We start from the raw sequence: 144,179 nt of genomic DNA on the forward strand, positions 1-144,179 counted from the left end.
CTCGGCGATTTTGTCTCCTTGGCCAAACACGACAAAAACACCCATTTCGTCCGTAGAGACACAACAAGATCGCGTCCACGGAGTTCACTTCATTCTTGACGTGGAGGATTTATTAGATGTTTGTGGAATAAACAGTTTTTTGGATTAACTCGTACATGATGAGGCAGAATACCCAGCTCACTCTTCGCTGCATCTTGGCTGACTGATGTCATTCCATTGGGAAGATAACGATGATTGTTCCCTCTGTGTGAGACTTCAGCTGCTCCTCACCGTCGGCCCACCCCTCATCCATCTCCTGGGATCGTCGTGTGGAGACGGCAGAAATTATGATAAATGTGTCATAACAGAGTCACAATTCACCTTAGTAGCTATATGGAGGCACAAAAGATTCACAAAAATCTCCTAAAGCATCTTCGTCCTCTGGACAATCTCCCTGTATTCAGAAATAGAGGATTGGGAATGTGCCTGTTCACAAGGTACCTTTCCGATTCGGAATTCATAAACCTTGATTATTTTGATTAACCCTTTAGAGGACAATTTGGAGAAGATTTATTTAGAAACCGTTGGATGTTCGAAAATTTGAAAAAGAAAAATGGCTCTTTGGTTTTTATAAAACGATTTTCGAACAATTTGAAGATTTACCACTACCACCAGGGTTCAAGCTATACATAGAGCCCAAACAGAAGTAGATTTTGATTCTCCAATAGTGTCTTGGATAAAAAGTAAATGGAATTCTATTTGCACAAAAAATCGTTGAAGTTCGAAGAATTTAAATTCAATTCCGAATTTTCATACTAAATTTTCGAACAAGGTGGGGAAAATTTATCAATTATCACACTAAAAAGCTGGCAAAAGAGTTACTCAGTGATTATGGTATGATTAAATACTGGGGCAAGAACAGTAAACGTCGTTGTTCTGTTTTTTCCTCACAACAATGTGAAGACCGTCACATTTTGACACTTGAGCACTTCGAAATTCAAACAGGATGTAACTTCAGCCACCTTGCGAAAGCATTAAGAAAGTCCCTTTTTTGGATCTTCAAATAAATTTTCGAATTTTTCAAGATCTATTTCTGTACGGAAAGATGAGAAAGCTTTCGGTTATTTTCGAACGGAATTTCGAAACACTTAACATGATAGCATTGAGTGGCTTTCGGTATTTTCGGTGATGTTTCTTATACAAGTACATGCAATCTGTCAAATGCATTATTTTGAAGCTCTGTTGAATTTACATTTTAAATTTTCGGACAGAAGTACTATCAGCATTCCGGTCAGAAATAGAAGAACATGACTATATTTTTTGTTCGACTTCGAATGGAATTTAGAAATGCATTTACATTACCGAATTAAAGGTCTTTCGCACTTAAATATTCTCTTTTCGAACACAAAGTGTTACTAGCGCTCTAGTGACGAATACGCAAACTTCACTAAGCGTTTTAAGTCATTTTTCGAATGGAATTTCGAAAGGCTTTGTAACATCAAATTTATATTTGCAATATACATATAAATATAAGGAATGTGACTCTTTTCATTACGGGTGGAATAAATTGTATGAGGAATTTTTCCAGGCACTGCCAAGGCATTGGACAAAAAGTGCCTTCAAGAATCTTTCTTTTGGTCTCGAAAGAAGGAGACTTGGAAAAGAATCAAAATGAGACTGTTTTTGTCCACCTGAAAAATCACATCCATTGCAAATCCCATGTCTTTTTGCCGAAAAAACTTCTCCATCATCCACCAGATCGTCCTTCTTTGACTTGTCTCTCTCGGGCCCAAAAATTGACGATATATCCCGCATTTTCTTGTCCAGCGCACCAAACGAAAAAAAAAGAAAGAGAGGACATAAAAGAAAGAAGCTGTGAGAATCCCAAATGCATTTGGCAAAATTGCATCTTAAGCCACTGACCACAGGCTCTTCCCAACAAAGGGAAGTGCAGCAAAAAGCGAGTGGCGAATACCATGAGACAATGCGAGAAGGAATGTCCACCACAATTTGATTGTCAAATCACCGGCTGGACAATTGTCGCCTTCAACCCTGTGAGAATCTTTCGGTCGAGGTCAAATTATGGGAATTGACGGTAATATGCCATAAATCGGATGCGCCAGGAACTGACCAGCTGGTCATCCTCATCTGCCTATGATCCACTTGAGAGATGTGTCCTCAGATACCTCAAATATAGAATGAGAGATTTAGATCAAACGTGATCGTTCCCAGAGATATCAATTGGAATAGATCTCTCTTGTGTAAAACATTTCACATCATGTTAGTGATGGTTCAGTTGATCACACTGCGTCTCAAGACCTTCAAGCATCCACGTCTTCCACGACAATTTTCGTCCATTCAGTGGCTATTGTTAATCTCATGTTTGTGTCTCACCCGTGGCTCTCAATGATTGTCCATGTCAGCAACGCGTTCGTCTCACTGAACTTACAGCTCCCAAATGAATCAAAATATGTGGACAGTACCCATAGGGGTTAGTCATTCCTTAGACATTGGGACTTTTAAACTTTAAGAAATGCTATTAATAGCCCAATTGATAATTTAAATTATTTAGAAGCTATCGGGGAAGGCTTTCAGGCTTCGCACGTTACAAACACTCTGGCTTCGAACACTTCATATTTGTCCCATATTCCTTTACTGAATCTGATCTATTTTTTTAGGAAATGTGCGACTTAAAACTAGCTATTGAATATACTAACATTAGATCAGAATAATTAAAGAAATATGGTACAAATATGAAGTGTTCGAAGCCAGGGAATGTGCGAAATTTGAAAGCCTTCCCTTAGTTCGAAATTTTAAAACCCAGGGGATGAACAAGTATATCCAGCGAGTGAACCACGAGTGGCAGATCGGCAGATCGCGTTGATCAGTTTCTAAAATCGCGCTGATCACGCGATCAGTCGCGATTTCAGGGACTCTATGAACTGGTTGCAATACTTCTGTTTCCAGAGAGCGACAATTCAGAACAAGTGATTCCCAACCCACAAATTCAACCCAAATTGAAAGTGATCACCTTCACAATAAATTAATTCTCCATGGAAAACAATTATGCGTTCAATTATACGCATGATATCGTTTCTCAAGGCTCGTAGTGAGTCAAAACGAGTTGAAGTGCACATGGCACTTGGTTGAGATCAGTAGTAAAGACAATCAGAGCCACTGCCCGCATAGCTCAGTTGGTAGAGTATTCCCCTAGATACTGAAAGGCCCCCACCCAAGAAGCAAAATAGCTGCCTTATAGAACCAAGTATTAGACAAGACTTTTAGTACATTTTTGAAAAACTTAAAATGAGAATTTTCTGTTGAAAGTCATATAAAAGCTCTTAAGATCTGTAAGAGTGCGCCACTTTGCTTCTAGTAATCTCAGTGATGGAACAAAGAGCATTATAAGCAAAAGAAAAAGGATTTCTGGTTCTATAATGCCTTACTTAGAGAATTCTAAGTAAGAATTTCTAAGAAGAGTTTCTTGGGCAGTTCAAGCCTGGGTGGAGGCAGGAATTTTTTCCTATCTCTATTTGGGTTGAATTTTTGGGTTGAGTATCACTTGTTCTGATTGTCGCTCTCTGTTCATAAACATACAATTTATTGGAATTGCGTATCAAGCGAATAGAAGTCTGTTCAATTACTTTCACTTTTGTTTTAGTTTTAAATCTTTATTAGATGTTCTTAGAATATTGCTCAAACTAGTAAATGATTATCTTTACTTCTTCAAAGAAAAATTAACATGTTTTTTTTAACACTCTACTTCTCTCAAGTGCTACACAATCGACATTTTGTATTGATTCTTGTCACGACTGTTTGGTGGTTTTAAAATACGACGGAGACTATAAGAAGTCGAGACAGGAACCATCACAGGAAAAGTCAATAATGCAGAAGCACTTAAGAACAGTAACGTACTAAAAGATATTTCGCTGTTCCAGTGATAAATGGAAAAGTGCGACCTTTCTCATGAACATTTTTATACTTGGTTGTGCTTTCACTGAGAAAAAAGGGGGGTGCGATTAACTTGTTTCCTCATAACTTTAACACTTTTTAGGTGTAAAAACATATCAACATTTTTTAATGTTAATTTTACATCTTTTTAAGGGTAAAAATAACATGAAAAAGGGTAACTTTAACCCCTAATACACCTAAAGAGCATAATATTTACACCGATTTCGGATCAATAATGCAGAGTAAAATTAACATTTCCGGAATGTTATTTTAACTTTTTCGGATTTCTCTCAGTGTTTGCATAGACGACAATTGTTTCTTTTGTTTTGGTTTCTACCACGGTCTGTTTGATGGTTTTGGGACATGACAAGGACAAGGAAAATCGTGACAAGAACCAACACGAAGAACTGTCGATAACGTAGATGCACATGAGAACAATAATGTACTAAAAATATATTTAGGAGAAGGATTTCTCCTTTTTTTCCGAAAAGATTAGGGGAAAGTGCCCATGCTTGTTACCATTGGAAGTTTCGTGATGACTAAATTTTTCCTATGTTTCTCAATAAACGTGACTTTGCAATATATTTTAAAAACTGGCCACTTTCCCATAGTTTTTAAAATATGTTTGCGATGAGTCACATATATATTATAAAACATAGAAAATTTAGTCACTACGAAGTTTCCAATGGTATCAAGCATGGGAACTTTCCCCTATTACAAAGGAAAAATCTTTTTACAGAATAGTTCAATATTAAAAATAAAATATAAAATAGAAAAATAAGAATAAAAATAGAAAAAAATCTTGGATTTTCATTTCAATTTACAATCTAATTCTAAAACTTTGCGTAACGGTTCTAATAGGTGCTTTCGAGGGTGCTTTTGTTTCTGAACTGTTTTATTATTTTTTAAGCAGAACAAAAGGTTAAATTTATTAAAGTAAAAAAAATATATGTTTTTAATATTAAATATATTTTCTATTTTTATTTAAATGAATATATTCATAGAAATTATAAGAAATGTTATTTTAAATTAAAAATTGTTAGACTGAATTTCAGAAAATTCATTTCTAACATTAACATTTCATTGAGCGGAGACACACACCATTAAATCTATAATATTCTTTACACAAATAGTCTATTTTAATTTATAATTTGCAATTATTTTTCATTAAGTTATTGAAAAAATGCAGAATAAAATGAACAGAAGATGACATTCTAGACAAAATGAAACTTTTGAGTCAATATTGTCATGATTTTTGCAACTTAGTGTGTGTGTCTTAGCTTAATATTTTTTGTTTATAAAAGTTAAGGCGTTTGTGCTTAAAATGACTAAGTGAATAATTTAAGTTGTGAAAAGTATTATATTGTTGGTATTTTGTATGCAATGTTCCGCAAGAAAGCAATTTTTCGCTTTTAGGCTATAATTCTTGCGAGCAACGTATATACAATTGCAACTAGAAGAGAGTGAAATATTTGGAGTTAGTTGGGAATTTGGGATGCCAAACCTCTAGAGATCCACCCCAGTTTGACCATGGGCGATTTTAGAAAAATCAACCACGTTGTGTCCGAGAGCGATCTTTTAAGACGAAAACCCCCTTATCACAGGCTCCATAGTGGTCCAACCGATCTCCGGAAAATAAATTAAAATAAAGTAATGACGTTCTACAAGAGCGATTCTGAGTTTTTTCTGGACCTAGGAGCTCATTTTAGACAGTGCAGGGTAGTAGTTACAATGATGGCGGAAAAGTGGAGAAAAGTGACGCGATAAGGTCAACCTTTCTTTTTAAGAAAAAAATGAAAAAGTGCTTATAGGGGAAAGTGCTATCCCTTCGAACGTTCATCGTTTCCTATGAGATTTACACATGATTTTCACGTAATTATCAATATTGATTGTAAGCTAATTAATATTTAATAGAAACCTTTAAGTCTCTTAGGATAATTTAAAGAAAATTCACATTATTCGAAAGCATGAACGTTCGAAGGGAGAGTGCTTTCCCCTAGATTGAATCAAAAGCACAAAACTTACAATGAAATGAAAATAATCTTTTTCATTAAAGTGACAAAAAAAAGTTAATTCGTTTTTGATTACTCCCATTTATATGTCCAAAATTGGTTTAAGCAAATCTAAACCAGCTGTGTATAATCATACCCCGTGTAAGAATTTTTATTCAATTTTTCTATTTTTCTTATTTATAAAATAATGTAAGAATTTTTATGTCTAGAATATGGTGCAAATAAAACAATTTTAATGAAATATTCAAACGAAAACAGTGCTTTCTTGTTTTTGTAACTAAAAGTCGAAGAACTTTTGAACAGATAATTTTAGAACAATAAATTCAAATGACGATTTTAAGAACAAATAGAAGCATTGTACGACTTTGTTGGATTTTTTCAAATTCATCAGTTCAAATTGAACGTGAGATGAGAAGATTTAATTGTTTGAGTCATTTGAGGCATTCTTTTGGGATTACACAATTTTGCGTGACCCCTGGAGACTTTATCTAAAAACATGCCACTCACTTGAGGGGAAAATTAATGCAAAATGCTAAGCCCACACTGAGCCTCAGTGAACGATAATAAACTGAGGAGTGAGATCTGGGAAGAGAACTCCTCGGAGATTGATTCAATACCCACACACGGCAGCCACAATTTTGCTATTTGGAATAATTAATTGAATTCTAATCGATATGGTTTTTCTTTTCCGAATAAAAGGGGATTATTCCATTGATGGAGTTTAATGAACCTGTTCCATTGAAAATCTTTGTCAGAGATGATTCTCTTTTGGGTTTTCAATAGAAAATATTTTTGCCACTCAATCGGGCATATTTATTGCACATTTTTCTCACAATATTATGTGGGAAAAAAAAGAGAGCCAAAAGCTGTCGCCTGGACATACTTTTCTTTTTATTTTGTTCTCCGGGAGTACCATCACTTTCTGATGGCTTGAAGGTGTCTCATCTCCCGAAAAGCATCTCCCAAAGGAATCAATTGTATGCAATAAAGAAAAACAGCTTTTAGCAATATTTTAGCACACTCCAAAGTTTATTTATTTTTTTACTTTACCTTCTTACTTATATGATTGCATGTTGTTGATGTTCTTTTTTATGCTCACCTCCGGATGGCTGTTATTTTTGTTGATGCTCCAGCAGTTGAGATGCCTCAATGGCAGTGGAGATTGTCTTAATTAGTCGAGACGAGTGTCTAAGAGCTCTTCCCGACTCCCAATATCTCTTTAATAAAATTAATGTTAACAAAAAGGCAAATGAGTATCGTGCCATTTGAATATACTCTGGTCATCTTTTTGGGTGGGCGGACACCCAATGATATGGACAGCAAACAATTTTGTAATTTTAGCCACCACAATCCACAAATTGATGGCTGTGAGTGCATTAATTAACAGGTGTAACATCTTTCAGGGAACATCTTGGAGAACCCAGAATCTCACCTTCACCTCCCTGGCCATGACCATCCGCCAGTCATTCTTGGGATGAGATAAAGAGTGGAATCTGTGGAATGCAATTAAAAAATGATTAGCGAAAAACGATATATTTTTTAATCGTTGAAGATATTTCCGCTTATCCGTTTCACTATATTATGCTGAATCCTGGGTTTGAAACAAAACCACACAGAGATCCAATCCATTGGAAATACCACAATTTAGTGCTACTCACTTTCAAACACGAAGCGCTGATAGAAAAGAGATGGTATATAAATAAATAACAACGTAAATAAATAAATAAAAATAAATAAATAAATATAACCCTAAAAGCTTTGATATTTCGCTTGATTAATTTTTGCTAAGATTGATATAATGATCGTTATGAATTTGCCGATTTTTCACGCAAACTGTAAAAAGTACACTTCATCAACTCATCTGTATGAATTTAAGATTGCTGATCTTTTTAAAACATTGATACTAATCGCCGATTTTGAGTAGGGGAAAGTGCTCTCCCTTCGAACGTTCATGCATTCGAATAATATGAATTTCTTTTACCTTTCCTGAGAGATTTCCACATGATTTTCACGTAATATTAAGCTAATTAATATTTAATAGAAATGTTTAAGTCTCTTAGGATAACTTAAAAAAAATCACATGATTCGAAGGCATGAACGTTCGATGACAGAGTACTTTCCCCTAATTGAAAACGACCCATAGTAAAAATTTGATTCTCTTTGTTTTTGGAAGAAAAAAGAATTACGATTTTTCCTGAATATCGTGTTGTGGATATCGGACTTAGTCTATGATCTTCGCAAATACGATTCCGATCATTTGATTTCGTTTTAAGAAAATCAATTTTAATTTAAGTTTTTAAATGTTATTCCTATCATCGGTCTGTAGTAAAAAAAATCAGATAGGTCTAATTTACGAGGATCATGATGGTTACTGGAATTTTGTATGAAAGTTAACCGATTGGTTTTCAATATTTTGCAAAGATTCCATCGATCACGATTTTGGTTCAAAGTCAAAACAATCTCTGGTTTTTTATGTCTCCGGCACACCTTTTAGATCAGGAAAATTTCTTGAAATCGAAATTCGAAACCTTTTCTTTCTCGCATGTTTTGCATATGAATATCTGATTCTTTGGCATACCAAATTCGATTGAGCTAAATTGAATTTGGAGTGATGTTTAAGAGAAGAAGAAGAGTGCGAGAGAATGAAATAGACAAATTCAAAACATATGAGAAAAAAGGGATCTGAATTTCGTCTTCATGAAATTTTCTCGATCTAAAAGGTGTGCCGGAGGCATTATGAACAATATTTATCTGCTTGAATTCAAAGAGAGAGCTGTTATAATCGCCTTTTTTCAACTTGTCACCGTCCTGGAGCTTAAACGGTGAAAGATATAGGCTTTCGGTCTTCGATGATCCTCAATAAAAAAAACAATACCTCTAGACGTTTTTTCTTTCCCTCTGCCCCCTCCAACCCCTACAAATCCATGTTTTTCCGGTTTTTCTGAAAATCGGCACAAGCTTTTGCAATGCTTTTCGGATATGGTTTAGAGGTAATCTAGGCGAATATTTAGTCCCAAGATACCTATGACCGGAAAATTCGCTATTTTGAGTTACTGAAGATCAAGGGTAAATCACTTTGGAGGGACCATTTTTCAACCGATTTTGTTTGAATTTGTTTTAGAAAGGTATTGAAATTTTCGAATCCTACTGCATCGATCTTCATCGGTAATGAATCGGTTCAAATGCTGTTGTGATTTATGAATCAATTTGATCTCTAGTAGACCAGTAAGCACTAAAATATCATGCGAAAAACTAATTCACGGAGAGCTCTATCTCGTGAGTTCGATCATTCCGCAAAGCTGGGAACTTTGCCTTGCCACCTCTTTTTATTTCCGATCTCTTTTTGGAATGACCATTCTGATCTTAGACCTTTCTTAATATGATCTTTAGCAGTGATCGTTTCGATCTTTGCTTCAAAAAAAAAAAAGAAAAAAAACATAGGGTAAGTGTACCAAATTTCCGGTCAGCTAACAATTTCGGCCACTTCTTTTGTTCTTCGAATTTCCATGAATTTTTAGTTTTGCATACTCTAAAGATTATACAATGCAAAAAAATAACAAAAAATGTCGATAAGACGAACAAGATGCTCTGAAAAAGACATTGGAAGAATTTCAGAAAGGCAAGGAACTATGAGAGTGAAGGTGGCCGGAATAGACCACCAATACTATGTCTACATATTTATTCATTTTAAATTGTATGAAGAATTATTTTAGAGAAAATAAAGACGATAAACTGTTTACAAGGTTCCAATCAACACTCCTTATAAAAATGTAACAAAAATATTCAATTTGTATTAAAAATATTACATTTCAAACTTAAGACATTGGCGTTTGCATGCAACTATGCCGAAATTTGGCACACTTACCTTATCTTAATTACTTCAAATATTTTTTTAGAGCTCATTCCTTTAAAATAATAATGCCCAACGCACAATAATAACATGTTTTTGTAAACATCTTTTCGACTTTTCCGTGAGAGTGAATGAAATCTAGATCTAGCAATCTCGCTCCCTCTCATAGAAATCTTGAAAACATATTTACAAAACAAAGTTATTGTGCGCTAGTCATAATGATAATAATAATTAGAGACAAAGTTCCATTGAGGAACTTAGGCCTTCCCGCAAGGGAAGTTCGGAACATTCATTATTAGTTTTTTCTTATACAAAGATGGGGTTGTCAGTCCCATGTCCCGTGGAATCAGATTTGACCACTGAGGAAGGCTTGGAGTCTGAGCCGAAAGCTTTGGGAATAATCAATTTTTTTCTTACAAGGGAAGTACTCGAGTCATCAAATTCAGAAAAATCTGAGGCTTTGCTCAACTACGCATAAAGGCATCAAATTAAACGTGGTATATTCAAAAAGTGCGAAATCGGGTTAATTTTTTTTTAAAAATTCCCCAAAGTTGAAAATGACACCTTACGCAGCACATAATAAAGAAAATTCGTATGGGACTGCATGCGGCGCTGGCTCAGCGGTAGCGTAGCGGGCGTTCAACGGGAGTGCCGCGGGTTCGATCCCTGGCTCCTTCTGTTTTTTTTTCCTTTTGATATCTTTTTTTTTTTCAATTAAAAATTCTATTCTTTATTAAGTAGTATTATTGTAGTGTAAATTGCTTATCTAGAGTGCTGAATTAAAATCCCCAACAAATTTTTAAAAGCGATGAAAGTGCATCCCATAATTTATCAAATAATCAATTTACTAGTAGAAAAATAAAAAAAAAACCTGTATGTACTTACAATCAGCTATCTGAGGATCGTTGTAAATATTATTTAAAGTTTTTATTGAAATTTTATAAAAGATTAGAAAGGTCGAAGACCCAAACCAATTTTTTTGGAAAAATTCATTTGGAAACCTGCACTCAAACTGATTGTGAAAGTATATCTTTCATTCGATGTGCACATTGTGATTGCATTCTCTGTTTTAATCATTTCTTTACTGAAATCCATATTCACTAATTAGTTTAAAAAAAAAAAACTAATTCGTGTATTGTGGATTTCGGTAATGATTAAAACAGAAAGTACCACAACGAGAGCATATGGATTACAAGTGTGCCTTAAACATTTATTTGAGCACAGGTTTCCAAATGAATTTTTCCAAAAAAATTGGTTTGGGTCTTCGACCTTTCTAATCTTTTATAAAATTTCAATAAAACTTTAAATAATATTTACAACGATCCTCAGATAGCTGATTGTAAGTACATACAGGTTTTTTTTTATTTTTCTACTAGTAAATTGATTATTTGATAAATTATGGGATGCACTTTCATCGCTTTTAAAAATTTGTTGGGGATTTTAATTCAGCACTCTAGATAAGCAATTTACACTACAATAATACTACTTAATAAAGAATAGAATTTTTAATTGAAAAAAAAAGATATCAAAAGGAAAAAAAAACAGAAGGAGCCAGGGATCGAACCCGCGGCACTCCCGTTGAACGCCCGCTACGCTACCGCTGAGCCAGCGCCGCATGCAGTCCCATACGAATTTTCTTTATTATGTGCTGCGTAAGGTGTCATTTTCAACTTTGGGGAATTTTTAAAAAAAAATTAACCCGATTTCGCACTTTTTGAATATACCACGTTTAATTTGATGCCTTTATGCGTAGTTGAGCAAAGTCTCAGATTTTTCTGAATTTGATGACTCGAGTACTTCCCTTGTTAGCTGCTCCATCCCCCGACGCTTATCGGAATTGATAATAAATTGTCTTGTTTAATGATGTAATTAAGCTAGTATTGAAATCTTTATGATTTATACTTAATATTATATATATTTCTACTGACGTTAAATTCGGAGATTCACTGGATTATAGTAGTTTCACACTTGGTTGGCGAGCACTAGAAGTCAATAATGGAGAATACTGAATCAGAGAGATAGCAAGAGGTCATAGAGCACAATGGAAGATCTTGACTGATTAAAGTTTATTACATGTATTAAAACATTTTCATTCATTCCTTTTTAATACGCTTGTCCCTATTGGGGTCGCGGTGAAAACAATTAACAATTAAAACAATTCAAGTTTATTTCATTCTTTAAAATTCTAAATTCTTTTTAATTTTTGAAATAAACGATTAAAAGCAATGAAAAAGTCATTTTTGGTGTTCGATCAGAGAAAAGAAACATGATTGGAGTAATAAGTTTACGATTAAACCTACCTTATCTATCCTGATAAATGTGCATACAAAATTTTAAGAGATAGGGTAAGAGCTCATAATTTTGGACAGTTTTTAAATTTGGACACATTTAGGGTAATGTTGATTCACGTTAGTGGTGACTTCTACATTTGACCTGAAGTGAGATTTGCCTTGTGAATTACATTTTTCGTGTGAAAAATGGGACATTTTCTAAGAGATTCACCAGTGAGAGGACACTCCTTATTTTGGACAGGTGTTTTTCTCTCGAAATTTTGTGAATTTTTGGCTTTTGTGATGACCAGGGTGTATAAATGCCTGGAGAAACAAGGGAGCATCATCTTTACGAATGAGATGTAGTGAAAAAAGTCTTAAAAAGCTCCCGGAAAGGCCAGGGAATGCGCGATTAGGTATCATAATATACAACCAAGTTGTCCAAATTTACAGCCAATGTGTTCAAAATAAGGGCAGAATCACATTGACAGTAAAATGCTGACCGTCACCGTCAACGCCCTCACCGTATTTCGTTGATTTACGCATTTTGATTGTAATTCTTACGCAAATTTTCCATTACGATATTACCTTGTCTCATACTCAGTGGCACTAGATGAAAATAGTATAAGAAAAATGAATAAATAAAGCGAAAATGCGATAAACGGTGAGCAAAACAAAAAACTGTAGGATTTTTTTTGCTACAGTTTTTCGTACAGTTTTTTTGCTCACCGTTTATCGCATTTTCGTTTTATTTCTTCAATTTTCTTATATTATTTTCACCTAATGCCACCGAGTATGAGCTAATGTAACACGGTAATTGAGAACTTACGTAAAAATTACAATGAAAATGCGTAAATCAACGAAATACGGTGAGGGCTTTGACGGTGACGGTGAGCATTTTACTGTCAATGTGATTCTGCCCTAAGAGTCAAATGCACCTCTATATATCATTTCATTTTTAATCGTATTAAGACTTATTTTAATTAAAACAAAGACGTTAAACACTTTACTAAGTTTATAAACAACCTTTCTAAAAAGATAAGAACAAAAAAAGATCGATTAGTATTGAAAATATCGTACTTTAAACGTAGAACATTGATACTTATAAGCACCCTGTTCAAAGTGAAGAATTGAAAATAATTTATAAAATTTCAGTTTTAATAAAATAATACCTAATAACTTTAAATAATCACTTTCAATACCTTTACTGGAGTCGTACTGTACGTATCTCGCAGTTTTCAAAATTCTCTTTGAGTGAGTCTTAATAGAAATGGCCTAGCTTGTTCTATGAAGTTATCGTAGATACTCCAATGCCTTAGAACTGTGTTTGATCCAATGGCAAGAAAGAGGAGACAAAGCAAGAAGCAGCAGAAGAAGCCACTGGAGAAGAGAAAAAGTTATGGAATTTGTGAAACCATACGCGGGATAAACATATTACATTTGATAATGTGGACAGTTTCAATAAAATTTATCGCTCTAATTAACATAACAGGTAGCTCTCCAACACACAGTTTGATTTCATTTATTAATGAGGGACCCAATTCTGACTCATTGTACTGCTGATTATTAATAACCTTTTACTTTTTTTTAGGGTTCTCTCCCCAATCTTTTTCTTTATAATCCAGTTGTGTCTTTTTTTATTAAGCATTGCTTCTTGGTTCTTCTTGGTTCATTCTTCTGATGATCGCGGATCTTTTGCTTCACATAATAATTTTCTTGTCGCACTCATAGTGGTGTCTGGTGAGTAAATGGCTTATGGGCGATTTAATGTGACTCTTTGAAAAGTGCAAGTAATTTTATCGATATTTCGAATGACTCTGGAGGATGCTTCTCTCTCTTGCTCTTGGGTTCTGGAATTTGTCCAGATAAAACATTGTGTGTGAGAGATGTTTGAGGAAATTTTCTCACACGATCGAGGTGAGATTTTTCTCATTGCAGACTTTCAGAGATGGTTATTCGAGAGAAAAAAAATTGAAACATTTTTCCCAAGCATTGGGCATTTTTGCCAAGTAATTTCTCATCAAAGGAGAGGACCCTTTTCCCTATGAAACTTCTTGCCCTGGCTTTGGGTTGTTGGGATGTGCTTGGGAAGTGGATAAGAATGAGGAATAACGATATAGCGCCATGAGATTTCACATACTTATTGAAATGTGTCAGATTTTCATCAAGACTCTATCTCTGTAGGTTCTTACAAGATCTGGCAGAGCTACCATGTAATTTGTAGAGCCAACACATTATCTCTATCTGTATCTCTTAATCTCTCAACATGCCCATATAATTACAATCTCCGCACACTATCTCGGTGTGATCTTGGGTGTTTTCTCAGTTGTGTGAAGATCACCAGAAAATATTCCCATTAAAATCATCTCATATTTATATCTATCTTTTGTCTCCCTCCAAAAAAACTCCACTAAATTCCAGCACCTACAACGAAAAAAAAAGAAGTCCATCATCTTCAGGGAATTTTTCTGCAAACATTGAGAAAGGAATGTGGCGGAAAATGTGTGTGACCTAGAGAAATGAACAGAAAAAACATTAAATTTGTTGGTGTTCGCGCTGAAATGCAAATTAAACAATTTCACGGTGATCTAAAGTGCAGAGAGATACCATCTCACACCACTCAATTCCTGATTGTATATTTTCCCTTCAATCCAAACTATTGCTGCACAATCAATTTAGTGCAATAACTATAGCAATTTAGTTGAAATATAACCACATATTGCAGTAAATGCTCTTTGAGCTGTTTGTGCTTCCACCTCATGATAATTTCCATAAATATCGGTGAGTTTATGAATCATTTTCAATACAGATATTGTGATTCTATCTTTTAGATTTCTTACTGAAAATTTCATGGAAAAGTTGGAAAAATTTCAAATAGAGAAAGAAAATTTGTTGAACTATTTATAAAACATATGCTACATGGGTCTAATAGTTCTATATAGTTTTTCTGCCTTATGGTGTCTACACACTAGAAGCAATTTTCGTCAAAAATTGCCTTTTTTAAATTCTGACGTTTCTGTCTATAAGGAAAGGGAAATTTTCTTTAAAAAGACATTTTTTAAAGAAATTTCTTCTAGTGTGTAGAGATCATTAGAGACTATCAGAAAATTATAATCTTCCATGAACACTTTTTTCAGTAGAAAGACTGAAAGTTTGAGAATTCAAAATTGAGCGCAATTGCCAGCGCCACTTGCGGGAAAAATAAGCGTCCCCATACGGAGAAAAAGTTACCAGCAACAGAAAATTCTCGCAAATTTCTTTTCATTTTGTAGTTTAAATTCCAAATATAATATTTTCCTTGAAAATTACATGATTTACACCTTTTAAGAGTAGCAAATATTTCTTTTCAATTAAGTGGTTACGTGGGTAAATAAGACAAAAAAAAAACAGAATATTTTTTCAAAATTTCTTTTTCGGCAAAATAAAAAAAAATAATTCAAGCTCTTAAGCTATCTACACACTAGGCAAATTATTGCAATAATAACATTTCAAAGGGACATTGAAACCAATATTTCAATATTTGCCTACACACTGGACAATTTTCTTCCATATTGAAACTTATATGTCAATAAATCTTTGTAACCTTTGCAATGTGGTGGCAAACCTTGTCAATATTGGATCTTGAAAAGAAATATTTCAATAAATTGATACTTTTTTATAGATGCATTTTCTACAATTTAGGAATACTATTTTTTTATTTTTGTTTTTTTTTTGTCATGAAATCAATTAAACTTACATATCAGAAAAGTTATAGAGACATCGTCGGTTAATTTTGGAGAAAATATCTTCTTTTTTAGTTAAAAACATTTCATTAAAAGAATCTATTATTTGGGCTATGTTAAAATTGAGTTTCCTATGCTAAAATATTCCTCTAAAATTGAAAAAAATCAACTTTTAACTTAATTTCTTTTCATGGTCATTGTTGAAAACGCAAGAGATATTCCTAAGAATTAGAATATTTTGGACAATTTCAGCATTATTTTATATTGAATCATGAAAAAAAAAAATAAATTGAAGAAATTGACACAGGGAAAAGCAAAATAATATTAAAAAAAATTATATAATCTTATTTAAATAAATATAAAGAAATGTTTAGGTAACGAGCCTAACTTTCTCTATTAACATTCTAGATAGCTTTAAGGGAATAATAGATCTCTATTTTACTTACAGTGCTGTCTCGCTATATGCACAGTTTGGGTACTTTTTTTGACAGTTCTCTCTCTGAATATGCACAACTTTTTTTGAAATTCCCAACGGTTTTTTTCCTTCTTTTAATAAATTATTATATTTTTTATTGTTCTAGAATTTCCCGTGTTATTTTAACTATAATATGAGACAGAAAATATAAAATTAAGATAATTAAAAACGAGAAAAATTAGTTACCAAGAAAATAATTTTCTTTATTACTTTGTCAAAATGTAAACAAATTGATTTTGAATGCAACTGACACAAAAGCTGTGCATATAGAGAGTGTGCATATAGAGAGACAGCACTGTATATGAAAACTTTCGTAAAAATCTTGTGTCTTTTTTTTAAAAACATTTTTTTTTGTTTATGGCATTGGGATTTTTAAGACTAAATTTAATAAAAAAATACTGATTATTATATTGTAGTCAATTTTCAACTCAAAATTTCTTTTCTTTATTTTGAAATTTTATTTTGAATTCTATTTTAAATAATATTTTTCTTTTTTTATAGTGATTTTTTTTATTTTAAATTATCTTTATATAGAATTATATTTATGGTTTACAGATTTTTTTATTAGATTTCAAATACTCTAATTTTCGTTCTTTGTTTTCATATTGTTATCCAGGAATTTTAAACCAATATTTAAGATTTTTTTACAATCATTAAATTATTTTTGAATAAAAAAATAAATAAAAAAGACAAAAATATTTTTAAGTTATCTGTGTTATGTGATTGTTCTTTATTAGTAACCTTTTTTGTTTTGAGCTTTTTTTGAAACATTTTTTAATTTTTATTTATTTGAAATGTATTGGTATACAAAGGTTGATCAACTAATATAGTCTAGGTCAGGGCAGAGCATTCTCATACATTTTCCGTACAAAAATGCGGTAGGGGAAATGCTCATAATCTTGTCCAGTTTCTTATTTTGGACACTTTGAGGATAACATTGGACACTAAAAATAAAATTAAATAAAATTATGGATTTTTATTCCAATATTTGATGAATAATGAATTCTATCTAAATATTTGTTCTTTTTGGAAGATTTTAACACTAAATACGTTAAAATTTGAATATGATTTGAGTTGAAATTGCTTTGTTGAAAATTCAGTGTGAGCAATTGCTTACGAGAAATATGACAGAACTTCGTGGCTTACTTCAGTCTTATTTAGTTTTGGTGAAGTACTAACAAAGTTTGTTCGCTGTTTTTGAGTGATATTATTGAATATTCATTGAATATTGTGTTGATTCACGTTACTGATGATTTGTACATTTGACCTGAAGTGAGATTTGCCTTGTGAATTTTATTTTTCGTGTGAAAAATGGGAAATTTTTTAAGACATTCACCAGTGAGGTGATGATTCTTATTTTGGACAGGTGTTTTTCTCACGAAATTTCGTGAAGTTTTAGCTTTTGTGATGACTAGGTTGGACAAATGCCTGGAGAAACAAAGGAGCATCATCTCTACGAAAGAGATGTAGCGAGAAATGCCTTGAAAGGCTCCCGGAAAGGTCAGGGAATGAGCGAATCCGCACGTACTTGGAGCACCGAAGTCAACTCACTTTAATGAATGATATGGAAAGTTTCTGGGCTTCTTGTGATATTCTACGTTTCCCTTACACGAACAGGAAGAGGACTTGGTAAGATTGGTTCATCAAATGAAAAACAATGGGCATCCTATTGAGGCGGATTAGCTGTCCAAATTTACAGTCAAGTTGGACAAATTAATAAACAAGTTGTCCAAAATAAGAGCCAAGGTCACCTCTACTTATCAATTCATTTTTAAACGTATTAAGACTAATTTTAATAAAAATAAGACGATAAATAGCTTGCTAAGTTTCTAAACAACCCTTCTGAAAAGAGAGTAACAAGAAATGTCAATTAGTATAGAAAATATCGCACTTCAAACTTGGAACTTCGATGCTTATAAGCAGACTGTCCAAAATTATGAGCACTTCCCCTATATTTTTTCTTAAGTGGTTTTTAGTTTTGGTATAAAACCAAATGCAATCATTTTAAAACTTTTACCAAATGAAACAGTATCTAATGTTATGTTATTAGCACAATATTTATAGTGATTGCACGAGGATAATGGTTCCTAAAACCTTAATGAAAAACACGTAAAATTTGCAATTTTTTGAATTTTCCTGAAAAATTTTCTATCTGTAACACCAGCAAAATTGTAAATTCAATAAAAATATATTCTCTGTATATGTGGCTACCATTTCGTGTTATATTTATTTTTGTGGGATCTAAAGCTTAAAAATTATAAAGAATTTAAGAAAAATATACCATTTGTGAATTAAAATGCTCCATCCGTTAGTTAATCATCCTAGATCTAGGTGAATAATCAAATCGTTCCTGGATAAGGGCACAAATAACACATAATTTTAAAGCATTAAAATTATTCTGAAAACCGAAAAAAATAATTTTATATCCGTTAATGTTAATTACTGATCGATACTAATCCGAAATCAGTGTAGATACTATCTATTTTATAGGTATATTATAGGGTAAAATTACTTTTCTCAAGTTAATTTCACCCCTAAGAAATGTAAAAATAAAATGAGAAATGTTGATAAATTTTTACTCCTAAAATACTTAAAAGTGTAATCGTTATGATGAAAAAAAATTATTCGTATCCTTTTTATTCAGTGTTGAAAATGCACAATTCGGTAAGAATTATTTCGTCATTTTGATCTGTACTGAGAAAAAAACGGGGGTGCGATTAACTTTTTTCCTTATAACTTGAACACTTTTTAGGTGTAAAAATATATCAACATTTTTAAACGTAAATTTTACACCTTTTTAAGGGTAAAATTAACACGAAAAAGGGTAATTTTTACCCCTAAGACACCTAAAAAGCATAATATTTACACCGATTTCGTATCAATACTGCAGGATAAAATAAGCATTTCCGGGATGTTATTTTAACTTTTTCGGATTTCTCTCAGTGTATGTAAAATCCTTAGTCTAATCGGAAATTCAGCTTAATTTGCTCAATATTTGAGATAATGAAACAGGGTGTTTAGAAGACCTCCCTTAAAGTTCTGGTTTTTAAAATTAAACATTATCAATTATTAAACTAATAATTTTGTTAATTTTACACAATGTTATTGAGGAATTTCTGTCAGACTGAAAATTTATTGGGAACGTTCCACAAATTCACCACATAAATCACTTTTAAATCTTCCACAAACCTCAACATTCTCCCTTGGGATATAAATTACTGTCCAGCATCAATTTCCCATATGTTGTCGTCTTGATCGCAAATAAGCGTGTCAAAGTAATTCAAGCTAAATGTTGGACTTTTGAATGGTGAAAGAGCAACATTGTCATATTTCTAGCCCAGGAAATTCATAGGTTTTTTTTCATCGTTGTTGAGAAGATGGGCTCGTGAAAGAAGCTGGGATTGCTCCCAAATGCGGTTCTCGTGAGTGAGACCTACCTGATCGTTTTGGATGTAATATCATTGTTGTAACATTAACACCCGCTGTGTAACATTTTCATTTGTGTCGATCAGCATGGAACACATACTGGTGAGAACAATGAAAATGCTGTTTGTGGGGGCTGTGAACTCTTCGCCCAGAAGATCTCCCGAGTTTCAATGGCAAAAGGCTGCAGGAACAACAACGAAAAAAAAAGCTGGAGATTCTGCAAAGAAGCCGAAGATAGGAGTCAACTAAAGACATTTTTCACAGTGATTAATTGTCCTCTTTGGGGGAGATGCAAAGAGATCCCAAGGAGAGAGATCCATAAGCAAAAGAGTCGCTCTTGGAGGTGTTGACACTAATCGCGACTGGTGAAAATTTGTTGGATAATTAATTAACATATTTCGGGATGTTTTTGCATCATTCGCGAGTGGGTTTCTGTCAAGAGGGGGACACAGACTAAAAAAAAAAGATCTGAGGAGCATTTTCTCGCCCATTGATGATGGGTAATAAGAAGAATGTGTGGCCCAGGAGACCTCCCAAGACGTGAAATTGCAAATTCATCCCGCAATCGTTATGGTTTAAGATCGCGAGGTGTTTTCTTGTGATGCACCATGCAAAAAGGAAAATCCCTCAAGGCTTCATGCATAACACCCATAAAGGCCCCCCTTTGATTTTGTACTGGGTGTTCCATCTTCGTGAGACATTCAGCAACTTTCGAGTGTCTCAATTGCTTTTTGCAAAAATTCTTCAGTGTACTAGGTGGACTGATGGAGAGAAAATCCACTCCATATGCGATAATTATGGTCCTTGAAACACCTCCATGCCTGCACAATTGACCGATGAGTTTAATGATCTCCACGCAGAAGGACAACTCAATTGGACCACAACAAGTCTTTCGGTGTCACCAATTCGTACTTTCGACTTAATTGCTGTATTTCTGACAGAGACACAATGAAAGGTGCTAATTTTTCGGCAATTGCATGAGAGTGGTTTTTATGGGCAACATTTTAATTTTTCTTTATCAAGATATTAATTAGGTTGATTTTTATTGCCCTGACTTAAGTGCAGGGGAAGTTAAATTATATTTTTCTGCTTGGCTTAAATTTAATGGGAGATTTTGTGGCATTTTTCTTAAAGGAATCTTCAAAGTGACCTTTAAAGTCTGAAATAAGTTTCAACTTTTGAAAGCTGCTTGAATTGTTAAATGCCTTTAAAGTTTACATTTAATTATATGAACATATTTATTTAAATAATCGAAGAATAATTTACTGAGTTTCAAACTACCTGCGTCTCAAACATATAGGCTCTTCCCCATTCCAAAACAAAAAAATTAATATATAAAGAAAAATAATAATAACATCTGAAATTCTGTTGTTTTTTTTAAAGACAAGTTTGAAAATTAATTTTTACCATTCTGTTTATTTAAAGTTGAGAATATTATTTTCAAAGGATTAATTGACACAAACACTGAAAATTATGTTCCTGATGATGTAACTTGTAATGCTTACTGTATTCTTGTAAAATTGTCAATAAAATTTAAATAGTTGATCATATAGACGAACAGTAACTAATTCCGACACTTTCCTGATTTGGACGACGTAGTATCGTATCTAATAGTATATAAACATGTATCTTCAATGGCGTAAAAAAGATCTTTAACGTAGACAATTAACATTGATCACGTCCTAATTTTTTCTCCTAATAATAATAATTTTTAAATAATACAACTTTTAAAATAAGAATTAAAATTCTGATTATATAACTAAAATAATTAATTCCATCTCTAAGTAATGCCCTAGACACACTTACGACTTAAGCCGAGAGGCGACTTAGTGGAAAAAGATGGAAATGTAGTTTGACCATTAGTTCTAGTATAATTATGCTAAGCCGTCTCTCGGCTAATCCTCAGGTCTGTCAAGGCTTTAAGTCCGATGCCGGTTAAAATCTCGAAAGCTAAAATTCTGAAAGTCAAAATTCGGAAAAACAAAATCCTGAAATCAAAATCCCGAACGCTAAAATTCCGAATGTCAAAATCCAGAAAGCCAAAATCCCGAATGTTCAAAATCCTGAAAGGGATAAAATTATATGGAGGATAATGTGTAGAATAATTTTTCAAGACTCAGAAAATTTCCCTTTGCTTCCAACAAGTGCGGATGCAATTGTAGGAGTAGCTATGACACTTTTAAGATTTCGAAATTTTGGCATTTGGGATTTTGACCGGGACCCAATGAGGCCTACCTACAACCAGTATCTACAATCAAGAACCGCCTGAAAAAATTAGTTTAAACGCTTCAGACATTGCGATTTTAACGCAAAGGCTTAAAAGACCAAAAACAATTGCTGGCGCTGATCTGTAAGCGTTATTGAATGTAGATCATACGACTAGCTTTCGGAAGAATTAATATTATTTGTCAAGGTGTTTTTAGGCGTTTGCATGCCATGAAAAAATCTAAATGGAGGAAAATGGGTGCATAACAGTTTGATTGACAGACAGACAGGGGATCTCAGTGGCGTAATAGGTAAAACTGTTGGATCTTGGTCGGATGAGATCTCTGACTCGACTCTCACAATTGTGAGTTCGAGTCTCGCGGTGCAAATAACTAAATGTTAAAAAAAGCATTTTTACTGTGATAAAACATAATAAAATGCACCGCCTCAGTTAAAAAAAAAACTGCGGAAGCATGAAAGAAGTATCCACAGTACGGGAAGACGCTGCTAGGCGGACTACATATGAACTTAGTGGATTTCTTCACTACGGAATCAACAGCAATACAACATGATTACATTGTAACACGTATTCCGATACGATTAATAAAATAAAATAACTCACAGAAAATTTAGGGAGTACAATCGATCAAATTTTATTATGAAGTGGTTGAAAATCGGCCAAAATCAGTTAAAAAACACAAGCGAATAATATTGCATAACAGGACAACATTAAAAGCTAAAATGAGATGTGATACTAACCCTGATGCATTTATCAGTCTTCTTAGCTCCTTTTGATAGTTAATTGTTTTGGTTGATTTTTCATGGCGTGCTCTAGCAGCACTTGGTCATTCTAAAAAAAGTGAAAAATTGTGTGTATAAATGGTTTTGGTACTAGAACGTCTCGTTTTATCGTTGAGATGATATCCATGTGTTGCCAGCAAGGACCGGTATTTAAAGTAAACTAGTTGTTATTCTTCTCTAGAAATTTTCTATTCGTTTTTGGCAAAAATTTCTAAAAAAAAATAATTGATATTTCGAAGGCACAATCGAATCGGATCCTGAGTCCATCTTAACCAGTGAAGCAAGGAGGACGCCAGATTCACGGCTGTCTTGGAATGGGCAATGGGGCTCAATTCCAGGAGGCTAGCAATAAAGGGTACTCCAGCATATTCTGGTGTGGGCCTGTAGTATTCGTGCTGCACATTAGACTGACCAGTCGCAGTACCCGGATCCGTTTTTGGGACAAGTTCAACATTAATAAGCTGCAACATGTCCATCGCCGTATTAGCGCTGTTACTAACCCCTTGATCCAAATAATGGAAAAGCCTTTTTTACAAGTCTTTATGATTGAAGGCTAATTCGAAACATAATCGAAAATCGTATTTGACATGTTCTCTCTACCTGCAAGAGCTTTCACTCGATCAAGCGTCATCTGGTTCATGCTTAATCAAGTGAGGGCAAGTGGGGCACCTTTGAAATTGGGATTTATCTCCTATATTTAAATGAAACTGAGCCATATCATAATGTAATTTAGCTTCTCAATGCATTTGTGCAGCTAAATTATATCACGATAAGGCTCAATTTTACTTAAAAATAGGTGAAAAATCCCAAATTTCAAAGGTGCCCCACTTCCCTCTAATAATATTATATTTTATTTATTTTAATACTTGTATTTGCTAAAATAAAACTAAATATGCAAAAACGTCTACTACCATTGTTTGGCTTGTTGCCAACCCCTGTAGTTAAATAATTTGCTTCTTCACCAGATGTTAGAATTCCGAATTAATTCAATACATATTTTTATAGTAAAATAATGTTTTTCATATATTTCTTAATCGAAATTTAAATTCGAAATAGGTCCTTACTAAACAGGCATTCACTTAACAAAGCGCCACCTGGTTGATGTGTATTATAACAATGGATAATAAGTTTTAGTTTTAATAAATATCCAGGGTTTTCTATAAGATAATAGCCACTTAAATTATTTTTTATTAACGCCAGTAAATTATATACAGTAGGGGACACCGGGGTAGAATTAGCCACTTATAGTATTAGATAATGGTATCTTATAGTTTGTTTTCGAAGAAATATTGAGGAAACCACTCTTTATTCTAAATATATACTTCCCTTACTATTCATTGAAATATTTATCAAGCTCATACAAACATTTTTTGTACAAATTATACCCAATGAAAAATTTCAATTGGTGGGTAGTTCTACCCCGGTCTCCCCTATCGGTCAAAAGTTTCTTGACAAAGCTATTTTCGAGAAATCTAGTGGATAAAATGATAAAAAAAATACTTTTCAAATTCTTTTTTTGCAAATGACTTGTCTGTAAACTATAGATGTTATTTATGTATTTCTTAAAAAATAATTAATTTTATTTCATATCAAAAATAATTTCTTTTTTAAGTTGATAATTTTTCATCGGTCAAAAGTTTCTTGACGCATTTGAAAAAGTGACTCAACCCCATTTAAATCCAATCCTAAGAGCAAATTCTTTTCTTTTATTAAATAAATCTTCATAATGTTTTTTTTTTGGAAATGGAGTAAGATTAATGAAGGCATGAAATAATTGATACGCTCAAATGGCTTAAATTCATTTAACAAGAAAATGATCTTTCTCATCTGTGAAGCAATAGAGTGTCATCATAATTGAAATGCACAAGAGCAGAATCCTAAAATGTCTTATGCAATGCCTAAGCATTGCGAATTGCTCAACAATCTTCAATGTTTCTTACATTATGAGAAGATCTTGAGGTACATTAATATGCTCAAAGTTTTTCTACTGTCGCCAATTAATTCATTAAATCTAATAGCGAATAATTGCGCCACGATGGTGCGAACACTCATCTCAATTATCATTAACATCATCGTTGACTTTTGCATGGTAATATCCCAACATGAAATGCTCAAAAGGTGATTTTTTCTCGCATTTGCGCGCGCTTTTTTATCGTCATGCTAAACTTCCACTACACGCAGAAGCATAAAAGGAGATTGATGTCTTTCATTCTGCAATTTATGACTGCTAATTCGACGCTTTGGCTAGCAGAAGAGCTGAGGACAGGGGGATCATTTCTGCAAGTGGCCCACCGAGGAGACCCCCAGAGAGACCAGGAGGAATATCTGTCTCTCTGGCTGGATTGATGCAAAAATCTTTTGCGAAATATTGTGAAATGGCGCGATGAGAACAAATTTTTATTGTTTGGGGAATGTTTTGAGGTCGGGACAAAAAGAAGCTCTAAAAGAGAGACTTTGTCCACGGGAATTCCTATCCACATTCTCTCATGATAAACTCCGCCCAACCTGTGGAATGGATGTGCCACAAGATACGCCTACAACCAACACACAGCCAAGTGCATTTACACTTTCATTGTGCTTTTAATCTTACCAAGAGACCAAGAGAGAAATATGATGGAACTCCGCTGAAACATTTTGAGCATATCTGCATTCTTCCTTCTCTCACCTGTTTGGCCACTTCAGGGTGTTACCTTATGCCCCGAGCTTTCCAAAAGCTCTCACTATCTCTCTCATTCTGACTGAGAAATTACGAAAAAAAACCGTGGTGAGAAAATATATAGCGTTAAATATATGTGAATAAGGTGAATTATTTATAAAACACTCAGAGACACTGAAGCTAAAATTATCACTCAATTATCAAGCATGAATAATTACAATAATATGCCTGAGGTACGCAAAACCTCACACAAACGTTCAACATGTGAAAATAGAGTGATAAATAGTGCACTTTTCCCACCAATTACCCACAACAATTTCCACACGATGTCAGTTTAATGAAGACTTTTAGATAAACTACAACAGTTGATGAAATATTTCAATGAAATTGACAATGACAATGAGATTATTGGCTTCTGTATGTGTTCAACAAGATTTTTTAATAATTTCATAATAAGTCTTAGCTTCCATCAGCAACAATGCTAAATGCTTGCAATGCTGAATTTTCACAAAAAAAACAGCGAGAACTTTTTTGTACATCTATCATGTACGAAAAACATTTCGATATCGAATTTTCGAATTTGGAAGCCTGGCAGTATCATTCATAGAAGTGCTTAAAAGTGTATAGCTTACAGATTTATGTTATTTATTTATTTATTTTTATGTAAGTGATTGTTATATTATGTTATGATTATGTAAGTGACAGTTGTTTCACCGTGTAGGTTTTCATGTAAGTGGAGATAAAAAAAAATCAAATTTTCGAAGGTCTAACCGTGCTATCACACTAGGATTTTTTCAATTTGTAAATTCAATTTAATTTTCAGATGATTTGTTTCTATGCGTTATTTTCCACTAAAAACCAATTGAATTGATAGATCTGCTTTTATTTATTAATAAAAACCAATACTTGGTCCAGAAAAACCTGTTTAAATATGTTAAAATAGCATAAATGTGGTTGCTCAAATAAATTTGATTTCAGCAAATTAAAATGTTAAAATTGCTCAATAATTTCAATTTTATTGCAGTTACACAAGTAGTCTTTTGAAGAAAATTGTTCTTATTGAATTTATTTACTCGTAATTAATATTATTTGTGACAAAAATATAAGATAAGTTCAGTGTTTTAGTGATAAACTTGCATGAAGTGAAGCTTAAGTATCGGGAGTAATTCTTTAAGTTCCTCTAAAGCCATTCGAAGGAAATTGTTATGTTTAGAAATTTCAGTTGGGGGTTTGGACGACTTCTTACAGATTTTCAATAAGACTGTATGAGAGTTGCTGCATGAGCCCTTTGCCTACAAATATTTTTTTCTGGGTTTGGGGATCCTTCTGAATAACAGATAAGTGATTTATAAGACATTCTTGGAAGAACCATGGAAAGAGGAGCATCGGGCTCCGTGTTCTGGGGCTTGGGAAGTGAATAATTAGATTTCCCAGGGCCCAGGACAACACTATCACATATTTTCCGGAGTCATTTACAATCAAAAATCTCGCGGCACTATTTAAAATTGAGCAAATTTCTTGCAAAATGTGTCCTGGCTGTGAGAATTTTCAAGTAAATTCTAGAAATCTTAATGCTCAATTGGCTCAATTGAAATTAAAATTAAAACGTGAAAAATCCTAGTGTGATAGCACCGTAAGTTAAACTATTTTTAAAATTGATTTGTATCAAGTCTGTGTCGATCAGTCGAATGGTGAACTTCAAAGTGCAATCTGTGATCCAAGTTCAAGAAAAGTGTAACCATTTCCCGCCTGTACGTGATTTTCCCAACAAAATTCGATACCTGATGAAGAGGGCATTCATCCTCGAAACGTCGTAAAGAATAAAATTGCGAAAGTCAAGAAAGGTCTAGTGTTTCCGTCAATTCTTGCTACACCCCATCGGACCGAAATTCTTCACATCAAAATTGATTTGTTTCAACATGGCTCCATTGGACTTAATCAGTAGAATCGTTACAGAGCTCACAATTGACATACCTTTCCCGAATTTACCTTTTTATTAATCCGTATTCTAGTTACTCAGGCTAAAATATTCTAAAATGTATTATTCTTATGCAATTTTTTATTTAGAAATGACTTTTTTCGAAATTACGAATCAATTTAATCCTTTATAAACCGATGTGCACCGGTTCGAACCGTTCAAACACTCTGCAATGCTGAAACGCTTTGGCACCTCTTTTGATTGATTTTACTACATTAATGGAATTGAATTGAAGTAACTCCATGGCAATAAAATAATGTTATAAATCCTTATTTTTTTTAGTAGTTCTTTGGTACATCAGTCGAGATGAAATTTTACATCGAAAAAGAGTAATAATTACATCGATATCCGACGAATTAATTCAACTCGCACGAAGAGTTGTTTCAACTCTATTTACTAAAATTTACAACGAAAAAGAGTGACAATTATATCGATATTCGTAGAGTTAATTCAACTCTGCCATAAAATTGTTCTAACTTTTTAGGTTTTTTCTTAGTGAAGGATGGATATAGAACTATCATTGCGAATAGGTCAAGCTTATGCAGTTATGAGGGAGCTTAGCAGAAGCGTGGCGTGGAAGGCCGAGCTTAACCGTTCGGCTAAATTATCGGTTTTCAAATATGAGTTTATTTCTATTCTCACCTAAATATGATCATGAAATTTGGATAATGGCCAAAAAAGTAAGATATTATCTACAAGCTGCCGATATGAGGTACCTCCGGGCGGTTAAGAGAATCACTCGTCGAGATCGAGTAAGGAACGCAGCCATTCGTGAGAAGTTAAGCATCAAGGAATTGCTTCTTCGACTTAAGACATCACAACTTTGATGGTATGGGCATATTCAGCGCATGAATAGAGAAATTTTTGAAGGATAATCCGGTGTTCGTCAGGTGTCTTTTCTTCCCAGAGCTTTCGGTGCACAATTGATCTTCTTCAGTGGCTGAAGGAAATAATTTTTTTCAAAAAAATTAACATTCAATACATCTGGGGAAACTTCTTAGTTCGGGACAGAAAGTATGTCTTCATTGGGTACAGATAACAAGAGTCACACACTTAACAAAAAATTTACAAAATTTATTATCTGTATCCAATTAAGATATCTTTTCTGTCCCGATAGCTAAAATAAATTTTTGTTGCAGTCTTAAAGAACCGATAATAGTTCTTACTCAAATTCAAAGAATGAAAGTTTCAGAAAAGTTTCATAAATTTCAAGACTACACTCTTAAAAAAATTTAGTCCCAACTACCTCATATACAGTTATGGAAACTATAAGATATAGTAAGTATAGACCCATCCATATATTTAGCTAGGGTAACTAATAGTTGACCAATATTAGTTACAGTATCTTTTTCATTTAGTTATCATAACTAAATTAGATTAGTAACGGGTACTATAACATATTAGTTCCAATAACTAAATAAATGTGGTTGAAATCCATCTTATTGGCCGTAATAACTATATCATATTAGTTGTGGTTACTGTATAGCTTGAAAAGGCTTCAACACATAAGTAAAAAACCACTCTTTACTATTAGAAAAGTTGTCAGAACATTATGAATATATAGCACCATTTATTTGCATTAGTTGTGAGAACTAAAAGGAATTAGTGACCAATATTAGTTGGGATATTAATTTCATTTAATTAACACTAGCAAATATAATTATATGAAACCATTATGAAATAATTGCCGAAACTTATCTACCTAAATATTGCCTTATGTTCTCACTACTAATAAATTTATTATGAGTAAAATGTTTTAAGATTATAAGAACTATTTTAAATAGATTTGATAATAATCATCCGATCAACTAATTTTCATTAGTAATGATGTCTAAATATTTCTAAGAGTGTAATTCTTTTCACTAATAAACTTTATACAGAATTTTTAGATCAAGTTCACGATCAGGGTGAGAAACTTTTGAGAGGAATTTCTTGGTTTTCAATCTGGAGTGGTCTTTCTAATTGGATTTTGTTGTCACATCGTCATCCCTAGGTGAAATCACTCCTCCACAATCAGAATGAATTTACACATCAAAATATTGACACTGCACGAGGAGAAGTTGGTAGGTGCAGGAAGATCCACGGAGTGAGGTGAAAAAGAAGAAGAGTCCAACACTCAAACATAGAAATGAGTTCATATTTGAATATGAATGACAATAATGCGTGGGAAAAAATTAGAAAATCAAATAAAGAGTTTGACACTAAATGTGTTAATAGTTATTTTGTGTCGCACCTGAGTTACATTATATCCACAAATGTGACCAAAAAGTGGGGAGTACTGGCGTGTTTGCAGATGATGACAAAAAGAGTCAGTGGACAAGGTGAGATGAATGGGAAGAAAACTGCCATATCTCTATATTGCTAATTATCGTCTCTTGGGCTTTTGGACTGAAGTAAAGGGAAACAGTGTTGAAAAATAATTTGAGTAAATAAATATTGCGCGTGGAAAAAGAAGTGCAGTTAGTCCGCGAAGAAGCGCACATTCCACGAAATCTTTCACAAAAGCCCAAAAGAATTTTCTCTCATCAGGCAGCTTTGCAACAAAAAAGCCAGAAGTATCAATTGAAGATCTTTTTGTGCTGGGAAATCACCTTTATAAATCCCAAAATCAAACTCACAATATTGCACTTTCAACCCTTCAAACAGCGTTTCTCAGACTGAAATCAAAGAATCACCCCCTCAGAGGGTGCTATCGACCGATTAAATCAAGTACAAGGGAATGCAGCAGTGAATAAATCACATTGTCGGCACTTTTTACACCATCCCGGACTCTATTTCATCCCTAGTCACTCAAGTGCTTATTTAGAAGATGAGAGATCTCTGTTGAACCCTCCAATTGGACTAGGGAAGGGTTCAAAGGGCCTCCTTTGTACCAGATCTAAACTCAAATATTTCCTCAATAGAAATTTCTGTTTCACAGATTTTTCGCCTAATACCTCGGAATTTAATGAGTTTAGTAGAAAAAGCTTTTCTTTTGAGAAGCAATGTCCCAATGAATGTTTCTTTTGAAGCTTACAGGACAAAGAAAAGATCCGATTATAGGAGCATTAATTAGAGGAAATTGCGCAGGAGTAAGCTTATTTAAATTAAAGAAGGTTGTACAAAGAACAGCTAAAAACTTATGTTAGATTATTAAATTTAATTTAATGTATTATTAGGTACAGTTAAAGAGGAGACAAAGCGTTCCATACTTTGTGATATGTTCGAACTAGTGACTTTGATGCTGTACTTTAAAAGTATACTTTCGCATAATTTACCGATTCACAATGGAATTGAACCGATCTGTCCAATCGATTGAATCCTTCAGAAGATACCCGAAAATAATTTTAGATTAAGGCCAGAATCACATTGACAATAAAATGCTCGCCTTAGCCTCACCGTATTTCGTTTAGTTACGCATTTGCATTGCAATTTTTACCCAAATCCTCGATTACCGTATTACCTTATCTCATACTCAGTGGCACTAGTTGAAAATAATATAAGAAAATTGAAGAAATAAAATGAAAATGCGATATACGGTGAGCAGAAAAAAAACTGTGCGATTAATTTCTCTTACAAACTTATTTTCACCTAGTGCCACCGAGTATGAGATAAGGTAATACGGTAATCGAGGATTTGCGTAAGAATTGCAATGAAAATGCGTAAATTTACGAAATCCTGTAAACATTTTACTGCCAATGTGATTCTGCCCTAATGCAATTGATTTTCGGGTAAAAATTGGTCATCGGTCAATACGGTCCTTTATTGGTTCATAACCAATTGAAAACGATTCTGAATTGTCAGAAATTCCAAGACCTTTCCAGAAAGCCCAAACATTACATCAGTCGACTGAGAAATAAGCTCTTTAGAGGCTTTTAAAACTTTGACCTTGAAAAACGGTTATTGGGAATGATTCTACGGTGATTGATATATGAACGAAAAGTCCGCTTAAAACATCTATAAATAAAAATCTTCGTTTGATCAGTATCTACATTTCTAAGGAGAAAAAATCAAATTTGATCAGTAGGGAAGATGGGGCAGTTTCAGACAACTGATGCTTTTTTATTGTCATACACCAAATGTTTATTAACTATTTTTAAAACTAGTAGGTTTCGCTATTATCGGGCTAGTACATTATATAACTTAAATATATTCAAAATTGTTTTCATAAATTAATCTGTTACCTCAAAGTTTCATGCATTCAAAAGTTATGCACTTCTGATACTGCTCCACCCGATTTTACTCAATTTAGATTTCAGATCATCCCAAAATCAGTAGTCATTTTGTTTTGTATTTGCCAGTTGAATAAATTAGATTTACTTTTGCCAAGTAAAAATAGGGTTTTTTACTGATCAAAATTCAATAGGTTGCAGTATATTGGGCAGTATTTTCATATAAAAGGTTAGTAAAAATTAAATTTGATCGGTATAGAAAACGGGCATAATAAAGAACCAATTCGTTAACCCTTTAAGGACGAGACGGTCAAAAATTGGGGGTCAGGAAAAATATTTTTTTCAGACATTTTAGAGCAAAACACAACTTTAGAAGGCCCTAGGAAAAATTTAATTTTTGGGTCACCGGTGATCCAATCGTCCTTAAAGGGTTAAAGTAGTGAAATTTTTTACAAAACGGAAATGAAGAAGTTATGAATCTTCTTGAGATGTTGTGTAATCAGCAGTAATTAGTAAACAAACCTTATGTCTCTGTCATACACTTTACTTTAGAAAATGAGAGGTTTTGTTGAACGTTTCGATTGAACTAAATTTAATTTAGTCTGATGTTTAAAAAAAGAAGAAGAGTCCGAAATAATAGAATAGATATATGCAAAACGTTTGAAAAAGACAGAGGCTTAAATTTCGATTACGTGAAATTTTCCTGATCTAAAAGAGGGGCCAGAGCCGTAATGAGTTAAATTTTCTGTAAAATTCTGTCTTTTAATTCTAAGCTAAACTCTTTTCCTTTCTTACATAAAATGTGTTGTGTATTTCAATTTCATTCTTCACAAAATAAAACTATCTTTGTTGTATTCATTGGTCCTTTTTTTGCCTAAAACAAATTAGTAGTAAAAATCGAATTCGATCAATAAAAACCTAAATTTGGTTAGGAAAACAGTAGATGTTGGCCAATAGAAAATAATTCTAATTGATATTTAAATTCATTGGGAGTAAAATGGCAATCTTATTATTTTCTCTTTGGGAAAACTTAAATGATAGTATCACTGCTTTTTGCATACTGATCAAATTTTCTTTCTTGCTGACCAAATTTCGCTTTTAACTCCTCATTTGCACAGTGGTGTTTTCTTTTTTTCTTACTTCTTTGGGGTAATGTTATAATGGTGTAATATACAGGATTATTGATTTGTACGTAAGAATGATCTTCAACCGTCTTCAAGGATATTTTAAACTTACCCATATACTTCGGCCGAGAAGATTTTGGTATACAAAATTTGTACAGAACACTGAGAAATGAAGTCAGTTTTTGGAATTTATGTGCTTCAAGAACTAAGCTTTGAATTTACTAGTCCCTTGAGCTTTCTATTCGCAATAACCAGGAACTATATCAGCCAATCTGTCTAGAAAGCGATGCAAATATTTACAAAACTCTATCTAGAGCGTGTTTGCTCTAGCCTAGAGGAGTGCCAAATGTCTTTTATCTTATCTCACCCAGCTGCATCATCCTGCTCAAGTTGGCAAAAAGTGTTTTTCCGCAGTGAAAACTCCACCTTCAATCTGAGCAGTGGCTCTGGAGAGAATGACAGAGAGAGCAGAGGTTTTTCCGAGCATTTCCACCTGGAAGCATCACCCCTATCCTATCCCAACTTCAACCCTTTGTTAGTTGGTGACATTTGCGCAGATTTTTTCCCTAATTAGCCATTCGTCTGGTGCTCTTGCCCTCACGACAATTGACTCTCCTGGCTATTTAGCCATGTACAGCCCATAAAATGAAAAATCTGTCTCTCTCTCTTCAGCGGAGCGTTAGAGGAAATATAATGTGAATGTGATGAGATCTTTCAATATTGTTACTTCCCAGAGACGTTCGAGAGTTGATGGCATGAGCATGTGCCTCTCTTTTGCTTTTTCATCCATCAGTTCACCTCTTCCCAAATGCCAGGTACACATCTTGATTGTCTGGCTGTGATTCTGCATCCTCAAGTCCAGGAAAGGAGTACTTAAAGTTTTCACTAAACTTAAAATGTTTGTAAGACAGTGAAAGATTTTTTTTGTGGATTTTCCTGCAGAATTTGGTGGAAATTATGTGAAAATGTTTGAGTGAAAATTTGTGGGAAAACAATCTGTGCAATTTGTTCCTCCTGAGGAGAAATGGTTTATTGGAAAAACAACCTGTGGTACTCAGTTCTTGTGTTTTCCCTCTTCCTCGTTCACAGGTAAGACACCCCAAGTAAAAAAAACCCAAATCTTAGACTCGATTTTTGCTCCTCATGGGAACATCGAGTAAGTTGTTCCCCCAGAGAAAAAAATTTGTCTCCAACTCTTAAGCAACTCTTCAGTTGGAATTTTAGCAATTTTGTCCAATGTCCGATTAAACATATTTATGATACCGACTGTTTGGACTGAAAAATATCGAGACATTGGACTTTTTCAGTCACTTTTGGCCATTCATCACACCATATCAAGGTTGTCTGTCATTCCCCAACTATCATTAGAGTTTGAATATGGGTAAAAACAAACGATTTTGAGATCATCTGCAAAAATTTGCCAGTCGTCTGGTATTTTAATCTAAATATACCTCCCCTTCCAAGTTAATCTCCTTTGTTGATTTTCAGGTGAATTCGCCAAAAGGTTAAATAGTTCAACCGGGTTTTGGCAAGCAAAAAAAGAATTTGTGCTGAAGATTGAATTGCACAATTTCCGGTAACGTTTCAGTGGAGATTAAAAATTAATCATTTGTCAGATTTGTCATTAAATAAAAATAAACAATGACTACACATGTTTTTTTTATAAATTCGTATGGTTTTGTTTTATTGAGTAAATGAAAAGACAAGTTCGTTTGAGGGAAAATCTACATCCCTGCAAAACTTGCACAATTTAAGGGTAAAGTTTCATTGAAAAATACGTTGAGTCATTGAAATTATACGTATATACAACTTGATATAGTTAAAATTGGACAATCAGAACCGGAGCCATTAATTTTTAAATTTTGGAAAACATAAATAAAACTCAAAATTTATATAGAAAAGATTTAGCTGTGATCAGAACAAAAGAATTTAAGATTTCATATCCTTATAAGGCCTCCAATAAGTTTTTATATCGGTCTTTTAAAAGACCGAATTAATCAATCGGACACATGGTTCAAATCTCTATACTACAGTGGGACCTCGATAGAGTCAACCCCCAATAGAGTCAATCTCCAATAGAGTCAACAGCTATTTTTTTACTATACGGACTCCGATAGAGTCAACTTGGACCCAAATTGACTCCGATAGAGTCAACTTTTCCATTATTATTGAACTAATTATATTGCATGACTTTTTCGAAATTAAAATCAGTGTTTTGGTGTATCAATGTAACGTTTTTAACACAAGAAAAACAATACTATGATAAAATTCGTATATAAACCGTGTAATCAATTCTCGACAAAATAATTTTCTTTCCGTGATTTTAAGCGTTTTGACCGATTGAAAGTTCTCTTGTTTTTTCTCTCTTATCTTAAGACTTTTTGATTAGGTCTATGACCCCGTATGACGTGTTTTCTTGTAATCACAAAAAAAAAAAGATTTTAGCACTGAAAAGGGAGGAGCAGGGAGGAAGTGAGGGTCATAATATAATCCCCAGGTTGACTTATTAGGGGGTCATCTGAACTGAAGGCTCCAAGTAGATATCTCTAACCATTTAGCGCCCATTTTTCAAAATAAGAAGAAAATGAAATAAAATAAGTTTAGAGCCATTATGTCATAACGAAAAAAAAACTATCAATTTCTTCTTTCATAGAAGTTTAAAATAAATTCTAAATAGTAAGCTTAATTGTATCAGAATTTTCAACAATTAAATATCTACCGGAACTCTTCTAAAAACATTGAAAAAAGAAAGACACCATTTCCTTATCGTAATATCGTGGATTGACCTCAATATTATCACATGGATAGTAATTTTTACTTAAGATACTTACTAATAATAAAAACATTCTGTTAAATTATTCCTTAATCTCCAACTTTTGCCCAAACATACGACATTTTTGGACCAGGGGGTGTAGAATTTATGGGTTAATTAAACAGAATATTCTGCTATTGTGTTAAATTTATGAATTATCTTGTACAATCATAAAATAATACTCCTTTATATCAAAATTTCACATTTTAATTGATTTTTTCGAACTCCGATAGAGTCACCGAATCCAATGGAGTCAACAGTCCTAGAAATAATTAGTTGACTCTATCGAAGTCCCACTGTACTTCCAGAACTCCGAGAGTGTTTAAAAAAAAGTAAATTCTTCCGGTACTTCTCGAATTTCCTTTAGTCTTATGTTTATAAATTAGGCCGTAGCAGCCAAAATCCCGAAAGGTAAAATTCCGAAAAAGCTCTTTGATATTATCGAATCGATAGAACAGTAGAGTACGTTCACGTTCGATTTTAAAGCAAATTTGTTCATATTCGCTGTAGTTCCTCTTGTTTTATCGTGATTCTTTATATTTATGCACTTTTTGTGGAATTCATAATGATTTTGATGCCCAAATCTCTCGGTAATTTGCATAAGATTTTGCCCCATATGTCCGATTGAGAGAGAGTCTACTGTATTGATAATTCTATATCTGTTACGGCGTTATCACAATTGCACATTAAAATTTTAATGTGATTCACATTAATTGTCGCTCGTGAGCATCCAAATATATTATTTGTGTCTTTGAGTTACTTAATATTTGGGGTTTTTCTATTTATAAAGAAGTGGACTTGGCCTGCAAAAATAAGTTTAAATTTACCTAAAGCATAAATATTTTTCACATTAAAAAATTAAAGAGAAAATCGCATTAATTTTTCGCATTAATGCTATAAATCAATTTATATCAAATTTTACGGGCCAAGTCTACCTTTTTATCAACAAATAGATCAAATTTTGAATATAAAATCATTAAAGCACACAAATTACACATTTGGAGTTTCACCAGCGACAATTAATGTGAATCATATTAAAATTTTAATGTGCAAGTGTGATAACACAGTTAGATTCAGTGAATGACGCATTTTAAACTATTTTGGCAAATTTGACTGTTGATAAATATTTATATTAATTACAAAAATTGCAGTTTTTATTTATAATTTGCAAAATCGACAGTCGGTAGAACTGCAACTGAATTTTAGTATGCATTACATAGAATCAAATAATTCAGTATTTAAATCGTATTAAATCGTTTTTACGCTTCTTTTCTGCGATCAATTTTTATTAAATTGCTCTTGCATAAGGTTGTATTTTGTATAAGTCGGTGGGCATTTCAACTACATCTACACTGAAAAAATTGTTCAATTTTGTCGATTAAGGGACCCTCTAATAGAGACACTTCGTAAAGAATCCCCCTCAAATTGGTTAATGGTTGAAATTGTTATCAGAAATGTGGCTTGTAGTCTAATTTATACAGGATGCATAAAAGACAAAAAATTCCAGGGAACATAAAAAAAAACTAAGCGCCACTTGGTATCTCTCCAGAGGCCCCTTATAAGAGCAGTTGAATGGGCCAGAAGAAGTGGAGGAAGTCCAAGACACGACAGACGGCTTCCAATTAATAAATTTGGAAGGTAAAAGAAGCCTTATCAGTGGAATTAAGAAGAGGGAGAAGTTGAATGTATCGAGATAAATGGTATAAAATACGATTTGATGGACAATTTTCTCCATCTTCCCACAATACATTGAGCCCAAAGAATGCATTCCTTGATTCTCCCAGCAATGACTGTTATATTCAGAAATTGTTCATTGTTCTACGGTGGCTCCGGAAGGTGAAATTGTCAGGAAGTGAAGTCACGTAGAACATTTAGGTATCATTGAAGATTTTTGTGCTGAGGAATTGTGAATGAAGAGACTGTTACCTGGCGTCTAGAACATCTTCTTCGGCAACTAAATGGGTCATGGTGTGGTCCTCTATTTTTTTTTGTAGGGCAACAATAACTTCTAGAGATCACGAAAGACATCTTGACCGCTTATCTTAATGGCAGAGGCGCTGAAGAGGCCAAAAGGAGAATAATTGATGGGCAACAATGTCAGAGAAAATGTCCTCAACATCTCACGTGCTTCTCCCGCCTCCGAAAAATTTTGTAACAATATGGTATAAACAGCAATTATTGCACAGGAATAGTTTAGTGCCATGAGATTCTCCCAGAATTCAAGAATCTTCCATGGAAGTGGTAAGATGAGGTAGATATTGCCTCGCGAAAGCACTCAAAGAATTCTGTTTCTCAAAAGAACTCTCCGTCTCCCATTCACATTTGCAAAATTTGCACCAAACATTCAGAATTTAGCAATCCAAAAAGCCCAGTCAGATCTCCAAAAATCGATTTTTAATTTGATCATCCGAAATAAAATGACCACAGTGGGGGAATTTTCCCACGATCAACTATAAAAATGTCTCTCTTGTTCTTGCATCACTAATTGGAGGAGCATCGTCTTGGGATCCCGCATCTAAGCAAAAAAAAAGACACACCCGAGTGCTGATAATGACAAAATGGAATTCATACAATTCTGTATATGTCATCACACTGAACCAAAATTGCCAAGAACTTTTTCTTCCAGACCATTCTCATTTTTGCATTCCATCCGCCAAATAGTTTGAGCAACTCTCACATGGCTTGGACAAAGGATTGAATGCATTCTTTGGCTTCTCTATTAATAATTTTTATGTTATCCCTCTGGAGAGATACTTCAAAAGGTAGAAAAATTGTGCTTCTCATCGGAAAGTCTTGCATTCTAGAAGATTTTTCACACGGATCCATCATTAGAGAAATTCTGGGAAAGAACTGGGATGAAAGACACATTTTAAAGTCGCAATATGAATTTCATTCCAAAAATTTTATGGGAATATTTATTTGTCTAGATTTTGCAAAATATTCATAATAGTTGTCAGTTATCGTTCATCTTTGTAATACTACAATATATTGTAAATTTTTGCAAAATCTGAAAAACAATTACCATAGCTTGAAACTCGAAAATATTTAAAAGATAATATTCGAATTATTCCCATTATTCGCTTGATATTCTTAAAATTCGGAAAAGATTTGAAACATTCTAAAAATACTCCCAATATGCGAAACATATTTAGAATATTTGAAATATTTCGAAAATATTCACAATATTCTTTAAATATTTTCAATATTCACAGAACCTCTGTTTAGTATTGATCACTGTCAACATAGTAAAATTCGCTCAAATATATTTGTTATGACTATAACGAAATATTCCAAAATGGAGGATTAAACTTTTTTATTTTATTTTTTTTTATCTTAAAAACGACCATAATAAACTATATTACTAACCATAATAAATACTATAAAACAGAGTGGGGTAATTTGAAGATGATTTTGTGGTTATTATTTAAAATTTTTCCTTAATATTTTTGGTTAGACTATGTTTATGGTTAGACTAAAATGCAATATGGCGGAGAAAAATTCCGAATGCTAATACCTGGATATTCGAAGATCTATTTCGAGAATTAATTAAGAAACTTTTAACAATGGGGTTCGGAAATCGTCGGAAGTGGAAAACCAGTCAGAGAAAATGCATTAACTTTTTCCAAAGCTTTCGGCTCAGTCTCTAAGCCTTCATCAATAGATGGAGCAATAAAGCTGAAGCAATTCCCGCAAGGGGAGTTCGGAACATCCATTATTTTTTCTTATACAGGTAGAGATCGTCAGTCCCATGCCAGAAAAATTCCTGGTGACCTAAAGTACATTCGAACAAGGGACACTTGCATCATAGAGCGAGTACTCTAGCACTTGACCCATTGAGTTCCCAATTAGAGTCCTCTGTTCTTAAATTAACTAAAGCTAAAGTTCAAGGGCATAATTCTACACTTCTGGGTCTTCGACGGCCCCTATAAGTTCAAATTAACTGACAGCATCTAATTAAAATAAAATATGGGATATCTTAACCCTAGCTGAAATTCATTTCAAAAGAATTCCACTGAGAATAATGGCGTGAGAGTGTTACTGGATCGGAAGATTATGGGTCTTTCGGAATTGTTCCCGTAAGTATATGTTAAAAATGGTTTTACATTTTATTTTAATTTTCCGAATACAGGATGTTCTTTAAGTTAACATTTTGTTAATTATCCTAATTACTTTAAACCATTCTAAGGCTAAAATTTACCTCTATAGGATGTATTTTACAATAAGCTCTATTTAAATTGGGCTAGTTGGATAGGCATGTGAAATTCGGATAAATATAAACCGATTACAAATCATTAAAACTTCGTCTATATCGTATTTGGTTTAAACCTTAAAGTTGATGTCGGATCCCTTTAACCAAGTCTTAAATAAATCATAAAACTAACGAATTCGAGTATTTAAAATCTTCGAAAAAACACTAGCCGTACTCACTATGGCGTTGTTATCTCGTAATCTCCGTAATCTGTTATCTTGTTATAATTTTTCATTTATAAAATACATTACGAGAACATAACGAGATAACGAGATAACGATATTACAAGATAACAGCGCCATAGTGAGTACGGCTACTATATTTTAAAATTTTGAATAATATTTTTGAAAAATTATTATTTTTTAAACAAATATTATATTTGATTGAATAAACCTTTTCTTTACGTGTTGTTACTTTTATGTTGATATCCGTTTTAGTTCATACTCCTCATCATATAGCTTTAAAGTCTTAAGTTTATATAAAAAAAATAACTCAATTTTCTTAATTATATCCTCCTGTATCCATGGAAAATGCTTCTGAAGTCGCAAAAAGCCGTAGCTAAGTATCTTTTTAGGCAAAATATTGAGTCAAAACACGTGTGTGTGCACGGAAAACCACTACTGACTTCCCAAGAGGGAAGATTGTCAGTACTTAAAGAACATCAAAGACTTTCCCAGAATAATTAGTTGTAATGAATTCAAGAGGAAGATTGTTGACTCACTCCCTATAAACCCTCCTTTTTCCCTCCGGAAATGTGACACTGTGAAAAAGCAAGGCAAACAGCAAGTGAAGAGGCCCAAAGTAGATGCTGATGACAATTGACTATCATCTCATTCACGAATCTTCTGGGTAGAGAGTGAAATCACGTGGAATTTTTGTCGATGAATGCATTAAAATTAATTAATATAATTAATTGCATCCAATTGGGAACACAGGAAAGTCATTTGGATGCATTCAACGCTGAAGTTGGGAGATTTAAGAGTGTCGAATTACATATGCCGTGTTCTTGGCATTTTTCCATCTCTTGCACTTGGTCCCGTGATAAAGAGATGTCACACCTGAATTATTTTCCTTCACACCTTTCCATTGGGCTGAGGTGAGAAATTGTTTTCGTTTTGTTAAAGAAACCTTTCTCTTCGGCAGCATCAGCGTACCAACAATCTTGGACATGAGAATCATTCAGACAACATGCAGAACCATTCCGGGATTCACCAAGGAACAAATTGAACTCTGTCTTCGGGCGAATGATGTAACAATGGCAGCTCTCGATGGACTCGAATTTGCTATTCAAGAGTGTCAGAATCAGGTGAGGAAATTAATTTATTGCATGCTGAAGACAAGGGGTTTAATCTCATTTTACTACGTGTTTAATTCCAAAACGAACAATTAAATGTAGTGAAATGGAAAACTTTTGGAAGAAAGAGTGATAGATAGGGGAAAGTACTCTCCCTTCGAACGTTCATGCCTTGGAATAACATGATTTTTTTTTATTTTTCCTAAAAAATATACATTTTCTATTAAATATTAGTTTGCTTATTATCAATAAGTGATAATTATATGTAAGTCTCTTAGAAAAATAGATGAAATTCATATTATTCATAGGCATCAACGTTCGAAGGGAGAGTACTTTTTTCTATATAGCTTTCCAGGTTTGCGAAATATCCGAACTTGTAGAAAAAGTTGGTTCAGAATTGTCAAAGATTGAAATATTTCTCGAATAAAGTCAAACTTGTTCTCAGTGGTTGAGAACTACGCTTCCTACAGCTGTTTAAACTCTGACCTTGAAAACTAATTAGAAGAAATAATTCAAGTACATTGTTGAACCTGGACGAAAAGTCTTCCTTGAAAATTCGTCGATTGCACCGAACTTTGTCGTATCTGCATTTCTTTTGTATCAATGTTTCACCCAAAAGGCGATGTCTAACTGATTTATTCTGTTTTTGGCAGACACAAAAAAAATGTAGATACGACAACGGTTGGCGTGACCGAAAATTAGTAATTTTTCGAAACTTTTATATTTCGTTACGGAAATGTTTCAATTATGGCAGTTACCCGTTTACAATCTAATTTAAACAAAAATTTGTTGATGTAGTTTTAAATTTAATTTTCGAATATTAGGGTTAAGGGGTAATTTTTCATTTTGAATTTGATATCGTAGGCTTATGCAGGTAATTATTTGATAAGTAATTCTTTGCAAGTAATTCGAACATGATTCTTCTACGGCTTTTTTACATTAAACACAAAGCCGTCTTCAGGTTAAGGGTTTAGCACAGTTTTCGAAAGTCCTAAAATCATAAATATCAACCAATTTTATTGGTTTTTCAGAATCTGATAAATAATTTTCCCAAATAATCTAATTTTAAATCAAAATGTTAGAGAGCTTTTGAAAAAAATTGATTGATAAGAAATTATACAAGCTAAGCCATACAGCTAAGCCTTAAGACTGAATCCGTCATTGACTACATTCACAAGTGTAGTTTGATTCTTTGGCTAAAAGATAAATGGAACTCTTATTGCACAAAATGTCGCTGATATTTAAAGATTAAAACACAATTTCGAATTTTCTAACTCAAATTTCGGTCATAGTGGGAAAAATTATTGAAATATCATTAAAAAGCTAGAAAAGAGTGCCTCAGTAATGAGTAAGGGATTTAATAAAAGGATTGCAATAGTAAACATCATTGCATAGCATTATTCTTACAACAAAGTGAAGATTGAGATGTTTTGACACTCCAAACACTTAAAAATTCGAACATGAATACTTTAATCATCTTGCGGAATTATGAAGAAGAAAAGTAATGTATTTTTATGGATTTTTGAATCAATCTTCGAATTTAACAAACTGACTTGTGAATGGTTAGATTAAATCGAAAATTTTTATTTTTGAAAATAGATAATCTTAATGGCTTCTGAATTACGAGAATATTTTGAAATTAATTGACGTCACTATTCTAAGTAAATTGTATTTAACAAAACTGTATTTTGACCAGGATAAAAGATTCGCAGATCAGTTTTAAAATCCGGATGAAATACAGTTTGACTATAGTGTTCGAATTTTGAGGAACATCGAATGTCAACAGTGGTAGTTTTCTTAAGGTTTATTGTGACACGAAAATTACTCTTTATTTTACCATAAAAGTATAATCTTTGAGTTTTGTGAAAGTTTTTAGTGAAGTGTTTTAAAAAATGATCTAAACTAAGATGATAAACTAATGATAAACTAAGAAGATAAACTTTGCGCGAAAATAGAGTTCCAATATTCGATATTTAATTTGAAGTTTCAAAGATTATCGAAATTTGTACAAAATATGCTTTGTTCAAAGCTGAAGTTTAAAAAATTCAAAGGATGGTTTCGAAAGTTTAAGTCATCGATTACTTCTCATTTTGTGCACATGGTGGGTGTAGAATTACTTGTTCGAATTTCGATGTATCAAAATTAGTCTGTTTTTGTTTTTTTGTTGGAAAAATCAAAGCAAAACAGCTTATTTAATTAGAACGTCTTTCAGAATCACTGACTAATATTTTAACTTTTTTATTTTAAAAAGTTACCATTGTGATTTGTTATAAGTTTTCCCGCTTTGTTCGAAAATTTCATTAAAAATCGAAAGTGAATTTGGATTATTCGAACATTAACGATTTTTTTTTCAGATAGTACTCAATTTATCATTTGTTTAAATCAGTATTGGAGAATCATTCTTTATCTATAAATGGGAAGTTAGTTAAGACACTTTTAGATAAACAAACTATTATTTGCCAAGATACGAGATACATTGAAAATTATGCCTTAGACACACACTTACGTGTTAAGCCGAGAGACGGCTTATCGTAATTATAAGGAAAATAATAATTTTACTAAATTTCTATCATATTCCCACTAACTGAGCTGTCTCTCGGCTTAATCCGAGAGACGGATTAGTCGGAAACTGATTGAAATATAACCTAGAGGGGAATTCTGTAACGCCCTGTCAATGCCATATGACAAATTGGGTTCGAATCTTAGAAAAGCTTTTTCCAAATTGCGATTCTGTAGCCGTGATATTGTCATTCCTGCTAACATGGCATTGTTAGAAGTCACATATTTGAGATTTCTGGCAATTCAAATGACAATGAATTTTGTTAGACAAAGCAACCAAGACGTACTGTATTTTCATTAAATGATCAAGTATTCATTAAAAAATCAATGAATTGCATTTTCGATCTCATATGATATGACAAAAAAAGCTCGATTCTCATTGTCAGGTTTCGAACTCATGCGTGACAATGCCACGAAAATTACAGAATTCCCCTACTGATCACTATTTTGTTTATAATTACGTTAAGATTAAAAGCATAATGGTATTATTCCATTGAAAAATGAACATGATTTTTTTAGTGCTTTACTGTTCTCAAGTGCTTCTGTATTATCGACTTTTCTTTGAATTGGTTCCTGTCACGACTGTTTAGTAGTTTTAAAACACAACGTGGACCTAGAAAAATAGTCGAGGCAGGAACCAACACAAAGAAAAGTCGATAATGCAGAGGCACTTGAGAACAGTAATGTACTAAAAATCATGCTCATTTTGATTGCAATAGCACCATAATTCAATTTTTCTCTTCTTATTTAAATAGTTTCGTTGGCATCGATGGAACTGCTCTTCGCTCAGCAACAAAAGTCGAAACCCATATGCTTCAAATTTACTAAAAAGAGGTAAGATCATTTCAAAATAAACTAATACACTATATCATAATTGAATGAGACTTTGAGAGATTTTCCTGTAAGATTAATGAAGCTTTCTGATTAAGCTTCAACCTTTGATCTAACTTTTATACATTCCATTGTAACAGTAAGAAAAAAAATAGATACTTTGTTGCAAAATAGCAATCGAGTGAGAATCTTCCACTTGGCATTATTCAGTAGATGGAAGATATTTACATATTTTCAGTGAAACTGAAGGCATTGTGATAAAAAAAAGCTCCCACAGGGGGGGAAGATGAGCGGAAGATGGCATCTAATGGGCTTTCACGGGTTTGTTGGTGGAAAATGGCAATAGTGATCAATAAATTCCAGTTTACGAGGAGTTACCAATGGTATAATTGGCATTATTAGCTATGCAAACAATTATCCAATAAATTTCCATTCAATTTGTGGCTTCTGTACTTGTCTCATGCGCACCGCAATTAATTTGCAATAAAAAAGCAAATTGAATTACTTGTCTATAAATGCAACATGCACTCTCGATATTTATTGCTTGTGACATACGCCGATGTGTGTGGTGTCTGCCTGGGATTCGATGACAATTCTAAATGATCATTCATCAATTAAATCAAATCATGAGATTGTCTTTTGTCTATTTCTTATGGGAAGAAAAACACACATGAAGATGCTCTTTAGGTGCATGAAAATATCCTGAGAATTGAGGAAGACATGTCTAAATGGCAAACCAGGAAGATTGTGATAGAAAATGTCTTATGGGGATTTGATGTGAAATTGAGTTATTCAATTCACACTAAGAAAATGCACCAAGTAAACACTCCATTCTTGTCTCTTGGAGATCTAAATGAGATGACTTAGACAATAAATTCCACAATCACACAACATTTAGCACTGATGAGGAATTTTTCCAGAAGGCTCACCTCAATTCTTACCTTGTCTTCTTTTGCCGCCTTGCTGTCCTCTCATCGGACTCAAGTGACACAGGCGACAAACGTCTTTTCCAGGTGGCAAAGACATTGAATACGATTGAGGAGAATGGATGAGAAGAAAGGAATTAATTGTGATCTAGAACGAATTGTCATTGTTTTGCAGATTTGTATGGATGGGTGTGATGTGTGAGTTTCTCAGTCGTTTTCTGCTCAGGCAAGCTGTTAAACTTGCTGAAAATTTGCACTTCATTAAAACAGAAGTGGGAATCGTAATTAAAGAGAAAATTGCTTAGCTAATGGAGCTGTTACACCTATTAAATGAAATAAAATCACTTAATTATCTCGAAATTATGTAAGGCAATGCACATTTAGTACATGTTTGTACTAAAAACAATGAGATCATTATGTATCCTCTTCGTCAAGGATTACGATAACTAGAGGGACTAGAGGTGTGCAAGAATCACTTGAAGCCGAACAAACGTCAAATGAAACTTGTACGTCAATGGTCAAAACGCTATCTGAACAAACTTATTTTGACGTTTATTCGGTTTCAACGGTACATGCACATCCCTGATTTAAACTTTTAGATTTCTTTAGCCACAGAAACAAGTAAGAACTCTTGTTTATATTTTGTATCAAACTTTTAAAAATATCTGAAGTTTTCAGTTTGATGTTTTTAGTACAAGGTGAAATTTGGCCCAAAAGTTTGTAAACTGAAAATATTGAAAAGTGAACAATGGAGTGCTTTATTCTAAAATATTTTATTTTTAGTCAGTATAATATTTAACAGTAATTTTAGTACAAAACAGTTTTCCGATCAAAAGTATCACATGTGCTAAAAACAAATTGTCAATGCAACTCTTTCTGAAACCTTTTGAAATTGTCATAGATAATGTCTATTGTGTTCAAAGTTAGAAAATTTGAAAAAAAGATTATTTTTAGTACAAGAAATTAGAAAAAATAGAAAAGCTTTTTATTGTCTTTGTAAATGCAATAATTGTTCTAATATTTATCTTTTCGAAAGGATCAATATTAGATAATAATATTCCATATACATTAAATTTAGTTAGTATTATAGTTTGAAAGTAATTTAGGTACAAAACAATTTTCCGAAATTGTTAGCTGCGCTAAATATAAATTTTCTATACAGCTCTTTCTTATTTTTTTTTAAATTGCCATGCATAATATCTATAGCGCTTAAAGTTAGTTAATTAGAAAACAGATACTTTTTAGTACAAGAATTTAGACAAAAATTAAAAGCTTTTTATTGGCTTTGTAAATGCAGCAATTGTTCTAATATTTATCGTTTCCAAAGTATCAATATTAGATGATATTTCATGAACATTATATTTGGTCAGTGCAGTGTAATTATTTAATAGAGGTTTTAGTACAAAACAATCAGTTTTTAAACATGCATGTACTAAAATTTATCCGTCACCTAATAATTACCGTTCTAACATATTATGTTATACCTCTGTAAAGAATGTCTTTATCTGACAAAAATCTAATAAAAATTTTATATTCAAGTAAATATTTAGTATTTTTAAGTACTAAAGATGTTTTTGATTAAAATTGGTATAATGTAAAAAAAAGGTATTAGCCTTGAATTTTAATTGTGATAGATTGATTGTGATCAAATTCTTGTATTAAACGTTTGACATGTTTGTAAAGATATACTTAAGTTAAACAAGATACAGAGCATCAATACTTATTATATTCATTTAAAAAAAAAACTATCAAAATTTTTAATTATTGCCGAGATATTTCTATAATTCTCTCATAGTAGAACCTGATTTTTTAAGACAGTATTTTCGATAAAGCTTTGGCTTAGTACATAGTGCTATATAATCGCATTATTATTTATATTTAAGAATTAGTCAATGTGATTAGGAATACTTCATACTATTTATACTATATTCATTTGGAACGTCTTACTGTCGTACTCGTACAATATAGAAATTCGTCTAAGTCATAAAATTTGAAGTCTAGGTTTGTGTCTTTGATAATTGTATGCGATAAATGGCATAAAGATTTCGTGGCTGCATTTAGTACAGTGTAAGTGGAGTTCAGTTTAGTACACTGTGAGTGTAAAAAGAACAAATTAGTAAAGAATATTGGTGCTATTACATTTTATGCAAAATTTTCCAACAGAAAATTTTTCAAAGGAGAATTTTTCTCTCAAATATTTTTTAGTACTAAACTGCTCTCGAGTGCTTCTGCGTACATAATCACTCTTCTTTATTTTGCTTCTGGGGAAAATAGTCGTGACAGGAACCAAGAAAAAGAAAAGTCGATAACGCAGAAGCACATGAGATCAGTAATGTACTAAAAAAAAATTCTGAAAAAAATATTGTTGGGTGGTATACGTAATGTTATAAATTACTTACATTCTAAATCATGTTCTTACTGTGTGTCTAATTTTAAAGTTGTGAAGTACTTATAATGATGATGAAAGGCAGCTCAATTATTTAAAAAAAAATACTGAATCTAAAATTTAGTACAGAGATGTACTAAATATTTGTATGCCCCGCAAGATTTTTTGTGTGGAGATTTTTAAATATTTTCAAGGTAATAGCTTCGCAAGTCAGCAGATAAAAGTGATTTAAAAAAAATAAACTGATATGTTTGATCAAGAAGAATGTCTTGTGCGTCAGAATGAGTCCGATGAATTACACATAATTGGGATTTCTGTCCAAGAAAACTTCCATCCCGTTCAGTGTGTCACATGGCCACATTTTAATTGATCACCATCGAACGAACGAGAGGCAAATAATCATGGGAAATGTGTGACACTTTGGACAATCACCTGAGACACGTGAGGGAAGGTGGAGAGACGCAAAAAAAGGCACCCAAGAAGTCAAAGGAAAAATTCCTCGATCGAAGGGGAGCCACATCTCTCAAAGATGCACAAAGAAATGTCTCTCACATGGCAAAACATAAGCCAGAGAAGGCTTCTTCATCAGCCTCAAAGTGCATTGTTGCAGGAGAAAAACGACAATGATGCCAGGTTCTTGGGAGATGTAAGAAAAAGTTGTCCAGCAGACATTCAACTCACTGTACTTGTCAAAATTCGCAAAAACCAATAAAATTATGGCTCACCTTCTTCCAGCCTCACGTGAACTTCTTGTCTTGGGGATCTTCAAGAATAAGAATCCTGCCCCAGCATTAAACTGTATCGATATTCTTGCTGTATTGTTTTTCAAGTGGTTTTTTTGCCCTTATCAGCCCAAGAATTTTTTTTCCACAAACGCAATCTCGTCGCCAAAAGTGCAATAGACTTTTCAAGGGGTTGATTAACTTCAAATCTTTAGACTACATCAACAAAATCCCAAAGATAAATCACCTGAGGTTCAGCAACAAAAGATTCCATCGAGATGTGCATGGCAAAAATCACACAATTAAATATCAATTAGGCACTAATAAAATACCTGAGAATTGATTCACCCCTTTGGGATTTTATAATGCTAAATTGATGCAATGCTGCCATCCATCCTTCGCGGGATTTCTTGTGCTGCGTCCGCATTTTGCAAAAATTATTCAGTGTTTTTGCTCCGTTCGCCTCCCAAAAGAATTCCCGCCAAAAAAAGGTGCAAGAAAGGAGAGAAAGAAATATTTTGAAATTAGCACAATATCTCCGAAGATGGAGATTTTGTTGTTGTTGTTGTTGTGAGAAAAATCCCAAATGAAACATTCCTCACTGGAATCGAAAAAGTAACAGAGTTGCATGATAAAAGGGAGAAAAAAGTGAGATTTGGTGTTAATTAATGACACGTCTTTTATTTAGCCAACTGAACAACTGATAAAGGTTTTCTTTCTTGAACTTCCACTATGTCTCTTGGCCAGATACTGAGAGAAAGACTCTCAGGATAAGTGTGCATTAATGTACCATCATTCTTCACCAAATATAACTGACAAGGGGAGGGTTGTGCTGAAAAATCGTACACCACTTATTGTACTAAAAATTGTACTAATTAAAAATACCATAGGCAAAACCATAGGCTTTGTAAAAGGTGATATGCTAACATAATAATGGTCTAAATTCCCGTACAGTGGATCTTTGGATTATGCATATAACAAAATTATGCAAAAATACATTGATATTTGCGTACCATTGGGAGCCAAATTGACAAATCTTTTTTGAAATACCCCTAATATGCAAAAATGATGCGATAAATTTGAAGTGCATTTCTTATGAATAGTCAACTCTAAAATTTGCTGGAGAAGTTGGCACCAATATAGTAGTATACAAAATAGTAATATATTATATATTTGCTTAAAAAATGATTAGCGAAGATCTTTACCCGTAAAATTAGTACAGATTATCAAAACACAAACTTTTCTCAATGTTTATTACGATTTTGTTGTGTTTTTTTTTCTATTTCCTTACATTGTAGTTTAGTTATTTTGGAATGAATTAAGGCGTTGGTACGTTAGAAGAAATATTTAAAAGCAAAAAGAATTTAATTCAACACCGTAAAGACTTTTAGATCTAAATTAATCAATTCATAGCCGAAATTTTGAATACTGCAGGAAAGTTTAAGATAATAACAGAAATAATTGTAAAGGGAAATGTTTTTTTTTCTAAAAGTTCTAAATATATGGCAATATAAACTGGTGAAACAGGTGAATATCGGAACATCTTATAACTAATAATCAGGATATTAGAAAAAAAACATATATGAAAACGTTGCTTTCCAATTGTTTTTTTTCTTCAAATCATTACTAATAGTGTATAGTACTAAAGCTGAAGCCAGGTTCACGAATGATTATGAATATTTTTAGCACAAGTTATATGACCTTACACATATGCAATTTCACGTGAATTGATTTTAAGTCCCTTTTCAATATAGTGATAAAAAATCAATAATTGAATAAATTAAAAATTCTTTATTCAATATTTTCAAGAACTAAGAAGATATGTATGAAATGCATGCAAGTTTCCCAACAATTGATGGTTCTCCTGAATTTTCATATTGAGGTAAAATAGTTTGGAATAGAATTGTCGATATCTTTATATAGAAACGAAACATATTCAAGATTATTTAGTATTGTGGATGCGGAGGACATTGGTCTCCGTGAACGATTTTGTCACCCCCCACCTCTGCTCCTTATAAGCTTTTCTTTAATTCCAGCACTTAAGGTGTCTACATATTGCAGACAATTTCATCAAAAATTATTTTAAAAAATAAAAAAAATGAAAGAAAAATGTTTATTTTTGAAAGAATTTTTGAAGAAAAATGCCTCCATATGGGGTTTATTTTCCTTCAAAAATTTTAGACAGATTGCTGTCATTCCCAAGTATCTCGTTCTTGTGATTGATTTTCATAAAAATTTGTTGTGTCACTTCTGAAAAAAGTGAGAAAAGTGTTTGTGTAAGTTCATTGGGATAGTATTTAACTAATTTATGTGGAAAATTTCTCAAAAGTGCGAGGGAAGAGTGCTTTCTGGAGATGACGCTCCTGGTGGAATCCAACCCAGCCTTTAAAAGACCATTCTTCTGATTTTTCTCTAGAAATTGCCGGAAATTATTGCGTCTGTGTATTCCTGAGGCTCCTTGTGCTCCACTCATGACCAGGCTTCTGGTTACAAATTCACTTTTCCAGGCAGTTTCTGGGGGCACTCAATGGGTCAAGTGGAAGAGCACTCGCTCTATGATGTAAGTGTCCCGTGTTCAAATCCCCTTTAGGTCACCAGGAATTTTTCTGGCGTTAAAAGTGTTCGAATTGCATCCCGTGAGCTTCACTGCACTTAATTCCACGGGGCATGGGACTGACAACCCCATGCCTGCATTAGAAAAAATAATAATGGATGTCCCGAACTCCCCTTGTGGGAAGGCCTAGTTCCGCTACGGAACGTTGTGCCACCATTATTATTATTATTAGGTAATTTCTGCAATTCTACTGTTTAAAGTGTTTTTAAGATTATCGCGAAAAAAAACATTTTTCCCACAGAAAACTCTGAATATAACACAATACTTGTAGATGAAAGTAGAGAAACTTTTGAGGTTATCTTCGAGAATTCCGGAAAGTCTAGAGATGCTAAAATCACGGGATATATTCCTTCAAAACCTGGGGTGAAATGATAACGTTAGCTATATTATTTCCATGTTACACCGTGTTTTACGATGGGCACAGAATAAATACTATTTATATTATACATTATCATAAACAACATTAATAAAGATAAATTAAAAGAGTGTAGAAAAGATTTTTACTGTCGAAAAAAACCTTAAACTTTCAATAAATTTCACTTTGTGAGTACAAATCGACAGCTTCAGAGCTGTCGATAAATTAGTGGCGATAATTATTATCGACACTAGCGAAAAAATGCAAGTTATCATGTCGATCGCCCATAATCGACACTCAACACTAGCGATGGGACAATTAGACAGAGTTATCATTTCACCCCTGGTTGGACATCACCAGGAACGACGTCTCCAGACATAACACTCTAACTTTGCATATTTACGAGACTTTCCACAAAAATTCACAAAATACTATCCCAAATTACTTCCACAAACACTTTTCTCCTTTTTCCAGTAGTGAAACAACAAATTTTCATGAAAAGTAATCTCGAATTTTGTTGGTTTCTTTCAAAAATTCCGTTGAAAACAAAAGTAATTATTGGAAAATGTCTGTTTATCTGAGGATTTTCAATTTTGACAGTGACAGCAAGGATTTGAACCATTATAGCACACTTTTGTATACTAGAATTGTCACATATATTAATTATTTTCCTTAGAAGTTGATGGATGCTAGTGAAATAAATTGCTCTAACTTAAATCTATATGTTCAGTTCATGTATCAGTAGGATGAATAAACCCATAATAGGCCTAGACTGATCCTCAAGAATATTTAACCCATAGAATTTGCCGTTTAAAGATCATATAAGGAAATGTATGCAGATGATCTGTAAATCGATTGTTCTAAGCCCTATTTGTATGACAGTAGGGGAAAGTGCCCATGCTTCGTATAGTTCCAAGCTTCATAATGACTAAATTGCGGAGTAAGATGTGTTCAGAAGTATAGGAAAAATTTTTGTCATTACGAAGCTTGGAATCGTACGAAACATGGACACTTTACCCTATCAGCTGATCATTTACAGTAAAATTTTATGAACTTAATATTATCGAGGATCAGCCTGAGTCTATATGGACACTGAGAAAAAAAGAGGGTGCGATTAACTTTTTTCCTCACAACTTTAACACTTTTTAGGTGTAAAAATATATCAACATTTTTTAATGTTAATTTTACACCTTTTTAAGTGTAAAATTAACATGAAAAAAGGTAACTTTAACCCCCAATACACCTAAAAAGGGTAATATTTACATCGATTTTGGATCAATACTGCAGGGTAAAATTAACATTTCCGGAATGTTATTTTAACTTTTTCGGGTTTCTCTCAGTCAGTGGGGTTTAAGAAGCAAAAAATTTTTTTTTCCTTAAGCGTTTATCATGTTTGGTACACCATCTCATTACAATACCATCCCCTTGATACACTCCTTGCATACTTTAAATAGATATAGAAGAGTACAATTACTTCCACCAAAACATATCTTCTGGTGAATCGTCTCGTGGAAAATATCCAACGAGTAGTATTTAATTTAAATAGCGATAAACTGACACTGTTGATATTGATATTTGAAATAAATCTCCATGAACTGGAAGCCGCCGTGTTGTCAGCAAGTCTTCCAAGGAGACGACAAGCCATGGCATCTTGAGTGCAACCTCCGGCACTCTTTAGCATTAGATTTGCACACAAATACCCAGCCAATGTTTGCGGAAAACGAATCGGCGAATGGGAAAGAGCATCAATTATGCGAGGATTGGCGAAGCATAGGTTGGATTCGTAGGTGGTATTTGAGTCATTAGTACTTATATTAATTGTCCATTTGTCAGTAAATCTCCGCCTCATTGACACTCACTGCACTAAGCCTCTTTGGCCGAAAGACACGAAATGGTAATGAAGTTGCAGAAGCATGTGCATGAGAAATGCAAATAATGAAATCTCCTTTGCCAATCGTATGGCAAATTGATCTCACCTGACTCTCCTGCCCATCTCCATCAATTGTCTTTCAGTTGGAATATATAGAGGAGTTGTTCGAATTTGTCAAAAGACCCCTTAAAGTTGATCGGGCAAATTTACGTCGTGAATAAAAGTATCCCATCCATCCATCCGTCTTTCGTGCTGTCTTCTCTGTGCTCTCCTTGCCATTCATCCAATCTTAATCCCACACAATACCCCATCTCTCCACGCGCCATCCCAGAATCAATGGGAATCGCACTCTTATGGTAATGAAGAAGTTAAAGCTAAACCCATCAATTGAATGTCTCATGTCCATCTTACTCGCTCAAATGTCACTCACGTGGCAACTAAATATCTCTCCCCAAGGAGCCACTACTTATACTAAATTTGTGGATGGCAAGTTGATCATTTGCATGCCCCCCCATCATGGACAATTTGCAGATGGCGAGGAAGTGACATCCGTCCCTGGGAGCTTGTCGAGTTGCATAAGATTGAAGAGTTACATTGATTTAATCAATTTATCGCCAATTTACGTGCATCCCAACTATTTTATTTGCATTTTGCTACCTGTCTGACAAACACACCGTCATCCTGACTTTGTCACTCAACTCTGATCGCTTCTCACCAAACGACAAGAAAGAATACCAACAATGCCACCATTTGTGCATATTTCCTCTATTCGCATTCTGTACATTCCGTTGGAAAAATTTAGGGACAATTTTCTAAACTGATTATAGATTGTTAATAATAAATTCGGGTACTACATGCCATGGAGATCTAGGAAACTAGATCTTCCCAGTAGGAGTTGTCTGGTCCAAATCTTCTGGGCTTAAGCATAGGGGAGCTCTCAGGATACGACTTGAATGCAATGCCAGGAGGATGCAAACCCGAAACTGGGACACTTGCATCCTACAGTGAGCATTCTGGGTCACGGCCGAGATCCCGAAACTCAAAATTCAGAAAACCAAAATTCCGAATGAGCTGAAATCCCGTAAGTCTGAAAATCGCAAAAACCACAAACCCGAAAGCCAAAATCCCGAATGAGTCAATCTTCCGTATAGGCCAAAATCCCGTAACACCAAAATCTCGAAAAGTCAAAATCCTCAAAGCCAAAATCCCGAAAAGCCAAAATATCGAAAACTTAAATCTTAATAAGCCAAAATCCCGAAAACCAAAATTCTTAAAACTAAAATCCCGAAAATCCTAAATCCCAGAAACCCAAAATCCCGAATGGGTCAAATTTCTGTAAGACAAGAAATTCCGAATGAGTCAAATTTGCGTATGGGCCAAAATCCTAGAACACCAAAATCTCGAAAAGTCAAAATCTCATAACGCCAAATTCCCTGAATGGGTCAAATTTCCATATGGGCCAAAATCCCGTAAGCCAAAATCTAGAAAACCCAAAATCTCGAATGGATCAAATTTCCGTATGGGAAAACATCTCGAAACGTCAAAATCTCGAAGAGACAAAATCCTCAAAGCCAAAATCCCGAAAAGCCAAAGTCTCGAAAACTAAGATCTTAAAAAGCCAAAATCCCGAAAAACAAAATCCCTAAAACTAAAATCCCGGAAATCCTAAATTCCGGAAACCCAAAATCCCGATTGGGTCAAATTTCTGTAAGGGTAAAAATTTCGAATGAGTCAAATTTGCATATGGGCCAAAATTCCGTAAAACTTAAAATTCCATTTAGCCAAAGTCCCGAAAACCAAAATCATAAAAAGTCAAAATCTCGAAAAACAAAATTACAAAAGCAAAAATCCCGAAAATACAAAATCCCGAAAATACAAAATCCCAAAAAGCCAAAATCCCGAATGTGTCGAAATTCCGTAAGGACCAAAATCCCAAATGGGTCAAATTTCCGTATGGGCCAAAATCTCGTAACGCCAAAATCCAGAGAAGCCAAAATCCTGAAAAGCCAGAATCCGGAAAAACTAAAAGCCTGAGAAGCCAAAATTTCGGGATTTTGGCGTTCGGGATCTTGACCGGAAGTCCTTGAAGGTTCCCTAAGAAGCTTTCCAAAATTTCTCGTTGTTGCCGATCTACTCATTGATCTAGGTATCCTTACATGGATAGAGGGACGTCTAGATGTTACGTCCCAGAAAGTAGTAGCATGCAGACAGTACTCTATGGCTTTTAAATTCGATCGTAAACTATGTATCTCAGCCAGCTCAGCTCTCAGTCTGGTATTGATCTTTCAAAGACCCTCCACAATACCCTCAAGTTTGTCCATTCTTGCAAATATTGTCTTATAAGAAATTTCATCGACACACACTCCAGTAACGGAATGGTGAGAGAGATCCTATGCCATAATTTGACCCCTACTGATGGACATAAAAGGAGCATTGTAATCACCTGATCCTTCTAATATCTGTAAAATGTCACATAGCCAGGACAATCTGTGAATAAGGATATGCTGAATTTGTTATCAGTATCAGTCAGTTGGGTCGAGCAGCAGCTTAAATGATCTCATGACTTGCAGGGGCAGCTACCTGGAAAGCATGGACTAAAGCGGTTTTCAGAATAGTTAGTCCAGTTCCTGAAGTTCTCAAAATCCTAAATAGCGATTTTGAGAACTTTGAGACGTTTATTTTCAATAATCCAGTCGTAAGTTAAATTTTTCCAACAAATCGTGATTGTTAAGAAATTCGACTAGTTAAGCCATATGGCTAAGCCTTAAGTTTGAAGCCCGTATAATACGGCAATTTTAACTAAGCAATTTGTTAAGAGGAAGGTACAGTAAATAAGCGAGAATCTCCTCAGATCAATCCTGGATATAGGAAGGAATTGTTTTTCTGTCTCTACTTTGGTAACAATTAGATAGATTGGATATAACTAAGCTTTAATTACTTGGACATTGAACATCATTTGGATTGCAGTATCGTTCCTGGTAGAACGGAATTTAGAAATTTGCAGTAAACAAATTGATTTTTACAATTTTATTTTCCAAGGATGGATCGTATCTGTGTCAGTCAGTCGAATGGTGAAAATTAAGGAAGAAGTTGTGATTCAAGTCCAAGTGCAGTGTAACAAAGCTCGCTTCTATGTGGATGGTACGGTGTTTTCGTCCATTCCCTGTAACCTTCCATATCGGATGCGAAGTCTTGATGTTAATTATGTAGAGCGCTTCGTGGAGGCGCCTGGTATTTCGATGGAGGCGCCTAGTGACCCAATTTAATTCATTCAAAACGGATGATCGTATAAATATCTGAGGAAGTGTCTCACAGATTAAAAGTTGATTGAATTGGAAAGATATTCAATGCATCAACATAGAGATTGTGAATTCTCGCTCCTCGTTACTGGGGAAGCTTGAAAATACCAATGCAAGAATGGTAGTCCTTGCTGAATTGGCAATGAAGAGGGAAGATCATCCGAAGGCACAACATTAAAAGTGAGTTTACACGGATTTAAACTGCATGTTTCTCTCTCTCATGTTTATGTTTTCCCTCCAAATCAATTTTTCTTTTCCATTTGGTTGAGATTGCCGCATCCAATTCTGCAGACATGCAGTGTTAAGGTTCTGGGATAAATTTTAATGTCAACGTTGGATGCCCTTCGATGCCAAAGGGGGAGGGTAGAGAAAGGTAGATCCCCAACACAAATACCATCCTAACACACCATCACATAAAGATAAAAGTGTCTTATTGCAATGCAAATTGTACGGAGATCGGGAGGCACATCGATCGATTGCTGATCGATATCCAATCTGTCCAGCGACAATTCGATTTAGTGCCTCCAGAAATGTAATTTATGTTCTTATTTCGCATTGATGCAATCCACACAGTGACAGCCGAGGATAAATTATGGGCAACATTGCATATATCGCGATATGCACGTCTTGTGCTTGATTTGCAGGGACACAAGACACCAAGAGGAAGGAGAAAGATTCAATGTGCAATGGGGCGCGCAACAAAAGCATTTTGTCGGGTGGCGGAGCGACAGACAATGATGCTCTTCCACTTCTTGTTCTTTTGGATCCATCCGTTTGGTGAAGACGATCTTTTGCTTTGCTATATAGCATCATTAGTGGAAGGGACAATTGTATTCACGACTCTTCAAGACCCTTCTCTTAAAAGGCCCTTCTTCTTTTAGAGAAAACTTTTTGATTGCCACTGCAATTGCCATGACTCCGTCTGTCTGTCTCACGATGGGAATCTTTTAATTACCATCAAATCCATTTGAAATTTCATATTGATATTCTCTTCTTATTCTTTGCCATTTTTCCTTGTCCTCTCTGCTAACTTGACTTTTTGGCTTCCTCAACTGCCAGTGATTTGTGATCTCTCCCGGCGATCTCTCAATGATCTCAATTGATTTTTTTTCAAGAGATGGTTGCATTCTTTGTATCTTTTTTTTTTGCAGGATACAGAGAAAGTGCTTTTGCGTATGCAATTGCAGCCGCTGGAGTAGCTCACAATGTGGTAAGATACTAAAAAAAATTGCTTAAAAAGTTAAGGTAAGGGGGCAAGTTTGAGTTAGCAAAGATAACGCAATGGAACTTCTCGATTTTATTAAATGATTTTAAAGTAATTCAATTTAATACTGCTTTGGATGAGTGAAATAGAAGGTTTTTACATAAAGAAATTGGTTAAAACATTAGGGCAAAGTGCTCTCCCTTCAAACGTTCATGCCTTCGAATAATATGAATTTTATTTTAGTTTTCCTAAGAAACTTAGACCTTTCTATTAAATATTAGCTGGCTTATCATCAATTTTTGATAAATCCGTGATAATTTTGTGAAAGTTCTTACGAAAAACAAAAGAAATTCACATTATTCAAAGGTATGAACGTTCGAAGGGAGAGCACTTTGCCCTAAGTGCTTATTAAGCACTTATTAAGCACTTAATTTTGAGTAGTTGTATAACAATTAACCACTTATTAAAAGAATGAAAATTAGGCAATTGGAGCAAGCTTGCTTTGTACTATCTTATGTAGCAAAGCTTGGGAAGGGGTAATGGTGACTTATCGAAATTATCGAATTGATAGTATCGATAAATCTATATCAGCTAGATTAAGCAAATATCGACTTTATACGCATTGTCGGGTTATTTATTGTAATACTATTAAAATAATATTACCTTTGAAAAATATTTAATTTAGTTACAAAGATTGCAGCTATCGCTTAAACTTTTCAAAATCGACAGTCGATACTATCGAAAGAAGTTATCATATCACCCCAGGCTTTGCTTCGATTAACGATTTAAACTTAATCCTTGATAATACCCTGCGAATACCCAGACAAATCTGTGAAAAACACTGGAAAGGTCCGTTTAGACTCGAGAAAGTGTGAAAACTGTTGTACAAAACGTACATTTTATTAGACAATGAAATTAAAAATGTCTTACTTTGGTCCAGTTACTGAGGAAAGCTACAATCCGAAAGCTCTGAAAAGAATTGATGTTTCTCTTAAGAGTGATTTCAATTCCCTGACGTATACTTATCCCCATCAATTTAATTTTTGGAAGTTAGTTTTCATAGAGTATCTTTAAACTTTATGACTTATCAGTTGATCTATCTTCCTTTCGAGAAAGTGGCAAATTCAGCTAAAACCTAAACCATATTCTAAGCAGTTTAAGAAACAGTCGTCCTAGGTCAAAGATAGTCATAAAAGAACATTCACATCTCTTTCTGGCTTTTCATTTTGATCAAAAACCTTGGAAGAAATACTACGGAATGGGCAAGTAGAATATTTTTTAAGGGAGCTAGCGGAGGCAATAAAAAAATAAAATGATTCGATATTCAATTTCTTTATTTCACGTGCTGTTTAATTGTTTCTCAAGTAATAAAGTCAGTTTTATTAGTAATTTGTCAGGCTAAGAAAAAGTTTGGGGGTAAAATCCGAAGAATAAGTCATGTCTTGTGATGAAGATCAATACAAATGACTGATAGCTGAAATCTATCAATTTCTAATAGTAAGTAAAAATTTTTATTAACAACAATAATCCGGTAATCGGCGGATGGGGAAGTTCAGTCCAGAATAAAAAACATTTCTTCCCAGAGCTTTCGGTGCCCTACGCACCTTCTTCAGTGGCTATAAGAGCTATTTTATTATAATTTTCTAAGAAACAAATTGCCGTTGATGCAACGGTGGGATTATTCGGAGAGAATCTCCGTCCGGATGCGGCAACGCAACTAGTGGAGTTTGCAACTCAGAATCAAAAACTCAACTCTTCTACCAGAGCTTTCGATACGCTCCGTGTCTTCCTCAGTGGCTGTGGAAGAAGTTTTTATTTAATATCATCCTTAACAATTTTTCTCAGTGTACATTTTTCAAAACTTACTTGAGTGTGTCAGTGATCTTTGGGTTTCGTTGGATTTGGGGATGTGAAAAAAATTTAATATCGATAATCGGGGTTTTCTGAAAAGTTTGAGTAATGAATATGTCATAGCAGAAGTAACTGATGATTCACACTCCGATTTTGCTAATCCGATTTTCAGTAATTATCAATCTAATGGACCTCATTTAAAAGAAAGGTGAAAAAAGCAAATTTAAGTTATTCGTTTCTCACCTTACCATCGCGGCAGGACCCCAATATTATTCCTAAACATACAGGATAGCTGATAAAATATTTAATAGTGACAAATCGTCGGTTGCGTCTACGTCTGTCGTATCTGCATTTTTTTGTATCTGCATTTGGTGCAAGCTACAATACAGACGTCCCATCTTGTGTGAAATGCTGACACAAAAGGAATGCAGATACAACAGAAGTAGACGCAACAGACGAAATACATGCCCTGAAACCAACTTTTAATCTCTGATTTTTCTGAAACGAATGACTTATTTCGTAATGGAAGGAATATTTACTTAAATGGTTTTACAGAAATGTTATTAATTTGGTTTTTAAGGAGACAAGACTTAAAGTAATTTTCGGAATTTTGATGTCCTGGGTCCTGGAGTAATCAAGTTATTCGGTCCCCGCAGTCCAGAAATCCGGAACTTGATGCTCCCTTATTCTTCGGTCAAATCCAGACTGACTCCGTCTTACCATGAACACTCTGTTGTGGTACCGAAAGGGGAAGGAACTAACGACTCTCAAATTATAATCAACCAATCAGCACCAATCAAGCAATCAATGGTTTTATTCATTCATTGTATTCTAATTGAGAGTGAATTTTTTTTATAAGTGTCCCTTCCATGTTTTTTTTCTAAGGACTCTTAAAAATTGAAGGTGGTTATGAATTACCTGTTTATAAATAATCTGTGTTAAGAAAAGCGTTCTGTGATACTTCCCAGGGAATATTTAAACCAGATACCTGAATGTAAAGACTGAGAATTAATATATCCGGCGAAAAAGAATCTGTTTACCTGATATCATTTCTTTATTCAATTCAATTCAATTAAATAATCTTTCTTTTACACAAATTTTACAAGGCTAATGACAATTAATTTCAAAAGACAAATGTAGATTTTTAACCTGAAACTCCAATTGATGTTCAAACGAGGTCTTGACAAGAATGAATCATACTTGACTTGACAAACTTGACAATCTCCTTAGTACACAAAAAAATTATATAATAGTTCTAAAAAATTACTTCGGAGGATTTCTGGTGTTCTTCATCAGGAGTTGGCTTATTCAAAGCAGTTTTCCGACTTGAAGTTTAGCCTAGTTCCCGAAGGTCTCAAAATCCTAAATCGCAATTAATTTTATTGATTTTTCCGTATTGGATTAATTATTTTTTCTTAATAATCCAATTTGAAGTCTAAATTTCCCAAAAATTCTTTACTGATAGGAAACTAAAGACGTTAACTCTTTCGCGTCTTTAGGGTCATATATGACCCGGGGAAAAAAGTTTCTTTTTGGCTATTTACATTAATTGAAATCTAACTGGAGTCTTGAGATAATGAGCCAAGAATCTTACATCCTTCTATTATGATGTCGTGCACGAACAGATAGATTTCAATTAATGTAAATACACAAAAAAAACTTTTTTCCCCGAGTCATGACATTACCCTAAGGACGCGAAAGAGTTAAGCCATTTGGATAATATTGTTGGCTTCAGTCCTAAGGGTCTTAAGGCTTAGTCATATGGCTTAACTGCTCTAATTTCTTATCAATCATGATTTTTTGGAAAAATTTAACTTAAGATTGGATTATTAAAGATACATTTCCTATTAGGCTCTCAAAAAGCAAATAAATTGTTCGCTATTTGAGATTTCGAGACCTTTGGAAACTGGGCTAAACCGCTAGTCTGAAGACCGCTTAAGGCTTAGGTCAGAAGCCCATATAAGTCAGCGTGGTTAAAGTAGCTTAAAACTAAGGAAGAAATCTAATAAAGCCTAGAGATCTTATGACCTTCTTGAAGATTTTCTAACAAGGCAACTCATGAAGAAACTAGCTAGTAGTTAAAAGAAATTTTAAAAAATTGTTATCAGACTAAAATTCTTGTTTTCTTATCTTGCTAGAAATTGTTCACAAATTTTAGAATATTATTATAGAATATTTCTTCTACAACTATTTAAAATTGAGGTATTGCATTAAATTAAGTACTTATTGACTGCTTAATAAGTACTTAATGTGTTAGTTGGGTATTTAATCTATTCACTCTTTTCCTCAGGCTCGAGCTTGCAGTCAGGGAAAGCTACTTTCTTGCGGCTGTGACCCTTCAATAAATCGTCGTGGTCTTAGCAAGTACCTCCGGGAATCCCTCATTGAAGATCCCTCTAGAAATTCTCTAAACTCCGTTGATTCCATTGGAAGTGTTTCTCTGGACAAGCGAAAATCCAGATCCAGACTCGGTAGTCGCTGGAAATGGGGAGGATGCTCCCACAACATGGACTTCGGGGCAGAATTCTCTGAGCTCTTCCTGGATGCCCGAGAGAGAGCTGGAGACATCCAGTCGCAGATAAATCTGCACAACAATCGCGTTGGGAGGCGAGCAGTGGCCAACAACATGGTTATCAGATGTAAATGCCACGGGATGTCCGGAAGCTGTCAGTTGAAGACTTGCTGGAGATCAGCACCGGATTTTTCTGTGGTTGGAAAATTTCTCAAGCAGCAATTCAGGAGGGCAGTTCTGGTGGATCAATCGAATATTGGAAATGGACCTCCAATGGTTGTTGTTAGTCACAAGAACAAGAAGAGGAGGAAGAATCGTCCACCGAGGAAGACTCAGGGGGAGAGAATGAGTAATGGGGGAATGAGGAAGTTGGAGAATTCTCTGTTTTACTACCAGAGATCTCCGAATTTCTGTGAAAAGGATCCAACTTCGGACATTCCTGGTGAGTATTTTGGATTTGTTGGAGATGAAATGGTTTGATTCGAGAGATCTTCCTTCCAGGAACATCCGGAAGGAGATGCAACAGGACAAGTTCTGGGAGCGACGGCTGTGCTTCCTTGTGCTGCGGCAGAGGATACAGCTTAATGAGGGAGCAGAGAGTCGAAAGATGCCACTGCAAGTTCCATTGGTGCTGCTTTGTGGAATGCCAACGCTGTGACGTCGAAGAGTGGATCAGTGTCTGCAACTGACTCTGTCCAGGAACACAAATCCAGCAGTATTAAATCCATTTAGTCTTAATTTAAATTAATTTAAAGAGTGAAAAAAAAGTGTTAGTACCCGTGTAAATTATATAGTTTATTTTTAAATCCATCTGGCTCCCATCCTTGAGAACTTCCCAGATACCCATAATTATCTTCTTAAGCCCTCATTTGGGCCCTTTTGCGAGTAAGTACACCCGGAGAATAACAACAAGAAAAAAAACAGTGAAAATAAAAAGAACAGAGAGATCACGAAGACTCAGAGGAGAAAGAGCTAATCAGGCAGAAAATTGGATGATAACAATCTTAATCCTGAAATCTTCTGGAAGACAAATCTCAATGGACAAGAATGAGCCCATTGACGGCCTCTGGTGTGATGAAGATGATGATGAGAGTGAATGGACACTCTGGACAATTGTCTATGATCTTGTGCAAATCTTCCTCCTTCGCAGACAATACCCCGAAGGAGATCATTTGCTGTCGGTGTGTTGTTTGAAGACAAATTAAATTCAATCAACGAAACGTTAAAAATGTTTTTGTTCACTTTGAAACTCGAAAATTTGACATGGATACTTCAATGGTTCTCTGGACACTTCCTCGCAGATTGAGGGATTGGATTAGCCAAATGCCTCTTTTCTTTCTTCCATTCAGAGCCTTGGTACATTCAATTTTGTAACATTGTTAAGACACTCTCCTTGAGACGCACTAAAGAACTTGTACCCAATTCTCTTCAGAGACAGCGCGGAATTAGGTAAGGGGCTTGGCAACGGAGAAGTTGGGATCCTTCCTTGGAGTATTTTCCAAAGAACACAATATTCTTTGACAAATATTTAAATGTGGATGCAGTAGATCAGAGGTGTGCAAGAAACCGTTGAAACCAAATTAACGTCAAAATAAGTTTGTTATAGTAGCGTTTTTACTATTGACGTACACGTTTCATTTGACGTTAATTCGGTTTCAACGGTTTCTTGCACACCTCTGCAGTAGATTGTGCAGTATTTTGGATTGAATAATGCCCAATGCACAATAAGTTTTGTTTAGTAAACATATTTTTGATATTTTAATGAGAGTGAGTGAGATCTAGATCTAGTCATCTCGCTCTCCATCATAGGAAATTTTGAGAACGTGTTTACAAACAAAAGTTATTGTGCACTGGGCATAATGGTTAGTAAGTATTAAATTTAAAAATTAAATAATTTTTATTGCATGGAAATAGTGAAATATTTTTGAGAAAATATAAATAAGGAAATTAATTAAAGTGAATTAAAGTGATTTTTCTAGATATTTTGTGCTATTTTAACAACCAAAATTGAATACTTTACAAATAAAATCGGTCATTTTGGAATATATAAAACTTTAATTACAATGGGTTTAAGGATACTATCACACTAGGATTTTCACAATTTAATTTTAAGTTCAATTGAGCCAATTGAGCATTATAAGACTTCTAGAATTTACTTGAAAATTCTCACAGCCAGGACACATTTTGCAAGAAATTTGCTCAATTTTAAATAGTGCCGCGAGATTTTTGATTATGAATGACTCCGGAAAATGTGTGATACTACTTAAAATGTCTTATAAGTCACTTATCTGTTATGCAAAATAACCTCCAAAGCCAGAATTAAGGGTTGTAGGCAAGAGGTCTCATGAAGAGAGTCTCATACAGTCTTATTGAAAATTTGTGTAAAGTCATCCCAAATGCGATTTCTTGACAAAACAATTTCCTTCGAATGGCTTTGGAGAAACTTAGAAAATTACTCCCGATACAGAAGTTTCACTAGCGTACAGATTTATCACTAATCACTGTTCTTATTTTATTTTTTTGGCCACAAATAATACTAATTATAATTAAATAAATTTGATAAGAACAATTTGGTTCAAAACGCTACTTGTTTAATTGCAATAAAATTGAAATTAATGAGCAATTTTAACATTTTAATTTGCTGAATTCAAATTTAATTGAGCAACCACATTTCTTCTATTTTACCATTTTTTAACGTGATTTTGTGAACCAAGTGGGGGAAAGTACTCTCCCTTCGAACGTTCATGCCTTCGAATAATGTAAATTTTCTTTTATTTTTCCTAGAGACTTATACACAATTATCGCATAATTATCAATAATTGATGAAAAGCTAACTAATATTTAATAAAAATGTGTAAATCTCTTAGGAAAAATAAAAGAAAATTCACATTATTCGAAGGCATGAACGTTCGAAGGGAGAGTACTTTCCCCTACTTGGTTCACAAAACCACGTTAAAAAATGGTAAAATGGAAGAAATGTGGTTACTCAATTAAATTTGAATTCAGCAAATTAAAATGTTAAAATTGCTCATTAATTTCCAATTTTCGAGTTTCCCCTATAACTTTATATCAATAAATAAGCGAAAATCTATCAATTTAAATGATTTTAATGCAAAATAACGCATAGAAACAATTCATCTGAAAATTAAATTGAATTTACAAATTGAAAAAATCCTAATGTGATAGCACAGTAAGACCTTAGAATAGATATTAAACAACTCTCAATGTTTTAAATTTGTAGAACATTTTACACGCCAAATTGAAATATTCTCAAAACGGAGTGTTTATTTTTTAATTTATTTATTTAAGTAATACACTTTCCTCATAAAAGATCATTCAGTTTCCACGATAAAATAAAAAAAGAACAGAATATTCGACAATAAGACCTCATATAGAGCATGCGACTTATTCGACAATTATTAACCCAGTTAACAAAGGAACTCTTTAAATACTTTTTTATTCTAAAGATATGCGCCAGTCCTTATCCATAGGAGTATGCTCATGGTTGCAGGTACTTTTATTAGTATCTGTGAGCAATTTAGTCTCGTGTATATGAAGTTGGAATTGGGAGTTAGATGTTACATTCATTGAGATCCACATTTTTCTTTTTCATAACTTGTAATATTTTTAAAGTGAACCTAATCAAGGATTAGGATAAATGGGTCCTACTAAGCTGCAGTAGTTAAATATACAATAAGATAACTTTTATTTAATTCAAAAAATTCCGGGATCTCGAAAATCTCAGAATTCGAGCATCCTGGGGTTTCAAAAATTCTGATATATCTGGGGAAATTATCGGTTTCTCGAATTTGGGACCTCGAAAATTTCAGGATCCTGCATGCTTTTAGGTGTCATGATTTCGAAAACCAGAGTACTAAAATTTTAGATCTCCAGGATCTCAGTATCTTGAAATTCAGGATTAGTGGAATATTTCAATCCAGAGATTCAAAAATTAAGAAAAAAAATAACGAAATCTTGGATTTATTTACCTACATAATTTCTTGAATTCATGAAAAACAAGTACGTATCGCTCAATCGGTTTTACAAAGCCGTGTTTATTTCACTTTTTTCAGGAATCACCTTAGAATAGAATAGAATATTTTTTTAATCATAAAATAGAGTTAAATGAATAAAAAACAAGATGCGAACAAAAGAAGAAAAAAAAAGAAGAAAATCTGGGACGCATGTCACTGGGAATTGCGTTGAAAAGCACAACGCCCTTTACAGTGACCGGTACAGACAATCACTTGAAAAATTAAATTTCATTTCGTGTAATATTTTGCTTTTAAATCTTTTATAAGTCGTATTTCTTTGATTTTGTAAAATTAACTGCATTTTTTAAGTCTAATAACAGCTGAAATTGAAAGGAAGTATAAGCATAATTAGACACCTAAATTCGGAGGTATTATTTTTGGCTTAACGATGGAATAAAGTTATCGGGTCCCGGTTAAAATCTCAAAGGCCAAAATTCCCAAAGCCAAAATCCCGAATGGGTCAAAATCCAGAAATCCAAAATACTGAATTCTTAAAAGTGTTATAGCTACTCCCACGAATTATGCTATACATAATCCTCCATATAATTTTATCCTTTTCAAGCTTTTGAACATTCGAGATTTTGACGTTCGGGGTTTTGGCTTTCGGAATTTTGAGTGCCTCCGAAAGTTACCTATATCTATCCGTAGATTCTTCTCTAAAATTCAAGTAAATGATGATAAATTAATGAAACCTGCACTTTATGGGATTTAAAAAAAAAACGAATAAAGACTTTCAGCTTTTCTTTATAGCTTTTTAAAAAAGGGAATTTTATCTGAGATAAAAAGAAACATCCACCATTGTTGGACTTTAATGAGTTGTCACTAGAGAAATAGAGAAGGCTCTCAGGCTTCGCTCACGTCCTGGCTTCGAACATGTCATATTTTTCTTTAGAGAAGATAAAAAATAAATTTGATTAGAAGGGAATGTTTAGACTTTGAAAGAAACTGAGACCTTCAAAAATAAGGCTAAATCGGGAAAACTTCACTATCGATGGATCTGCGGTAATTACAATTACAATTTATTTTTGTCCAATAGTAATTGCAATTTTACTGACTAAAATTGTAATTATTATTATGGGACTAATTTAATTTGTCAAAAAGTAATTCCAATAATTTAGAAAAAAAACATTTCTTTTTTAATTGTACGACCAGGAACTATGGAATTCAATATTAATATTAAATGCTATTCTGTCTCAAAAAAGTCGTACATCTAAGAAAGTCTTTTAATACCCATGAAAAGTCGTTTTATTAGGGTAAAATCATAGAGAATATCGGATTTTTTAAAATGAATGTTTAAATTTTTTTAAATACTTCATATAGGAACTCATTTAAGGTCTTAACAATAACAAAAAAAAAAACTAGAAATTACTTCTTATTCCTATTTTTTCTAAAAAATACGATTTTTTTGGATAGAGGGAGTATTAAATTAAATATTTATCACTTCCAATTATTTCGTAAGATTTCTTTATTGATTATTTTTTTCTTTTTGAATTATTTATTAAATCTTTGAAAAATGTGTTTAGACTTTTATTACGCACCAAATTTGTTAGATTCAATATATTTTATTTAGATCTTTACAAGTCCTATCTTTTTTTATGATGCCATTGCCGTCTTAACGTTGTTTCGAACCTTCTAAATAAAATTATTAGAATAGTTCCTTGATTTGTTGCGACAAACTTAATTTGAAATTATTTTCCCAATGTATTCAATAAAATAAAAAATGTGAGGAAAAAATCAAAAGAACTCTTCTGGACAGGGGGGTCATTGAAAATTGAAAGTTGATATCTCTAAGCCTATATCCTCTGAATTTATAGGTCCAGTTCCCAATCATACTCCGCAGATAACATTTATTTAAAACTGTCACACATTGAAGGCTTTAAATCAATGATTGTTGTTTACATAAATTACTCATTGTAAAACACAAACCGACGTAATATAGTTAACGAGGTGGGGGTTCCGGAAATCGTCGGGAAAAATACTTCACTCAGGGAAAACTCATCAACTTATGCGATAAGTTGATGAGTTTTCCCTGAGTGAAGTATTTTTCCCGACGATTTCCGGAACCCCCACCTCGTTACATAAATTACCTTCACCCAACCCTATAACTGCCAAATTTTACATGCTAAATATTTACAAGGATGAGCCTGAACCGATTTTGGATCAAACAGATAAATATAGTGATAGTGAGGAAGGTCTTATTTTATAATGCCTATCCATTAGTTCTTGATCGACTCAATTGAAACATATCAATAGAATACCCAAATGACAAGCCCCTCGAGAATTTTTAATTCTGTCTCTTTTGCCAATTTTCGCGGTGCATATTTTCCCATACACCTTGGCGACCACTTTTATGGCTTTAGCAGAAATTGAAATTACGTGGTGCAGGTGAATCGCAGAAATGACCAAGGCAGAAAATTCAGTTTTTCGCGGACTTTTCACGCATTCACAGTGCTTTCTTTTATCGCGATAGCAGTTCCCACACATAACTGAAAAAAAAATCTTTTCTTACATCTTGAGCCTTTGTATTCTCCTCAAGTTCTTGGAATTCTTACTAGAAATCTTTTCATATTGCCAAAAAAACTTCCTTTCTTTCTAAGGAGCATTTTGGAAAGAATTCATTTTATTGATAAATAAATCGATCCTGATTTTCTGTTCTTTGGTAATTCAATTAGAAATTATCTGGAGGACAAGTTTAGCACTTGAAGAGTTTCTTTAATCGGATTTTATGTTGAGTGAGTGATATATTCATCAGTTTGCAAAATGAGTTACATGCGATTGGACTCACTTCCTGATCCGGGAAACCGTTTCGAACTTGGTGATGTTATTGGGAATGGGGTTTGTGCAAAGGTTTATCGGGCTATTGATACCCAAGCTAGTGGGAAAAATGTGGCTATCAAGGTGCAAAATTATGAGAAAGAATTGAGGATTCATATTGAGGAAGAATATCGGGTTTTACGGGATTATGCCAATCATCCTAATTTGCCGCGCTTCTATGGAGTCTACAAGAAGAAAATCCTTGGTGAATCTGATCAGATTTGGTTTATCCTGGAATTGTGCGAAGGTGGGCCTGTTAATGAGCTTGTTCGTCGATTGGATACAGTAGGAAGGCGTCTTACGGAAGAGCAGATTGCCTACATCCTGCGAGAAGTGGCCAAGGCTCTCAATCATCTCCATTCCAAGCATATAATCCATCGAGATGTTAGGGGTTCTAACGTTCTTCTAACTCATGAGGGTGAAGTTAAACTCTGTGACTTTGGACTTGCCAGGGATATCAAGACAACCCTTGGCAAGAGGGGAACCAACATTGGCTCCCCAAACTGGATGGCTCCGGAAATGTTCTCCGGGACCAGAACTGACGATGAAATTTACGGCAGTCGATGCGATGTTTGGGCTTTAGGGATAACGGCTATTGAATTGGGTGATGGGCATCCTCCCTTTAAGGATATGCATCCAACTAGGGTGATGTTCCAGATTGTCAGAAATCCTCCTCCAACACTATATCGACCGGCCAATTGGAGTCAGAACTACAATGATTTTATTTGTGAATGCCTTGAGAAGAATCCCGAGCATCGTCCTTTTATGATCGAAGTTATGGAGCATCCCTTCTTTACAGAACTTCCGGAAAATGACTATCATGTGAGTAAATGGACTGAAGGATATCTTTAGAATGAATTGATTCATATGATATTTCCAAGGGGTTACTCAAGTTTGGAATATCGACACATTTTTCCACTAGAATCTATAGAATCCATAGAATCACTGATCAGATTTTGATAGAATCTCAAATGGAATCCATACAGAATCACTAGAATTAATTCGAATCACTGGAATCAAGAATCCCTTATTTACGATTGGTACAATTTGGACAATATGATACATGAAATTTAAGAAGAGTTCCCGAAAATACCGATTAATGATAACTTTTACTTTGTTGAAATTATGTAGCATTTTGTTCCAAAGTGTTTGCTTAAAAAATATATCACTGCTCTCTTTTTGAGTTCGAGCAATAAAAGTAGAAATATAAAAAATATTAAAATTCAAGCTACAACGCTGCAAAGGATTCCCCTACCTCTATAAATCACAAATCCAAGTTCTTATTATTATTGTTCGCCTTTCGATCAAGATCTCATACTACTCTCACAAACACATGACTTCATATAGATAATTTTCGAAAGATAGTGAATAATTTTCAAAAATCGTTTTATTTCGAAGATTAAATTTGACTTCCAGTCGAATTTTTTGGAATACGCCTTCATCCTCTTTCCTAATTTGAATTCTGGTTACCAATTTGTTTTCTAGAGTAGCTACTCTTACTTTATATACATAATTTAATAGATTTTCAAATAAATAAATGTAAAGAATTAGAATTCAGTTGCCTTTGAAACACTTTAAGTACGATTTGGTCATCAGTTACCCATAGAGAAAATAATTTTACTTTACTTCCTAAAGATATTTCTGTCAAATTTTGTACGTTATCGTAAAGTAGATGGTTGTAGAAATCTAGATACTTTACAAATATCTAACTGTTTGACATAAAAGCTCAAAAGTGACGAATTTCAAATTACCGTATTAATAAGTAGTTTTTTTTTGTTTATTTATTTTTTATATTTTTAATTTTTTAAGCAAAATCCCTTTTGGGGGAATATAAATGATATATTTTTAATAGAGTAAAAATCATCATTCATAAATACAGTCAGAAAATTTAAATTTTTGGGCTCTTTTTGCCCTTTTCTGTTGGATTTTCAAAGGTCAGATAGAAGACATTTCATTGTTTTTGTTTTATTTTATTATTATTGTTGATTTTCAGTCACTGAAAAGCGCCTCGTCCTTAACCCTGTAAATCTTTAGAAACAAAAAGTTCATTAGAAACACAAAATAGAATATCCAAAGATTGTATATTGCATATTTTAATTTAATAAATTACTCTCAATCTTCCAGAAAAGCCCGTAGAATTTTCCGGGTCATGTATGACCCTATTGTCGGCAAGGGTAAAAGTTTATGAAAGTGTTTTCGTGCCAACAATGTAGATGGGACGGTTGGGATATTGTTTTTCTTTGTGAAATCCAGAAGGAAAATATCTTGCTTCTGGACATTTTAGGCGCTCGGAGCGAAAAAAAAACTCTAATCGTATGCATTTCCCTATAAAAATAGCGTTTTTTTGCTCTGAGCTCCTCATTTCATCTTATATCTGATGAATTATAACATATTTTGCAATATTTTAGAGTATTGTACAAGCGTATCATATTGTGCAATTGTATTGTGTGTGAATAAATATGTAGATAAGTTTATTTTTGCCAAATAATACTCAAAATATTGTGACAGAGACTGTTCAAGGGATTACCAGGAAGATTCCTTGAACACCAGGAGTAGAGTGTTCATCAAGACAATCCAGTTTGCCATGGTTTTGGCCAAATTAGTAGATTCAAGCAAAAACAAACTCTTAGAAAGTCCGTAATATAGATTTTGAAAATGGTATGTATATTTCCCTTGCCGACAATAGGGTCATATATGACCCGGAGTTTACTAATTTTTTAAGTTGCATTTCTAATTTTTTTAAGCAATCCGTTTTGGGAAAAGAAACTATAATGCTCATACATAATATATTTTTTTTAATCTACAAAAAATCGGTAAATCATTGGCAAGAATTCGTCAGAGTATGCACCGCGATTCGTCAGAGAATCTGCAGAAACTTTCTGACGAATTTTGTCCCAGGTCTAAATAAAATTCGTAGTAATACCTAAAGATTTATCGGCAGATTTTCGGCAGAGGCGTAGATATTCTCTGCAGAACCCAACAGGACTTGCATAGTCAAAAATAACAAACAAAATTAATCCTACATTGCAATATGAAAAATTATTCTCAAATAAGAGAAATTTTAACACTGGAATAAACTTAATCACAAATTGGAATAATTGATAATCTCAGAATACCGAGTTGAATCATTAAGAGGATTAAGAGAATCACACAATTAGAATCATTCTGCGGTCATATATAGGCATTCGCCATTAAGACCTAAGGTAGGGTGGGCAAAAAAAAAACAATTAGAATCATTGGAATATGGACACAAATTTTCGACCTTGAGTAACCCCTTGGAAATTTCTTAAAAGTTATTCTAATCAAAATTAATTTGGTTTAAACTTCATTCTAATCGAAATAGGGAAAGGTTTTCAGGCCTTGCACACACTCTTAAGCGAGTCTTAAGTGACATATTATTTGAAAAAGGTAGCTCACGATATAAAATATTCGAAGCCAGAGTATGTGCGAAGCCTCAGAGAAGGAATTTATGTTTAATTTTAAAGCCTTTTCAATAAATCAAATAAATACGAGAGACACGTATGAAAGAAGTCTCTTGAAGTTTAGTTAAACTCTTTTTGAGATTATACAGAAATTTACAATGCTTACAATATAAATATTTGTAGTTGTCGCAAGAGTTGAAAGTCTTGCTTGAAAATTTTGAATCAACGGATTCCGTCGAGATTCCCCAAGAAATTTCCATCTTCAACAAATGCCTCAAGAAGTACGGAGCAAAACCTGTGAAGATGTACGTTGAGGATCTCTCAGCAATGGAAAGGATTACTGAAGAATCAATCCTGAATGAGATCAACTGTCGTCTGATTGACGGACAATCTTATACTTTCGTTGGGGATGTCCTTTTGTCCCTGAATTCTAATGATTTACCTGCAGAATTTCCCGAAAGCGTGAGTGATTTTATCTCGAAGTATCTTTTAAAAAGATTTTTATGAAGATATTCTCGTTTAGTTTCACAGCAAATACAAGTTTAAACCGCGATCAGATAATGCTCCACACATCTTTTCTGTTGCTGACAAGGCTTACCAGGATATGCTTCACCATGAAGATCCCCAGCACATCATCCTTGCTGGGGAATCCTTCTCAGGGAAGACCACGAACTGCAAATTGGCTCTGAAGCATCTGACATTTCTCGGAGAAGGCAATCGGGATGTGACTGAGAAGGTCCTAAAGTCCTCAAGCATCATTGAGGCTCTAACTCATGCAGGAACCCCAACAAATCCCAATTCAACGCGATGCATCTTGCAAACTCAGCTGAGTTTTGGATCAACGGGAAAAATGAGTGGAGCCATTTACAATGTCTTCTTGCTGGAGAAGTCCAGAGTGTCAGCAACGGACATGTAAGTAGCAATTTTCCTCTGAATAATTAATGGAGTTTCTTCTGAAGGAATTCTAATTACGTGGAGACAATCAATTCCCCGAGACTGTTGAGTGCTAATCATTGATTGGTTCAAGCACCAAGCTGCAAATTATCCAATTCATTGAGAAATCTTAATACGATTGGGCTTGAACTTGACTGAAGGGTTTTTTTTTCTCATCTTCTGTTCTGCCTATTACCCCGGGTAGCGCTGAAGTTAAAGAACATTTTTCGAACTTCAAGGTTTTTAACAGGGCACAAAGATTTATTAAAAAAAAATAATACAACATGAGAAATCAGGGATTAAAAGCTACTATCTTCAAACAGTAGATAATAATGGTGGCACAACGTTCCATAGAGGGATGTATACCTTGCCGCAAGGGGAGTTCGAAACATCCATTGTTATTATTTTTTATACCGGGATTTGGATAGGCAATTCGAACACCTTTAACGCCAAAAAAATTCGTGGTGACTTAAAGGGGATTCGAACCCGGGACACTTACATTGGAGTTGACCCATTGAGTATCCTATCTTCAAAGAGTCGTAACTTTAAAACTCATTGATAAAAACATTTCAAGTTTGTCGTTTAAGCGTTAGGGGCGCTTATAGTACACAATGACATCTACTAGGCCGGTTTCGTCACCAGTTGGAGAATTCTGTAATTATGACAAGGAGGGGAATTCTGTGATAGTATGACAATGTCATATGACAAATTTAAGAATTTTTATGTGGTAAATTCGAAAAAGAATAATTGAAAATCAGATTTATATCACTTACTAAGAGCTTCATAGGGCTTCTTGCAATTGTTATTTTATGCTCATCGCGGTCTTCAATGTTTTATCAAGAAAATTTGTCATATGACTTTGTCATATCGTTACAGAATTCCCCTAATGGTCATATGACAAATTTAAAATATTTTATGGACTAAACTTGGAAGAACCAATCAAAAATTTTGTCTTATATTATTTACTAAAAATTAATATAACTGTTTGATTTCGATTATCGATACTCACTTGGCTTTATTGTTGTCCTAATCTTGGATTTATCATGGAAATTTGACATATGACATTGTCATACTGCAATAGAATCCCCTCCCAGAGGTCGCCTTTTCTGCTCCTTTTGAAATAAAGAAAAGAATTTTCATGCTAAAAACGGCATCGGGATAGGGAAAATGGTCCTTTTGTTCACAAAAATTAATTTTCTTTACACACAAGAAGTTTAAAAAAAGCAATAATGCAGTTTATGGTGGCAAAGTACTAAAATGTCCTTTTATTAGAAAGTATTCAAGTTTTTCAGCGTATTTTAAATCTTAATACTAAAGCTCAGAATGAATTGTATTATGGAGCTATTCTAATTTCAAATGAAAAGGAGAAATCTTTCTCTTGAACATTTTTTAGTACATGAATGTTGTCATGTCGTCGGTTGCGTCTACCTCTGTCGTATCTGCATTTCTTTTGTGTCAGCATTTCACGCAAAAAGGGACGTCTGTATTGTAGCTTACACCAAATGCAGGTACAAAACAAATGCAGATACGACAGAGGTAGCCATAAGCGACGATGTGCCAAGACGGTTTACTGGTTTTAGAATACGACGAGGACTAAGGAAAATAGTTATGATAGCAACCAACATAAAGAAAAGTCGATTACGCAGGGGCAAATGAGGACAATCATGTACTAAAAAAATGTTCAACAGAAAAATGTCCCCTCTCATTTTCCATTGGAATAGCGCCAATCGAAATCATTTCTTTTTCTTCGGCTATTTTGATTTATATATCATTTAATAAATTACGGAATTTTCGCACAAATTCATTTAGAACATGTATGTACTAAAACTTAACTGTCGCCTAAATATTACCGTTCTAATTGTGTTAAATCTCCCTAAAAATGTCTTCATGGGAAGAATCCAATGAAAATTCCAAATTTAAGTTTATACATATTTAGTACTTTTAAGTGCTAAAAACGTCTTCTGATTAAAATTTGTGTGAATTCGATACAAATTCTGGCTTTGGATTTGCCAAAATGAAATTATCCCAAGAAATTATCAGTAAGCCAGTGTAGATGTTGATGTGGATTGATTATACACTTGTACTAAACGTTGGATATGTTTGAAAAGATGTAATTAAATTAAAAAAAAAATCAGAGCAACAATTCGTTCTATAATTATAGCAAAAACTATCTATTCTAACGTAAATCTAATATAATTGTCCTATTCCAATGAAAAATTAAAAGGGTAAATCTTTCTACTGAACTCTGTTTTAGTACATGGCCGTTTTCATTTGCTGCTGCAATATTGACCTGTCTTTGTCTTGGTTACTGTCGCTAGTGTTTAGTTGTTTTGAACCACGACGGGAACTGGGGAAAACACTCTGGAAAAGAACCAACGAGAAGAAAAATCGATAACCCAGAAGTAATTTAGCACAGTCATGTGCTAATGGAAATATTCAGGAGAAAAATTTCTCCTATTCAAGTTTTATTGGAATGGCACTATTATGCGTTTCCCGTAATTCTTCTGAATAGAATTTTCGTATAATAAATTTGTATATGTTTTTATTATTTTTTTTTAAATTAAATCATTGCATTTGGTTAAATACTCTATAATTTAAAAAATAAATTTAGATAAAGAGACTTAAAGCACTTTGCTGATAGGGTTTTATTTTTAAATAATTGGTACTCAATGGGTCAAGTGGTAGAGCACTCGCTGTATGATGCAAGTATCCCGGGTTCGATTCCCCTTTAGGTTACCATGAATTTTTTTGGCGTTAAAGGTGTTCGAATTGCATCCAGTAGGCTTCACTGCACTTAATACCACGGGGCATGGGACTGACAATCCCATCCCTGTGTATAAGAAAAAAAAATAATGGATGTCCCGAACTCCCCTTGTGGGAAGGCCTAGTTCCTCTATGGAACGTTGTGCCACCGTTATTATTATTATTATTATAAGAGGTAGATTATTGTGGCGCTCACGGTTCACTTGAGTTCCGAGTGCCGATCTGTCGATAACGTGTCGGTTTGCCGCAAATAAATTTACAAGATTAGTGTTTTCAGCACATTACATTAAAATTTACCACTGCAATTGTCTATAGGAAATTTAAAATGTTACACGAGCTTAAACGAGGTGATATGCTTCATAAGAACGAACTGGCATATAAATCTGCCGATTCTTCGGTAAAATCGTGCCGATGTGCCGATTTTTGTTAATGAACAACGAATGTTAAGCGTGCTGATCTATCGATTTCTGGCCAAATTGTGCCAATCCGTCGATTTCTTGGCAATATAGTGCCAATTTGTCGATTTTTCCCTCCAGATTGAGATTACAACAAGATTAGAAAATATATTTGTGTTATAAATAAAAATGGCTTTTTCAAAATTATAATATTCTTATTACTTTTTATTTTTCGTTTCTGGAAAAATAAATGAAAACTTAAAATTTAAAATTAGTGTTTGAAGCTGAAGTATGTGCGAAGCTTAAAATAAATAAAATAAAATGTTTATTTTTAAGTAATAGGTGATCATTAACTTATAAAATTACATTAAATATCATAAAAAATATTTAGAAGGTTCTTTACTCCACGAATTGACATACCTCTATAAAGCATATACATGATACGTTCATGATGCATATGCTCTATGTTGTTCTCAAGTGTGTCTTTGCTAAGCTTATCGACAAATACAACGATTAATCGATTTAAATTTCAAACTCAACGGAAAATTCTCTTCCCTCGCTTTCTTTGCAGGACTCACAGCAATTTTCACATTTTCTACTATTTCTACGACGGTATGAGCTCTCGTAACCGTCTGGGAGACTTCATGCTCGATTGTGGCAAGAAGCAGCGCTACTTGAGAATTCCTGAATCCCCAGGAAATACCAAAATTGCCCACATCCGGGACAATGCTGAGGGAAATGTGGAGAAATTCAATCAATTTGAGCAATATTTGAGGGATTTCAATCTCTCAGACGATCAGCTTACATCAATATATTCAATTCTCTCGGCAATCCTTCTGCTGGGTGAGGTGCGTTTCCGGGAGGAGGAGGGTGTAGCTGAGCTGGAGAATCCTGAGATGGCAGCCAGAGTGGCTCGATTGCTCAGTGTAGAGGAAAAGAAGTTCCTCTGGGCTCTGCAGAATTACTGTGTGGTGGAGAAGGGAACGGCAGAAAGGAGAAGGCACACAGGAAATGAAGCTCGTGATGCTAGAGATGTCCTGGCTGGGACTCTCTTCTCGCGCCTCGTGGACTGGATCGTCAACACTCTCAATCATCGCCTAACTATCTCGCGAGCAATTTTGTAAGTTCACTGAAAACTCCTGAAAATTGAGCACGTACCAGAATGTTGGTCAGATTTTCAATAAAGATTAAGAGATTCTTACGATTCTCTGCAAAACTCATTTCCTCAGAAGCGATTCCCATGGAACTCTCCATGGTCTTTTATATAAATCAAGTAAAGTCTATTTTTAGCATTTATAACATTAAATTGAAACTTTCAGAGGAAATTATATTACTTTTTTTATTTATAGTTTGTTGTTTGATAAATATGAATTAGCGGAATTAGAAAATTTATTTATAGAGTCTACCGAAAAGCTTACAAATTGCATCTAGGGTAAGTGTGCCAAATTTCGGCATAGTTGCATATAAGCACCGAAGTCCTAAGTTTGAAATGCAATATTTTTAATTCAAATTGATATTTTTGTTACTTCCTTTTCGGGAGGGTTATGTGGAACTTAGAAGACTAGTTTATCATCTTTGTTTTCTTTAAATCAGTTCCTAAAATATTGAAAAATTAATAAAAATATGAACATTGCTTTGGGTAGTATTCCGGCCACTTTGTGTAAAATACCGGCCACCTTTTTCCTGACCACCTTTTGTGACACGATAGAAAATTTCAAAACATCAAACGGAACGAGTTTAATATTTATTTTAATACGTTTGTATGACCCACAAGCCCAGAGATCTTGCGTGTAATTTGTCCTGAAGACCTGAAGATTAGCATCTCAAATTTATGCGTAGTTTCCCGTACCAATTTGCCCTTCCTGAACTCTTCCAAGGCCTTTTCCACATTATCTTTTTCATAGAAGGGATGGTTTTTTTTTCTCTGGACATTGTAGAACAATGAAATTGAAAAAAGAACATAAAATGAATAAAAAATTTAGGAAAGCAAACAATGTTGCCGAAATAGGCAACACTACCTCACCGGAGACACTCTCACAAAGTATATATACTTTTTTACGCGAAATACAGGATCCATCTGGGAAATTTTACCCGAAATTTAAAGATTGATTCATTAGTAACATAAACAGAAACAATCTTTAGAGAAAACTAAACAATTTTCATGAAAAACACCGAAGGAAAACCTTCTGCACTTCACCACAAATCACAAGACTGCTAGAAATACAATCGATCTGTCACATTTTTTGTAAGACTCTTTCCACACTGAGTTTTTACAACGCAATTTAAATTCAAATTATATACCTAAAATTGAACAGTCTTTGTGTTAATACATCCTAAAATGAATAAATATTTAAAAGCAAAATGAATTCCTTGACGATTCGAAGATTAACTACATAATTTTAATTAATTTATTTGCTTGGCCCAAATTACACTCAAAGTGGCCGAAATTAGAAGCTGGCCGAAATTTGGCACACTTTACCTATGTCTATTAGATGAGATTCTTAACAATCTCATCTACTATAATCCTAACAAAATCTCATGTCCCCCGATCGGGCTCAAACTTTGCCAGAATGATGAAAATTCAAACTCATTTTTCTCAAAAACGCCATTGCGCGTTTTTTTCTTATCAAATTTTAGAGTGTTTTAGTATAGTCTATGAAGCTTACAAAAAGTGGCGTGGGTTCGCTGTGGTTTCAATAGAACCGGGGATATAAGGGGTCAAAGTTCACGAAATTCAAAACGCCATATCTCCGGTTATACCTAACCAATTTTGACGTGTGAGAGCGTAAATTAAAGGTCTCGCAAAGCGCTACATCTTTTTGGAACATTTAAAATTCGTAGGACCAACACCAGGGGCGCCACAGTCGAAAAACGATTTTTCAAAACACATAATCTCAATTATCTCGGCACATGCTTAACCGATCTTGATGATTACTTCGGCATAATTGTAGAGGACATTTGTGTCAACATTTCGTTTATACATCATTTTCCGCTGAGACTACGCTATCTCTCCGATTTCGACGTTTCAGTGTAAAAAAATAATGGCGCTGGAAAAGTACACAGGTACTGATATAATCGCTTTCATTCAACTATTTCATTTAAAGTGAGGTTAAAATCAAAGGTTTCACAAAATTCAACAATTATTTGACATAATCGAAGTTCATCATATAGTCACTAGGGGCGCTAGAGTCAAAAATGAGTTCAACCTCTATTATCTCGGCTTCTGATTAATCGATGAGATAGTTCTACGGCAAAATTATAGAGCACATTCTGATTTACATTTCACCCATCCCTGTAACCAAAGGCTGCGGCGATTCCACTGGATTTCCAGCAGTCTTTTCTACGTCCGCGGATTTTACCGCTAAAAAGCTGCGTGAAGTTCCCTGGATTTTACCGCTCGAAATCCGCGTAAGTTTCCAAGATGGAATATGACACTAAATTTCTTCCTATCGTTCAGTGGACGTTTGCGGAACTCTGTGTAGGACCGTCTAATAAGAAATGTCCGCGAGTTTCCATGGACTTTTCTCTGACGAATATTTATTGACGAATTGTTTCTAATCTTTCCGTACAGAAGTAGATCTTGAAAAATTCGAAAATCTATTTGAAGTTCCAAAAAAGAGACTTTCTTACTTCTTGATAATTCCGCAAGGTGGATGAGATACATCCTGTTCGAATTTCGAAGTTCTCAAGTGTCAAAATGTGACGGTCTTCACATTGTTGTGAGCAAAAAAGCAGAACAACGACGCTTGCTGTTCTTGTCCTATTACTTAATTACTCCATAATCACTGAGTAACCCTTTTGCCAGCTTTTTAGTGTGATATTTGATAAATTTTCCCCATATTGTTCGAAAATTTAATATGAAAATTCGAAATTGAATTTGAATTTTTCGAACATCAACGACTTTTTGTGCAAATAGAGTTCCATTTACCTTTCATCCAAGACACTATTGGAGAATCAAAAGCTACTTGTGATTAGGCTCAATACCATGCAACAACTGCTATTCACACTTTACAATTCATTGAATATTTGAAATTGTAAAACTGTCATAACATGTATAAAATTTTGGCATATACGATCAGTGATTCAGTGGTTTCTGCCGTTTACCTGATGAGATCGGTAGTGAAGTTGGTCGGCAGCCGCAAACAAGCATAGTGAGAGAATAAATTGAATTAAATTGAATTGAATTGAATTGAATTGAATTGAATTGAATATTTCCACGTCTTTTCCTATGGATTATTAGCGGTATAATCGGTAGTTAGCCCTTTAAAAATTCAGAAAAATTCTCTTTATTTCCACGAAATTCTCCGTGGAAATTTCCATGTAACGGCGTTAGAAGCTTCCGTATTTTAATATTACAGAATTCCACGACTTTTCCAGTGGATTTTTTAAAAATATTTTTCTTCAAAATAATTCCTAAAATTGATTAAAAACGGAGTGTAATTTTGATCAGATGATAATTTTGATCAGTGCCAATTGGCAGCTTGGAACTTGGAGAGTGTTCATCTATCAGACGAACACTCAATTGTTCTACTTTTGAGTTAAAAATATTGCTATCATATCGTTCATTTGAGTATGTCTAGCTCGCAAGAATTATAGCGTTAGAGCGAAAAATAATTGCGGAATTTTCGCGTTTACTTCCATGGAGTCTTGGTCGGAAAGATATCAGAAAATATACTAAGAATATTCAATGGAAATTTTGTTTCAATTTCCAGGGAATGCTCTTAGACAATTGTACGAAAATACTTCGGAATTTTTCTCAAGGAAATCCACGCGAAAAAAAGCTGATAACTCCGCAGAATCCCAAGCGGAATTTTATAATTTATTTCCCCGGAAATGAACGCTAATATTACGCGGAAAAATGTAAGATATATTCCATGGATTTTTCCGTTACTGTGAAACTTTGCGGCCAATCGGCTACAGGGTTATATGTATCACTTTCCCGTCGCTTCATCTTAATCTTTGATATTTTAGTTAAATACAAAATTTGTATAATTTCACGAATTTGATTCAAGATAACTGAATGGCATCCCCCAACTTCAGCTCTAAATCGAATTTCCAAGCATTCCGAGTTAGCTCACATTAAGAATCTCATCTACAATAAGCTGATGTAGGCTTATCACTAGCTTGTCTATAAAGTGGCTTTTGAACGAATTGAAGTTTATACTGTGGAAAATTAAGTTTTTTGTACTGTTTTGAATTTTTTTACTAAAGGCTCCGGCACACCTTTTAGATCGGGCAAATTTCATGAAATCGAAATTCGAAACCTTTTTTTTCTCACATGTTTTGCATATGACTGTCTCATTCTTTCGCATACCAAATTCGATTGAGCTAAATTGAATTTGGAGTGATGTTTAAGAGAAGAAGAAAAGTGCGAGAGAATGAAATAGACATATTCAAAAGATGTGAGAAAGAAAGGGATCCGAATTTCGACTTCGTGAATTTTTCCTGATTTAAAAAGTGTGCCGAAGGCATAACCAAAAAATTTCAAATTGAAACGGGCTCTAATTTTTTAAAAACTTTTATTAAATCAAAATTACCACCTGCCTATTAAACAATTCTCTTATTTCCAAATTGAATTTTTGTGATGTTTAAAAAAAGAAGAAGAGTGTAAAAGAGCGAAATGGACATATACAAAACGCTTGAAAGAGAAAGAGAGAGAAATTTTGATTAGCAAATATTTTCGTGATTGAAAATGTATGACAGAGACATTAAATCCAAATTTCTTTTAATTCCTAAAAAGAATTTAGAGAGCTCCTTAAAGCTATTTCTATATCTCAATCTCTATCGAGAAGCTGATACATACTTTTCCTTAAGCTTCCCATGAGACCTCCCCTTAATTTAACAAGAAAGAGCCGAGATATCTCCCCCAAAGGACTGTAAAAACATGTCCTGAGGGAGGCTGAATTTCCTGTCGACAAAGGGAGTTTTTTTTTGTGTGCCAAAATCCGACCAATTTTCTAAGACATGCTTCATCCTTGGCAATTTTCTCCTCTTGAGTGTCGCCTTTTGACCCCAAAAAAGAAACACTCTCTACTCTATTAATATTCCATGAGCTCATCAAACTTGTTGAACCTCTTTCTATGCTCCCTGGGATGCTGCGCCTGCCAATAAAGCGGTGACATTCACTCAATCACCCTCCTGGACATGTTCGGCTTCGAGTGCTTTGCGCGGAATCGCATGGAGCAGCTCTTTGTGAATTGCCTAAATGAGCAGATGCAGTATCACTTCAATCAGAGGATGTTTGTCTGGGAAATGATTGAGCAGGAGGAGGAGCAGATTCCCGTGATAAATTTTCGTTTCTACGACAACAAATTGGCAGTAGATCACGTCATGGGCAAACCACGTGGACTCATGAGTCTCCTGGATGATGCATCAAGATCCAGGCAGACTCATGATTTTATTACCAGCTCCATCAATTCACGAGGCAGTCAGTTTATCAAGAGAGTGACACCTCATGAGTTCACCGTGGCTCATTACACTGGAAGAGTTACTTATGATGCCAGAGATTTCCCAACCAAGAACAGAGATTTCCTTCCACCAGAAGTTGTGGATACACTGCGCAGCTCTGTGGACACAGTCGTGAAGACTCTCTTCACGAACTCACTCACCAAATCCGGGAATCTGACTATGGCTTTCGATGAGAGTGAGTTGGGAAACTTTGGAGGATTGAGGCAGAGCAAGAGATCCAAATGGGGAGCTGCTTTGGTCAACGAGAGGCAGATGAAAACTAAGGTAATTTGTCATATGATACATTCAGAGTTCAGGGAAAAAGTAGCCTATCTTATCATGCATTTTGTAATTAAAGTAGCTCTGTCCCCCACTAAGAGATTTTATAGTACTCTTATCAATTTTACCTCTGGGTAAATTTGCGAATTTTGACTTCGACGACAGAAAATGTCTCGGATTAATAGAAAACGGTGTCTTGTATAAGATAATTTTTTTTGTACATGGCTAAATTGGTGGTTATCAATCTAACAATTGCTAATTTCAGAGATTAAAAGTAGTTTCATATGATTAGTCGTGTGATTTTAAGCTCAATTTTGATAGTACAACCCCTCTTCTGGTGAAGTTACGAACTTTCTAAGCTTGACATATTTTTTAAATATAACCAGAAATAAACAAGCCTTAAAGCATATTGACATTATCACATAATTTACTAAATTATCATAGCCCTAAAACGGGTATTTTCGTGTTTACTTATTTTAAACAAAGGTATTTTACTTCTCGGAAAAACGAAAAGTAGGCAAGATTCAGGAAAAGCCTTTCGTGTAGACAAAAAAGCTTTGACATGGCAAACCCGATCGGGAACATCATCCTTAAGTGCTAGAATTAAAGAAAACCTTACGAACAGCAGGGGACGAAGTCACTCGTATCTACGGTACAATGACATGATTCAGCCTTAAAGCTAAGTGCTTAATTAAAGGCTATGTGAAAGTCCCTAATTAAGTAGTGTCTCTTAAGATATAAAAGGCATTTTTATTAAGTACTTAATTAAGAACTTGAGGCACTCATTCGATCAAGTAGTAGAGCACTCGCTCTATGATGCAAGTATCCCGGGTTTGAATCCCCTTTAGGTCACCAGGAATTTTTCTGGTGTTAAAGGAGTTCGAATTGCATCCAGTGAGCTTCACTGCACTTGATTCCACGGGCATGGAACTGATAACCTCATCCCGTACCATCCTGTACAAGAATGAACAATAATGCATGCCTAGAAATCCTCTTGTGGGAAGGCCTAGCTCCTCTATGGAACGTTGTGCCACCATTATTATTACTATTATTATTATTATTATTATTATTATTATTATTATTATTATTATTATTATTATTAATGAAGAACTTTAATTAACCACTTATTGAGTATTTACTCTAATGGTTAAAAAACATTTTTCTAAATTCATTATTTTTATTTATTTATTCCCGGATTTACTGGGACTATAGAGAGGATTTGTTAGAATTTATGGATCTTTTGAGAGGCTTCCATTTTTAGATCACGAACTAACAATAAAGCTTTTCGAGTTTTAAAGCATTTATAAGTATAACATTTTAACTATATTTTCTGATATTTTCATTTCAAAATTCTAAAAATTCAGGCGTTAGGACCAGATTTTTGGAGGATTTTTTTTGAAAATTTACATACTTAGTTTTCGGTGGACACGATTTCTCGGAGAATACTCATCTGATATCAAAAAACTAAATATTTCCTGATAGGGTAAAGTGGTACAAGTTGGACCATGGTACAAGTTGGACAATGGTACAAGTTGGACAGTGCTTGTCTTCTTGATTAATTTAGTACTTAATTTTTATTTGTATATTTTTAATGCTTTAGTTTTATAAATAATTTGGTTCCTTGTGCTTAAAAAAATTAGTACTGTATTTATCAAGAAAAAAAAAGCCATGTCCAACTTGTATCGGAGAATTGTCCAACTTGTAACACTTTGTCCAAATTGTATCACTTTATCCTAACTGACGAGTTAAACTTGTACTTGAACGGTGGATTTTTTTTTATCTTGATCACAACTTATTTTATAAGACGAAACATGGTGTAAAATACTCCGAAAATTAATTTTTTTTGTATAAAATTTTGCCAAAAAATCAAAATTCATTTTAAAAAAATATTCTACCGTTCAAGTACAGGTTTAACTCATTGGCTAACAGGAAATATTTAGTTTCTTGATTTCTGCTAAATACCTAAGAAATCTTGAAATCTTTAATTTTAAAGATTTTTATTTAAAAATTTCAGAAAATATAGTTTAAATGTTGTACTTTTATATGCCTAAGAATTTAAATAAAAATAAAAAATTTTATGTAAAAAAAAATTAGAGAAAATATGGTATTTTCCAGTCTTTTTGACCCACGTAAAGCCCAAAATAGACACAGGGATCGGCTTATGGATCAGCCCGAAAAATGAGGATTGATGTCGATACACTCGCGGATCAACCCATAATTTGGAGGATCAGGCTGATCTTCTAAATTCATGAGGTCTAGTGAAATTACGGGGATTATGCGACATCAGTGCCAGTGCTGAAAATAAAAAGCTTCACTTTGGGTGTTTTTGGATACTTTTCGAAATGTCAATTGGGTGAAAAAACATGGAGAGTAATGGTACGCAATGTTGCAAAATCTAAAAATGCATAAAGATTGGAGTAAAGGGAAGGTCAGAGTGCTCTTTCCTGTACGAAAAATCCATTGATAATGCACTTAAAAAGTCTTTCAGCAATCAAAATGTGGAGATTTAATAGAAATTTACGCTGAAAATGCTAATCCTTGATCCTAAATCCTCAGTGTATGATAGTTTGGGCTGATCCTTTACCGCCAAAATTTTCGAGCTAAGTATTCTCCAGGATCAGCCTATGTCTATTTTCGGCATAATCCCTTAATGTCCTGGACACACTTACAACTAAAGTCCAGAGATGACTAAGCTCGTTCATAACCAAGTCAGTTCCTGACACAGTACAAACGAGGCTTAACATTTTCTGGCACTCAGAACACATAACATTCGTGGGTTTTTATGCAGATATTTCTACTGAAATGCACTAGTGGTCCTTTGAAAATAAAACTCCTTTTAAATTTACTTCACAATTCACGCATAACAACAAGAATTATTCACTAGAATCGCGGAAATTGGCTTAAGTCGCGAGTTAGCTTCCACCTCACAAATAATTGTAATTAACAATGATTATTGGATGTGTACTGGGACATGATATTACAAATAGTTTCATTTTCAGAGGAGTATTAGTGCATTTCACTAGAAATATCTGCATAAAAACCCAGGAAAATTATGTTTTGTGGATACCAGTGAATGCTAAGCCTCATTTGTAGTGTGTCAGGAACTGACTTGGCTATAAACTAGCTTAGTCGTCTCTGGACTTTAGTCGTAAGTGTGTCCAGGGCATAACCCAATAAGGACGATAAGGACATTTTGGTGTCCAAGAAAAAAATCCCCAAGGACTTTTAAAGTTATGTTTTGCTCAAAGAAATTAGTAAAACGATTTTCTGGGACCCTCAATTATTAACCCTCTCGTCTTTGAAAGATTAAAAAAAGGGTTATTCATATGAAAAAAATATTAGTTTGAAAGAGCCATTTCCGATATTGTTACGAACATGGAATATTCAAATAAGTTATAGATAATTTTAAAATCGTTTTCTTTCGGAATTGAAGATAATTGGTTGAGAAATACGCCCTTCAAAGAAACTTTGACCTTCGAATATTCCATTTTCATTTTTTTCGGTTGTCCATTTTCGCATGGACTATCTCCAAAACATATCCGACAATAAAAGAAATCTCTGGAGTCGTTTTCGAAAAAAATGCTTTTGGAGGAGTGAAAAGGATAAGAGTGAAAAGGAGGAAAGATTCCCCTAAACAATATAGAGTTATGGAGGGTATCGATTATCAAAGATCACGAGTCAATATCCCTTACAGTTTACCTTAAATTGAAGATAGAAAGAGTAATAACAACCAATAAATAAAAACTTTCGAACAATATAAGTTATTTACGGGTACTTTACCGATTAAGTACACTACAGAAGGTTTGGAATCTTGGTTGGAAATTTCAAGATTTCCCGAAAATCCAAATTAAAGCAAATCGGTTAAAAGATTGACCCTCACAACCCACTCAAATTCTGACCTTCGAGAATTCGGTTGTGAATTTTTTTTTCGGTCGTTTTATTTTCCTTTATCCGAAAATAAAGGAAATCTCTAGATCTGCTTTCGATAAAAACTCAAAATCATGGTTTAAGTTTAAGCTCAAAGATTTATCTCACAAATTGAAAGATTGAAAATATAACCCTCATTTATGAGATAAATGTAAGCTTTAAATCTTTAAATTAGCTTCTTAAGGCTGATTCGCATTTTCTTACTCAATATTCAGGGCTCAATATTCGGTTCGGCATCAAACTAATTTTACGACTTTTTGATCAAAATTACCGCTCGGAAATCTTTTGAGATTTGGATTGTTTATCGGTTCCAGATAATTGAAAGGAAACAATAATTAATTGTTTTTTTTTCGAGAATATCCATTTTTCCTCTGGATATCCAGAGTTCTAAAACAAGCCAAAGAGTTACATCTTCAGCTTTCTTTCTCAGAATTAAGGGGATAGTCCCCGTAACTAATTGGTTAGGATAGAGCGTGAAAGCTTTTGATTTAAAGCATGCAAAGCTCTGTTGAATCGGAGTGTGCAAAGAGATTAAAATATTCTGTGGAATTAAATATTTAATTGCACGTGGATAAACTAATTATAGTTTTTCGTCAACCCTATTTACGATTAATTTAAATATCGAACACAAATTATTTTACTCATATTATGGTTTTTGATTGGCTTCAATTCGATTTTTTTAAAAATCTTTATCTAATTACTTTAAATTAAAATTAAATTACATCATCACCAGTAGATAAATGAAATAAGAATTAAATGTTAAAGCTTCAATATTAATTGACTTTATTCAATTAAATATTTCGTGATGTAAGGTTTTTCGATGCAAATTAAATTCTATCGTATAATGATTAAAACCGCATAATGCATAGCACCTGCAGATGTTTTAAATTACCCAAACAATTCCGCTTTTTGCCCACAAAACTGTTCTAAAATTCAATGATAATATTTCTGATATATTTCACTACAATTAATTATTTAGGATTTAATTTTGCTCGCACACAGAGGGAGAGTGAAGTCTATAATCTATTAATTTTTCAATATTCATTGATTTGTTGTTATTCATTCTTTTTGAAATCTTAAGGTCAAATGTTTGGTGATAGTAATAGGTTCTTAAGAAACCTTGCATGATCTATAACTCTCCTTCAGGAAAGTGAGTCACTCATTCTAATTTTTACTGAGAAGGGTTTCTGGTTTCTTGAGTTTCATGAAGCAATTGATAAGTTTTTTTTTTCAAATAAATCACCTCTTGCTTTAGGATCGAAATATTTTCTTTCGAGTCATTCTGAGATTCTGCAATAATTTTTCAAATTTAAGTATTAAAAACGGTTTTGGAAATCTTAATTTTTAAGCAATTTGAACAAGTATGACTTTATTTGAAAGGTCTTGGAATCCAGAATAAATTTGGACAAACTTCAACTGATTAAGTGATCTTCTCGTTATCAATCAATAATAATAAATCATCAAATTGATAATCACATTTTCGCAAATTTCCGTGAAGCCTCCTGACTAAAATTTAAAAATTTGTTACAAAAACAATTTTCAAAACAAATCAACTACACTCTTAGAAAAGTTTAGACATAAATCCTAATGAAATTAGTTGATTGGGTGATTATTTTTCAATATTAAAAGTCGTTTTTTACTTATGTGTTGAAGCTTTTTCGAGCTATATAGTAACCACAACTAATATGACATAGTTATTACAGCCAATAATATGGGTATCAACCACATTTATTTAGTTATTGGAACTAATATGTTATAGTACCCATTATTAATCTAATTTAGTTATGATAACTAAATGAAAAAGATACTGTAACTAATATTGGTCAACTATTTCATTTAGTTATCCTAGCTAAATGTATGGATGGGTCTATGTTTACTATGTTTTATAGTTTCCATAACTGTATATAAGGTAGTGTCTTTGAGCACTCTGCGAATTTTCACCATTGACTGTTAAATTGATAGAGTAAATTTATTCTAAGTGATATCTACAACTAAATAGTTTGTGTTGAATAAATTTATCACTATCTGATGAAATATTAATTGTTGGAATTTATGCTGTAGTAAATTTATTAACAGTCAATCCTGCCGGATAAAGAGGCCCCTCAATTAAATGCTACTCGAATATTAATTAGACACTATGGCTCAATTATTTTTTTTAGAATACTTGAGTAGTGTTTGTCCATTCCCACATTCTGCAAAAAAAATCAATAAGAGTTGAACATTCCAGTGAAAGTTTCACGTCCTTTCGGTATCACCTCAATGGGAACAAATGGATTCTTTTTTATACTTACACAGGAGGTAATTTGCACTTGTTTGTACCTAGACTGGAATTCCATTTCCATTTGAAAATAATTGAATTTGCTTCTGGACTCTCCTGAGGGATTTTTCTGCAATGTGTCCAAGACTTTAATATTAGAGATTCCATCTTGTTGATACAGTTGACGTACCAGATAAAATTTAAAGCCCAAAGTATAAAATTTAATACTGAAACTATTGCAAACTGATTGGTACTGTTGGTGTTAAACCACTTAATCTCTTTCTTATTATTTTTATTATTAGTACATTTTTCAAAAAAAAAAAAAATGTAAAAGAACTATTGACCAATTTATCAAGTTTAAACATCTTATGCATAATAAAATTTAGTTTATCTTTTCTTGAATCAGGAGTAAATTAATATTCTTAGAAGGATTTCAAGATTATTATACATACATAAGCTCTCCAATTGGGTTATTTGTAGAGTAAATATATTAGATAAAGGAGCTTCTGAAACTTTGAGAAACTTTTTGCCAAAAATGTTTCACAAAAAGAATACCAAATGCATTGAAACTAAACCATGCTGTGAACTTTTCTTTGTCATACATTATTTATAAAATTTTAATAATCTCATGGCTTTTCTAAAAACGATTTTAAGACCTTCAAAATGACTGCATAGAGAAACTTTGGATATTTCTAATAAAAAGATTTTAGAAAATTCTAAAAACTTTGCTTAGATAATTTTTTGATAGTTATAAAAGCTTGATGCGGAAGAGATTTTGATAGGGAAATGTAGGATTCGAATTTTCTTTTTATTTCCAAAGAGTTGGTTCTGTATTTCTTAGCCATAAGTTAAGTATTTATGAACCTTATCTTCATTGTAAAAATAGGCAGCCATGCCCTTCTTTCCTAGGTGCTAGGATCACAAATAGAAAATTGGCCCAAAATGGATAATTTTGATGGCGCACATTTCATTTGATTTCTCATAGTTAAACTCATTTCTAAAAAAAAATCACTTACATAGTGGATGAAGAGTATTCTTGAGATGATATTTACGTAATAATTTTTTTTTCATCGGAGGGAAATTATTTTCACGGTGGCGGAAAATTCGCAAGTACTACACTGTGTGTGGCTTCAAACACTGAATGTGTGAGCGTTCGCACATCCATCAGTCAACTCCAGCTTGAAAATCATAACCTCACTAAAGCCTCATAAGCCACAGTGAGACATTCGTGGTCATTTCCTCTTCGACAGGCGTATAGTCTCCATCTCATCTCCATGAGACGACGGTTATTGACAGTGTGAACCGTGTGAATATGTTCATAGTCGATTTTTCGATATTCATTTGGAAGAAAAAACAGTGCTCCAGAAAATGTGAAAAAGGTGTTTTAAAGATCTTCTTTTAGTGCAGTGATAGTTTCCGCGGGTTCACGGGGGTACAGTATAACAATCGGAAAATAATTTTTAATTGTAGATAAAATTTATTTCGAGAAAAAAAGCAATGACGAACCCAAACCCCCCATCGTGTGAACGCAGCCTCCGGGGGCAAAAAGCGCACAAATCGTCATATTTTTTTCATTTTTCTGTCCAGGAAAAACCAACAATTCTGTGATAGTGAACTAGGCATGCATAGAAACCTAAAAGATCAGAGAAGTTTTTGGTGTATTGCAATTTACTGCCCATTTTACAGTTTAGTCAGAAATAAGTCCTGAATATGAAGCAGGAAATAATGTGCGAAGGCTGCCTACATTCCCCTAGTTCTAAGAGTTTTGCCTGGTAAATTTTTTAGAAGTTTCATAAGCTTTGCTTGGAATACTTTTAATAGTTTATAAAAGCTTTGTCTCGCAAATCTTTTTATATTTATGAAAGCTTTGTCAGAAAAAGTATCTTGATACTTATAAAGTATTTTGATACTTATAAAAGCTTGATACGGAAGAGCTTTTGATACTTCTAAGTAAGAGTTTTGCCTGTTAAAATTTTTAGAAGTTCCATAGTTTTGCTTAGAATACTTTTAATAGATTATAAAAACTTTGTCTCGTAAAGCTTTTGATATTTATGAAAGCTTTGTTGGAAAAAGTACTTGATACTACTAAAAGCTTTGTCAGAAAAAGTTCTTGATTCTTCTAAAAGCTTTGTCTGTAGAACATTTGGTATTTCTAAAAGCTTTAACTGGTAAAACTTTTAATACTTCTAAAAAATTCATTAGGAATAACTTTTGATACCTTTAAGAGCTTTACTTGCTAAAATTTAAGATATTTTTAAAGGTGTTGTCCAGAAATAGTTTGATGCTTTCAGAAGCTTTGCTTGCTTTTAAAAAAAAGATAAAACTTGGATTTAAAAAATTTACTTGGAGGAAATTTTGATACTTCTAAAAGCTGTTCCTGTTTAATGTTTTACTAGCCAATTGTGAAAAAGCTTTTAGTACGTCTAAAGTTGTGCCTGGTAAAAGTTTTCGTACTTCCGTTAGGGTTTTTTTTGGTCAGATTTGTATTTTTTCTATTATCTTTATTAGGAGCAAGGGGGTGACATTAGCTCTGAAAAATGCGACCAGTTTTAGTGTAATTTTTTTCCTGTTTTCATGCACATTTCACGAGATATCTCCAAAACTACGTAGGTTGCCAATTTGGGGTTTTCGGTTGCCTATTCTATATTAAATTGACTTTTATTTTGTATTTGTGTTATTTGCTAATTCATTATACAATGACAGAAAATAGTTAATAAACTCAAAAGTTTTTTCAGCACGCGTCACGCCCCTGATTAGGAGAAACTTTTAATACCCATAAAAGGTTTGGTATTTCGAAAAGCATTGTCCTAAAATGATTTTGATATTTACCATAGCTTTGCTTGGTAAAACTTTTTATATTTTTGAAGGGTTTCCTTGAAGAAACTTTTAATACTTCTAAAAGCTTTGCTTAGTTGTAATTTTGGTACATTTAAAAGCTTTTCTCAGAAAGACTTTTTATAGTCATAGAAGATATATTTTGTTAAAACTTTTAATGTTTCTAAAAGGAGGTCTTAAAGCTTGTGATATTTATGAAAGCATTGTCTAAAACTTTTGGTTCTTCTAAAAGTTTTATTCGTAAAACTTTCAATGCTCCTTGTGAGCTTCTTTGGGAAAAACTTTTTAAACTTCTATTAGAAAATGCCGGAAATATACAGAAATACTTTTGATACTAAGACAAGCTTTTCCTAATAAATCTTTTGATACTTTTATAAGATTTGCATAGTGAAAGTTCAGATACTTGATTTGATTTACTTGGAGAAATTTTGACATTTCTAGAAGCTTTTCATGCTAAAACTTTTGCTAATACCTTTTGTATTTTGTATTTTAAAGCTTTGTCTGGAAAATTTATTAATACTTCTATAACATCATTAGGATATACTAAAAAACCCAAAAATTTTGACACTACTAAAAGCTTTATTTGGGAAAGTTCTTGTTACTTCTTCAAGTTTTATATGGAAGACCTATAAAGGTTTGTCTAATGAAACTGCTCATGCTTCTGAAAGCTTTGTATAAATAAGATATCGGAAATTTAAAAAAGCTTTTTCTGCTGAAAGCTCTTGTTACAGTAGATTCTCGCTAATTCGGCTCTTTTAAGATCGAGCTACTTTTTAATTCGGGCGGCAGTTAAATTCAAAAAAGGTTTATTGACATTTTTTCAAGTTCGATTATGATTATCAAATGAAACAAATATGCTCAAATTTGCCATGATTTGTCTTAGCTTTGATGTGATTTTGCATTATTAAGAGGTTTTCATAAAATTTATAAATAGCAATTAGAATGTAAACTCAGTATGAGTATGCGGATGAACAAAAAATTGTTGCATTCAAACAATTTGCTGCCCGAATTTCTCTCTAATTCGGTTGACATTTCAGTCCCAAATGCCAGAATTTGAGAGAGTCTACTGTACCTCTAAATGCTGTCTTGAGAATTCTTGAATACTCTTAGAAGCTTTTTTTGAAAAACTTGTGTTACCTCTTTACTTGTTTTTTAATGTCTGTATAAATATCTAGTGATTAATATAATAACTATATCCTATATCAAAAATCACTGGAGCTTTATGTGAGTAGCCCTTCGGAATTGATCTCTTTAAATGCATTACTTGCAGAAAATCAACACTCTGTCGCATGGAGAGTACTCCCAGGTCCATAAGATGCGAACCTTGGCGTCAATCTTCAGGCACACGTGCCTGGAAGTGTTGCGCTCTCTGGCAATCGCTGCCACCAGTAGTGGGGTCCACTTCGTGCGTTGCATCCGGGCTGACTTGGAGAATCGTCCCAGGGCACTTCAGGGTGAGATGGTGAGGCAGCAGCTGAAGGCAATGGCCGTGGTTGACACAGCCGTTGCCGGTCAGAAAGGCTTTCCCTACCGCATCCCCTTCTCCGAGTTCCTCAGGCGCTACAAGTTCCTCGCTTTTGATTTCAACGAGAATGTGGAGATGACACGTGATAACTGTCGCCTCCTCCTTGTGCGCCTGAAGATGGAAGGATGGGCAATTGGGAAGACTAAAGTCTTCCTCAAGTACTACAATGTGGAGTATCTGGCCAGGCTGTATGAGACGCAGGTGAAGAAGATCATAAAGGTTCAAGCAATGATGAGGGCATTTCTGGCTAAACGGAATATGGCTGGAAAATTGAAAAAGTTGCAACATGATTCAATGATGCCATGTCAGCAGCCAGATGTGGAGAAAGCTGCTCTTTTCATCCAGAAAGGTGAGTCCGAGGGTGAGTCAGACACCAACTCGACAGATGAATAGAAGTTGCTGATACCGAAGAACATATATATTTTTACCCCATTGCAATTGATATATTTTATTCCCCAATGAAAGTGCTGAAGTTTCTTGAGTGATATACCATTTGCATTGTCAATGTTGAGGAAATAGAACAAATGAATAACTTCTTGGCCGTTCTAACTCTTTCAGATATCTCCCATCCATTAGTAAGCTCTATCCTCCATAATTGTCAACATTTAATATTCTATGCATGATTTTCTCCAACTAACTAGCCAAAATCTCCACTAAATATCATTTGTAATTGAGTAACAAAATGGCTAATTAAATGGAAAATGTTGTTGAAAGGTGAAAATTTTGCAATAAAGCTGGATAACTCACTGTATGCCTTTCTTATTCACTTGTAAATCCTTTTGATAATACCCTACTCTTCGCACAATCCACACCACTAACAACTCTTTCCCTCATCAATTTTCATGTGCAAGTTTGAACGATTAATTCATAAAATATTCTACATGGAGAGTGAAAAGTTCAAAGTTGCGATGGTGCATTAATCAGCTGTTGATGGAAAAATGAAGAACAAAGTAAAATATTCACGTTAAATGCAAAATATTCAAATGATTTATGTCAGGATAATGACGTGATTGAGTAATTGGAATACTGATATTGATGCTATGCAGGACTTTCAGTGATTAATTACTTATTGAGGGTGATGTTGATTACAATTTATATCATGAATATTATTCTTTGCGTTCAGAAGTACTTACTCGAATCGAATCAATGGATTTTCGATATTCTGTTTGAAGAACCATCGTAAGCAAGAATTCTGTCAGTTAAAAACTAGGGGAAATTGCCCAGTTTTTAAAATATATTGCGGAATGACATTTATTGACAAAGATAGCAAAAATTTAGTCATAACGAAGCTTGGGATCGTACGAAGCATAGGCACTTTCCTCTATATGTATTTTCTTTTAAATTTATTGAACAATGAGCCTAATAGCTCATATTCGGTTTATTCTGTTTCAAAGGGTTCTGGCTTACCCCAGTTGTAAATACACACGAAGGCAAGTAAACACAGAACATTACAATACCCTAAATAAATAAATTAAAAAAGATATAGGGGAAAGCGTGCTACCTTCGGACAATTTATGCTTCGCATAAATCTTTTTCTTTAATGTGTTATAAATGAATTTGGCCCACTATAATATTAAATTTTAATAGTCAGTCCAGTGCCTCGAATTTTCAGAAAAGAGCTATGGGTGAAATTCATAAGGAACATAGAGAAGAAAAAATTGAATTAGGCTTATGACATGACTTGATCAATCAATTTCTAAAATCTAAAAAAAACTACTTTTTAATAATGTTTTATAGTAATTATATAGATTATTTTTAAGAGATTTTGATATAATGATACGAAAAAGAACTTGCAATTTGATATATTTACAATAATTGCAATACAAATGTAATACAGTGATATATTTTCTATATTTTTATTATCACTTAACCAGAAATCAGAGCTAAAAGAAAGTGCTTCAAATAGAAGAGTTGATGAAGAATTATTTAGCTATGTTTTGTATTTAAGAAGCCAATAAAAACTCCAGAAGTGCAGGAACAATTAAGGATTTTATGTTCTTAATCTTAATACAAAGGGGTTAAACACACTACGCAAAGAACTAAGTCAAAAATATATTTTTAAGTCAATCTTCAGTAAAAACGATCATAATTTTGCATAAAACCCGCACAGCTTGAGTTAAAAAAAAGGTTGTCGCAGAACCGGCACTGGTTCAGCATAAACTGGTTATTATTATGTTCAAATCCTGCACAACTTAAACTTAAAATGATTTTCCTTGTATGTAATACACCCATAGCTTTAACACGAAAAGGTTAAAATTACAAATAAAGAGCGCACAGTTTCAGCACAAAATGGTTAAAATTGAATATAAAATCCTCACAGCTTTCGAACGAAAGTTTTAGCAATTTAGATCGTTTTTACTTGGGTTCTGTGCAGATTTTATTAAAAATAGATACAACATCGTAATTTCTGTGTGAATTTTTGTTTAATACGTTAGTCTCATTTTAATAATAAAGCACGATGGTTTTTAGAATATCATTATAGAAACATTCATTACCACAGAATCAGTGTTAACAAGGAGACACTGATTCTTTTCATGAACATTGTTTTCTGGAATGTGATGTCTTGGACAAGATATATAGCAAAATCTCCCAAAAAAAAAAATTATCGTTATGAAAAGAGCAGGAAATAAATCTTAATTTCAATGATTTTTACAATATTTATGATTAGCAAAACCCACGGAATAATTGGAAAACTCCCTGAGCATGTAAATATAGAAGTTCAAAAAATATTAATCTTTTAGATGGTTACTATTATATTGATTCAATCGGGTATTATAAATTAAATTGGTATTGCCAGTAAATTACATCATGCATTTTAGACGACAGGCTTTGATTGAGTAAAAAATAAAAAAAAAATGAACTTGATATTTGATGAGTATCAATCAATTTTACATTTTTTACATTTTAACTTTGCATGTTAAAAATATAGCACGTGTTAAAGGCTTTTTTTTACTATGTAAAAAATTAAGTAAAATGTAAAAAATTCGCCCAACCCTGGAGGCATGCCGTCTAACCGTCTGTCCGTTTGACAGGCCGTTACCATTCCTAGAGGCCAAACGATTAGAGATAGATACTTGGGACCTTTGGGAGTCGACTCTAAGACCATGAATTTAGGAACATTTTAATTTTTGAATATGTTTTAGAGGTTGAGTAAAACATTTCCAGAGAGGTTCATGCAAGGTCTTTATGTATCCCTAGGTTCTGGAATAACTCATTATCTCTTTACCCTAATACGGGCTTTGGACCTAAGGCTTCGGAGACAGCAAAAATCCCGAAAGCCAAAATTCGAAAAGCCAAAACCCCGAAAGCCAAAATCCTGAAAGCCAAAATCCCGAAAAGGCCAAAATCCCGGATGTGCAAAATCCTGAAGGGGATGAAATTATATGGAGGATAATGTGTAGAATAATTTCCCAAGACACAGAAAATTTCTCTTTGCTTCCAGGAAGCGTCGGTGCAATCGTGGGAGTAGCTATGACATTTTTTTTTAACAATTCGGGATTTTTACGTTCGGGATTTTGGTTTTCGGGATTTTGGCTTTTGGGATTTTGAACGGGACTCCTAAGGCTTAGCCAAATGGCTTAACTGCTGTAATTTCTCATTTCCAAAAATCACGTTTTTTTGGAAAAATTCAACTTATGATTGGATTATTAAAGACAATTGACCTATTAGGCTCTCAAAAAGCAATGAAATTACTCGCCATTTAGAATTTTGAGACCTTCGAGAACTAGACTAAACCTCTACTCTGAATACCGCTTAAGGCCCAGAACACAAAGTTTAGTGCTTCTCTTTTTGTGATTTGGCCCCCTTCTCCACATGAAGAATTGACTTCTATACACAGATGTTCATGCGAGGGTTCGTTGTAAAGGCCTTAGAATTTATCACAATCGCGGATCGACCTCAATCCTTTCTAAACCAGTAGGGAGCCAGTTATGAAGCGGTTTCTAATTTTTGTCCGAAAATCACTTGTATTGCCTCTTAAGCTAATTTGGGAAATTTTCTGAGTGATTTATAAATGGATTCAAATCGGTTATAAATCGATTATAAACCACTAAATAATTTTTAGTTTTGGTTTAGGTGCAAATATGACCCTTTTAGGTGTATTAGAGGTTAAAGGTACTCATTTTCATGTTAATTTTACCCTTAAAAAGGTGTAAAATTAACATAAAAAAATGTTGATATATTTTTACACCTAAAAAGTGTTAAAGTTCTGAGGAAAACTGTTAATCGCACCCTCTTTTATTTCTCAGTGTACCATAAAGTACCACCTTGTAAAATAGGGAAATGCAGAAGATTGAGTGACAGAAGAGTTCTCAGTTTGCAAAGACTACTTCTGAACGCAGGGATTTAATGATTCTCGTAGTTCTTTCAGCTTATCCTGTGTCATTTCAGCCTATCGAGGGTACATCGTGAGGAAGAAGTATGGTCCGCTGATCTGTGCCAAAACGGGCAAAATTGACGAGGCAACAGCTGAATTTTTAAAGGACTTTGCACGTCGTTGGCGTTCTAAAACGGTCTATCAGGTTCTGCTGCACTATCGTGCTGCCCGATTCCAGGATCTTGTGAATTTCTCCCAGCAGGTGCACATCTACAATCAACGTCACGTGGCCGGTGTGACCCTGTGCTCTGGCTGTGTCTTGCTGGAACGTGTGGATCCCAGAGAGACTCCTGCAAATCTCCTTGGTGTCCAGAAGCCCGCTGTGTGGAAGTTGCCATTCCGTCTGGACGATATTCCCTACTTCGACACATCCTTCATGTGTCATCCGGGTGAACAAATGGCCCCACTTTCCGCGGACTCGGATGATGAAGCATGGGACGCACCAATGAAGCGTCGCATCAATTTATCAGCTGAAATAGCTTCTGCCACCCACAGTGCCTTCGTGGATTCCTTCGACACCACCACCCACACCTCCTACGGCCTCAAGACCCATTCCATCCTCAATGAACCCTTCTGCCGAGACTTTACGACGACCCCTCTCAAGAGGTAAGTACTTTCAGCAAATTTCCATCCACAATCATGCAAGAATTCTCATCAACAGACCACTCAAACGGTCGATTTAAGACTGTTGTCTTAGCAACTTTTTAATCTGCCGAAACTTTATCTTAATTTCCTCTCCGTATTTCGCGCTTCAAAACACAATCTCCTTTGGTACAGAAACCGCAGAATCCTTTTTCATCTGTCGTTCTTCGTTCTGGTTATGTGTTTCATTTCAAAAAAAGGGTGAGGCAATGGAAAGAATTTAGGTGATTTTTGATATTCAATCGGATTCTGAATCTGAATTTCATTTTTTGTTACTGGTTTTCGAAGTTGATTTGTTTGATGTGTTACTTGAAAGGGAAATTCTTATATTATAAATATAAAGAATTGTGTTTAAGGCTCTGTATATATTCTGATTTCTAATACTTCATTATTCCCTTATTCCTTTGATTATTAGTTTTTCATCTTTCTAAATATATTTTTTTTAAATTTTCTTTCAAAAGTTATATTATCTGATAAATCAATGCATTAATTTTCCAAGGGCGATAAAGCTTAGTATAATTATGCAAACCATAATCCTCACCATTAATATTAATTATTACATAAATAAGGTGCAATTATCTCTGATTACCCCATGTAGACGTTAATATTTGTATAATGAATCAAGCCTATAGTTTGGTATATTAAATGACTTCTGATTAAGGTTTTAATATTGCGAATTATATGCCAATTATTGCAATGGCAATATATCAATATTGTTCAATGTTACGATTACGTTACGACACGATAGTCATTAACATAAGAAATTTAAATTATTCAGTGTTAGAGGGATAATCTAATCCCAGATTGTTTAAAGAATTTCTTAACTGGTTGCATCTTTAAGGTGCTTTCTTACTGAATTGTATGTTGAAATGAATTTATTTGGGAATAACTTTCATATAGGCAATAATGTTCAACTAGGTGTGAAAGGTCTCAAGCATTAGCAATAATTCTCACAATAACAATCCCCTTTGCACGGTCGGAAAATACAATATCGCCCTTTGAAGATGATACCATCTGTTGAGAATCCCTTTCACGATATTGAAATATTTCACTGAAAATGTACCATTGCCACAGATATTCACAAGGACACGAAATATTAATTAATCCACTTCCTTTTCCATAAAGGCGCGCCCCACAGCCTCCGGCATCTTCTGGCAATGCGACTAGGGACAATCCATCAGGTCGATCAACGACACCCTACGAACGCGTAAGTGTGGGAGAAATGCTGGGAAAATTCGATGATAGTGTCTCATTGAGTGGGAGGAGTATGGTGTACAAGAAACGCCAAGCTCCTCAGCCCCCAGCCTTTGAGAATGGACATTCACCCCAAAGGATTGTTCCTGTCAGGAGATCAGATTCAGGGGCGTCGGATTTAGAACAGAGACGCGCTCCAGATGAATACTCATTGAGGAAGATTGATCCTGTGCGTGAGATGAAGAGGATTGCTCAGAGAAACAACAGTGAAGATGTAAGGATGACCAGAGCGTCCCAAATGTTCACTCAATCATTTTCTTCCTGCTTTCAGGACACCGATGAGCCACCATTCAACTTCCAAGGAATGTTGAGGAAGACAACTTACAATCGCGCCTCAATGAAACGTTCCACTGACAATAGGATGTCTCTTCCTGGTGAGGAGTACATTCAGTCCAATGGAAACATCTCTCCTGTGGACAATGTGGTCTTCGAGAGCCGTGTCCTGACTCGTCCAAAGTCCTGCCAGGGCATCGTGGATGATAATCTCAATGAAAGTCTCAGCCCGACATCGAGCTTGCGCCTAAGGAAACTCTCCCTGCAGCAGGATAATCTCCTGACCATGGATGACATCAATGAGAACCATTTGCCGACCTTAGAGACCCTTGGAGAGTACATTTGCGAAGAAATAGCTCCTGGTATCATCCTCGAAGGATATGCCGATGAAGTTTGAACAAAATCATGCTTAATAGCTGTGATTCTTTCAATTAAAAATAATACCGATGGGCAATTCAATTACCTTGAAGGAAAATCTGGTTAAACCGAACGTGTCTTTCTGATTCAAATATGACTTACTGTATCTATCAATTAAACGGAGGCTGCCAAACTCCGGAAGGCTAAAATCCCAAAAGCCAAAATCCCGAACGCCAAAATCCCGAAAGGATCAAAATCCCGAAAGCTAAAATCTCGAATGATCAAAATCCTGAAAGAAATGAAACTACTATATGCCCCAGCAAGTACGAGGGCAATCGTGGAAGTAGCTGTGACACTTTTAAGAACTCGAGATTTTGGCTTTCGGGATTTTGACCGGGACCCCAGTTTTCAAATTTTACTGACTGGATTGGATCGAATTGGTTTTGTTTACTGAAAAAACTTGATACTGCTCAGGAAAATGGCTTTGTGATCAGTGTGAACAGTTCGATGAAAATTAAGATTCAAAGCTTTGTCAGAAAGGATTTGAGTAAGATATGAAGACATACAAATCTGATTTAATTGGTTTTGTATACTGAAAAAATTGATAAAGCCATTTTCTTGAGCAGTATCAATTTTTTTTCAGTAAACGAAACCAATTCGATCCAATTCAGTTAGTAAAATTTGAAAATTGAAACACTAGAAAATACTCAGTCAATGAAAAATCGATTTTGATTCAAAGAAAACAATGTTAATCAATAAAAAATGATCTTGGGTAGCGAAAATTCAATTTTAATCAATAAAAAATCGATTTTGATCAATACAGAACCAATTTTAAGCAACTGAGACTCAACTTTGATCAATGAAAAATTCGATTTCGGCTAATAATGCTTCTGGCACACTTTTTAGCTTGGTATAATTCCACGAAATTAAATTTCGCGACCCTTTCTTTCTCAAAAGATTCACATAAATATTTCCCACTCTTTCGGTCTCAAAATTCGACTGATCTAAATTTAATTCCGTGTGATATTAAAAAGAAGAAGAAGAGTGCGAAAGAGTAGGATAGACATATATAAAGCTTTAAAAAAAAATTAATTTGAATTTTGAGTTTATGAAATTTTGTTGATCTAAAACTAAAAGTTGTGTCGAAATAAAAAATCAATTTTGATTAATAAAATTTCAATTTTGAGCAGCTAATATTCCTAAAATTCAAATTTGAGCAGTTAAAAAACTAATTTTGATCAATGAAGAATTCCATTTTGGTCAATAATAGCTCGGGCACATCTTCTATATCAGAAAAATTCCATGAAATTGAAATTAGATTTCCTCTCTTTCTCACACGTTTTGCATACGTCTATCTCACTCTTTTGCACTCTTCTTCTTTTAAATATCACAACAAATTCAATTTAGCTCAATTGAATTTGGAGTGCGAAAGAATGAGATAGACATAATGCAAAACATTTGAGAAGGAAAGGGACGTAAATTTTGATCTCATGAAATTTTCCTGATTTAAAAGGTGTATCGGAGACATAAAAGAACAATTTTAAATATTAAAAAATAGAATTTTTTATCAGTAAAACGATCAGTTTTGAGGAACTATAAAAATCAATTTTGACTAATAAAAAATTAATTTTGGTCGATTAAAGGCAATTTTGATCAATAAAAAGATTAATTTTAGCAGTTGAGAATCAATTTTGATGAATGAAAAATTTTATTTTGGTCAATAAAAAGCCATTTTTTCAATAGAAAACAAATTTGATTATTTTCATCAATAAAATGATTATTTTAGGCAAATAAAATTCAAATTTCGATCAATAAAAAATCAATTTTGGTCAATTAATAATTAAAAACAGTTTTAATCAATAAAAAATACAACTTTGATCAATAAAAAATATTTTTGGGCAGTTGAAAATCAATTTTAGACGAATAAAAAATTCTATTTTGTTCAATTAAAAAAAAACTATTTCGATTAATAGAATGAATAATTTTTGGCAGTTAAAAAATCAATTTTGATTAATTAAAAATTCGATTTTGGACAATAAAATGAAACAATCTCGGTTGATTAAAAAAAAAGAATTATGATGAATAAAAAAAAATTTTGAACAAATAATACTCAAATTTTACCAATAAAATATAAATTTTGGTCAATTTATAATTCAATTTCGGTTAATAGAAAGAAATATAATTTTCATCAACAAAAACATCAATTTTGATCACTAAAAAGATAAATTTTGGACCCTGAAAAATCAATTTTGATCACCAAAGAGTTCGATTTTGATTAGGAATGGCTTCGGCATACCTTTTAGATCAGGAAAATTTAATAAAGTCGAAATTCACATCCTTTTCGTTCTCAAAGGTTCTTGATATGTCGATCCTACTCTTTTGCACTCTTCTTCTTCTTCTTCTTTTGATCATTACAACAAATTAAATTTAGTTGATTCCAATTTTCAATTCGAAAAAGTGGGTTAGACTTAGACAAACCTTATAAGAAAGACAGGGACGTGAATTTTGATTTCGTACAATTTTACCGAGATGAAATAGAATGATCAATTTTGCGCAGTTAAAAATCAATTTTGATCAATAAAAAAACTATTTTGATTAATAAAGGGATAAATTTTGGGCAGTTAGCAACAAATGTTGTTCAATGAACAGTTCAATTTTGATTAATGATGGCTCTGGCACACCTTTTAGCTCGGTATAATTTCATAAAATCAAAATTCGGGTCCTGTTTTCTCTCAAAAGATTTATATAAGTCTATCCCACTCATTCGATCCGAAATTCGACTGAACTAAATTTAATATGGTCTAATTTTTAAAAGAAGAAGAAGAGTGCGAAGGAGTAGGATAGACATATGCAAAGTTTTAAAGAAAGAAAAGGGATGTGAATTTCGACTTCATGTTTTTTCCCGATCTAAAAGGTGTACCGGAGCTATAAGAAACAAATTTTAATCAATATAGAAAAGATCAATTTTGGTCATTTCAAAACTTAATTTTGACCAATGTTGATCAATAGACAGTCGGTTTTTGGTTAGTAAAAAAATTAAATTTCACTCAGAACAGTTCAGTAAAACTTAAAAATTTAATACTTATTAAGTTTATTACATCAAGTTTTTTTTTATTTATGATATTACAGATCTTTTGGCGAACATCATTATTTAAAGTATTAAATACTGAATAATTTCTTACCTCAAGAATTTTTTAAGGAGTTATGGAATAATAAACAAATGAAACTCTTAGTAACGAGCAGTGAAAAGTAAATAGCATGAATAAGCCTTAAGACTAAGTGCATAATTAAGGCCTTATTTTATGTAATTGGCTAAAGCTCTTTAACAATGCTTATAATTACGCCATTGATTGTACCACGTCTAACTTATCTGGCGTACGAGAATAAGTAATTACTAAATCGGATATTAGGGTAACGTGTGGTATTTCCGGACAAGGTGCTTTTCGGGACATAGTATGGGTATTTTGGGACACATAAAAATCCTATAAATATTTGTTTCCTAATTATTTTTTAAGTTCTATATGAAATATAATATTATATTGTTTACGTATCAGATAAATATAAAACTTCTGAAATTTTATTTAATTTAAAGTGTGAAATACGCGTGAATTTTGAGTGTCACATTTCATTTTTTACAAAACCTTCAGTGGTCAATTTTGCAGATGTCAATACAAATCGTGCTTAGTTTTTTTCGATTTAAGTCACTTTATAAGCGAAATTTAAACAAAATTTTTATGAAAGTGTGGAGTTTAGAACTTCTACTTAAAGGCAAATATTCAGGCACGGTGAAATTTATTTGCATGATAGCGACTTTTGTCTGTCCCAAAATACCCAACTGTCCCGAAATATACCACTCTTACTTCTTTACATTTTTTGCTTTTTTGTATAAAAAATGATGTATTTTTCAACATTTTTCGATAAGAATCTCATTCTGGATAGCATAAGGAACATAAATATTTGTATCAATAAAGAAAAAAATTGAGAAATCGATAAACTGTTTGAAACTTGAAAGTGCTAAAAAGTGTCCCGAAATACCGCACGCTACCCTATGCTGTATCAATATTGTTATTGCGTAAACCGTCTCTAAATCAATTTTCCTACAATTCAGGCCAATTTTATGTCACAAATAAATATTTCCTCATAAACATTTCAATGCGATATCTCTCAAATTAACTATATTTCAAGCGAATTTTCAATGAAAGAATCATGGCTTTTATGCATAAGTTTGAACAAACTTATCATTAGCTGTATCTATGAAAATCAATCTCATATTATTTATGCTCGCACGAGTTTTAGTTTTCCGCATCAGAAACACACACACAGAGAATAAATTATGATTTATGCGAATGTGATTTTTCTTCCATTTCCTATTAAATCCGAATAGAAGCATTCATGGTATTTCAGGACTAATTTACAACTGATAGCAGATGTAACACGGGATTTTTGGTTAATCAGAAAGCTCTAATTTAGGCACTAAAAGCTTCATGCTTTAGAGAGAGCCTTAGCCTTGAAAATTACTTGAATAATTAAATGGGTTACATCTAATACAATGGGGTTTTAGAGGATTTTGAATTAATCTGTCTGCTAGTTCTATTTCCATGTGTGAATATCCTAAGGCAAATATTAGAATCTCAGTCATAAAATAAATGCAATATATAGGCACTATCCATTTAAATTAAAAATTCAAGAGCCATTAAGAGCTTTTAATTTATCGCAAAATTCATTGAATTACGCAATAGTTCTACTCAATTTGGTGTTGAAGCAAATGGTGAAGCAGATGTTTTCACTCAATGATAAAGCAAGATTTATTTGCATTACACCAGATGAATGGAGGTGCATTAAATTGAAAAATAATACAGAAATTCCATTGAAATTGCAATATATTGAAAGATTATTGTACACAATATTCAATATTGATTAATATTGGCTCTCTGTGATCTTAGAAAATTCCTTCTCAGTTGGAATTTTAATATCATTTGTTCGTTATTGGAAAAGAATGAAAATAGCTTGAGTTTCCAGTACAAAGAACACCAAGTAAAAGCTTTTTAGAAAGTTTATATTATTATTATTCTTTGGTGGTCCATAAATGTTTGTGAGAATTTTAATTGTCTCAGAAGCAGGAGAGAAGCTTTCCTTGTTCCAAAGCCATCTGTAAAACAACTTTGCATTCTAGAGTAACCAATATTTGCAGAAGAAGGGACATAATGAGAGTTTTTCAATACTTCAAAGAATCCCTCAGAAGTGCATACATGAGGGTATCTCTGCCAGAGACCAATATTCATCGTATGTTTGCAATGCAAAAGACGGAGGAGGGTCCATCAGGAAATACCATGAATTCCTCCTTCTCAATACCCCAACACGGAAACTCATCCGACGTCGTGGTTAAACGTCCAGAACCACCCACTGAGCATCTGCACAATGTGTCCGAAGTAAATTCAGCCTTTATTGCAATGGACGAGATGGGGAGGGCTGCATTTGTGATCCAGCATGATTATTGATGCTCCCAAAGCCTCCAGCATTAAATATTGACATGGCTATCCGGGTCAGTAAGTAGAATTCGTGCGACCATTAAATAAACACTCCATTATTCTCTCACATAACTATAGTCTAACAATACAATCATTCTCCTGAGAGACCTAAATCCTTGATAGCTTTAATTGTAAATTAAACAATTGTTTATGAAGTTTCCTTAAATGAATTTGGCCTTAAGTTAATATAAATTCAATTAAAAGCAATAAAATTGTAGAATTAAAATAGGAACTATTTTTTTAGGAACTACAAAAAATATCTGTGAACTATTGAGAATTAAAAAAAAAAACGATCCATTTGTTCTCAAGAACAGTAGAGAGATACTGTTCCTAGGAACAGTAAGAAAATTTACTGTTCACCAGGAATTGTAAAATTTTCAGTTCCCATGAAGAGTAAAGGTTTGTAGTTCTCAGGAACAGTCAGAACACTAATTTTTTCTATCATTAGAAGCATCAAAAAGCAACAAAAATCATCAAGTTCTAAGGAACAGTAAAAAATACTGTTCGCAAGAGCAGTAAAGAAAATTACTGTTCTCAGTTATATTAAATTTGTTCAGCTTTCAGGAACAGTATAATTTTTCATTCCGCAGGAACAGTAAGAATATTTACTGTTTATAAGAACAGTAAAAATTTTCAGTTCCCATAAACAGTAAAGTTTTATTAATTGAAAGAACAATAGACACAATGACTTTCTTTCAATCACCAAAAACAGTGATATATTTGTATAAACAGTAAGAAAAATACTGTTCGCAGGTACGGTAAAAAATACTGTTCTTAAAAATAGTATTTCTCCAGTTTGCAGGAACAGTATAATTTCTCAGTTTGTTTGAACAAAAAAATCTTACAGTTTGCAGGTACAGTAAGAATATTTACTGTTTACAGGAACAGTATTTTTTTTGTTTCCACAAATAGTAAAGTTTCACTGTTTGCACACTGACTGAGTGAGAGAAATCCGAAAAAGTTAAAATAACATTCCGGAAATGTTAATTTTACCCTGCAGTATTGATCCAAAATCTGTGTAAATATTACCCTTTTTAGGTGTATTGGGGGTTAAAGTTACCCTTTTCATGTTAATTTTATCCTTAAAAAGGTGTGAAATTAACATTAAAAAATGTTTATATATTTTTACGCCTAAAAAGTGTTAAAGTTACGAGGAAAAAAAGACAATCGCACCCTCTTTTTTTCTCAGTGCAGGAACAACAGGAACAGTAATTATTCCCATCATAAGAAGCATTAATTTGTAGTTCTTAGGAATAGTTAAAAATTAAATACTGTTTACAGGAACAGTAGAAAACACTGTTCTCAGACATAGTGAAATTTTTAAGTTCCCAGATACATTTAAATACTTCAGTTGCCAGCATAAGTAAAATTTTACAGCTTACAGGAACAGTAAAGTTTTAAAGTTCCCAAGAACAGTAAAATTTCTCAGTTCGCTGGAATAGTCAAATTTTGCTGTTAACAGGAAAGGTATGAAAATTTACTATTCGCAGGAATTTTCACAGGAATACTTTTTTTCACGCGACAGAAACAGTAATTTATATTTCATAAGAACAGCAAAAAAGTACTGTTCATAGTAATAATAAGAAAAACTGTTCTTGATTTTTTAGCTTCAGGAACAGTAAGATTTTCAGGTTCCAGGAACTATAAAATTTCTCAATAAGCATACATAATGAAATTTTTCTGTTCCAAGGAACAATAAATTTCAACAGTTCCCAGCAATTTTCAGAAAATTTACAGTTCATAGCAGGAGTATTTTCTCGGTTTTAAGGAACCGTAAATTACACAGATATTAGAAAGAGTAACAGTTCTAGGAAAAAATAAACTGTTCTCTGGAAACGCAGTTCTTTGGAACTGTTAAATTTCCAAATTTTTTCGAATGTTAATTCTTTTTTACATTTCCAGCAAATACGGTCCTGGGAATTTTACATTTTTTAAGAACAGTAAAATTTTACAGTTTCCAAAACAACAAAATTTTCAGTTATCAGGAACACATTCGCTGGAAACGTAAGTTTTGAGAACTGTTAAATTTTACATTTTTTTGGACAGAAAACATTCAGTAACATATTCATGTGAATTCCACTGTCCTTGAAATTTGTAAATTTTCCAGTAACATGTTTGCAAGAAATGCAGAAAAGAATTAAAGTTCAAAAAACCGTCAAATTTAACAGTTCCCAAGACCTACGTTTCCAGCGAATGTTCCTAGAAACTGAAAATTTTTCTGTTTTTTGGAAATATAAAATGTTACTGTTCCTGGAAACTGTGCCTGGGAATTTAAAATCTTGCTGTAAAATTTTACTGTTCACCGAACTGAATTTACTGTTCCAGCGAATGTTCTTGGGAAGTGAAAATTTTGCATTTCCTGCTTACTGTAAAATGTTGCTGTTTTGGGAAATGCAAAATTTTACTGTTCTTAAAAATTGTTCCTGGGAATTTAATATTTTGTAGTAAAATTTTACTGTTCACAGAACAGAATTTACTGTTCCAATAAATGTTCCTGGGAACTGAAAATTTTGTATTTCCTACTTACTGTAAAATGTTGCTGTCTTGGGAAATACAAAATTTTACTGTTCTTAAAAACTGTTCCTGGGAATTTAATATTTTGCAATGTAATTTTACTGTTCACAGAACCGAATTTACTGTTCCAGCGAATGTTCCTGGGAAATGAAAATTTGTGCATTTCCTGCTTACTGTAAAATGTTGCTGTTTTGGGAAATGCAAAATTTTACTGTTCTTAAAAATTGTTCCTGGGAATTTAATATTTTGTAGTAAAATTTTACTGTTCACAGAACAGAATTTACTGTTCCAATAAATGTTCCTGGGAACTGAAAATTTTGTATTTCCTACTTACTGTAAAATGTTGCTGTCTTGGGAAATACAAAATTTTACTGTTCTTAAAAACTGTTCCTGGGAATTTAATATTTTGCAGTGTAATTTTACTGTTCACAGAACCGAATTTACTGTTCCAGCGAATGTTCCTGGGAACTGAAAATTTGTGCATTTCCTGCTTACTGTAAAATGTTACTGTTTTGGAAAATGCAAAATTTTACTGTTCTTAAAAAGTGTTCCTGGGAATTTAATATTTTACAGTAAAATTTTACTGTTCACAGAACCGAATTTACTGTTCCAGCGAATGTTCCTAGGAACTGAAAATTGTGCATTTCCTGCTTACTGTAAAATGTTTCTGTTTTGGGAAATGTAAAATTTAACTGTTTTTAAAAACTTTTCCTGGGAATTTAATATTTTGCAGTAAAATTTTACTGTTCACTGAACTGTAACCCAAATATAGTAGAAGCATTTCAGAATATTAAACCAATTCATGTTAAAAATACCGCAAAATGTTCATTTGATAGATCTTTTTTTACACCTGCCATTGCGATTTCCTGAAAAATCCTCAATTAATTGGGTTGACAGGAAAATTGATGGGCAATCAAAAAAAATTTTTATGGTACTGAATATTTCAAATGTTCCATCAAGTTTGACTTTAAATCCGGATAGAATGAATTCTGTAAATGTATGTTTGTGAAAAGTGATTTTGATGAATGACAAGCCTCTAGGGAAAAAAATAATTCTCAGGTTATTTTCTTACCTCGTTTCTCAACTGTCTTTTAGGTAGAAAAAGAGTTTTAAACACGAATTTCAGAGAATATTTAATTTCATCGTTGTTTATTGTTCTCAATGTAAATGCCATGTGTTTTTCAGAAAGGTTCTTTTGCCGTTTTTTGTGTTCTCTTCTGAAATTTTGCATGCGCATTATGAAAAAGACAATTCATAAGACATTTTCTCATGAGAAAATTTGTCTCTTCCAGTCATTTTATTTCATTTTCCATTAACTCCCTTTTATCATTTTTTTTTGTATAAATGTCTATATTTGTCTTTAGCTCAAGAGAAATCTAATTAAATACAACTGTCGAAAGGATAAGAGATATAACGCAAAATAATACAAGTTTCCATTGTTTCTGTCCTGAAGCTAGGATTTCATGCACATTTAATGATGTGTTTTAAGGTGATGAAGAGGAAAATTGGAGGAAACAGCAAAAAGCTCTTAAAATAGTTCAGTTAATTCTACAGAAACGAGAGCAATGTTTTATTAAGAATTTTTCATTGACCTTTTATGCAAATGAGATAGTTCTTTTCATTTTTCGCTCGATAAAGGACAATGTGAATTAATTCTACATACTTTTAAGAAAGACATTTAAGCATATTCAGCGTAGGGTAAAGTGATATAAGTTGGACATGGCTTTTTCTTGATAAATACAGTACAAAATTTGTTTTTAAGCACAAGGAACCAAATTATAAAGCTAAAGCATTAAAAATATACAAATAAAAATTTAGTACTAAATTCATCAAGAAAAAAAGCCCTATCCAACTTGTACCAATTTACCCTACGTTTAAGCTCCACAGAATAGTAAAATTTTACTGGTCCTTCAAACTTAATTAACAGAATTCAATTTATTTAGCTTTGAAGTCAAATCTGGTTGAAATCCAGAATATCTGGGAACATAGGAAATTTTACGGTGTTCCATCAATTTCCCTGCCAATCCAATCAAATCAGAAATGAAAGCTTTCAGAAAATCGCGATGGCAAATGAAGAAAAATCCATCGAATGAATATTTTGCTATGCTTTTAACATCAATTGATTTCGTATCCAAAAATGAAGCTATTTTGTTTAGGCTATAAATTCCGCGAACTGAAAAAATTGACGTTTCTGAGAACTGAAAAATTTTAGTGTTCCTGGGAACTAATGATATATAATTTCTTTTGTGAATAAATTTTTATTATTCATTCCGTGAACACAAAAGAGTTGCACTGTTCTTGCAAACGATAAGATTTTATCGTTCTTCTGATCAATAAAATTGTTTATTGTTCCTAAAAACAAAAATTTGTATTGTTTGTATCAATAATAAAATCTTGAACTGTTTCTAAAAACAGTTAAATATTATTATTCATACTAGTACTGAAATGTTATACTGTTCTTGAGAACTGAAAGTTTTGCTGATCTTGCAAAGTTTTTTACTTTTCTTGCGAAAAGTAAGATTTTATTGCTCTTCTGAACAGTAAATTGTCTGAACTGTTCCTACATGCACTAAAATTTTATTGTTTTAATGAATAATACAATTTCGAAGAGTTTCTGAAAACAGTAAAATATTTTTATTCATACCAATACTACAATTTTATACTGTTCCTCTGAACAATAAATTTTTCTGTTCTACCAAAACAGCAAAATTTTAAACTGTTCTTGGGAACTGTAAATTTTACTGACCTTGCGAAGAATAGGATATTTCACTGTTCTTATAAACAATAAAACATTGCAGGTCCTCTGAACAGTTAAATTTTGTACTGTTCCTTCATGCAACAAAATTTTATTGTTCCCATCAACATTTTCTGTTCATATAAACAATACATTTCACTGCTCCAACAATCAATAAAATTTTCAACTGTTCTTGAGAACTATAATTTTGACTGATTTTGTGAAGAATAAAATGTTTCACTGTTTTTACGAGCAATAAAGCTTTACTGTTCCTCTTTACATTAACACATTGTACTGATCTTTTAAAAAGTGATTCTTTATAGCTCTTTTTGAGCAATAATATTTTGTACTGTTCCTGTGAACAGTAAAATTTTACTGTTCCTAGGAACAAGAAAATTTTGTACAGTTCCTGAAAACAATAAAACATTAAATAGATGAGAACAATTGAATTTTTTGTTGTTCCTATGAACAGTAAATTTTAATTTTCTATCAAACAGTAAAATTTTGAACTGTTCTTGAGAACTTTCAGCTTTACTAACCTTGTAAATAATAAAATATTTCACTGTTCTTGTGAATGATAAGACTTTACTGTTTTTCGGAACAGTAAAATTCAATTGTTGCTACTAAAATAAACATTTTGTAATTGTTTCTTCGACCAGTAAATTTTACAGTTCTTGAAAACAGTAGAAGCTTGTATAGAGGCGACAAAATCTTTGAAATGTAAGTTTGAAATGTTATATTTTCAATACACATTGATTTTTTTGTTACTCTTTTATATTATAAGTAGTGTTGCTTGAAACTTTGTAGATTGTTTATTTCAATTTCAATTTTGAATTTGTTTAAAAACCGCTACAAACAGGGTACAGCCCTCTTGCAAATGCGTGAAAAACAAGTAAAAGATAAAATTTTAAAAAGAAAAAGAAGAAAGAAGGAGTAAGAGAAAAGATAGAAAAGCAAATAAATATCGGTTCATATCAGAAATATCAATTTATCGTTTTTACTTTCTCTAAAATCATTCTTAGTACATTTTAAAATGAATAAAAATGTAGACATAGCATTGGTAGTGTTGGTAGCCTATTCCGGCCACCTTCGTTCTCATAGTTCCTTGCCCTTCCGGAATTCTTCCAATGACTTTCCAGATCATCTTGCTCATCGAAGCGATATTTTTTGTTATTTTTTGCATTGTATAATCTTTGCAGTGTACAAAAAATAAAAAATTATGGGAATTCGAGGAACAAAAAAATGTGGCCGAAATTGCAAGCTGGTCGGAATTTGGTACACTTACCCTACTACAATTCTGAAAAGTTAAGTTTAGTATTGTTCTTGTGGAAACTAAATTTTATTGCCCTTGCGAAGAGGAAACATTTCACTGTTGCTACGAATAGTAATTTATTATTTAATATTGCTTCAAACAGTAAAATTTTGTACTGTTCTTGAGAACAGTAAAATATACTGTCCCTGTAAACAGTAACTTTCGCTGATCTTTTCAACAGAAATATTTTATTATTCCCATGAACAGTAAGATCTTATTGATCCTACGAACAGTAAATTTTACTGTTTCTGCAAACAATAGAAATATGTACGGTTACTGAGAACAGTGAGTTTTACTACGTCTGTGAACGGTAAAGACGAAAAATGTCCCATGCCTCGAAAAGTAAAATTTTATTAATGCTATAAACACTCAAATCTTATTTTTCATAAAAATTGAGAAATTTTACTGTTCCCGTAAACAGTAAAATTTTGCAATGTTCTTTAAAAAAGTGAAACTTACTGTTCCTGTGGGTAGTAGCTTTCGCTCATTTTTTCAAGAGAAATATTTTGTTATTCCCATGAACAGTAAATTTTATTGTTTGTCATACAAATAGAGAAATTTGTACCGTTCTTGAGAACAGTGAATCTTACTATGTCTGTGAGCAGTTATGCCTTGAAAAGCAAAATTTTAATTTTGCTATAAACAGTCAAATCTTATTTTTTCATGCGAATTGAGAAATTTTACTGTTCTTGCAATCAGTGAAATTTACTGTTCCCACGAACATTAGAAATTTATTTCTCTGGGATTCTAAAAGATTTCTTAGTTCCCCTGCCAGTTAGATTTTTTTTGCAATACTTTTGGGATATACTTTTTGAACAGGTAATGTATCAAGTGCACTGAAGTCAAGAAAGTTATTAATTATTTTATTAAATTTTGTTGTTTTCTTACATGTTTTTCCTGAAGGGTTTTTATCCAAATTCTACATTTTAACACTATATGCTTCGTAGTTTATATCATGAATGACATAGAATGCAAAACTGTAAACTAAATACGATGAGAGAGAAGAAACAAGTCTTTCTACTTAAAGCTCCATTATTTCAAGCTCTAATTTAAATTTTCCAGGTATACATCTTCCTCTTCTCGGGGTTTACTTTATGTTTCATTAAGCATTAAAATGCAAAACTAGTGCCAAATTAGTCAACAGACTTGCAACAAGATATCACCTCAACCTTTGGTCATGTTCGATTGGTTTATCTGAGGAGCAGAAGACCTTGTTAAATATATTTGTGTATAAATTTTGACACGTTCTCAATCATCATGGCCATGTCTTGAGAATAATATTCTGCTGGAAGTTACCCATGAGAAATGGCTAGTGGTGTATATTTGTCCATGTTGAGCAATTCTCTGTCTCGGTGATTTTCCCAAACAGGAAAATCAAACAGTGTCCAAGGGGGATGGGAAACTGGAGATAAATGGGGTTGAATGTGTATGAATCGACTAAGGGGTGAATTTGATATCCAACTGGTCAGTCCTTAAATTCCATTTTGCCGCTTGAGTGTGGGCAAAAGGTGCATGAAAATTTGCTGGGGAAATAGTGTATCAGCTCATGACTTGTGGGCAAAAGGATGAAATTTCCCATTCTTCTCATGGCTAAGCATGAAGGATTCTCAATTGCATTTCACTATTCTCTGAAAATGTTGCATGCCAACCGTGTGCACTAAATACATCACAAATGATTTAAATTCCCACCCTCACATCCGTCAACAATTCCCTTCCTTTACGGTCAAATTCCACAATTTTGAAGCGGAAAAAATACACGATTGTGTACGGTTCAAAGAGTACATTACATACAAAATACTCAAAGGTACAATTTGAAAAAAAAAAAAAGAATTATCATTTTGATTACTGACCATTGTGTTTTAATTAATTTCATCACCCTTTAGCTGCAGTTGACTTCCTTTTGCTCGGGCTCTACAGTTTTAAAGTAGTGCAAACCATCGATTTTTAGAGATTTTAAAAGATTAATCCTTTAAATAACAATTTTGTCCCAGGTGATCCTAAAACAAAATTCTACCTATAGGACTATCTAAAGTTAGGTCCTTGACACACTTAAGACTTAATCCAAAAGACGGCTTAGTGGAAAATGACCAATTTTCGACCCTCTTCTCCTTCAATTACTTAAATTAAAAATTTCGAAAGAGTTATTAAGAGTCCGCCAAAGAAATCAGTTTTTAATTGAAAATTCTTTACCAGAAAGATCCTAAATCATTTATTAATATTATATTTTATTAACTTATTTATTATTATTTTTAAATTAAAAAGACAATTAATGGCAAGGAAAATTACTTGACTATAAATATAGCGAATGAGCCCAAACAGAAGTAAATTTTGATTCTCCAATGAGCCTAATCATAAGTAGATTTTGATTCTCCAATAGTGTCTTGGATGAAAGGTAAATGGAACTCTATTTGCACAAAAAGTCGTTGATGTTCGAAGAATTCAAATTCAATTTCGAATTTTCATACTAAATTTTCGAACAAGGTGGGGAAAATGTATCAAATATCACACTAAAAAGCTGGCAAAAGGGTTACTCAGTGATTATGGAGTGATTAAATAATGGGACAAGAACAGCAAGCGTCGTTGTTCAGTTTTTTTCCTCACAACAATGTGAAGACCGTCGCATTTTGACACTTGAGCACTTCGAAATTCGAACAGGATGTACCTCATCCACCTTGCGGAATTATCAAGAAGTAAAAAAGTCTCTTTTTTGGATCTTCAAATAGATTTTCGAATTTTTCAAGATCGACTTCTGTACGGAAAGAATAGTGTCTTGGATAAAAGGTAAATGGAACTCTATTTGCACAAAAAGTCGTTGAAGTTCGAAGAATTCAAATTCAATTTAGAATTTTCATACTAAAGTTTCAAACAAGGTGGGGAAAATTTATCAAATATCACACTTAAAAGCTGGAAAAAGAGTTACTCAGTGATTATGGAGTGTTAAAATTATGGGACAAGAAGAGTAAGCGTCATTGTTCTGTTTTTTTTTTCCTCACAACAATATGACGACCGACACATTTTGACACTTGAGCATTTCGAAATTCGAACAGGATGTAACTTCCGCCACCTTGTGAAAGCATTAAGAAGTTAGAAAGTCTCTTTTTGCTTTTTTGGATCTTCAAATAGATTTTCGAATTGTTCAAGATCTACTTCTGTACGGAAAGACTGGCTCTGTTCAGTGATAACCTTTCGAATAGACAAAGCCAAGCCAAACCTATTCGAAAATTTACCGGAAACCTAAATTGCAAGTTCATATACCCGCAGCTTTAGCGCTGATTGCTCTACCATTTCGAATTTCGATATTCGTAACACTTATCAATCGTCAACAATGTCGACACAGGGTGCAAACGTTTGCTGCAAAAAGTGATTTTTCTGTAGTTTTGTGGAATTTCATGACCATGTCACATATAAGATTAATACTTTCTGAACTGCGAGAATGGCAAAAAAAGATAGCAAGTATTTTATCATGCCTCTCTCTCGTGTTTCGCTCGAAAAGTGACCGAATCACAGTTGGCACCCATGGAAAATCGCTCGAATTACATGTAATACGATTCAGAAAGCAATTAATACGAACAGTAATATCTTACACATCGTATTACTCCACTATAGAGTGCACTCTTATGTGATATTCCATTTGACATTTTGCATACTATATACCTCTCTCTCCGGATTTTCTTAATATTAATATTAATCATATATGTGACACCACGGTCAGGATGGCAGAACGTTTGAATTGCAGTTTTATTAAGATAAATGTCCTTTCTATGAACTTGCTCTTTTGTGTAACTCGTCGTTTTAAACTTTCGAACTCCCAAAGGGTTTTTAGAAAAGTTCTCTCTGATATACCTTATTCGAATCGGTAAAGGAAAACCTCAACCGGAAAGAGTTCTCAAATCAGGAAGGTTATTACTGAACGAGGGGACTGAGGATCCTAAGTTGACAAAAGTAACCGTTTGATCAGTATATCCGGATTTATGGAGAAACAGAAACACGAACGAAGTTTTCCTTAAAATATTCCACTGAATGTCATTTTTATTAAAAATATTAGATTTTGAAAACCAATTCTACAAAATCAGACTATATGAAGTCTTCAAGGCTAAAAATTCTTTAAAAGAATCTCAACTTTAAGCTTTGCTCAATTACTGGATCACAGCTGTTTAAAAAAAAAACTAAAGAAAACTAAGTTAAAACGATTTGTATTAAAAAATTATTTGTTAAAATTAAGGGGGTTACCTGAATTGGGGGCCAAAAAATAATTGCATTCATTGATTTTTCTGGAAGACAAAGAACAGCCAAGCTTCTTGAAATTTTTGGTATATCTCAGTACACATACACTAACGGCCAAAACATTAAATACACCCTTCGTAAGCTTAAATACACGTGATTTGGACCGGGAAAACGCTGTAATATCCAGTTCTATTGACTGAAATAGTTTCATATATAAACCTAAGAACAGTTTTAAACAAGATATGAGAAAATACATGAGCTACAAAATTTATAATTTGAGGATCAGCCAAAAATTAGCTGTTTGGAAAAAATGCAAAAGTAGCCCCACATTCTAAAACTGATCTAATCTTTTAATAATCATTTAATATACGCTAAATACTATTAGTAAATATTATTAAGAGTCAGAAAAACTGAAAATAATACCGGGGGAATATTTTTGATACGGATTATGGTCGGTTTCCGGTGTGATGTGTTCTGAAAGGGGTTTCTTCTTTGAATATTGAAATTTTCAGCCCAAATTCTACTTTTTCATATATTTTTTTATTATTTTTCAAATTTCTTCTTATTATTGTTGCAATTTCATTTCTTTTACTTCATTATTTTATTTAAATAAACATGAATAAAATCATCAAATTTAGTTTTCCTCGAAGAATCCTCCTTTAACTTTGATAAGCGCCTCACATATTCGAGGCATCCTGTTGATCAATTTCTACAAAATGTCTGAAGGAACTTTGCCCACACATCCTGAAGTGTTTCCATCAAGATTGGAACTGATGTCGCGCCTAATCTCGAACCTTGTGGTCTAGAAAATTCCAGAAAATTTCGATGTGGTTCCAATTGGGTGATTGGAGTGGCTAATGCATGTAGTTTAGGACCCTGCGTTTCTCTTTCTCAAGAAGGAAACCTCTACAAAGCTTTGAGGAATGCTTGGGATCGTTATCCTCTTGAAAAAAAACCCACATCCAATAAACCGAATGCATTAGCCGCGCCAGTCACCCGATTGTAGCCTCATTGCAATTCTCTTGGATTTTCTCGACCATAAGGTTCGAGATTAGGCGCGATATCAGTTCCAATCTTGATGGAAACACTTCAGGATGTGTGGGCAAAGTTCCTTCAGACTTTTTGTAGAAATTGATCAACAGGATGCCTCGAATATGTGAGGCGCTTATCAAAGTTAAAGGAGGATTCTTCGAGGAAAACTAAATTTGATGATTTTATTCATGTTTATTTAAATAAAATAATGAAGTAAAAGAAATGAAATTGCAACAATAATAAGAAGAAATTTAAAAAATAATAAAAAATATATGAAAAAGTAGAATTTGGGCTGAAAACTTTAATATTCAAAGAAGAAACCCCTTTCAGAACATATCACACCGGAAACCGACCATAATCCGTACCAAAAATATTCCCCCGGTATTATTTTCAGTTTTTCTGACTCTTAATAATATTTACTAATAGTATTTAGCGTATATTAAATGATTATTAAAAGATTAGATCAGTTTTAGAATGTGGGGCTACTTTTGCATTTTTTCCAAAAAGCTAATTTTTGGCTGATCCTCAAATTATAAATTTTGTAGCTCATGTATTTTCTCAAATCTTGTTTAAAACTGTTCTTAGGTTTATATATGAAACTATTTCAGTCAATAGAACTGGATATTACAGCGTTTTCCCGGTCCAAATCACGTGTATTTAAGCTTACGAAGGGTGTATTTAATGTTTTGGCCGTTAGTGTATATTAAGAGTTTTTAAAACGTTTTTTCGTAAAAATACTATAAAATGGCGGATTAGTAATTCTGGGGTGAAAGAAAAAACTAATTAAAAATATTTTCAGATTTTATAAGTATATTTTAAAGTTAAAAGAAAACGGAGAAAAATGTTAAATAGCAACTCTTTTAAATGGTTTTTATTTATTTACTAGGGATGACATATTTATTTTAACACGCTGTAAAAGATGTAGAATTAAAAAATTTTTGTTCAAATACCATTTGGGTTCAACTAGCAGAAAATTGAATTCTGAAGAGATAAGCTTTCATTAATTTCATTTTGTTTAAAATTAAAATAATTAAAATTGGAGAAAACGCGCTTTAAAGTTTCTGATGTTCAATGTCTTCGGAAATATTTCGAAGTTTCTAGGGATATGCTATTGGTGTATTTTTAGATAGTTTATCTATCAATAAAAATAATAAAAAACATAGACCTTTTTTGATTTTGTTAATAAATCCCATTTAAGTCCTTTATTGATTTTAAGAAATTTTCGTTAAAAATCGGGTTCCGGTCAAAATCCCGAAAGCCAAAATACCGAAAGTCAAAATCCCGAACTCCAAAATCCCGAAAGCCAAAATCGCGAATGGGCCAAAATCCCGAAAGCCAAAATCCTGAATTCTTAAAGGTGTCCTAGCTACTCCCACGATTTTGTACCCGAGCTTTCTGGAGGTAAAGGGAAATCTTTTGTGTCTTGGGGAATTATTCTAAACATTTTCCTGAATATAATTTCATCCCTTTCAGGATTTTGAACATTCGGGATTTTGGCTTTCGGGATTTTGGCTGCCACCGTGATATCTTAAATCTAGAGTCTTCAAGTAACAAATCAGTGAGATTCGTCTTTGTCTCGCGTTAAAAACGTATCCGCAATATTGAATAGAAAAAATGTGTTCCATCATCTCTCTTCGAATGACTATATGATTAAAATTTGCCACTGTCCGATTATAATATTAAAAAAAAAACTCATAAGACTCTGAAAGCTTTTTCCAGAGATATTTCTATCATTTCTCGATAACAAGTTGTTATTAACAACAATAAGTTCATGAAGGTTGTCTCAAGGAGAAATATTAAAGTTAGAAATCAGAAGGATAACCCTTTTTTTTCTATATTTCTAATGGATTTGACATATGGCTCTTTCCAGGAAATTTGACGAGCTATTAAAATATAATAATATTATAAAGTGTAAATTTTATTAAACTTCCTATTTTATTAAACTATTATTAATTATTAAACTGGCTTTTGAAATAAAGAAAAGTCAATGGCTCCGACACCTTTTAGATCAGGAAAATTTCATAAAGAGGGGGTCCGTGGTGTAATTGGTTAGGAGCATTCGGCTCTTGGGCGGTGTGACCCCCGGCTCGACTGTCACAGTTGTGAGTTCGAGTCCCGCCCGGTGCAAATGATTGAAGCGTCTAAATAGACATTTTTCACGAAACATTGTAAACTGAATAATAAATTTGTAAACTGAACAATGTACAAAATGGCAATAAAAGCCCGGAACATTGAAATAAATAATAATAATAATAATAAATTTCATAAAGCCAAAATTCACATCCCTTTCTTCCTTAAAAGCTTTTCATCTATTCTACACTTTTGCGTTCTTCTTCTTGTTTTGAACTACTAAATTAAATGAATTAAATTTAGTTCTTTCCAATTTTGAAACTTAAATTGTGGAATAGACTTATGCAAATCTTTTGAGAGAGAAATGGCCTCGAATTTTGATTTTATAAAATTATTTTGAGCAAAAACGTGTGCCGAAGGAATAAAGATTTAATTTAAATAATTACCCTTTGGAGATTTCCAATCCTAAGTTAAATGCTAATTATACTTTCTCTATTCCAATCTTCACTCAAAATTTTCTGTATTTAAAAGTTCAGAAACTCTATTCGAAAAGAATGATTTAGTCTTTAAAGACCATTTTAAAGATTTAACGAATAAATTTTTGTCTGAGAATTGAGAAGTAATTTCAGGACTTAGAAATACGGAATAGATTTTAAATGTGTTTTGAAAAATAAATTTGAACTGGAAAGTACGTTTTATTCGTTTCTCTTTGACTGTCTTAAATTATATTGCACAAATTCTAGATAATAAATTACAAAAATTTATTACAAAGTCAATCATGCATGAAAGTGACCCATTTTTCTCTATATGATTATGGACACATTTGAAAAATATCCTTTTAGGATATGCAATGGCATAAAATCTTTCTGAATATAAAAATCACTCATCTTCTTGGGAAAAGGATTATTGAGCTAGAAAAGTTTTCAATAAAAGCGTTTATATATTTCTTAATCACTGAAAAGACTTTTCTCAATAAATAAGAATTTAAAAAAAAAATCGAGTAGTGATTAAACTTTTATAATTCCAAGCATACAACGAATACACATTAGCCCTAGTTTAAATTTTAATTAATAATGTTTCATAACCAACTCAAATGATCTCACTTTGTTAATCAAAAATGCTTTTTTTCTGCCTGTTTCCAAGCCAAATGAGAGCTTTTATTGCATAATTATAAAAGTATCATATATTATTAAAGTACAGTTCTTTTAAGTGGATTTTTTAGCTTTTTTTAACCAGGCAACTTCATGGGTAATAATACTAATTTAAAAATGAATATATTCAAAATGTAATCAATTCGATCGCAATTGGGGAAGACTTTCAGTCTTCGCACATAAATAAGGGAAAGTGCGCTACCTTCGGATGATTCAAGCTTCGGACAATTCAATTTTTTCTCTATATTACTTATGGATTTCGCCCATAGCTCTTTTCTGAAAATTTGAGGCATTGTACTAGTTATTAAAATATAATATTGGGCAAAATTAATTTATAACACATTCAAAAAAATTATTTGTGCGAAGTATAAATCGTTCAAAGGTAGCGCGCTTTCCCCTTTTCCGGCTTCGAACATATCATATTATTTTCATATTTTTTTTAATTATTATGACCTAATTTTTCCAGGAAATGTGTGACTTAGAATGAGTACTAAAATACATTGCCGTCAGATTCATCATCATCATCATTTTTCATCATCAACATTTTCAACCGCTTATCCCTATTGGGGTCGCTGGCCCATAACATCCAGTTTAGCAGCCTACACCTGTTGATCTATCGCTACTTCAAGAAAATGTTCGGGTTCGATCTCAAGACACTCCCACGCAAGATCCTGAATTTGATTTATCCACCTTGTCCTAGGCCTGTCTCTAGGTCGACGCCTCCTTTTAATGGCTTACATAGCTTTTCTGGGGATTCTTTATAGGTCAGCTTCATTAAAGAAATATTGGAAAAATATAAAATGTTCGATGGCAGAGTGTGCATGAAACCTGAAAGGCTTCCCCTACTGCGAATTTACAGTCTATCTGGAATTTTTGATAATTAAATCCAGTTTTATTTCGAAAACAACCGTCCAAAAAATTCCTGGAAAAATATTCTCTAATACTTTATTAAGTGATAACCTCATTGGACGTGTTTATGTTTATTCTTAGTGGAATATTTCCCTTCAACTGTCACAATTTAAAATTTGGTTCTCATGCAGTTTGATGGACAAAAGTTGTCAAGAACGTCGAAAGTCTATTGTTGCACTCCAATGGAAGGCAGAAAATTCTGTGCTGCTTCCGCGAGAGCCGAAGCAGCATTGTTGTCACTTTCCATGAATGGATCTGGGAAAAATCATGTCAAAGAAGAGATGGGGAAAAAGCTCCCTTCAGAGCTTTCCAGTCATTCACAAAGCTTGCGCCAGTTTTCTCCACTTTGCCTGGAAAACTTCCCCAAGCTCAAGGGAAAAAGCCCGCTCTGGAAAATGCTATATATTTCTTCTTGTGGTGTTTGTAACTAATTTTTCTCCAACTGTATTGCTCTAAAAGCCAATCAATTGGCTATTTGGCGATGGAAAAAGCTGGACAGGAAATTTATAGATGCGCGCAATATATATATTTTTTTGAGAAAAGAAAAAAAAGCGGAAAGAAAACCATTTATTTTCCATTGAATTCACTCCATGAAGTCTTTATCTGTGTTCTGACTCTGTGTCCGCTGTAAATAATTCAATTCCCTTCCCTCCTCTGAATTTCCGTGAACTTTTCCACTCCTTTTTCTCGCACATTTACCCTCCCGGCTGAATTCTTTCCGCACCACAATTCAGTGGGAAAAGCTGCGTAGGGAAATGAATAAAATTTTTAGTTAAAAATTCCACATTCAGCCCAAAGCCGTGTAATAAGAAAGCTCTTCAGTGTGGTATTCATCAAGGTGTAACAAGTATTGTCATTGAGGTTCACGATCCTGCTTCAATTTGAATAGTTTGGAAAGGTCTTGAAATTTCCAACACCGATATACATTTCAATTGGTAATGAATCGAAGAAAAGCTCGTGAATGATTTATTTTATTTGAATATTTCTAATTTTTGATCGTGTAAATTTGGTTGACCCAGAAGCTAAACGGTAGAAGATATCAACTTCCGGTCTTCCATGACCTCCCCTTCCGCTCCAAAACCATATTTTTTGGATTTTTAAAAATGGTTACGACGATTTCTTTAATTTTTGGATATGTTTTGAAGACACGTCAGGTGAACATTTCGTCCAAACATACCCATGTCCTTACAATTCACCATTTTGAATATTTGAAAGTCAAAGATCAAACATGCAGGGTAGGGTAGTCAGTACTTTTGGCCACACTTAGTTAGTCTTTAAGTCTTTTGCGTCACACTTTATAACGGTCGTTTTTAATTTAAAATATACATATTCTGATAATTCGGAAATTGCGGCGAAATTCAGAATAATGGCCACTTTGACGGTGTTTGTTCAATCCCACCTTTTACCCATCCTACTATTTCCTAATCGGGGCAGTCTGGATTTGTCCTCCAACAAATGCGGAGTGTGTGAGAGGAGAGTGGAGATAATTGATTCTTCTCCATGTGGTGGAGACTCCCGGAAGAAAAGGGCAATTCTGCCCAAGAACAACCTCTTCCACTCAGGACCAGACGGAAGCCAAATCTACATTTGAGGTTATGGTTACTTGGGACACCTGATCAGCTCATTGGACGACGGCAGTACTCCCGGAAGGGAGTTTACTCTATGGGCCCCATCGGTCACGCTTCGTCGCCTTCGTGGGAGGTTTCCAGCCCCTTTGGGGAATCGTCGAGGGATTCATCGGGGGAATTGGCAGTGGATCTTGGTGGACACCAACTCAGAGCGTTCTTTCCGGATGGAGTAAGAAGAAAAATTAATCTCCAACACCCGGACACGAGAAGAGTTCATCACGGATGGAGCATGTGAGGAATCCCAGAGGACTTTTACGTCTCAACACCAGACTCTTATTGTATGTACGCTATCAACCCTTTTCCTCCCTTTGAGAGTTTTTTTTTGTAATTAAAATTCGGATTTTCCCTAATTCTCTCGATTAAATATTCACTTCTTTTCTACCAATAAATTTTGTCATTTAAAGTAAAGTTATATAAATTCCTTCAATCTGTTAAAATAAATTCTTTTCTTTCAAACTACCTAAAATCATCGTTTCAACTTTTATTCAGCAGATGAATTCATGTAAAATTGAGTTTTTCCTAATGCTTTATGATCAAATATAATAGTTCAGAGAGGAAAAAAATTTTCCATTGCGTGAAAACTCGGAAAAACTCCGGGTCATATATGACCCTATTGTCCTCAAGGGAAGTGTACGTACCATTTTCAAAATCTATATCATGAGCTTTTTAAGAGTTGTTTTTGCTTGAAGTTATTAATTTGGCCAAAACCATGGCAAACTGGATTGTCTTGATGAACACTGTACTCCTGGTGTTCAAGGAATCTTCCTGGTAATCCCTTGAACAGTCACAATATTTTCAGTGGTATTTAGCAAAAATAAACTTATCCACATATTTATTCACACACAATACAATTGCACAATATGAGGCGCTTGCAGAATACTCTAAAATATTGCAAAATATGTTATAATTCATCAGATATAAGATGAAATATCCAAGAGCAAGACGTCCCACCTGCATTTCACAAAGAAAAACAATGTCCCAACTACATTTCGCTATAGGTTTGGGACGAAAATACTGTTACCCTTGCCGACAATAGGGTCATATATGACCCGGAAAATTCTACATATTTTTCTGGAAAATTGAGAGTAGTTTATTATATCAAAATATGCAATATACAATCTTTGGATATTCTATTTTGTGTTTCTAAAGAACTTTTTGCTGAAAAAAATAAATTAATATAAAAAATTTTGAAAAAGAAAAGTCATTTCACAAAGTTTGAAATTAGTGATTTTTGATCTCAAATATTTTCTTTTCCTGAATATCTGGAGTCTTGAGAAAATTAGCCAAGTATCTTACATCCTTCTATTATGATGTCGTGTACTAACCGATTGATTTCATTTCAATTAATGTAAATAGTAAAAAAAAATTGTTTTTTCCCCGGGTCATATATGACCCTAATGACGCAAAAGAGTTAATGGCCTCGTAAGGTGAAGCGAAGCGTGTCCACGACAAGATTGTTCCAAATGAATTGATATTTTGATAACAGATGTCACTAGCTCAGCATTTTCGTTGTATATAAACCTTGTGACACGTGTTTTTACCTTTCTTTTGTGGAATTCATTTTTCACTGAGATACGAAATTATAATGGAAAAGAGAAGGAAACTGATCGTGTACACGTATCTAAAAAATACTGGAATCAATAACGCGGACCTTGGAAAACTCACAAATACCTCACGCCAGACCGTCCGGAGGGTGATTCTTCGATTCCTCGACAGGAAAACCACTACCCAGGATCCTAGATGTGGAAAAAACGGGGTATTGGAGATCGAGATTTGGAGAAAAAGGTGATCATGCGCTACAAGAACAATCCCTCGACATCTGTGAGGAATATGGCTAAAAAACTTAAATGTTCTCCCAGTCTTGTATCCCAGGAATGGACTGAAGGCTTTTAAGGCCCAAGCAGCCCCTCATCGCACGGATGCACAAAGTCAGTCAACAAGAATCCGAGCTCGAAGGCTGCATGATAAAACTACATATGTCTCGGTTTAGTGGATGCATCTTGATGGATGATAAAATATACGTAAAAGGAGACTTCAAATAATTACCAGGACAGCAGTATTACACCGGAAAGTCTCGCACAGGATGTAAGAAAAAGTACAGGTACAAAAATTATGAAAAGTTCCCAAAAAATACATGGTTTGGATGGAGATCTGCCCATGTGGATGTCAGAGCAAGGCGTTCTTCATGCAGGACAACATGAACTCGTCAATTTACATCACGGAGTGCCTCCAAAAACGCCTGTTGCCTCTGTACAGATTCCATGACATAGCCCCGATCTTGTTTCCAGATTTGGCGTCGTACCATTACTCAAAAGCAACCAAAGAATGGTACGAGGAGAACGACGTTCGTTATGACCCAAGGAGATGAATCCTAAAAAAACACTCCAAATCTCCGTCCAGTTGAAACATATTGGGCTATTATCAAGTACGATCTGCGTCGAGAACATCGAGGACTTCAAGAAACAATGGAAAGAAAAAACAAAGAATCGCGGTGATGATCTTGTACAGACCTTGATGGGAGAACTCAAGAAGAAGATTCGAGATTTCGCCAATCAAATACTTGAATAAAAAAACTATTATAATAAATCTACAATGAATTAAAGTTTAAAAGAATAATTTCCTTTTTTTTAGTATTATGTAGACTTCATTTTTAAATCATTATTCTTGGGAACAATCTTATTGTGGACACGCTTTATTAAATTTTTGTCAGATTATGAATTGTTATATAAACACATACTTTGAAGCAATATCTATCTATAATTCTAGAATTTGTCTAGAGAATTTTAATGAATTTCATTTAAACATATGCATTTTCCCAAATTATGCTTTTTTCGGTACTTTTCTCCACTTGTTTTAAAATGATTTTTAAACAATAAAGAGAGACTTATTCTTAAATTCCTTAAATTAGTTGTTTCATCTTGGGTGGCCGAAAAATGCTTACATGGCAAAAAGGACTGACTCTACCCTACCTATCTTTCAATGGATTAAGACTGATTCTATTTTGAAGATCATATCATTCAAAAACACTCATTTTCTCACCAATTTCGAATTTTGACATACTGTTTTGATCATTTATGGCTTTAGCACACATTTAACTCAGGAAAATTTCAAGAAATCAAAATTCGCATTCCTTTCTTCCTCAATTTTTTTGAATATCGCACTTGAAATTGGATTAAACCAAATTACTTTTTTTCTGACATTCAGAAAAGGAATAAGAGTGCAGATGAGTAGGATAGACATATGAAAAACTTCTTGGAAAGAAAGGGAAGTGAATTTTGATTTCACGAAAGTTTCTCGACCTAAAAAGCGTGCTGAAGCCATTATGGAATTTATGAATCAGTTTAAATGAAAAATATACTTTGTTGTTCCAAAAACCGCACGAAATAATAATTCACGTAGACCTCTATCTAGTGAGTTCGAGCATACCGCATAGTTGGGACGCTTTGTTTATATGAACTAGTTCTCTAGTTTATTAGGAATTTAATTAGCTAACGTTAAAGCTTATGAGGTTATTATACACTGTTTTGTATAGCTTTATTTGTTAATGTATCAACAAATAAAACTGAATGCATCTCATTTGATTTATTCTACAAACTACCATATTAAAATAGCGGGCATAAATATGTTCATTCTTGAAAAAAGAGATGGCAAAGCATCCCAGCTTTGCGGAATGCTCGAACTCACGAGATAGAGCTCACCGTGAATTAGCTTTTTGCGTAATCTTTTGGAATCACTGATCTACTAGAGATCAAATTGATTCATAAATCACAAAAGCATTTGAAAATCAAAAAATCTGTACTTAGCCGATTCATTACCGATGAAGATTGATGCAGTCGGGTTTTAATTTGCAATACTTTTATAAAAAGAAAAATGAGGCTTTCAAAGTATTTGACCTCTGACCTTCAATAATTAAAAATGGAGAATTTTCCGGTCATGGGTATGTTTGGGCGAAATATTCGCCTGGACCAGCTCTAAAACATATCCAAAAACCATTGAAAAAGCTTGGGCCAATTTTAAGAAAAATCGAAAAAACCTCATTTTTGACCTATTTTTTAGGGATAGGGAACGCACGAAAGGGGAGTGGGAAAAACTAAATGTCATTTGAGGAGGGGTCATCGAAGACCGGAACTTGATATCTCTTACCGTTTGAATTTTATATGGGTCAAAAGACTGAACAAGTGCGAAAAACAGTTTTTTTTATTATTTATTTAAAACAGAGTTATTACCGTTACTTTCCCGATCCATCACCGATTATGACCGATGCAGCCGGGCTCGGCATTGCAGTATATTTCCAAAAAATCCAAATTTAACCAAATCGGTTGAAAAATAAGCCTTCCAAAGTGGTTGACCTTTGACCTGCAATAATTCAAAATGGATAATTTTCCGGCCATGGAGAATTTCCTGAGAACAAACGTGGATAAACCCCATTAAGAACATAGAAAAAAAATTATTTGTGCGAAGCTTAAGTCGTCCGAAAGTAGCGCGGTTTCCTCTACAAAAATTGCAAGAACCTTGGTCGTTTCCCCCTTAAAGCATAGAGGAAGAATCTCAAGCTTCGCACAGTCTGGCTTCGAACACTTCGTATTTTTTCGTATTTCGTTAATGAATCTGAACTATTTTTTCAGGAAATGTAAGATTTATTTGGAAATAATAAATATGGGGAAAGTATAAAGTGTTCGAAGGCAGAGTGTGTGCGAAGCCTGAAAGCCTTCCACTATTTAATATCTGCTAAAGCTCGAGTGAAATAAATGATTAAATAAGTTACATATCTTGAATATATGGCCGCTTTTTAAGTGTTACCTTCCAAAGCTTCTGTATAATTTACAGTCTTTTCGCATAAAAAAAATCTCTATGTGCAACTCGTAACGTCAAAGTTCCTAATTTTGTTAACTAAGTCTAGGATGAAGCATTTAATTAACACATTTGTGATATGTTTATATGAACTTGTGCTTTTCTTAATGAAATTCTACCATGTTTAAGAAATTATACTTCATAGCATGAACAGTGTTGAGTTGAATTAAAAATTAAAGTGATTGCTGTTCTCAGAACAAGTTGAACTCTTGTTAGCAGAGTCTGCCTACTTCTGCTTCTATATTCTTCTCAACATGACAATGATGCTGTAGAACGATGTTGGAGGCAGGCAAAGAGGAAAAAAAACAGGGCATTAATGTGGAAGTAATTCTTTGTGGTGGTTTGAGGTGATGTTTCATGGAGCGTCAGACGGCGAAGACAGGTATCATAATGAAAGTTTTATGCGGCGGAAAAATAAAATAAGGAACTCCATTCTCATCCAGGTAGCAGTATTTTTGACAACAAGAAGTGAAACAAAGACCTCATTTGAGCTCCACCCTCTCGGGAGTCATGTCGTTAGATGAACATCTTGAGATGGCAAATCGTCAGTTCCTCATGCCATATTACATCTCATCATCCACAGCAGAGATCGGCCACCTGAACAAAAGTGATTCTTAAGGATGATGCTTTGTTGAGCTTTTATTCATCATACCCAAGAACTTATACTACCACGTCAATCATCAATGTATGAAAGGACTTTTTCCAACATAGGGATTGACAAGATCATTTTGGGAAAATTTATCTTAGCTCAGATGATAATCCTTCTCTTTTGCAAATCTTTTCGCTCGACTCTCCTTGTGCCAAAAGCTCTAATGCCAATATCTACTGAGCTTTAATGCAAATTAATGCTTCATCTTTTCAACTTTATATGCTCCATACACAATAAACTCCACGAGAGCAACAATATTCTACTATTCTCCTCTCCTAAATTTATACAATAAAGTCATGAGTGGAGTTTCTTGTCAATAAATTTGCTTTCAAGCACAGTTTCGTATTTTCCAACCGAAAGATATTTTATACATTGATAGGAAATGAAAATTCTCAAAATTTCGCTAATTTTAGAAAAATATGTTTTGAAAAGTTGAATTTTTAGTGAAAATCTTGGAAAATCTTTCTCCTGAACATTAGTTTTAGAACTTTACTGTATTATCAACTTTTCTTTATGCTGCTTCCTGTCGCGACTGTTTTCCCCAGACTACACTGCCAAAAGAAAGAAAAGTCGATAATGCAGGAGCACTTGAGAACAGTAAAGTGCTATTAAAATTATTCATTTTTCATTGGAATAGCACCATTATTCATATTACTGGTAATTATTTTTTTTTATTAATACTTATTTTTGGTTAGTGATCTTGAAAGAAAATTTGACAGATAGGGGAGACCGGAGCAGAATTAGCCAACAAATGAAATTTTTCATTTGTGAACGAAGTGTTTTCTTCGTATGTAGTGATTTCTTCAATATTCCTTCTACGGCAGAAGAAAATTCCCCAGAAAAGCTATGCAAGCTACTGCTAGGAGACCTCGAACTCGGAGCCGATCTTGGACAAGATAGCTGAATCATTTTCAAAATCTGGGCTTGAAGTGCCTTGGGATCGAACCCGAAGATCTTACTGAAGTGGCGGAGGATCGAAAGACGTGGGCTGCTAACCTGGATGTCCTAGGCCCGAGACCCTAATAGGGATAAGCGGTCGAAAATGATGATGATGAGGTTTTGCAGAAATCTAATTTAAATCAAATATTTCACTACCTAGGTTTTGTTTTTGCCGGCCAAATTATATATTTTACCGAGAAAATCAATTTTCCTAAATAAATATAATTATTTGAGATTTTCCTTTGAGATTTTCTCAGATTTCCGGAATATTTTTTGTTATATTTTGTAATTGTTGTTTTTGTTTTGGTAACAAGATGCTTATAATGAAATATACGAATCCTATAAAGAGGAAAGCTGGACATTGTTAACGAGCCTTTGTATCCTTTTTCTCTGGAGGTTGGCTATGGAAGCTAAGACGGCAGTGGACGTTAAAAACTACGCATTCTGGTTCCATTGATAAATGTACTTGTACGTGAAAATACACTTACCTTCAAATTGAAATAATGGGAAAATGATTTAGAATTCTCTAAAGTCCTAGCTCTTCTCTGCCAGAATATATCTTCACCCTTTAAATAAAATTAATGGATAGAATATCAATTATAATTGCTTCTGTAACTTCTCTCTGGATTGCCCTTGACATCACCATGAAAGAAGAAAAGATTTGAAAATATACGCTACATTTTATTGCTCGAACTCAAAGAGAGAGCAGTCATACAATCGTCTTTTTTTTTCAACTTGTCACAGTTCTTGAGCTTAAACGGTAAGAGATATCGACTTTCAGTCTTCGATGACCCTCAATAAAAAAAAACAATATCTCTAGACGTTTTTTCTTTACCATTCCCACCCCCTTTTATGCCCTGCACCGCTCTTCACCAGCCAGGTTCACTCTCGTCGTCGGATGAGATGACCCCCCCCCCGTCCCATTTAATTAGAGAACTTATTTCTCATGGAACTTTCAGAATAACCCCAACCTACGCTACATATTGCAATTTCGAACCAGGCTGCATCAGTCTTTATCAGTAGGGGAGACTGGGGTAAAAAGTCACAAAACGGATATTTTATTTTTTTACAAGCTACTCGAGCGCTACAAAAATTTCTTATTAGCGCAGTTTTATAGGAAATTTATCGCTCTACAACTTTGTGAAAGTTATTTTCCTCTATTTTCAAATGATTTTGTGATTTATGAATCAATTTAATGTCTAGTATAGACCAGTACCAAGCAAAAGATTATGCGAAAGACTAATTCACGGTGAACTCTATCTCGTGAGTTCGAGCATTCTGCAAAGCTGGGACGCTTTGCCATCTCTTTTTGGTTATTTTCCTAAAATTTTCTTCAAAAAGTTTACAGGGGAGACCGGGTCAGAGGAGTTAGAAGTAGAATTATGTGATGGGTTGTTATAGTTCTCTTTAGCAAGAATATTAGGATTAGTGGGTTACAGCCGTCGACTGGGTTGACATGTCTCGAATAGGCCGTACGCTTTAAAAATATGAATTAAGTTTTGAATTTATCTGAAGTGGAAAGAATCAAAGACAATAAGATAGCAAGAAGATTGTGAAACAGATTATACGAGTTGCTCAATGTAAAACGCGTCTACTGTATACACTGAGAGAAATCCGAAAAAGTTAAAATAACATTCCGGAAATGCTAATTTTACCCTGCAGTATTGATCCAAAATCGGTGTAAATATTACCCTTTTTAGGTGTATTGGGGGTTAAAATTACCCTTTTTCATGTTAATTTTACCCTTAAAAATGTGTAAAATCAACATTAAAAAATGTTGATATATTTTTACACCTAAAAAGTGTTAAAGTTATGCGGGAAAAAAATTAATCGCACCCTCTTTTTCTTCTCAGTGTAGGCATTTCCCTATGTAAATAGTTTTTTTCGCTCTGAGTGATTCATAAATACAATTTTAGTAATGAGTCCTTATTTAGAGCAGGTTCAAAATCGGACTGCTCTACCTTATGCGTCTTAAACTCAATTTACTCCTTAATTAACTTAATTAATTTAGATTGAAAACAACAGGATTTGGAAATTCTTGTAAACAATCTGAGTTTGAAAATCTTCAGGATAGTTTTATTCTGAAATTCAATCCGATGTTTCTTGTTAAATTTCTCAGAGATGTCGAAATATTCTTCATTCTTAAGGAATCTAATATCCATCCAGAGGATAGGTTAATTAATAACTAACTCTGGAATTCGTCAGTGTAATTAAATTCTTGTACATTCATTCTAAAGTGCACTCTAGAGGGAGAGTTCATAAAATTATTTAGTAACTTTCAATAAGTTTATGAATCATATCTCAAGTTAAGTATCAAAGGATTAATTAATTTTGATAAATTGCATTCCCTATTGAGGAAATTGATAGAATTTGAATAAATTTGTAAGAAAGTAAAGAAATTGTTGGAAAATTTCAGAGAAACTTTAGATATCTTTAATGAAGTATAATATGGACTAACAAACCACCGTCAACAATGGTTTTAGAATGTCTTCCGGGAGGCATTTCCATACGGGAGAATATCTCACAAAAGCTTCCGCTTCTACATTTATCTCTACCTCTCTGTATTACAGAAAATTACAATCTCTGACACATCTGCAATGATGTTGTATTTGGTCAACCAGTGCATAAAATATTACGTGGTTGAGATGGTAGGTGAGAAGGTGTATAACATCTTGTAGGACGTCCTTGGCAATGTACTCCAAAAACCAAACTATCATATTGTGAGCCAACAAAACCTCGGGTTCAACCTTAATAATTAGTGAAGCCCATTAATTTTGAAGAGGTTTTCGATTAGGTCGTTAAGGCTTCATTCTCTTCCAAAACATATTACTATTTGCACAAATTAAATTAACTTTGCCCACACACAATGCGTGTATGATGGTATAATAGAGAGGAGAAATTGCAAATTGAGAGAATTACCAAATATTTTGGAATAGATTTTCACGAGGTATTGTGGCAAACTAAAATATTCCATCAAATAAAAATAAGATTTATTGTTTTATCGGTACTCTTCTCACAATTTCCCATTTTCCTGGTACCATATTGAACAATATTAGGCATTTAAATTATTTGACAATATGACCAAATTATCAAGAGTTATAAATTCCTTACCCTTCTGCATATTTACACGCGCTTATCGGAGCTTTAAAGCTTAAAAACAGCATAATCACCCAAAATTAAAGCTTTAATATTCCACACAAGTAACGCAAGCAACATTTCACCAAGTTTATATGGGTTACCCTGGGAAATTCAAGACTAATGATTGAATAATCTCGAACAGAACTTTCACAAATCGATCAATACCTTCAACTCATCCCATGGCAATCAAAACCAATCATTTCAACATCTTCAAATCAATTCAAAATGGAACGTTTTTTGAGAAAAAAATAAAGAAAAAGCAAACATTCTTCCTCTCCATGCAACTAAATGAATTTTTTTCTACTGGAAAAACCTCCATAAAGCTCCACATTAAACTTCAATGATGTTTGTACTCAATTATTTTCACCCCAAATACGAAAACTTCTCATTCACCAGAACCCCTGCCATGGCCACCAACGTCTTTTTAAAACTTCACCAAGAGAAATTCCTGCAGAAAGCCTGACAAAGTCCAAAGTTGCTTCATGAAATCATGAATACAATAATTTGTTCTGGAATACACAAAAAAATAGTTCTTCGCCTTTCCCTTGGTTTTTCCGGATTTTCCCATCTTCTCACAACATCGAAAGGAACAACTTTCAGGAAATAATAAGTTTTTACGAGCTTTTTCGTGGGAAGTTTTTTATGGTAAGTTCAATTGTGTGAAAACGATTAATGACAATGAAACTGGATTTGGGCCATATTTTAATTTCTGAATTGGAAAATGTGGTTCTTGATTTTTTCATATTGATTTAAGGGATTAAAAAGTTGTGGAATTGTTATTTGAAACCGAAAGATCTTACTTGAAATGGATTTGATATGGGCAAAGGTACGGGTGATTTTAATGAATTCGAAGTGTAAAGAGTTATACCTAGAGGCACTAGGGGAAAGTGGTGCACCTTTGAATTGGGTTACCTTTGAAATAGGGAACCAATTGTGAAGCTAAATTACATTATCATAGGGCTCAATTCCTTTTAAAATAAGAATAAACGCCAATTTCAAAGATAGCCGAATTCAGAGTTGCCTTATACGGGCTTCAGACCTAAGGCTTAGCCATATGGCTTAACTTCTCTAATTTCTTATCAGTCGAGATTTTTTGGAAAATTTTGACTTAGGATTGGATTATTAAGGGCAAATGACCTAATTTTGAAAAATCAATAAAATCGGTTGCTGTTTAAGGTTTTGAGACCCTCAGGAACTGGGCTAAACCTCTAGTCTAAAGACGGTCTTACTGCCCCCTGTATATATGCACATTAGGTTGAAAATTATATACATGCTTTGAGGATTTGTGGAAGTGCTAAAAGAAATTTACAAAATTCGGAACTGGTGAAAGTACTCTCCCTTCGAACGTTTATGCTTTCGAATAATGTGAATTTCATTTATTTTGCCTAAGAGACTTACACATAATTATCACTGATTGATGATAAACTAACTATTTAATTGAAATGTGTAAGACTCTTAGGAAAAATAAAAGAAAATTCACATTATTCCATGGCAAGAACGTTCGGAGGGAGATTATTTCCCGTACCTCTTCGTCTTGACAGGCGTGTTTTTGACAAATTGGTTGATGAAATTTTATTTGTATTAGGGGCGACTGGGGCAAAAAGTCACAAATAGAAAATTTCTAAATTCAATATCTCCAAGATAGTGGCTTAAATTTTTTCCATATACAGCCTCTATAGACCTTCTTCGATGCTGTATGTTTCTTTGAATTCGAACAAGGAATTTAGAAAATAAAAAATATTGTAATTTTTAGCCTTTTTTTGAAACATTTTCCTTGAAGAATATATCAATTATTACCTACTTATTATTCAATATTTAGGCACTGGTGATTATTTCCTAAAAGATTTGGATTATTTGAATATGAAGCTGCTATCTATTTTAGAATTTTTCAAACCTTAAGAAATCCTTTTATTAAAAACGGCCACTTGGGGTAAAAAGTAACAAAGAGTAAAGGGAGAAAGTAAAGAGAGTGTCACTTAACATTGTTGATGTGTTGACTTATAGAGTTAATATCTCCTTCATCTAGGGCTTTTCCTGATAGTTTGAAAAAGGAGATTGTTGTACCCTTATACAAACTAGAAATGTTGAACTACAGGCCTATTACCCTTTTAAAAGCCATTTCAAAAGTCTTTGAAAGGCTAGCACACTCACGGATTCATGGATTTTTGATGCGACATGACTAGTTTGCTGATTCGCAGTTTGGTTTCAGACCATATAGGAGCTGCGAATAAGCACTCCTCAAAGTTACCAACAACATTTGGAACAGTTGGATCTTGGATCAGTTGGTAGAGCACTCGTCTAGTTAACGTGAGGTCTCTAGTTCGATTCTGGGTGGAGGCAGGCATTTTTCCTATCTCCACTGAGAAAAAACTGGATGACTTGAGTGTCATTTGCTCTGATTGACTATTTCTCTGTACATAAATACAATTAACATTGAACTAAAGTTCGTAAAAAATTCTCACAATATTTGGAACGGTCCTAATAGTGAATCCGCCTCTGAGACAATGGGATTCTTCATTTATCTCACTAAAGCATTCAAGACGGTGTTTCACATCTTGCTCATATTAGGCTAACAGACCAAGACCACAACAGGTTAGAATCTCTCATGCCCTTGTGTGCCTGGGATGCCTGGGGTTCCCTAGAGTTCTGTACTGGTTCCACTGTTGTTCTTGGTATATATCAACGGTTTAATAAGAAATGAGGCTCAGAGGCTCCATCACTGTCTATGCGAAAGATGTTGCCCTGGTTTACACCGGTGTGAACTGGCACTACTGCCGGGATCTCAGACAACTTATCTGAGAGAATCCTCTCTCATTTGAGAGGGAGATTGAGAGCAGAGCTGAGCCGCGGCGCTAGTCCGAGGTTCTCGGGCTTTAGGCTGGACGCGGGTGCACTGCGCATACTGTGCTATGACGCTGTGGCCCGTGACTGGCTTGTTCGGGAAACCTCGGCTATACCGATGCCATCTGGGTACAATCTTCGGGTGGTTAATCAAGCCGAGCTGAGAAGAATGAGGATCACCCTCTTCGTCCCGGCTCCGGTTGAAAATCCGAGCGTTGTGCTTGCTCTGATAGCAGCACAAAATGGGCTGGATACGACGCGCTGGACAGTGATCCGAGCGGAGCATAGGGATGGAGGTCAGCTGATCTTTATCAGTATTGATGAAGAATCGGCTGAGATTATCCGTGGGAATGGTGGCCGGATCTTTTACGACTTCGGCATACTCAGGGTAAGGATCCCCAAAGTCCCAGAAAGCGGCCATGAAGCCGAAGATTTATAATTTTCTTAAATCAATAAATAAATATGAACCAAACAAATAAAGTTGTTTGTATTCAAGCAAACTTGCACCACAGCCGCGCAGCCATGTCTTGTCTGGATGAGAAGCTGGCTGTGGCGCAGGCTTGCATCGGATTGTTCCAAGAACCCTGGACGGTCCGCAACAAGGTTAAAGGGGTTGGTACTAGGCACGGCAACTTATATTTTAGTAGCCGTGGGAATGAAAAGGTTAGGACATGCGTTTATGTCTCTAAAGACATCAACGCCATGTACCTCTCTCAATACTCCACAGGAGATCTAGTGGCGGTAAAGGTAAGAATAGAGACGGCTCAAGGTGGAAGGGAGCTGGTTTTAGCCTCTGCCTATCTGCCATATGACGCAACTGAGCCGCCTCCATCACGAGAGTTGGCGGATCTTGTTGCGGCGTGTGGGAGGAACTCATGGGAGCTCCTCGTGGGGGCTGACGCTAATGCTCACCATATTGCATGGGGTAGCACTGGCGTTAATGCACGCGGGGAGTCTCTTCTGGGGTTCATCTGCGCGAACCAATTAGAAATTATAAATGTTGGTGACAGTCCCACTTTCGTCGACAGACGCAGGAGGGAGGTCATTGACATTACACTAGGTACGGAACTCGCGGCTGAGCTAACCACTGGTTGGCATGTGTCGGATTGTCTGACTATGTCTGATCATAGGAGGATTTACTTCGACATCTCGGCCCCGACCAATAGCCCTAAATCATTCCGCAACCCTCGCAGAACGAACTGGTTAGTATTTAACCGGTCCCTTTCTGAGGGCTGGCGAGAGGATGGGCGGGTTCCTAAAGACGCTGAGAGCATTGAAGTTTCAGTGGAAAAACTGAACTCGGCTTTGCTCACGGCGTACGAAAAAGCCTGTCCATTGACAATAAACCTAGATAATAGGAAAGGTAAATCTTTACCTAAGGAACTCTGCCTATTGAAACAGAGAACGAGAAGATCAATTAACAGGGCCCAAAATACGATGCTAGACCGCGACTGGGAGGAAGCGGCTGCTCGTAAAAGGGAATATAAAAAGGCATTAAGGAAATGGAAAAGGGAGAACTGGAGAGAATTTTGTAGTCAAATCACGGCTGTTAAAGATGCGGCTAGGATTAAAAAAGTTCTATCCAAGGATCCATCTGAGCGGCTAAGCGTGTTAAGGGGGCCCAGTGGAATCTATACTGATTCTGCGGATCAAGTCACACGCCTGCTGCTGGAAACACATTTTCCAAACTGTCAAATAGACGGTGTGGAACCAATACCAATACAACAAGCGTTGTATTCGGGGAGTCAAAGCGATTGGGGTAAGGCCTCTGAGATTGTCACATCGGAAGGGGTGGCTTGGGCGATCAGTAGCTTTTCACCCTATAAGACGGCAGGCACGGATGGTATCTTTCCGGCTTTGCTTCAGCAAGCTGTCGAGACCATTACTGTGCCGCTCGTGAACCTTTTTAGGGCGTGCCTCGCCACTGGGTATATACCACAATTATGGAGGCGAGCACGAGTAGTATTTATACCAAAACCAGGTAAAAGCAACTACGAGGATCCTAAGTCCTTCAGACCAATTAGTCTGACATCGTTCTTGCTTAAAACCCTGGAAAAACTCTGCGATAGATATATTAGGAGTCGGATTCTTACGAAGAATCCTCTGAGTCCTATGCAACATGCCTATCAAAGAGGCAAATCAACAGAATCGGCTCTCCATCAACTGGTAAGCCGTATTGAAAAATCGCTTTGCGATAAGGAAATAGCTCTTGCCGCCTTTTTGGACATTGAGGGAGCCTTTGATAAGGTAAACTCTGCAGTCCTAATACAGGCGATGAGTGAGTTTAGGCTAGGTCATACCCTAGGAAGATTTGCCACCAGTCTAGTTAGAGACCGAATGGTGGAGGCGGAGGTGCACGGTGCACACCTTTCAGCAGCTGTGAGTAGCGGCTGTCCTCAAGGTGGTGTACTGTCTCCCCTCCTGTGGTCCATGGTAGTCAACAGCTTACTGGTCCAATTAAACTCAGCAAACTTCTACACTCAAGGTTATGCTGATGACGTCTGCATTGTCATACGGGGTAAATTCCCATCTACACTGTGTGATCTTATGCAGAGAGCACTAAACATCGTTGAAGAATGGTGTGGCACCCGCGGTCTGAAGGTTAATCCCGAAAAGACCGGCCTCATTGCTTTCACGAAGAGATACAAGCTGGAGGGGTATAAGGCACCCAAATTCTTTGGGAAAGATCTTACCCTTCAGAAAGAAGTAAAATACCTTGGTATTATACTTGACCAGAGACTCACTTGGAAGAGACACCTGGAAGGCCGTATTACTTCGGCCACTAGATCGTTCTTCTCTTGTCGACGTCTATTCGGCAGATCTTGGGGTCTATCGCCGAAAGTTACACTATGGATGTATCAAGCCATAGTTAGACCTCTGATCTCATATGGAGCTGTGGTGTGGTGGCCTAGAGTCGAATTTAAAAATTCGGCTCAGGCGCTACAGCGGCTTCAGAGATTAGCTTGTCTTGCAATTACAGGATCCATCCGGACAGCCCCTACGGCTGCACTGGAGATCTTATTAAACTTGCCTCCGCTTCCGCTTTTTATAAAGGCTGAGGCGGGTATGGCAGCATTTAGACTGCGATCAGCAGGTACATGGAAGGTCGGGTGTCATCCAGTGGGACATGGTAGGATCATGGACGAACTGGTAAGAAGGCACCCTGACCTTCTAATGAGGGACGATTTCCATCTGGAGGAAAGACAACCTCAAAAGAACCTGAAACCTATAATTCGCACGAGGGCTGAGTGGAGGGAGCGCGTGGAGGACACAATTGAACCCGACGCGCTGGCTCTCTTCACTGACGGCTCACGAGTGGACGGCTCCTCAGGCGCTGGATACCATTGTCCGGATCTCGGAATTGACGAGTCGGTGCCCCTCGGCCGGTATACCACCGTATTCCAGGCCGAGGTCACAGCAATCCTAATGGGGATACGGCACCTGACCGAATTCGAGGTCTCTGGCAGGAAAATCAACATATTCTCTGATAGCAGAGCGGCCATACTGTCCATATCAGGACACAATTCCCGCTCCTCGCTAGTGCTCGAGTGCCAGAGAATGTTAGAGACGCTCTCACTGAAATGTGAGATCACTCTACATTGGGTACCTGGGCACAGCGGCGTTGCGGGTAATGAGGAGGCAGACCGCCTCGCGGCGGCAGGAGCGAAGGCTGAATTCATCGGCCCCGAACCTGCCGTTGGAATGTCCTCCAAAATGAGAAAAACCATCATTAAGGAGGACTTACTCACGCAACACCAAGCAGTCTGGACAGCTACAGATAACTGTCGAGTTTCCAGACTGTTCATGCCACAAGTGGACAAGAAAAAGACGGAGTACCTTGTGGGTAGCAACCGCTGTAAAGCGCGGCAGGTAGCTAACCTTCTTACCGGACACTGTCTAAATAAACACCTCAACAGACTGGGCGTACAGTGTAGCCCAATCTGTAGAGGATGCAACAATGCTGAGGAAACAGTCCTACATTATGTTTGTGACTGTCCCAGCCTTTATAACACCAGACGAGTACTGCTGGGTAAGGCGGTTCTCGGCTGGAATGACCTATCACAACTAAAGCCGGCCTGTCTAATGGAATTCGTCCGTAAGACCGGCTGGATTGATACATAATACCCTAACAAGGGACAACCACGAAAGGGGATGCATAATGGGCCCAAACGGAGGCCTGGATGCAGCGGACGGATTGGCGAGGACGCGATGCTCGAGGAGGGTGGAAGCTACTGCTAAGGTTGAGGCTGGAGCCTTATGCGGCTACTGCTGAGGTTGCGGCTGGAGCTGAGAGAGGAGCTGAGAGCATGGATGGACGCCACCGGCTGCCCCCGTGATCTATCTATTCTATCTATCTATCTATCTACACCGGTGTGAATCGGATGACCGTTCTAGATGACGTCGATTACGATCTGCGTTTTATTACTGGCTGTTTCAGCTATCACAAACTGATAATGAGCACAAAATCAAGGACTATGACCATTTGGTAGGGCTTTGAGGACAGTAGTAGCACACTTTGCTACTCTTGGAGATGTGGCCAGGAGCATGGCGCTGCATGCGGATCGGATTGTATAATGATCTTCACTGTGGTTAGTTACCGATACTTGGGAGTTGTTCAGGATCAACAGCTGAAGTAAGACGAATACGTAGAAGTTGTGCGAACCCAATAGAGGTCCCAGAATAGTGTTCGCCGTTCGCCACAGTTCTTGAGAACGTTTTATAGTGCACTTAAGACTTAAGTGTGTAGAGCGTATGGCCTATTCGACAGTTGTTAACCCAGTCGACGGCCAAATCCACCAATCCAAATCCTTTACTCCTTTCACACGCCCAACCCCTATAATCCCAAGGCGGGTGCTGAAGGTTGTTATATGGTGCTCTTGTTGCTTATGGCAACTAACATCAGTACTTCAGTGAGTGAGCATCAGTCGCCGTGGACGGTTCACTCCAAGGAAGTTGAAAGATGGGTGGCACCTTCAGTTCCCCATTTTCCCTTAATAAGTTTTATAATTTCAGTGATCCCCATTAGGCCTTACAAAAGCGTCAAGACTGAGATACGGGTTACTTTGTTGGGGATCGACTTCTCCTGGTGTCCTACACCCTTTTTATGTGTTCCAAAGGATTTTCATTAGTACAATGCAATGCTATTTGCTAGTAGATGGCAATCATCTGCGCCTCTATTTTGGATACTTTAATGTTGATTTGTCTGTAAGGTATCGGATACCTACCTAACTTACTTAAGTGGCTACAACATCCCTCTCGCACTAATCTCCTCTGGTACTGTCGACTCTCTGTCAACTCACTTCAGATACGTAGCATAGTTCGCTGTCGAAAACTCCATCTTATCAGAGGCTCCTTGCGACTTTTCGTAACTATCTTGCTTTTACGTGGAGGTGTTGTTATGTTCAACACACAATAAATTTTATTTTGTAAACATGTTTTTGACGTTTTGAGTGAGAGTGAATGAGATCTAATTCTAGTCATCTCGCTCATTCTCATAGACAATTCGGAAAACATGTTTACAAAACAAATGTTATTATGCACTGGGCATTAGTCCCTCGCTCAACCCTCTCTAGAAGTACCAGATGCCTTTTTCGTTAGCCTCCGGTTCGTGGCTTCCCACTGGGGTTGGTTACCCAATCTTCCATCACTCACGTGAGTGTACCGGGGCTTACCAGGCATCTAGCTTGTATGGTGGCGAACATAGGAATTGAGGGAAAGAGGCTATGCGATTATGTACGGTCTGGTTTAGTGCCATATTAGGGAAGGATATCGGGAAAGACCTGAAGCGTTAGTGATCCCCACACCCCGTACAGAAAAGCTGAAATGTTCTGTTGGCGCAATTTCCTGCATTGAGCAATTGCGTCAAAAATGTGCTAACCTACAGTGCACAAAAAACATAGAAGTTGTCTGAGTTAACGAATGAAGAACAACTAGATTTTTTTTAGCCGTCACTTTTTGTCGATCTTTTAAAGAATTACCATCTGATTGATTCAGCCACTCACGAGACACCAATTTGTCCAAGTACACGTTTCATCACCTAGCTAGCACCTCTAATTATTAATAATCTACGCAACATTACCAAACCATTCAACTCATTGAGTGTGAGACTCTTGCTCTTGGATGGAGGACTAGGTGTGCCAAAAGAAATAGTGGCACAATATTTGTTCTTAATATTTAATAAGTTTTTGAAAGGGGCGTGGCTTAAAATAAGATAAGATTTTGCCAGGGGTCAGTTCTCCATTTCGGATTATCGATGTATCCAGGAGAGGAATTCTGTAACGCTCTGGCAATGCCATATGACAAATTAGGTTCGAATCTTAGGAGAGCTTTTTCGAAAATGCGATTCTGTAGCCGTGATATTGGCACTTCAGCTCAAGTGGCATTGTCAGAAGTCACATATTTGAGATTTCTGGCAATTCAAATGACAATGAATTTTTTTAAAAAAAATCAACCTACACGTACTGTATTTTCATAAATTCATCATGTAAAGGGATTTCATTAAAAATTCAGTGAATTGAATTTTCGAACTCATATGATATGACAAAAAAGCTCGAATGGCATTGTCAGGTTTCGAACTCACGTGTGACAATGTCACGAAAATTACAGAATTCCCCTACCAGGGTACAATTGGGCCCCTTGTACTTCCCCACTCAGGGGCGTGGCTTAATAGCTAAGAGTCGCGATCCATTAGGTTTTGCTCATAGTGAATTTGTAGAATTTTCTGTCCATGAAATACCATTGTGTCTTACAATTAAGAGTCAAAATATGAAAAATTTCATTTTAAGTTTGCCATTCTTCCTGAAAAAGGCGTGACTTCAGGCGTGGCCTAAAATTCTTTTTGAATGAAGCCAAATAATAAAATCCACAACAATCTAAAAAATCTAATTTGCCCATTCCATTTCAAACTTTGTTCTTGACACTTTGTTATTGAAACAGTTTCATTGAAAGTTCATATTTTTTCCTTATTATGCATATTATTAAGTCTTTAAAAGTAATTTATGTTTAAATACATACTCAGACATTTTCAATTTACATGTCGCAGCCTTTCATATTGTATCAAGTGTAACAAGAACCAATTACAATATTGTGTTAGAAACCCGTGAAGAAATCTCATTTTTCCTCGAGAGCTTTAGCTTTTCTCACATCAGAAGTTGAGAAGAGTGAAGCTTGATTTTCAATTTCTCCACAGCATCAGACATTTTTTGCCATGTTCTCCAATTTTTTTTTGCTTCCTTTTTTACTGAATCGTATTCATCCAATAACCGAATCAACCCAGAGTGAGGCTTGTTGTCATCATCAATCTCAATATAAGTGCCTGTGATTAAACGTCACATTGATTGAAGGAGGTGAAATGCTTTTTTCCTCTTCAACTTTTCCAAGAGAGAAAAAAAAGCCATTCACGTTCAATGAGCATAGGTTGAATGCTTTGGCGCGGTTTTTTTTCTCGGTCCAGAATCTGAGTCTCTTGTCACATCAATTTCCAATGCTTGGCTATTAAGCTCTATACAGAAGCTGTAGTTTTTTTCGGTCTCTGGGCAAAAAGTAAACTTTCGCAGATAAAAGTTTGTGGGTGAAAAATTTGTCCCACATTCTAAATTACTAGAATTTTCAGCAAAAGAGAAGAATTCACTCAATTGAGTTACATTGTCTTTGGAAATGTTTGTACAAATTAGTTGAGGAAGGACGGAGAGCTTTTCGGAGCTTTCGGTAAAATCACAGAGCTCAAGAATAAGGATAAGTGCTGTAGAAGAATATAAAATAAAATAGACGATACATTGTTACTTCGAAATCCTTATAAGGCTTTAACACTTTCATGTAATTTTCAGTGGATCGTGAAATTTTGCTGAAAGTATAGACAGCAAATTATAGAAAGCTCCTTAAGTAGTAAGAAAATATATTTAACAATTTTAAATGTTTTTTTTTATCAATTTCAAAGAAGGGTCCAGAAGTTATGTTCACGACCACTTTAGAGATTGTGGTGAACTTAAAGTTTTGATTTAGTATTTGTTCTAAAAGAACTACATTATAAATCCTTTCAATAAC

General features: G+C 34.2%; 2 protein-coding genes across 2 annotated transcripts; both read left to right on the forward strand.

Moving 5' to 3' along the window:
- The first annotated feature begins 33,332 nt into the window (after nucleotides 1–33,332).
- Nucleotides 33,333–62,870, forward strand: LOC129806619 (protein Wnt-10b). Its single transcript, XM_055855340.1, has 6 exons — nucleotides 33,333–33,689; nucleotides 40,805–40,967; nucleotides 44,270–44,348; nucleotides 57,669–57,727; nucleotides 61,863–62,526; nucleotides 62,586–62,870. Exons 1-6 carry the CDS (start codon nucleotides 33,625–33,627, stop codon nucleotides 62,771–62,773), a joined length of 1,218 nt encoding a protein of 405 aa, XP_055711315.1. The 5' UTR covers nucleotides 33,333–33,624; the 3' UTR covers nucleotides 62,774–62,870.
- Nucleotides 62,871–68,536: 5,666 nt separating this feature from the next.
- LOC129806620 (neither inactivation nor afterpotential protein C) lies at nucleotides 68,537–104,963 on the forward strand. Its single transcript, XM_055855341.1, has 9 exons — nucleotides 68,537–69,754; nucleotides 72,538–72,816; nucleotides 72,878–73,266; nucleotides 77,017–77,565; nucleotides 82,559–83,177; nucleotides 93,461–94,064; nucleotides 98,105–98,696; nucleotides 99,858–100,200; nucleotides 100,258–104,963. The coding sequence occupies exons 1-9, from the start codon at nucleotides 68,879–68,881 to the stop codon at nucleotides 100,654–100,656; spliced, it is 4,650 nt and encodes a 1,549-aa protein (XP_055711316.1). The 5' UTR covers nucleotides 68,537–68,878; the 3' UTR covers nucleotides 100,657–104,963.
- The last annotated feature ends 39,216 nt before the right edge of the window (nucleotides 104,964–144,179 follow it).

Source organism: Phlebotomus papatasi, chromosome 3 (assembly GCF_024763615.1).
Source record: "Phlebotomus papatasi isolate M1 chromosome 3, Ppap_2.1, whole genome shotgun sequence".
NCBI classification, from domain to species: Eukaryota; Metazoa; Arthropoda; class Insecta; order Diptera; family Psychodidae; genus Phlebotomus; species Phlebotomus papatasi.

What these genes read in the sequence shown, in the direction of transcription:
- LOC129806619 (XM_055855340.1), top strand. Translation starts at nt 33,625, where the DNA reads ATGGTTTATTGGAAAAACAACCTGTGGTACTCAGTTCTTGTGTTTTCC. An exon ending in TTCAAGAGTGTCAGAATCAG is followed by an intron (nt 40,968 to 44,269) that starts GTGAGGAAATTA and finishes TTATTTAAATAG; the next exon opens with TTTCGTTGGCATCGATGGAA. An exon ending in TCCAACTTCGGACATTCCTG is followed by an intron (nt 62,527 to 62,585) that starts GTGAGTATTTTG and finishes TCTTCCTTCCAG; the next exon opens with GAACATCCGGAAGGAGATGC.
- LOC129806620 (XM_055855341.1), top strand. Translation starts at nt 68,879, where the DNA reads ATGAGTTACATGCGATTGGACTCACTTCCTGATCCGGGAAACCGTTTC. An exon ending in ACTATCTCGCGAGCAATTTT is followed by an intron (nt 77,566 to 82,558) that starts GTAAGTTCACTG and finishes CTGCCAATAAAG; the next exon opens with CGGTGACATTCACTCAATCA. An exon ending in TGCTCTTTTCATCCAGAAAG is followed by an intron (nt 94,065 to 98,104) that starts GTGAGTCCGAGG and finishes GTGTCATTTCAG; the next exon opens with CCTATCGAGGGTACATCGTG.